This window comes from Taurulus bubalis (assembly GCF_910589615.1).
Source record: "Taurulus bubalis genome assembly, chromosome: 5".
NCBI lineage: Eukaryota > Metazoa > Chordata > Actinopteri > Perciformes > Cottidae > Taurulus > Taurulus bubalis.
This window is the reverse complement of record NC_136593.1, coordinates 19654000-19787271: the sequence shown is the minus strand read 5'-3', so window position 1 is coordinate 19787271 and position 133272 is coordinate 19654000. Positions and strand designations below refer to the sequence as shown.

General features: G+C 43.3%; 2 protein-coding genes across 2 annotated transcripts; one reads left to right on the top strand and one right to left on the bottom strand.

The window, feature by feature from the left end:
* Nucleotides 1-58884: 58884 nt before the first annotated feature.
* LOC306736337 (semaphorin-3F-like) lies at nucleotides 58885-113964 on the top strand (the record flags this gene model as incomplete). Its single annotated transcript, XM_079217961.1, has 18 exons — nucleotides 58885-59002; nucleotides 92369-92529; nucleotides 92882-92944; nucleotides 93331-93450; nucleotides 94793-94882; nucleotides 96600-96693; nucleotides 99069-99188; nucleotides 99421-99560; nucleotides 100707-100821; nucleotides 105691-105760; nucleotides 105892-106036; nucleotides 106236-106458; nucleotides 107542-107630; nucleotides 107856-107897; nucleotides 108811-108968; nucleotides 109331-109398; nucleotides 109677-109810; nucleotides 111169-113964. The coding sequence occupies 18 exons, from the start codon at nucleotides 58885-58887 to the stop codon at nucleotides 111631-111633; spliced, it is 2415 nt and encodes an 804-aa protein (XP_079074087.1). The 3' UTR covers nucleotides 111634-113964.
* Nucleotides 113965-123278: 9314 nt separating this feature from the next.
* LOC306736364 (caM kinase-like vesicle-associated protein) lies at nucleotides 123279-131063 on the bottom strand (the record flags this gene model as incomplete). The annotated part of the gene is made up of 10 exons (XM_079217995.1): nucleotides 130966-131063; nucleotides 130714-130845; nucleotides 128918-128992; nucleotides 128206-128344; nucleotides 126710-126830; nucleotides 126529-126604; nucleotides 126212-126348; nucleotides 125962-126040; nucleotides 124651-124738; nucleotides 123279-123671 (listed from the first exon to the last, which is right to left on the bottom strand). Exons 1-10 carry the CDS (start codon nucleotides 131058-131060, stop codon nucleotides 123279-123281), a joined length of 1335 nt encoding a protein of 444 aa, XP_079074121.1. The 5' UTR covers nucleotides 131061-131063.
* Between the last annotated feature and the right edge of the window lie 2209 nt (nucleotides 131064-133272).

Here is a 133272-nt window from a genome sequence, read left to right as displayed (position 1 = left end):
AAGATTGTCACTCCTGACTTCTTTATCAGGATCTGACTTATTGAGCTGTCATCCTCTTAGAGCAAGGTTCCCAGGCACCTCGTCCAGCCACCCCCCCCTCTCCTGTCTGTCATGCTGCCACCCAGGGACCTTGGCCTGCATCCCTGCCTGCTTGACTGGCCAGACGCCTGCCTCCCACCCAGAGACAGATACATTAACAAACTTGTCTTGATTCATCAGCTCCACCCTGTGGTGTTTAAGTCCACAAAGCTTCTCTTTTGCCAAGTGGTTTTGCCTCCAGATGAGGCGTGGATGTTCTTATTTTAGATATAGATTGACCTTTAGTGGATAATAAATGAAGCTCCTTGTGCGATTTCACAAGATATCCACTCGCGTCGTATCTTCTTCGTCTTGTACACTCAAAAGACATGGTTTTCAAACGCTTTTCAATAGCACCGCTGATATGTTTCTTTATCTGGTGTTCACACTTCAAACCCCGAATGAAAAAGACGTCAATTTTTCAAACGTCGTCTCAAAGGCTGAGCCCTTGTTCGAGCTTGCCATGAAACCGCAGCGGAGTTCCTTCCTTCATTCTCACTTTGATGAGCCATTGGAGAGCTTGGGGGGAAGCCAAGTGAAGTCTGGGGCCTCTTGCACATTCTGATGTTTTGTTTCTAACAGAGCAGCTTTTGTTCAACTGTCAGAAAAGGAGCGCTTCAGAGTGTGTCGGAGTGTGTTTAGTAACCACAAACACACGGCATGTGTTCATTTGTTTTATGTAATTTTTTACAGAGGTTAGATGGACACAGTTGGGCGTATGTTTTATGCGGCTCCCACGGGTGTCATCGATCAAGAAATGATGGGATTATGAGTGTGTACGTGCCAGTCTGTATCTAATAAGTATCATTAAGTTGAAAGGGTTAACATCCTTTTAGGACATGCCAGAGGTAGAAAGATCATATAAAGATTATCGTCTCCAGATCTCTGTCTCCTCTCTCAGGTAACAAAACCCCCCCAGGGGGTTTCTCTTTAAAGATGGAACCATGAATAACTATGCAACTAATGAATCTATTCTCGGTGTTGTTTGCCTCCTAGAGCTAGACCTGGCTTAGTCATGTAATTAGATTAACTGTAGCTAAATTGCATGTGTGTTTTTTGCTCACATTAGCAGTGTGGCTCAAGGGGCTGCAATTCCTGCTGATCCACAGCACTTTGGTCCAGACTGAAGTTTTTTTAACAGCAATTGGAATAGATTGTTAGATTGATTGTCATTGTCTCTGCAGGATAAACCATAAAGTCGTGGGTGATCTCTTGACTCTTGCTATGGCGCAAAATGACAATGATTAAGTGTTTGAAATCTTAGTTTATTAAATGTATCATTTACTGTTCTGGGTCGACTTATATAAGGAGTTGTGAATGAGTGAATGAGAGAATAAGTTTGGCATGAGACAGCATTAGTCTTGCATTTTTATCTTGACTTGCTGCGACACAGTAAACGGTTAACCATTCACCTCTGTCTTTCATAGTGTTCTCCTGGGGACAGCAACTCCGCTATCGTCAGTGCTCTGCATTAATGCTGATTGTGACCATGAAAAGTGAAACCACAGGGACTCTTTAAGGCCACTCAGCATTTATCATTTCATGGGAGTGCATTCAGAATAATTTCCCCAAGAGGCCTCCATGTTGAGAGTGCAAATGACTTCAAGTTGTATGAGAGTGATCGTGTCTGGTGAAGTGAAATCACGAAGACAAAGCCATTTTTCTGCTACAGATTGTGCCAAGTGCGTACTCTCCACGAGTGGTGAGAGGTCGCGTCCCCCACACTTAATATTCAGGGTTAACATCTAACGGTTTTGAATTGTGTTTATTCCAGATATCCATCCATCCATCCATCCATTCCTGAAGTGTGCTAATCTGACAATGTGTTGCTGCTTTATCAACCGACATAATGGTGTGTCATATATCAAAATGTATGTTTGGACATCTGAGAGAACAAATACAAAAATTGTTTCACATGTCCAGTTCTGTTCTGACTGTGGGTCACTGGGCCATTACAGTATCATGCATGTATAGATACACGACCCTTCCCATAGATTTGATATACAGCACGAGATTGGATTTTGACCATCAGCAATCAAATGTACTGGCAGGAGTCCAGTAATAAACCCAGAATGGGGCCAGTGCGTCAGCCGGAGTCATTCCAGGCAAGCTGGAGTCTTTCCTGTAGCCCCCTCCAAAGCCCTGCTTTCCCTCCAACCTGGATCATATGCCTTTAATAGTGTGTAATCTCTTAAGGGGTGAGATTTATGTCCCTTCCCCTCTAGAGTCGGGGCCAAGGATATGTAGGAAGAGTGAGCAAAGGCTCCTGCTGGAAGAAATGATCAACCTTCTGTACATTTGCATGAGAAAGACTCCCAAACAAGGCCCTTATTGTGTACTCCTGCATGACCACTAGACAAAAACACTGTATTTAGTCAACCACTTTCTCATTGTGTGTACTGCCTTAGACCTTCAGATTATAAATATCACTGTGCAGGTGGAAAGAAAAAAGTGAACCGATGCAGACAGCTTGACCATAAGCCTGCAGCTTATATAACCACTCTCAATAGTATTGTACCAATTTGTTCCCTGTAATTGTTGCTGTGACGGTTCTGTGAAACTCTGTATTGTGTTGGAGGATGGAATTTGTTTGGAGACAATACACGTGTGTTGAACCTACGAAGGAGAAATACACCCGGTTGATGCAAAATATCTCCCGTCGGTGGGTCGATATTGCTCATCATTTTGACGGACTGGCTGGTTTCTCAATAAGCTGCTGTGTCACTGCCGCCCCGGGGCACGCAGCACATATTAGCTCTGGGAAATCAAGACCAAATGTAAGCCATGTGAAGAGTAGGAACATCCTTCAATATATTATTCATTGATAGGAGATATATGGAATTAATTAACCTCCAAAAGTGACTAAGAAGACAAGGAGTCAACAGGCTTGTGGACGGTTTTGTGATGCTGTTTTAAGGTACAGCTGTCTTTTTCTTTGATCAAGCTCGGCTCAGTTTTCTCAGTAGAACAAATGAAGCACTTTACATACTAATCCAAGCCATGCGGCCTGTTGAGCCAGGAGAATGTTACTTGTAATGTCGGCCGGCAGCTCCCATGCATCACTGCAGGCACATTTCTGGACCTGCAACATTAACTAAGATGTTCTGAGCCTCAAGTTGTTCTTAATAGTGTGTCCCTGTGAAATCCTAGCCGCTCTTCAATAGAGCTGATCCGTAAATCAAAGATGGCTTTATCTTGTGAGAGCAACACAGTCTCGATGAGCTAAAAGGTTATTGGATGAATAATATAGGCAACCGTATTTATGAGGATGCAATGCCTTTGATGTCTCACCTATAATGCAAGCCTCGTGATGAAGGACATGCATCTATCACCCAGAGGTGATGAGTTTATTTGGCTGAAATATAGCAGCCACACGATGAAAGTAGCCAAATGGAAATTAATTTACCGTCCCGCGTTCTGTGAAGCTCATGCTTTTAAGTTGCTGCAGATGTTGGAAGATAAAGGTAAGAAGCTACGTGATCATTTTGACTAATTTATATGATTCCAACTGGAGAGGAACTCCTGTACTGGTATGGTGCTGGTCACTGGTACTCACTTTTACCGGCTACACACAGAAATATGGCAAGTAACTACTGTTATCCAAATCTGACTGGGTATTACTGGTGGGTGTCTGCACCCCTAATAAAGTACACAGTGATGTGTCTTTCAGTGAATTCCTCAGACATACTTATTTGTATTTAGGTCTTTGTTATCTTGTCACATGTATATGTCAGAAGCTTTCTGCTGGACAGTTGTAACGTTTATATTGGCCAGAAACGCACTGGGTATCTTGTTGGAATATTTTCTATAGCAGGCTGTGAAGGGATCAAAGTGTTCCTCTCTTTGCCCGGGGCTAGTGATGGTTATGGTATGGCTTGTGGCTCTCTGCTTTCATTCAGCCTATACAGAGAACCCATATTGATCTTAGTGAGAGTCAATGAGCCCATATATAGTTTGCATCCAGTTATCTTTTAAGTGTAAAAAAAAAGAAGGAAAATCAAAAATGTGGACACACTATGAAAAACGATGAATGAAATGTACAATTAAATATTTAAATACGGTTTGACTTGAGATGTTGTGTGAGTTCCTTTAAGGGAAAAATGGTTGACTCTGTATCTATAGTGACTTTAATGTTTCTTTTAATGTGTCTTATATACCGCACATTGAATAATAATAATTGAATGGTGGAATCGAATATTCCACTTATTTGATTGATTTACATTTTCCGATCACAACGAGGGCTTCACAACTCATTGCCCTCAGGTGCAGTGATTTTGCCAAGCCCCTCCCACCTCAGCTGCAGCCCCGATCTGACCTATTACAACTCTTAAAAGGGCAGACACATGTAAACTCCAACTCCAGACTGAAAAGTAGGATTTCACAAAGCCGTGGTCAATTTCAGAGATTCTGTGTCCATTCATTTCCAGGGTCTTCTTGTTCTTTTATATCTTCGAAATTATACCAAACTCCATTTCATGTTCTCTTTATAGTATTGGTCAATTAAATAAGGTGCCAACCTCCCAAATATTTTATTGTGAGAAAATTATTAATATCCTCATTTTGACGCGAATAAATCTGTATCATGAAAATGCAGCCCTTCGCATCTTGATGCTGAACCATCTGTGTCTGTGCGTAGATTAGACCCGGATGCCCTGGCGGAGCGCCCAGACAGACAGTGCCACCTTCTGCCAAGGTGACCTGTCACCACAGGCTTTTACGCAGGCCGGCCAGGGGCCTTACATTGCCCAGGGGGGCAGTAAAAGTGTTAACACCATGCTCACTCTGCACACTGGTATTAGGGGAGGGCCTGGTTACAGGAATAGCCACCTGTTCCCTTCTGGTCTGGGATGATTGCCCCGACTGTCCCCAAGGACCCCCCTCTCCTGCCACAACCACCCCAGTTACACACTGAGAGGAATGGCAAAGCACAACAAAACACACCACAGTGGTCCACAGTCCACCGCAGTTTGTAGATTGACACTCGGAACGAGTATTTCAATGCAGTCAGAGCTTTTTCTAAATCTATATTGGTAAAAGCGTTATTTAGATTCAAACCTAAAGCATTTAAAGTTTACTGTAATTAACTGCCACAATTCACCTTTCACTCAACCCATCCCCGACTTGTCAAAAGTGGATAACAAAACGATTAAAGCATTTTGAAAACCCGTCTGGAATAGTTGTGTTATCTGTGGCTGAAAAATACCTGAATGGCTGGTGTCACCATCTTCCTCCTCCTCCTCCTGCTCCTCCCTCCTTCTCCTCCTCCTCCTCCACACTTGCATAAATACACAAACGTGCTCATCATGTTTCATGTGGACAGCTGCGACAACATACAGATGTTGGTTTGCTGAACCTTAGGCCGCTGAAGCTCCAAGCTAATTGTTTCCATTTACTTTTCAAAATAAAGACGGTGAACTGTGTTTATTTTATGCATGATGGCTGATTGTAACGTGGCTGGTGAGTAATGTATATTTAGGTGACTGATTCGAGACTAAAGCAGGATTTCCTGAGCATTCTTGTTATTTATTATCTCGCTCGCTTAAGTGTGTCATTACGCTGTTTGTCAAGTTCAATTATGGGTATATTATTGGCTAATTGCTCTGGGTGTTTTTCTTCCAGTTCAAAGTCATTTATAAGTCTAATAACTAATGAATTTGTATTTAATTTTCAGTCATCCCTGCGGTTTTCCATGTCAGGGTCTGGAAAGTGTTATTAAGGAGGAAATGAAAACAAATGTTCTGAGCCACCACACCTTCTTTCCTTCTTTTTTAAATTGACAGCTTTTGACATTGCACCTATTTCATTTGTGAGCGGGTACTAACCCCACTAGACCAAATCTAAACACCCAAAAGACTGATGACAAATAATATATATTCATCCTGCGTGTAGAAACCCTTCAAAGACAGTCCAACCTCTTAAAAACCCAAAACTGACAAGATTCAGGCTTGAGAGTGGCACCTTTTTCATTCTGTTTTGTTGTTTCTGTGTAAATAAGATTGATTTCAGAGACGAGGTGTGAGGAAAGGCTGCAGTCCATTTTAGATGCTAGGGTCCGGGGCCAATGTCATCCTCACTGCAGCTGTTGGTGGAGGCCTTCCTTTATAGCCTATTACCTCACCATAACCGGGTTATGAAAATACCATCAGTCTGTATGCATGTGCGTAAGGACAGAGGGTGGCGCTTGAGTCGGTGCTAAATTGAGAGTAATGATGGATCCTCGCGGTCACCACCAGCTCACTGTGCCACTTCTTAGGGTTAGAAAGCTTACAATGAAACAGGAATGTGCAGCAGGGATTATGTGTGTCTTTTGTGCACTCTTTATTTGAATTACTTTCTTTCATTTCAGGTTAAAAAGTTAAGGCCATTAAATGCCAGTTAATGCCATTTCACAGGACATCCAGTTTCCGTCTTCCACTTTGACATCACTCATCAAAAAGTTGGTGTCAAGCTCATTTTTTCTTCCTCTGTGTTGCAACTCATTGCCAAAATCCTCCACACGGCCCCTTCTGAAACCTCTAGTTTACTCGTGCAGACTGTACATAAAGTGAGTCTCAAAGGGGGTCAGAGTTGCTCTTTGTATAGAGGTAATTATGTCAGAACAGGGGATTTTTTTTCTCCAAAATTATCTTCCAAGTTTTCCAGCAGCTGTCGTAGGCAATTATGGCTCTTGAAAAGACAGAATGAGACAGAAACGGAGAGAAAGCAAAGGGCCCGGGAGTTAGATTTAAAACAGAGATGCGCATGACAGTTACGATGTGTGCCTCATGACGAGAGAGTATCCATTAGTTATAGTGCAGTGCGAGAGTGACTCGCTACTTTTCTATAAACCTGTTCTCCACACTTCTTCCTGGAACGCACTTTGGAAGACTTTTAAAATGCTGCAGATCCTCGCCTCCCTTTCTAATAAATGTCAGCAACATCGCCTCAATTTGTGTCATCCTGAACCTCAGAAACGTATAGACGAACCCTTCACTTCCTGTCCTGGAACACGGTCAAAACTGTTTATTTTATTTTTTCTTCTTCTTCAGAGTTCAGTTAAAACTGCGACTTTAGTGTCAAACCTCTAATGCCCTGTCGGCAGCTTCCACATAAACAACACGAACAGGCACGTGGCCTCGCAGCACAGTCGGGCATAAATTAGACAGAGGTTGTGATCTGGCGCCCGGACGGCTGTCAGCCGTGAGAGTGAGTGTGTGCTGGTGAAGAGCTGAGTAATAGATTGTCCAGAGGTGGAGAGAGAATTGGTCAGGATGCTGTGGATGCATGAACTCAGGACTTGTGTGAGTTTGTGTGGTTACCGGTCAGTCACATGACACTTTAAATTCACTTCTGCAGCAGTTGTGCCCACAGTTTTCCAGTTTGAAAAAATGTCACAGGATGGATGTATACCACGATCAGATCACAATATTGGAAAAAAAAAATAAAGTGAAAGTAAGTCCACAACAAGGAATCAAGTGCGTCTTTGTGCGTTTTAGGGACACATTCAACATTGATCACAATGTTACACAACAGAGAAATAGTAGAAACAGTTGATGTAACTTGCAAAACATGACATTTAAACTGTATATAATACAGATTTAATCTCAATAATCTAGTTACTGTTTCACTGAAATGCGAATTTGACCTGAATTTACAGAAAATGGGCAAAAGAAAATGCTAATGAAAGTTTCATTGTCTTATCACCACTTATGGCAGTTGATGGTTTATGGATCTCAATCACCAGAGAATCACCAGCAACGCTTATGATTCTGCAAACACAGAGTTCATCGTAATACTGCAAATGCAATGGCTTTCTTTCATCATTGGACTATGTGCTCGATCACCGCTGTGTTACCTAATTCGACGATAGATTGCCAAAACATTTTTTTGATTATTACCTTTATGTACTTTTCCATCAACTGGTGTTGTGAAAATATGAAGTCTGCTGCAGGCGAGATAACTTAATTAAGAGAATGTCATACAAACCTCAAGCAAAAAACAACATGAGAAGGCAAGTTATAGTTCATTGGGTTTTTGTGCACAAATTGAAAATGCAAAGAAAGTGCACTTATTGATTTAATTTTTTTCTTTTTTCTTGAGACAACGATGTAAACCCTGTTTTATCTGGATATTGAATATATTTACTATTGAAAGATTTTTGCAACTTGTATCTACTGTACATTGTTCACATCTGAGGACACGATAACATCGTTTCAACAGCTGACTCACTTTATTTGGAGGTATAGTGTAACATGCATTTTATGTATATCCTGCATGTCCCACAGCCTAATATCTTTACCTGCATACTTCTATGAAATACGAGCCAGTAATTATAAGTAGTTCCAGCTATTTCATTTGTTGCTGTTTAGTGAAAGAAAGTGGGTGATCTGCCCTCGGGGCACTAGATCTACTCTGTTACCGACATGCGACTGTTTACTGTACGCCCATCACCTGCCTTGTGATCTCTGTTCAGAGTTGCATTACATGCTGGATGTGCCTTGTTCTTTGTGGCTGGCTTCATGTGGGGCATTTCTGTACCACTGGTTCTTCTTAACTACTATGTGCAAGCAGCAACGGCAGCATTCCTGCTATGCTGTACCTGTGGCCTGAAGCAGACACTGTTCAACATGGCATTGTGATGACATGTTCCAAAAGACCACCCACTCAAAAGACTATATAGCTTTGGAACTCTTACGCAGTATAGTCTGTGTCTCTGTAATCAGATTGTGGTTCCAGCTATGATTTCTATGTCCCTCCACAATGTGACATAGTGAGTACATTATGTCACTGACCACATGGAAGCCAACCACGACAACGCACTGTAATGTGAACACGGTGGCGTCTTCTCACTGCATTATGTGAACACAAGTATCAGAACTTCAAACTCCTAAATGACGTCTTCAGCGCCGTATGCGATGTATCCGGGCGATTTTGAGCGTTTCGTTGTGCCATTGTGAGGAACTGAGTCATTGAGTAAATTGGATCCAGCATCCCCTCGAGCCGTCCGTCCAAGTTGAGCATTTGTCTGATGCATTCGCTCAAAATGTTTGTTTTTCATCCCGATAGGACAAAACAGAAGATGCGTATCATTTTCTCATGATCTCATCACACGCCAAACTGATTGAGCCTCTCTGCTTTCTTCAATTTCCCCCTGGAGACAGAAAGGTTGCATATTTTGAATCTCAGTGTGCATCTTGATTGCAAAGAGAATCCAGCCTTTCATCTTTTTCGAATGATACGAGGCAGACGCTGGTGTCTGTAAAATCAGCGGCGTCTCTGTCGTGGTAGACCGCTCCACGCGGTCTGATTGAGTGTGTTTGTGTTTGTCTGTTTATCTAAACCTTTATCTTTCTGTCTCCCGGTATCATTTCAGTCGAGTGTGTTGCATGACAATGTCTAGTCCTCTGAGACTTTTACGACAGCTGGTTTGAATGTGTCACCACTTCAGAGTAGATACAGATAAAAGTCACAATTGGTAAATAGGAAGGATTATGAAGTAGACAATGTCTCAAAGTCCCCGACGCACAATAAAACAGAGGCTCATTTGAGAAGATTCGGTACAGGTAGCCAACCATAGTTAAAACAAGTGAGTGTGAGTAATAGCGATCTCAATAATTCTAACAAAACATACTTTTTTTGTTATTTAATTTTGAACTTTTTACAAGTAAACCAAGATGATGTAACGTCAACAACAGCAGCACATTATACAGACTGTCAGGTAACAGACTTGTTGATTGGACAGTTTTGTCGATTCTCATCATCTGGACCCACAAAGGAAAATTATCCACCACCTAAAGTAATTCAGATTATTTTGGAATCCAATGGATTACATTACTAATTCAAATATTTCCATGCAATTTGTGTTCAGTAATTGACAACATTTCAAAGTAATCTGACCCAACCATATAGTAGTTTATCTTAGATATCATGCTAAAACCACATATCTGCTATCATAAAATCATGTGGTTGTTCTATATATTTTTTCAAACCATAAACAAACTCCACGAGACCGAAACCCACATTTTCAAGCGGTGTCAGTTTGGTTGTTTGGTCCGCACCATTGTTCGATTGACAGCTTTCACGCCAGCCCAAATGATCGCTTGCTAACTGAAAAAAAAATGACCTGAGTTTGGTTTAACCGACCTGAACAGGTGTGAAAGCACGCTTTTCACACTGCGCTGTGCCACAGGCTAAGTGAGCTGTTAGCCTGCGGCTCAGGGAGCTGTCAAGAAAGCTTTCACACTGGCGCAATCCTGGCAGATCCCTAAACGGGCGAACCCCAATTTAAGCCGAGGGCTTGCTAGCAACACAAAGCTAAATGTTGCCCATGTGAAAATGGGCTGAAGAAAACAATGGAATTTGTGTGTGTGTGTGTGTGTGTGTGTGTGTGTGTGTGTGTGTGTGTGTGTGTGTGTGTGTGTGTGTGTGTGTGTGTGTGTGTGTGTGTGAGAGAGAGAGAACAGGGGCTAAAATATCCTAGGGTCAACTCTTAGCCCAGGACTAAGGATAGCCAGGAGAGAATATGCACTGTACAAAGCCTATTAGTTTAGCATGAAAGCATGTAAACATTTGCCCATTAGCGCTAAACACAAACTAAAAGCGCAGGCAAATGGGATAGTCATTCGTTTTACAGGTATTTGGTCATAAATGCATTTGTTCTGTTCACGTGTTGCTTCTAAAAACGCCTGCTGTTAATGAGCAACCGAAACCCGAAAGCTTGGAAATCAAAATGAACGCTGCGATGATGATGATGATGATGATGATGATGATGATGGCGATGATGATGATGATGAAAGTGTGATCTAAGCCTCTCTGACTAAGATAAACAAAGTCAAAAGATAAAATTGATTTACAGCAACGCAAATCCCTCACAGTGGCTTTACTGCTCAATGTGTGTGCATTATGTTTGCTGACCTTTCAACCGGATGTCGTGATGTCATTGGAAAGGGTGAAGCAAATAAAATAGTCCTTGGGACGGATCGTAAAAAATGATTAACTTCTTCAAATATTAAGTGTGGACTGATATTTACAAAAGAAAGAAAAGATATCTGTTCAAAAGTTCCAAACTTTTTTTTTTTCTCCTTGGGGCACAGCCGGAAAAATAGCCTCATGGGAACGCTTCAAGAGTCAAGTAGATTACGTCAAACTATAACATGACTTTAAGTTTTACGGACTCAATGTGCAATGAAGGCTATAAACTTGTGTCGGAAGTCATATATTTCTCTCCACACACCATGAAGTGAGCCTGAGTGAAAAGTGCCACACACAGCAAGAAAATAAATCTCAGAGTTGGACCTAGTGGTGTATGAAATGTAATTTTGTTTGTTCCCCGTAACCTGTGATTACATACTCCTGAGTGAGGCACAAAGAAAAAGTTGTATGTTTTCATAAAGACTTTTCCTAGAGGGCCACTGCTTTCCTTTATTGAGCCTTAAAGTTAGAGATGACGAAGTAGTGTATATCCCTCGTATTGGGGGACCAGTGCCAGGCATGACTAACTCTGGTTGATTTAAAAAGTTTGCTCGAAGCGTACACACAAGCACTTACGCGCGCACAAACGTTCACACAGTGCATTAAAGCAGAGTTGCATGCATGAACACAATATTTTTTTCTTTCACACACTTTGCAAAGCAATTTTGTTTCCTTTGAAAACCTAATTAGGGTTGTCAAAAAACTGCCGTCACTCTAAGTATTTTTTTCTTTTTTTTTTACATGATACAAAAAAATAAAAGTTATGTTGACCTTTTCAAACTGACAAGCTGTTCCAGCCACACCCGTTACTTGAAAGGATGCCAGCGTTTTCCTGCACCTTTTTGGAACAAATCTGACATGCTCCAATTTATATGGCATTATCGCTGATAGAATAGGACAAAAAGAGCCCTTTCCATTGAGAAAGGAAGGATTTAAGATTTAACCCCTGGGATTTGATCTTTTAATAGATTTTTTCCCCCCATCTCAAAGCTCCTTAAAGAATGCTTGGGAGGAACGGAATTTCAATTTCCAGAAATGCAAACCAACACAAGAAATGATACGCTCCCCACTCCTCCCAGACCCCTGCTGCTCGCTAATACGCTAGGAGTGATTGACAGCGTAGACTCACGCCTCCCAGATTCCCCATTGTTAGTCTTCTTTGGCTACCGAACTTTAATCAATAAATATTAGTCAATAAAAGATGCGTTCTGCAGCTTTAACGATAAATCTAGATTTTACTGTGAAAAGATCGAATCGACAAATACCTCAAAGTGTTAAGCTCCCCGCCGTCTTCCAAGCCTTTTATCACTGTCTGATTCTTCATCTTTCCTGTTTAGCACTTCAGCTATATGTCACTTTTATTCTTTTTTCCATCTCACATGTCCTTCTGTTACATTGCCTCGTGTTGTCCCGCCTGCAGATGTCAGACCCAGGAGGTTTATGGGCGCCGCACTGCTGTTACCTGCTGACACTAATCCACACTGAAAGTCTCCAGCCGCTACAAGACCCACAGCGAGCTGCAAAAAGCTTTTCCGGTCCCCCTGTACGTCCATTTCTTTCCACCTGAGTGGGCATACACAGGACTGTTATACTCTGCTGCTTACATGTCGGTGAACTCTTGGAAATTCTCACTGCGTGCATGAGTGCATTGGCAGCTGCGGATGGTTTTCCTCCGTTTTTCTTTAAGAGCACAAATACATCATTAAAAAACATCCTGTCAGCAAAGTACATGTGAATTCAAACTGGAATTTACATGAACACATTTACCAATGAAGCAATACGATTTTAGATTATTCGTATTATACTTTATGCAATATACAGCCAATAAATGCCTTACATTGGATGTTGGTTCATATAATCTGATTATTCAATAGCAGCGTCCCACATGACACAAAACTCCTTTAAACTTGGTTGCATAACTGCCGAGCAAAATCCAACCAGGGTCAAAGAGCAAAAGCATGATTTGTGTTCCCACTTGGGACAGCTGACAGAGACTCCTCCTGGTCCCGAAAATTCTGTTACTCCTGAACTTCCAAAAACACTTAAAAAACCTCAACAACTTCCACAACAGTTATAAATGTGTCAGCGCACACAAGTGGTGCTCACAAGCATTGGGGGAAGAAAAGTCAGCGTTGATCAAAGGGCAGAGAACGTGGTTGTGAAAGAGGAGACCTTGTGCAGCATCGAACTTGAAAACTGGAATGATGTTGAATCTCAGTTTACAAACACTGCGGTGCACAACTGGCGTCGCCGACTCCGCATTCCAGGAAAGTTGGATCGGAAAAGTCATTTTTGTCATCACTGAGATCGCCGTCGAGTCAACATTTAGCAAAAATTATGCCAATCCAGCCTTTCTGAATTAGTCGGTGTTGAGTCGCAGAATGTCCAAAAGTTCACTTTATTTGTTGAGGCTGGAGTTGGCCAGGAGTCACAACTCACCATTTATTGCCTTTCTGTTGGTTTTATTTTTCATTCAACAAACTACAGTAGTAATGGATGAAGACACATTGCATCTATTTTTGGGTTGATAGCTCTAAAATAGCGTAATTTCCTTAAGTTGCTTATTCAAAGTCTCTTGAGTTTGCTGGAGTTTTCAGAAAGGTAAATATTTGCCTTTGGGTTCTGCCTTAAACTTGGTTTTATGGGCCTGATCTGGTTTGTCTTGAATAGGTGAATGTGTTTCCTTCTTGATCGTTAATTGTATAAAGTGTTTTCTTTTGGCAAATGTGCTCTGCTGAAAGCCTCATGCTGAAATGCACTGGCCAATTTGTCTGCTTGTGCCTCTTAAAAACATGAAATTACACTTTTTATTACTCCTGAGGGCAAAACCAACACTGCATTTTTGTAAGCAGAACATTATTAAACATAACCGTTTGTAATTGTTTACATTTGGCGCTTACATGTGGTTAAAAGTGGAGTGAGGTGGAGGGGGGAGGTTTAGCTTCTACCAGGAAACAAATGCACCATAAGTCAGACAAACATAAAACATGATACATTCACTGTCAGGTTTTATAGCCAGAGCCATTTCTAGCTTCTGCCAGTTGATTTGTATAGTGCACCGAAATAAAAAAGGGAAACCAATGGCTGATTGAAGAAGAGCCGTGGAAAAAGACTGGTGGGAATGTAAGGAATTTGTGATTCATGGCAAAAACATACAAGAAAACATGATACATTATCGAAATAGAAATTGTACTAGCTTAAGAGAAGCACAGTTTGAATTCCCCATACAGTTTGTATGGGAAAATCTCTTAATTTACAGAATTTAGTCAAAACATAAAAAGGTCTCAACAAAGCAGTGCATGTGTTGAGTTTTTTTGTTTAAATTGCTGGAAGACTTTAATTAAAGCCTAATTTGTCAAAGTAAAGCTCAATCAAGTCGGGTCAGAGGTAATGTACTGTATGCTACTGACGGAACGCTCCACCTCTCTGTTCACACAAATGTGGTGAAGGAGCTTGCATCAATAAGCAGTCCTGGTAAATATAAATGATTGACAAGCAGTCGAGTTGATCCTGCAATCCCAGCCTTGCATAAAATGTCCCCCTGAGCTGTTTTTGGGTCCTGGCTCCAGTCCACCCGGGTCTCAAGCACATGTGGCCTCCAGATGTGGCTCCTGGGACGGATGCAGTCGGGCACGCGGATGACTCTGTGAAGAGAAGCACTCTGCACAGAGTAGATTGAGTGGTTAAAACACTGACGCACTCACATCCCTCATGTGTGTCCCTTAAGGGACCGTCCGGCTGTCAAGACCCTGTGGTTTTCTGAAAGATGGCCGTGTGGACAGTAGAGAAATGACTGTTGTCCTACATCCATCCCAGACTGAAGACATTTACCTTACAAATCCACTGATAACATGTCATGTAATCATACAAATGAGATACTCAACCCTGGCTGGAACATCTTGAATGTAATTATGAGTGATTAGTGCCATATGTGCTGAAACTATAATATGCCCAACAACGTTAAATTAACTCATTAATGCTATAATGACTTGGCTCAATGGCTTCAAGCAAGTCTGTGGCCATAGCTCTTCTCTAAAAATGACTTGAACAATCTGTACAAAAACACTGAGCCACGAGGATCCAGTGTAAAGAAAGGATCAATCTTTCTGCTGTGACAGCAGTATTATGGTATGCGTCTGACCTTTGACACATAGCTTTAACCTACTGCTGATGTTATATCCAGGGATGGGGTGTGAGGTGTGGGGGGTTACATTTATTCTTGTTACTGTAACTTGTCTTTCATGAGCTATTTTACTTAACGTACGTAGTCGAGTGGCGACGCTCCGCATGCAGGTGACGCTCCGGTAGAGATGCAAGTTCATTGATAGGCCTACTCTTTGGTCAGTGGGCCAAAGAGTAGGCTTCACACACTGGCTAGCAAGCTAAATACTTAAAAGCCTGCGGTGGGTTTTCGGAGATTCCGTAGATTCCGTCTGCGTCTTCTACATCCAGGTGTGAGCGATGCAGAGCGATGTTTGAGAATGTCAAAGAGCGCCCCGTGTGGAGGAGAGACTGGGACTGGTTATACTGGGACAGCGTGGTCGCTTTGAGAACGGACGAGCAGAGAGGTTGAAGAGGACGTTGCGGTGTTCGGCTAAAGACTATAAAGAGGGACATCATTTAATATTCTTAACTGATATGGTAATGATAATGATAAGTGCTGTCTATAGAAATGTATACATTGTTGGTCTGGACACCGACCGTTGCTGATGTTCCACTAACGTCACCGTATGCGTTGACATTTAAGGCAATTTATTTCGAAGCCTTGACATTCAACGTTCTTTAACAGCGGCATCATATATTTTCATAACACCCCCATCCCCTTTTAAAAACATGACGCAGTAACGTGCACTCAGAGTAGGCTGCATTCTAACTGACCCACTTTTTGCTTTTATTAAAGTACCATTTTGACTTGAAGAAGCTGCACCAACATCCATAGTTGACCATGCAATTGCCTGTTTTGTATCGAAATTAGCATTACAAATTAAATAGACTTAGCATTGCAGAGCTAATGCCCTTCTGGGTTCACGTAAAAACAATTTCAAATGACGCCCGCACATGACATCCCACTCCGTGAAAACATTATAGCCTAAAATGAATTGTGATACATTATATCTATATGTTAATTTAGTCTCTACAGTTTGTCGTTCTCAGATCCTTTATAGAGGGAAACAAACGCCTCGTTTGTCTCTTCAGTACCAAGACCTCATTTAAATAGAAGCCAGACCATAATTTATGTGTGTAAGTATATGTGTTGGTACAGAATCCTGTGGTCAAGGTTTATTTGGGAGGTCAGTGGGGCCCGAGCAGTGCCAGCATCCGAGCTCTTCACAGTTTTATAGGGAAACGACCACGACGAGTCGAATATACCTGGAGCCAAAACCTCTAAATTGGAACGGTAAGGGCTTCCCTCAAGATATTCACCTGTGGTCTGCCGCAAGGAACGCTTCACTATGAGGGTTTGTGTTGAGGGAGACAGGACATACTTATGGTTAAATCTTACCAGAGTTGTTAAAACAAGGAAGAAGAAAAAAACAGGAATGCAGAGAAAACACAAAAGGGACAATAATTAAAGAAGAGAAAAGACAATTTACTTTTTTGAGAGGCTACTCGAGTGTGATGTGTTTAACACACTTTAACGCATTATTTATTACGTTAGCAAGATGAAGGATGCAGCAAGCAGAGAAACACACAGCTGCCATTCAAGCCTGGGTTGAGAGCATAACAAGTGTAGTCGTCTTTTCTCTCATTCAGACTTTGGAGCTCTGTTTGATCGTTTCGTACAGTTTTTGCCAACCCTGGAAAGACATCCTCGCCACGTGGGTGCGTCCGCGTCTGAGAGAAAAGAGTGCGCGCATCTCTGATCTCGACGGCACTCCCCCGAGAACAGGTTTTCATCTCTCATTCCCGATAAATCTCTGAACAAAAACAAGAGATTCGGATAGTCTTCAAAGGAGGCTGAGAAAAATCCATAACGCGTCCGGGTGGAGCCTTTCATCAATATCGCATGAGGATCTCGCAGTGTTCTCATGTGAAGCCGGCAACAGGGTTTTGTTTTTCTACTGCAGCTCTGTCCGCACAAGGCTGGGCGCGGAGCTGTGGGAATGTGGCAGTGGAAGACATAGTGTGGACGCTGGAAACAAAGTAGGTCTTGACAGGTTGAAGGTCCGACACAATGGAGGGATTGTCAGGGTTTGCCCACAGTTGCAGTTGTTTTAATTGGCTGAAGCTGCACAGCAGCAGTTGTAGCAGTGACTTCTCCTTTAAAGGAACAGATGAAAGGTTTTCACATCACCTGCATTGTTGTGGTCTAAATATTAGACGGCTGGATGGACCAAACCAAGTGATGAGTCTTCCTCTGGATCAGGCCATGCTGTGCTCTACTGGCAACAAATAAGACTAAACTAATAATATTAAGAACATGTTTTGTGATTGCATTGGACACTTTGGTCTGCATTAAACAATTATATGCGTAACCATTCAAAAGTTTGAATTCAGGTAAACTTCCAAACTTTTGATACAAAATAACATCTATTTGTAAAGAGGAATTTCTACGACCTAAAAGCAGGAAAGAGCCAATCCACCTTTTGTGGCAGGCAATTCCAAAAGCAAAACAGGGAATTGTGGGCCCTAAAATGATGCTGAAGCCCTGCAGAGTCCGTTGATAATTAAATGTGGATGCGTCACTGCAAGCCCCTTACAAATACACATAGTCCTGTGATCAGTAAATAGGTAGTTAATATAGATCTTTAAGGAAATTAGCTGCTTGTACTTTACGATGAAGACGTTGTATTTTAAACGTAAAGTTTAATCGACAAAGCAATTTCTTTACAAGTACAACTAACACACACAATGTCTTTTATATCTATTTGATCAAAACAAAACCTTGTTTCCTATTTCACAAGTCGGCCTCTGCGCTCCTCCCCCTACCTGTCCAGAGGTCAAGCATTATCTCTCTGTTCAGACTCGGCAGCACGGCTCACCGAGTGCAGCCACACCTGTGTGTCTGTCAGTGTCGTGGCCTCCCTTGAAGCCCCTCAGGTAGACACAAAGACGTGCACTGTATGACCGAGCGCGCACAGAACAAACGCCTTAATTCATCACCACTCGCTCTCCACCTTTTTTGTTCTCCTCCTGCTCCGTCACCCAACCTCAGAGGAGACGGACACCGAAAGAAGGTCATTATCTGGTGGAGGGCTAAATGAGCCATTGCTGACAATGATGAAAATCACAACAAATCTCTCATTACAGGAAGAAACTGTCCAACGGACAAAGCACGGGTCCCGCCGGCAGGCCATTCTGGTTGGTTGATCTGGAACTGATACCGTTCAGGGGGCGGAGAGGATGGAAGTCCTTGAGCCTTACGGGAACAAAGTGAGGGAGAGAAGCGTAAAGGCCTCTTGTGTCAGATTTGTGCTGTGACGGGGAACATTTATGTTCCTTAAGTCTCCCTGCTTCAGAACACTTCCTGGTGTAATCTTCATGCTCCGGTACGCACATTGTCATCTTGCAGATTAAGCATGGAAAGAATAACAGCACCTGACCACACATTACATACTGTATCGCTCTCTTGGCGCGGTCTATTGCTTCCTCAATGCTGTGTCCCGTGAGGGCAGAGAGGAGACGGAGTGCATCGGCCCTGTTATGGACGAACAAAGCTTGGTATGTGCAGAATTTGCACAGAGGTTTCTGTGTCTGAGCCGTGGCTTGACCTCGCTCTGGGTCTCATCAGGCGTCTCTTGGCGTGAGACGAGGAGGCAGGAGGGGACCGGCGATTCACCCCGGAGGAAATGAAAGAGGGCGAAGGTACCAAGTCCCTGCTGACCTCCATCCCTTTACATTGTCACTCAGGATGACCTCAGAGAACCTGCCCACAACTTGCATGTCTGTCCAAGGGGCCCCCTCTGCGTGTTTTAAATACTTAACAGTTGCTCATTTAATGAAAGCACACGGCACACTGTGGGGCTTTCAGAAGACGAGTCTGCCGTCTATCAAAATGAGCATTTCCGCTCTCAGTTTGACACATGACAAAGTAACACCTGTGTGATACAAAACAGACCCCACGGCCTTTTCAAACCATCAGCGATTGGAGCTGTTTGCTTATACAAACACTCCTTCTCTGGCACATGTGCACGAACCCCCCATGAACGTAGCTGCGAAGCTGCCATAGACTGTACACAAGAAGTGGATGTAGTCGTTGTGACATCACCTATTGGTTTGTGGACTAAGGTTTTGAGGCCTCGAGTTCAGCATTTTGGCCGTTGCCACCCTGGATTTTTTAACCAACGAACCAAAGCAACCATATTTGTACTGCGCAGGAGTGACGTAGAGACGGCATATACGGCTCTGGTAAAGGTACCGACCTGTTAATCACAAGTTAGCCAAGTCTTAAAGCATCCTCCGCTTCATGGTCTATTTTAATCTAAATGGGACTATAATTTAAACTAGCGATTGAGATCATAAACTTATGTTTATAATATTTACAATGTATAATCGATGGAACAACGAAAGTGAGAACAGACTTCTTTTTCAACCAGAATAGTCGATATTCTATATATATAGAGAGAGAGAATGCAAGTTTCAGGTACTTCCACAGTGTCTTCACTTTTCAGAACCGGAGGTTGCCGCAGAGAAGCTGCGGAGCAATTTTTGACGTAGAGGCCAAACGGGGCTTTGCAACTTCCACGTGCATCATGTGGCGAACGCTGGCCCTAAAAGTATTATTCCTCCAGTGGTGTATAGGAACTAAGTAGAAATACTTTGTTCCTGTACTTAAGTAGTTTTTTGAGATATCTGTACTCTACTTTACTGTTTATATTTCTGTTTACTTTTACTTTTACTTCACTACATTTTGCAAAGAAAACTGATACTTTTACTCCGATACGTTTCCCCTGAAACCTTCGTTACTCACTACAAAATCAAATCTATCTTTAGAAGAAAAAAAAACACATTCGGGACTGTGGTGGAACACAGACTCCACCAAGCAGGTTTTGCGAATCACAATATTCTGCATTTTCTCTCTACATCCTCTCATCCAGCGGTCCCAAACCTTTATGCGTCACAGACCGGTTACGTGAAGACGTGAAGACGAGAGACGGGGGACAACGACACCTGACGTGTGTTCGTTATGTCCAGTCTACTGACTCTACTCCTAACTAACCTTCAGTCCAGTCTACTGCTTAACTTATAACAAGACAGGATGTTGAAATGGAAGCAAGTTTTCGTGCTGTTTTGTTTCATTTTTAGAGTAACGTAACATCTTGACATGTGTCAAGAGGTTCCGTCTGAGGTTACCACAGACGGATGTATCCGGACATTTTTCACAATAAAACATCTTTTTTTTAAATAATTTAATTTGAATTTGTCATTCATACTTTCTGTGCGGGTGGAATGAGCATACTTATATCCACACTGTTACAACTCCTTCATAGTGTCCTATTGCTTTTTGGAGAATTATGATGATAAGTTCATAGTAGATGCAAAAGTATACTTAGGTACAATATATTATGATGAACATAATATATATGGATGGATCACAGCCAACCCAAGTGAAAGAATTCTGTATGATCAGCATTGTAAGTCATGTTAATGAAATACACCGCCAATGGTTCCTGTTGGGTTTCATGGGGTTAGAGTGGAGAGGGCATGACTTGAGCCAATGGTTTTGCTGTGTGTGTCCCTGAGTAAACATGGCCATTAGCCACTTCCTCCGATGTCTCCTCTGCACAACCATGGCCACTTGACCCTCATAAAAGTGATGAACAGTGCGCCTGGATATGTTTCATTGTGTTAGCACTCGTTAGGTTAGAGTTAGACTTTCACCTTGTGGAGCACCTTTTGCTGTTGGCTCACCTCAGATTGAAAAAGATGTAATAAGTTCTCAGACACACGTGACCTGTCTCTCAGTGCCGCCTCGAATCAGTATTTAAAAGGCCTCCCGCTGCCTTAAACTCATGAATGGGTTTAAAGACGTCTCGGGGCAGAACGGCCCATCGCTCAGTAAACACATGACATTGGTTAATGCACAGCCAGGATGGATTCATGGGGTTCAGTGTAACGCTACACCACAAGTTGGATGACATTAACTCTGCCTGTGTGACTTTAATAGAAACAAGGGAGAGAGGAGCCTCCACCTTGGAGCCCTCAGTTCTCAAGTGTGTTGGCTAACAAGTCTGTTCAAACATTGTCCTTCCTTCCTCACAAAAGACATACATTTCCCCCCGGTGTCTGTTAACAATGACTTTTATAGATTATAGTTGTCAGGCCGTTCATTGGCTTAGATATTGTGTAGCCTCAGTTGTGTTGCTTTAAAGTCTAATGTGGTATGGAGAGATGTGGTTATTGTATACCACAGAAGCATGGATGGAGATATGAAACGGCAGTTTCTGGGTGAAAGTCCCGTGCTTGTTTGACCCAATCCATCCACCCAACCTCTTCCTGACACTGAACTGATCACTATACCACCTCATCTGACTTCCTTAGAGGCAGCTGCAAGTCCTGCCACGTATGCAAATTACACTTTTCGTATAGGTATAAGTACAAACGGTGGACGTCAACAGCCTGCCCTGTTAGTTACTGTCGCTCAACCCTTCCATTCTCACACAGCACACATGCAGTTTACAATGATAATGATGGAGGATTAAAACTAGATATTCATGGTTATTTCTGAAACAATTAGTCCTTATTGACATGTTCTTGCTGATAGATATCTAAAATATAAAAGTGATAAATATGCACTTTCTCCTTACATACTCTACATGATTATGTGAGAAGAATGACGCTAAAACTACATCTCCCTACAAATCAGTGCAGGGTAGTTAGCCCTAATGCTATGCCTAAAATACTATTATAATTCTTATACATTTTGTATTAGAGTTTTAATTAAAGGATCATTTGTATTGGTTTGAGAACAAGGAGCATCTCAGTTTGGCCTCTTCACCGATCTATTGATCTTTTCAGCATCACTGGAGAATTGGTAATCTACTTTCACACCAAAATGCACAAGTGCAACATTGAGCAATGCCATTATTATGCTGCGGCACTCACCCGGGGGCCGCTGCACCAGCCATAACCGGACACAATGACCATATTTTATGCCAGGAAAGTTCAACTAAATTGAACTTTGAACTCCACCCCACCACGTCTGTCCAAAGACATTCCAGCAGTGATGGAAATTTAATGTTGAGATGGTGTATTTAATACAGTCTATCTAGACAGGCTTGCCAATTTGGTTGTCTTAAGAAAGAACCCTTTACTCTTGTAGTGCGGCCTTGTACATTGGAATAAGTTCCATTCCCTCATTTTAATGTAACTTGCAGTGGGCCAGCACAGTGGCAGACATCCTGCACCATCCACACCTTAATTGCCATCAGTCACTTTAACGATGGAGTAACTTAACACTAAACAGCATACCCACCCTTACCTGATCCGGTGGGCGAGCGAGTGGTAGGGGGGCTCATTATGGCCCACATGGGGCACGGTGTCATACCAGGGCTCGTAAAAAAACATGGTCACAGTGGCTGTGGGGGCGACGCCGCTAACTTCCACAGGCATTATTTATGCTGGGGGTGTGTATGGGGCGGGGCAGTGAGAGCAGTTTGGTGCCCTGTCCGTCACGCTGCTTGAGGGGTTCAACCTGGGCTCCGTTTTATAAGCCTCCGGTGCCAGGGGCCCCAGCTCACACCGGCGTGGGAAAAGGAGGCTAACCATCAGATTATGTGGAGCTTTTTTTTATGGCGCATTGTCCAGAATCAGAGTGGAGGTGGGGGCCCCCGGTGACATTTTTGACCTCCATATACACACATAAAAATAGCCACGTCCTCCTAATTACTAATAACCAAAAGCTCAAACCTTCCTACTCCTTACCTTTGTTGCATAAGCAAAGGCGGTAATTGATGTGCTTGTTGGACCTCTTGATCGTAATCTTTTGTTGCTCATCTCCCTCCCGGATCAGATGTGTTCTGCCAGGATGTAAGTGTGTGTTTGTGGTATGAGCAACGCTCCAGTGGGCTTGACGAATCCACATCTAAGAGCCTCAGTGGATTTGCTCCTGTCCACTGCTGAATCATCCCTCTCTTAGTGAATGATTCAGCAGTGACCAAAACTGGGGTTGTCCAAGTTTTTACTACGACTGCTGAAGAGTCATTTAGTATCAAAAGCAGCAGTTCAGGTTCATTTTTGCTTTTTCCATACACCGAGTGGGATAAAAATGAATTGTATTTTTGACCCGGTGCAATCATGATTAGAAACTTGCATTAGTTGTTTACTGTTTGGCAGCTATGTGCAATTAGGGTTTACCTACAGTTCAACCTTCTTTTTCGTCATTCTTTCTTTCCAAACCCAGTGCACACTGCCACAGTGTCCCAAATGCATTGTTTGTATTTAATAATGCGTACTATACGTATTGGTGATGCATGCTGTGTATGTGTTTTAATCGTATAAGAAAGAAAAAGTCCATTACTTCTCAATAACATGCTGTAGGGGTCTATGTCATTGGTTATTGATTATAGGGAAATATAATAATGAATTCACAAACTCATTTGTTTTATTTGAATTGAGTTTATAAGCAGTTCCAAATTTCCAAATGAAATTCCTTACAAACCCTTAATACAAAGTTTTACAAGGATTTGTAACACAACTTAATTCATGACATCTGGGATGTTTATAAGCTGTATTCAAACCCAGAAAACGGCGACGGTCTGCTATCTTGCAGACGAATCACTTCTTCCAAGTGAGTGTCATAGTTCATGAAATGAATGAGGTTCACTGAGTGAAATATTTCCAATTTGTTTCTGACAAAAGGTTAAAACAAATCTTTTTGCTTAGTATTTTGCCTGAGATCATTTATATCATCAGTGTGAAAAATCAGAAAGCACAACCCCACTTTAACCCTTGAATGTACGTGGCACTTAAGCGTGTTCACTCTTTTCAAGGAGCGATTCATAAAGAAGGACACAGAGTAGCTTGACTCCTAGCAGGTGCCTCTTCCCTCACGGAAGTCCCATATGTTCACTCCATCAAAGCTCAACATTTGACGGGGCTTCCCTGTGTTCATGGAAGTGCACAGATACAGTTGGGTTCCCAGGGTAGAGCATGAAAAAGCCTTTAGCAGGGTGTGTTCATGCACCTGTCGGGGGCACACTGGAGCACTTGTGTGCTGAATGTACAGGTTCCAGACAGGTTGAAGACGGATGTTGGGGCGCGATCGTTTCAGGTTTTGGATGTTTTTGCACCTGCTTTAGGCATCACTGCTACTACAACTGTCTTGTGTTTATAGCATAAAGCAGAACATCCTGCATGGACACATAGATCAAATAAATAAACACAAGGATTAGAGATTTGCAACGTTTTACATTTCAAGATTTGTAGTTTGCATCCATGCAAGCCTCATGCCTGATTATAATGATTATTGTCAGTTGTGGTTGTTGTAAGTCAAATTTGTCATATTTAAGGTGTGGCATATTCTATTCACTGAGCCAAACAGTGTTTTATGTTTGAAAAAGTAGTTAATTTGGAATTCCCCATTTATTTTTATTATATTATTTTAATACGATTCTTTTATGCTCAAAGTTACCACACATGCTTGATTTGTGAGAGTGTAGGAAAATGCTCGTATCCCCAGATGTTTCACATGAATCCCGTCGGCCGATCTCGCCAACTGCCACTTATCTGTTCCTTACCCTAAACAATCAAACATATCCCCTGAGCTTTTAATTCATCTGCATTGCATCATGGCATACGCATCTGGGACCAGTTGTTTGTGTCATTTGAAGCCTCGCGATGAGCGGATGGAACCCGAGACCCCGTTCGTTCCCATGAGTTCATGATGGGCTTCAGCTCCCCAGCTCCACCACGCCGCTGAGCGCAAACCGCAGCAGATGTTATTGAGTGCACATTTGTAAATATTTACCCTGGTGAATAGCCTACGAAACTGAGGGAGGCGCACAGTCGATGGCGACGCTGACAGAGCGGCAGATATTGGCCTCTGGAACAGCCCCATGTTTTCAATCTCCGAGGTCGCGTTGAAAAGGCGCTGCAGCAATACAGCACATTCCAATTACACAGAAAGGGCTTGGAGGAAGTTTATACTCCCGAAATATAGGAGACGGCCATTAGGTTTGGTTGTAGAGCTGGCAGTAATATGCTCTGAGCTGAAGCCCGTAGCCTGAGGGGCTGAAGTGGAGCAATAAGCTTCATACAAGTACTTTCATATTGCCTCTGCTATGATTTCAGGTGACAGTTCCCTGCTAAGCAGTGGTTGATATATACTGATAGACACTTTGTCATATTAACCTTACAACTGATTAGGCTGATTTGAACAGCTAATGTTGGTTTACGACCGCTCTTTTAAAGGAAGGGAAGGAAACCCTCAGATAACTTATATTTAAGCTCCCCCCAGAGAGCACGCAAGAAGCATGCGCTTTAAGAACAAGGAAAGGAAGGAGGGGAAAAAAAGGAATTACTTTTAGTCTGATATGAAGCCTGACCTGCTGCCACGCTATGTATCCCAGGAGAGAGGGGTCAAAATGGGCCTTGCCGCTCACGGCCCCCTTTTCTCTAATGAAGACAAAACAGGCCCGCTGTGCACAGCATTTTGCCTGGATGCAAGCCATTACCACAGCTAATTGGTAATTACTAGATTAATCAGCAAAGGGGGTACCTCTCAAGGAGTCACTCCAAGGCAGGTTTTTCAATTTGTGGGAGTTTGGTATTAAATACTTGCTGTGTCTGGACTCTTGATTGTGCGTTGGTTGCTACCACCTTCTCACCATAAACAGATCTGCACTTTATCAAAATAAAGTTGGCGGCAAAGCAAACGGAACATTCTATTTTATCACGTGCAAGGTAATTTCATGCGCAAACACAGCTTGACATGCATGTTGTTTCTGAGAAGATCATTTTCGACATGCCTCAGGAACGTTCAGCGCATTTCTGAAGTGCCTACATGGTGTCGGGCGTGATCTTGCATGTTATGTCCATGTAGCTGGCAGGATTCCTTTGCTTGCCAACATGAGGCTCCAGAAGGGAATAAAAGCATCAATTATGCATTATTGGAATGATTTTACAAGCATATGAGATTAGGAAGCGCAGTGATCTTCCATGTTGCAATAACAGCCTGTCTGTGTTGGTACAGCACGCCTCATTAGCGCCATTCCCGTAGCTGGATGTGGGCTAACAAGATAGCCGACATTCACTCTCTAATTAGCTCCTCTGGTACCCCCCGTTTCCCCTCTCGGATCTCTGCAACGGGCTCCGCTATCAGGCCCTTGCTTCGCTTTCACCGTGCAGGGGGTGAGAGATATTGATTGTGCTTCTTCTAATGATAAATTCCCTTTGTGCTACAAAAGCCAGTTAGAGAGGTCTGTGGTATACTGGGTAGACCTTTTCTCTGTGAAATGGTTTTGACAAAAAGAAAAATATCGGGGTATATCCTTGGAGTTCTGAATCAGGAGAATCTGAGGCGCCTCTCTCTGTGCGTCGTCTGGAATTGGCTCTGGGTCTTGAAGCAAAGCAGCACTAAAGGGAGGAGGGTCAATAGTTTACTAATGCATAGCAGGCAGCATATTTGCAGTACATTCTCTGAAAAGCGTTGGATTTTAATGTCTGATGTCTGAGACTGAGATACAAGCGCGTAGACAGTCCCTTTCTGTTTCTAAACTACATCCTTGTTAGTGACCGGTCACCAGTTAGTAAGCCAATTTTTGGCAGGTCAGACATGACAGGGGCAAGCAATAGCCGGAGAGAGATGATAGGTCGCAAAGAGAAGCGGGAACGGAGGGGTTAAGAGGGCGCATGGAGGGTCAGAAAGTGTGTGCTGTGAACAACTCGAGGTGAGCAACCCCTTTCAGCCAGGGTGTCCTGTGTCTCCACACAACATGCCAGCGTTTATTTAGCACCAGGCAACAAGTTGTTGGGAAACCCAATCTCCTTGCCGGCAGCCGGCCGCTCCTCCTTCAGAAAGGGCCGCCCTGATCTTCATGGCGTCTCAGCGCTCTCTTGTCTGTCTTACCCTGCTTGAAGTCCCCCAGTTAGGTGACGTGGGACGCCTCTTATAGCTCCGCCACTCCAGCTTTTCTACCGTGGTCGAGTCGCCACCTCTCGTGTTACGCGGAATGGTGGGTACTCTGTCAATGATGGCCCAAGGGCAGATGCAAAGCGCTGCGGGAAGTTGTAAGTGGGGGTCATCGGTTACTTTCCAAGTATGGCAGTTTGAAAATACTCCAAAGAAAGGGGAGCCACTGGTGAACCCTCCTGTTCTATGTGCTGTCTGGACCTGTTTCAGCATATGCAACCAAATCCTGTACATGTGACCACAGAATCAAAGTGTAGCTGACCAAACGCACTGATCATAGAAATGTGGTTTAGTTTCCAAATGATCTGTTTCCTATTTTAGAGGTAGTTGACCTTTCAACTGTATTCAATATCAAAACTGTTCACATAGCCAACATTGATGTAGGATTACATAATTGGTAAAAACAAAAAACGTTTAAATACTGTTTGCCATCACACAACACGGATTAACATTTGAAACAGAGGCTGCATGTTAGCCAACCGTCACACAGATCTTGGACAGGAATGACCTTATGGCTCACTCATATCTCATTAGCATGCTAACATTGATTAGAAGTTATCGGTGTAGTATTCAAAGGCTCAAGTGTAGCATGGTGTTGTTTGGGGCGGCATGTCAGATGCTCGCAGAGTCGTTCCTAGCCTGGTTGATTAATGATGGGAAAGGTCGGCCAAACAAGCTCCCCCAGGCTTTCCATTTCCAGACAACAACCAGAGGTGTAGGGTTCACTGTTTTCAATCAACGGTGGATTTATCAGGACTGCATTATCACTGCTGCATGTTGCAAGTCTCAGGAACAATGATGTGGCTGTAATGGGTCGCCTTAATATGGACTTTAAAAATCTTATGACCCAAATGAAACTTAAGTGACCTGACAAGTTATGTAAGAGTATTGAGTATAGATAATTCATAATGTATTAAACAGTGCTTTGAATGAGATCTAAAGAAAAAAAAAAATCTACCTTTGAAAGTGTCAATGAAAGATGCAGCCGTTAAAGAAAATACAATTTGAAGTTGGCAATGTTGGTTGGTTCACCTCTTGGGTCCAGACTGAACCATTTAATGGATTAACATTGAATTATGTGGAGTTTGTGTTCTTCATGAGCACCACCGATTAGGTTGACATTTTAGCTATTCGTAACTGTTTTAGATTTCTATTTTGTATAGACATTCATGGTCTCCAGAAGATTCATCTTAATGACGTTGATGCTCCCTGGACTTTTCTTTTAGCACCACTATGAGGTTAAGGCGACTGTTGGAGGGTTTGCCATGAAAAGTGGGTGCAAATACTAATCAACCAATTCATTAACCAATTCATTAACTTTCCATCTAGCGCCAACACATTATTTGATCTTGAATGGGGGCTAAAAAATGTAGCATTCAACAATTTCCTAATCTTTCCACAACTGACAATACGAGGTGAGAAAAAAGATTTGAGCTCTTTTTTTTTTACAACTGGGTGTAACACAATAAGTGTTTTCCTGCACAGAGAGTCAGAAAGTGAGAATCCCCATATTTAAATGACTATATACACATTTACCCTTATTTACAATTCAATTCAAAAATACACTCAAGGCTATACACGTGGTAGTCAGTGCAACATTGTGAATTTCGTATCACATTTCCCCCTCTCTTTAAATGTCCCAAGCATAGCATTAAGCCTAAGAAGCACTCATGTATATATTAATAGCAAATAGGAAACAGACATCTAACATCCTCCCAACTTCCACTACGACATTTCAGGAGTCCCATTTAAATGTGTTTTTTCTTGCTCAGAAGCGACACCTCATCAGCAGCGTCTCATGAACCACACATTTTCCATCACTGCCCCCATATGAATTTTATTTTCACCTGGTAATCTGCTAAGCGACAAGCCGTTTGCAGATTTTAAATGGAGACCTGATACTACGAGGGTCTGTGAAAAATCACGGGCAAGTAGTTGTCTGATGAAAAGCAGATGTACAGAAACAAAACAAAAAGTAAGCTGTAAAGATGATGTACTATGTGGCAAACCCCCTGTGGTCATATGACCCATGAGGCTGACATACAGTCATGGCTCGTGAGGCAGATACCTGAGAGGCTGTGAGGTTATGGGAGGCCTGATGCCTGTGCGTGAGCGGTTTGGTCAGACTGGCTGCATGTGCGAGTGATAAAAGTGTAAAACCATCCAGACAAAAGGCCTATGAGATGAAATCTCTATCTGTGACATTCCCACAATAATGATAAGGCCTGGTCCCATGTGTGCTTGCATCAGTGTCTGGCAGACTGGGGTCAACGTCGCTACACAAGGGCAGTCAGCCACAGCAGAATACACAAGTGAACCACAAGCAGTCACAGTCACCATTCATAAATTACAGGATCATTTGAGGGAGTTATACGACGTATCTTTGCTGAATTTAATGCATAAAAAAGATTCATTTCAATGCAACCATTCTGGGGGAAAATATTACTACCCTGGAATATCATTTTATTTCTGGAGATGAGAAATTATTAATGCTTGCGCTGAAAGCAATGCTGGTTCGTGCATTCCCCTACAAGAAAACATATTTCGAGAGCTGCAGCAAATGGTGTGTAGCCACAGCCTACAAGCAATCATGGAGATCTAAGTCAAATACCCCTATTCCCCATCGTGGCACAACAAAGGTTTTCCCAGCAGCCACTTGGTATTCCGTGCGGAGAAGTTGCGTGAAGATGCCTCGACCCACAGCGGGGTGAGGCCTCCCCTCTTCATACCGTGCATTGTTTTACACATGTCTGTCTCTTGTTTTGAAGTCCAGAGATTACAACTCACCAGGAACAAGGCAGGTAATCCTCAAAGCAATACAAGCAATTAAGTTGATTAAAAGATAAGATAAACTTATGGAATATGGTCGTTGTATGCCATTTATCGCTGGGGATATAACCGAAGGCTCCGGAGACATGCGGGCAATTAACAGGGCATGATGGGTGTAAACACCATGCGGTCACATGGGAGACACGCTCAGATGGAGCCGTGTTTTGTACTCATTTACTTACACAAGCCGAGACCACAGTGTTTTGACACAGTGCAGACCCAAGACGTACAGTAGATTGCTTATTTGCTTTAGCCAGATGCTGTGCAAACATTAGCATTTGGTGACAGTGGGCATGCTCGGCTTCCAGGAGAGATTGCTGTGGGTGAAGCCTGCCTTTCGGTCTGCTGTGGAGACTCTGAGATGAAGTAGTGGCAGTAAAGGTGCCATAACTTAGAGTCTCTGCTGGTGTAGCCATGAAAACCCTGGCATGCTTTGTCTGGTGGTGTGTGCAGAAAGGAACATAGTACAGCTAGTGTGCCACATGCAAACCCAGTACCCACGAGGAATGACTGAACTTGCACCGCGGCTGGGTTCTTGCAATATCACAAGATCACACAAAGATCCATCAGAGCAATCAGCGGCCTGTAGCTTAGGGTTTAGGTGTGTGAGACGGCACGGAGAGGCGACTGTTTGCTCAAAACCACAATGGCTGCTCCCCAAGAGGTTAGCGTAGATGCTGCCGAAGCGTCGGTGAGCTCAGCACTGGACAGTATTTCCTCATGGAAAAAAGAGCAAAGAACGCCACTGAAGGCTTTTCTCGATGAAAAATATGTTTCCCCCGGCGGGCGATCTCTGGTAGAAGTTAGCCTGTCATAAACAATGAAAGACATATCATTCATCCAATCACAAGTATTTTCTAAACAGTCTCTAATGCGGCTTCTTAGATGGCCCTGTGAAACAAATCATATGGCTCGCCAGGTTTTGAAATGATGGCCATATTTACATCGAACGAGAGCATATATGTACAACCAATACAGGGGGTACTGTGCCCTTTGTGTAGCAAGTTGAAGGGTAAGGGTGTCCAGGTTCTAGTCAAGACTAGTCATTACACCAATGACTAGTCCTGATCGCATGGACTTTGTCCAGCAACCCCAAGCAGTGCTACCCAAGACAGTCTTCTTGTTAATCCTCACCCCAAAATGTGTTGTGATGTTAAGAAAAGTGAAAACATACTGTTGGAAAATGAAGCAGCCAAAGAGGTTGATGTTGGAAAATGTAGATATCTGATCCAATACTAGGACTAGCTCTGCAGTACACAATGCGTCTTTATTTCCATGTCCTCTACCAGTATCATGTTCTGATGCGATGCCTGTGACATGTAGCTTCAGCCTCTGTCTTTTCGCACAATACCATGTATATAGCCATGCAATGCATATTTCATACCCCTTGACAGGATTTAGTTTTGAAATGAGTTGGCTGGAAATATTAATTAATTAATTAATTAATATTGTAATTTCAGCCGGCAAAATCAAAGATCTGCAACTAGAAATGAGAAACCGTCTTTTATCCGAAATTGAGGACCCATTATTTAAAAAACTACTCAGAAACTATGAGTGGTAAATCTGCATCCGTTATTGTTTTAAAGTGACCATGTAGTATACCTTGTCCCCATTTAATTTGCCAGGACCCCAAATCTTAACCATATTGCAGTTGTAAATATGAGATAGTATTGTACATTTAGAATTAATGGAAATAAATCTAGGGTTCTTCAGAATTGTCCAATGTTGACGCTCTTGTCTGGCGACAGTGTCCCACATACATGCTAATGATCCTATCATGGTGGACCTCACCCCTGAGCTGTTACCTGAGGCATATAGTTAGCATTCACCTCATCAAAATTTGAACTACATTTTACACCCTGATGCTGTTGTGTTCCCAGTACCTCCAGTAATGAAACCCATCGGCTTTGCTGGCCTGTTTTAAAACGGTATCAGGAGCAGATATCAATATTCTAGGTACTGGGCTTTTTAGGAATCCCTGCATCACAAGAGCACCAACTGGTTTTAATAAAGTTCAGGATGAGTTCAAGAACCCCTAATTCTGGCTTCCCTCACTCTGTATGATTAACGTTTCTTCGATGAAGTGCAGGGAAACAATCCAAGCGAGTTTATTCACTGTACACAGTCTCTAGTGTTTTCTGATGAAAATATGCAGATTCCAAAAGGAGACGATACAACACAGCTGGATCTGTGTATTGCTTTTGTTTAATAGATGTATTGTGTTGCAATGCAGAGGGTGAAGGTATTTGATTTTCTCCTGTTTTCACAACGATAGGGAACACTTGAAATAAACACTAATATGACAGTGAAGTAAAACACTGACAGTGTTTGTTGATGCTGCCAGTCAGCCTTCCACACTTTCTCTGTTTCATTTAGGGAAGTGTGTGAGATTACTTTTTCTTCACCTAGTGGCCACTCACACACTCATAAAGAAATCACAAGCAATAAAGGTCTATGTTAAACAAGGCCAAGATAGCCTTGAACCCATGATGGAGAACAGCAGGCCGTGCACGCCAAAGCTGAATTATTTGCTCTTCTGGTAATCTTTTCTTTTTCTTTTTAACAGCTTTGTCTTATTTTGTCAGAGGGAACTGATATTTCTGTAACAAAAATTATACATTCTTGAAAAAAATGATCCGAACCAGTGGAGGGAAGTGAACTTTGCATGCAGAGCATCATAAATATACTAGCGTGCCTTGGCTTCAGTCTTGAGTTGTTTTGCCTTCAGAGCACGCCTGACTGATAAGAAGGGAGAGATGATAGGTGTGATAGCGAGTCCTGTACTCCCAATTTAGAGTTGAACGACTGTGAACTGGGAGCATGTACTGAGGGAGGGGGGAAAACACAGGCTGAGAATGAGGTTCAGGCTTATTTATGTTGTGAGATACGAAAGGAACATTTCAACTTGAGTCTCGGGAGGCCCTGGTGAGGGAACTTTCCCACCAGTTGATCAACCTGTGACGCCGCTGTTACCAATCACAACGGACATTGTAAAAATAAAGTTGAGAATTGTAACGTCTGTAGTTTTACAAAAAATTACGCAAAGAATGGGAAAACAAAACGAAAGGGAGGCGGTGGGTAGGTAATATAATTGTTATATGCCTGAGCACCGTGAACAACCCGACAAGCCACTACTGTACTTAAGTACATATTTTATTGTCATGCCACTTTCTACTTTTTGCCACTTTTTACTCCACTTATTATTTATTTGATGACTTGAATTGCTAGTTACTTCACAAGTTGATTTTGTTTGTACACCAAACATTATGAACATACGGTATATGTACTGTACATATGACCGGTTAGGAAATATATTATTTATCTTATTTTCAGGTACCAGCTGTGGATTTGTTGCTTTACTTGTAAGTTTTAAAATAATTTTGATGAACAGAATTGATTATAAATGTTCTGCATTGAGTATTTTTCCTTTTAATACTTCAAGTACATTTTCATGAGTGTACTTCCATACTTTTACTTATGTAAACACTAGTACTTTTACCACTGCCCACTGGGCATCAGATGTTCTAAACTAATTTAGAAAACTCAGACACCTCTGTTCCTGTTTGTCATCAGGTTACCCATGATTGAAATATGCATTATTTAGCAGAACACCTTATATGTAAGCCTTTGCAAATGTTCCAAAAGGTGGCATAGGAGGCGATTTGTTTAGCTTGACGAAGATGGTGAATGATTTAATTTCCTCTGAGAGAAAGTGAAAAGGTCTTTCTGTGTGTGTGCGTGTGTGTGTGCTTGTGTGGATGAGAGTGCATTAACCAGACCCTGGGGCTTGACAAGTCTCCTTTGGAGGCTGTCTGCAGAAACAGAGGGGCGGGAGAACAGGGACCAAGGCCTGTCACAGCGCATTCAACTGCCGCCAGTTTACACAAAAATCCGCCAAGGTCTGCTCCGCATCGACTGAGTTTAACACTGCGGACTGCAACCAAAGGTCAACGTCAAAAAAGGCAGATATCCGCTTCACTGTAATATGATGAACCTGAAAGAATGCGGCGACCTTTTCTATATATGTAAAACACAGAGAGCGGCTCCGGCTCGTCTTTCCAGTCACCTCTGTGTGGGCTTCATGCTTGTTTCCTGATGAAAGTAGGATGTCGAGGCTAACTCATCTAAATGCTCGGTCAGGCCTTCACCACCGGGGCTGTTTTTCTCATCGTGACCTGGCACTTTCTCAGACTTCACTTCTTTGAAAAAGCTCCATTGAGCCTCTGCTGGCGTGAAGCGATTGGACCTCATTCTCCAGATCACACAATGTGGCCTGTACATTCAAAAAAGTATCCTTTTATAGGTGTTGGGGGCGCGTATGTTGTCAGCCGTCTTCTTTTCCTAATCATGCCGTGTTGTTTTGCCAGTGCTAGTGTTTCCCGACATCTGTTTCTGATTCCTCAGGAGGAAGCAAGGAAATAAATGCATCTCTATCAGTAAAGATTTAGAGGGAACGGGTAATTGAAATATGGGGATTTAGGGATCGGATTACTCTTGTAAAAGCCATTATTTCAAGAAAGATGAATGGCTTGCTTCAACTAATTTTCTCCTAATTTTGATTTATGTATGGTGTTTGTGTTTTTGCCACTCTAGGATGACAGTTATACCCTATTGTTCCTTTCTCTTGCTTTAAAATACATTATGCTGATGTTTTGGGCTTTTGTCCCACTGCTCAATGTACAGTCAATCCAATATAATGAGTATGTATCAATATATATGACTCTCATTACAGATAATCATAGTTATGTAATCTGTAAATTGCAGAAAAAGTTTAGCAATATTTAATATTAAAATTTTCGTCACATCCCTTAACATTTATTTTTTAGTACTTTCCAACTTCCCTTCTCTGTCTGAGGCTCTCAGCACACTAGTGCTGACTGAATATGTACATTTTATAGAATGGGTCACATTTTTTTGGAAGGCTAAATCATTTCCAGCCACACATTTAGCAAACAGTACCCAAACAGTACTACACGGTGCATTTGTTGTGGACTATTTGTGCTACAGTGAGGGATGCGGTATGAGGAACTGAAGTAAAAAAAAACTATTATAACTAATGTAACTAATGTGCTCATTGTAATGAAGGAACATGTCACCCAGTGCAACGGTATGGCTCATTTGTGATGTTTTAGTATTTTTTTGGACAACAATGGCACAGAGGAATGAGATGCAAAAGCCTTTGGGCAACACAGACAGTACTAGTTTGTATGCAACATAAACAATGCCACTCCCGGATGGCGACCTTTGCCTCCAGCGCGTGAGCGAGTAAGAGCTAGATGCTCTTATCTTGTCCTTTTTAACTTCTCTTTTTAAATGACTCACTTACTTGAGTGAGCGGGAACGATGGAGGTCAAGGGTGCTGCGACAATCAGCACGAGGGAAACCGGGAATAGAATGAGGTCTTTCTGCTGCGGACCCTGTTGTGCGTCAGCCAAAGTGATGGCGAAATGTTGTCACACAAAATACCAAAAACACGGCACCGCCGTTCACCACTGTGGTTTGATCTGACTCAACTCCTCTTCAGTCACTGACCTTTAACTTGACACTTGGCAGTGAACAGCCATGACCTTATTCCTATTTATTTATTTATGCTCGAGTTGAGGCGAGTGAATTCTTTGGTCAGAGTGCACACCGGTGAGTTATAAACTTGGATGGCATCCACCGCACCACCTCGTAACCTTCACACGTCCGTTTGTGGGAATTCTCTGCAACACAACATCAGGCCTTGCTGCTGCATCACACCGCTATCATCGTTGCTCATAATTTTACTAAACAGTAGTTGCCCCACGCCACCGCATGGCACATCTGTATTTGATGATGCTTTCAAGCTGAGTTCAAGGAAAGGTCACTGCAAATTACAAGAAAGGTCACCACATTTCATTACATATTTTTTCCAGTGAAAGACAGTGAATTACTGCCATGCCTCCCATAGAGGAGAGTGGCGTTCCTGTACTGAGATATTATCATTTATTAGCCATTAGATATTTCACTCCACGTTCTTTCAACAGAAGAAGCCTTGCAGCTCATTGGGACTCTTGCCCGTCACCACAGCCTCCTGTGTGACTTCCCTTGTGGAACAAGTGTTGCTTCTAATTGCACCCAGGAATATGGGCGAATGACGGGATTCAATAGAGCAGTGTTAGTTGGTGCCGTCCGCCAAACAAGTTTAGATGACATCAGTGCGTTCAATTTAATTACCCTCTAATCCTCTCTGCTTTGAGCAAGGCGCACGCTAAGCCTGGCGGTAATGGGATGTCATAAGCGAGAGTAGACAAGGTTTAGGCTTGTGAAGAATGGAAAATCTGGGAGAAAGAAGCGGGCTGTTTCTTTTCTTTTCAACTCTCACGAGGCATGCACATTTAGTGGTTCTGAATTTGTTTGCTCAGTCTGTGAGGGTAACGAAGGCATTGCATCTGTAGTGTTTTAACAACTGCAGAGCAAGGAAGATCCCTCTGCTACTTTCATTAGCAGAAGGACCAAAGTAGAAACACATTGATGTGGATGAGGAACAAGTGAATGATGTCTCTATAATGGTACTTTTTCTTTCATTTGATTGAAGGAAAATACTGCTTTTTTTTTTGGTTCTAGCACAAATTCACTTACAATTGAATTATAATTCTTAAAATTTCGGATCTGGTGGGATTTGGTGAAACCTGTGTTTACTTGTAAAGCGTTGGAAGTCTTATTAATACCGGTCCTGGAGTTCTATTTGCAATTGATCGTTTATCGATCACTGGCTTCTTTAAATTTAATCCAGCGGACCAGTGGACTCCGTCAGTGAGAAATACAAAGTATATATAGCGATAACTAATGTGTGCAAATACATGTAATGGCTATAGAAAAAACAGCCAGAACTAGAAAGGTGGATTCAGGTGTATCTGCAACGACTACTAATGTTTGATTGAATGAATACAACCAGAACCTGGAAGTCTATGGCAGGACCCCGTATAGACTGCACGGGTATCAGATGTGTTTTTCACAGGCTCGTCTCACACAACAGATACGCTGCCATCGGAATTTATGCAGATGTCTGCACTGGCTCTGTGCAGGCGTAACCGCACCTTGAAGCGTTTATTTAGACTTCAAGGAAAACGGTTTTTCCTCCACTGAGTCACAATCCTCTGCATTGCTGTCGCCTGTTGCACAGCCTCGCTCGGTTCTGTTAGGGACACTCCCATTGCCAATGAAGTCATGAATATAAAATGCATTTAAAGAATTGCACTCGTGCTGTTTTTAGACGGCTTTGCCCATTGTTGCTTTGGTACAAAGCCATGTAGCTGTGCGTACAGAAATTGAAAATGGAAATCGCAGGAGGCCGGCCAAGCCGATGCCTGCTGCTACACACTGCTTAGAGTGTGGTACCTTTGATAGATAATGGAAGCTTTGACTTTAATACATCGCTTTGTAAACGGATGCCACGCTGCTCCTGTGACTAGAAGAGGAGTAGAGGAGTTATAGTTTACTCTGCCAAGGCACGGCGTGCTCTGTACAGTGGCTACATTGATTTAAAATATAGCTTTCATGAATGGGCTGTTGTTTAAAAAGCCTGAATAAAATATACATTTTAATTTCCGTTTTAGTTTAGTTTCTAGTAGAATGAAGTTCTGTTTGGTACATCTCTATTTGTGGCACCAGGCTGAGTGTTCATTACGTGTTCTAGCCGACCCTCTCATCACACTGTCTCTTTAACCTCTTGAAGGGAGGAAAAATGACAAAACACTTTGTGCTGGCTGAAGAGCCCGATGCCAGCAAAAAGTAGGAATTTGACCTGCGGGAGGTGTTCACCTCCGATGATATCGTAACAGCTGTATCCATCCTGAGCATGAATGTGCGAGGGATGCTCTCTTTTGAAGTGCGCTGGGGAGAGCCAATCAGTCTCCGCAGGTCAAAGTAATTACAGAGCGGCTTGAAGAGAGAGGCCAGAGAGGTCAGAGAGAAGTGCCTGTTCTGGCCTCAGATTACTAGCTGCTGCCGCCTGGCCGCGCTCCAGAGGGGACTGTTAATACTGTAAACATCTTTATGTGCTCGTAAAGACCTGACTTTACCGCGATATGCCTCACTTTGACATCATGTAGAAGGAATATTTTTGATTTACGCATAAAGGACTGTTTCAAGTCAACATTTTAACCTGCAGAAGAAGCAGCCCTCACACATGTAATCTAAGATCTAGATTCTAGAAGATGATGTTTAATTTATGTGGCTGATTAAAATTAGAGTTGTTCCACGCCAGAGAAAATTGTCCCAGAGTGCATCTGTAGAATTGACTTGGACAGAGCCCTAATGATATTTTGTGTGTGTTTTTTATTGTCACTTGAGGTCTCCTAGCAGAATCAAGGATCATAAATATGAGACACATTCTGTTGTAAATAAGCCCATAATGTTCCTATGTTTTTTTCTCAGCTGATGCCAATCTACAACACTACATCTGCTACAATCCTGATAAAGTAATTTCATAAAAATAATAAATAAAAGCTAACCAATGTTGGTTTGAATTTTGCTGTTATATTCGTAATTTATACCATTCTTTTCCTCTTTTAGATAATAATAGTAATAGCCCCTTGGCACCGTTGTTAGATTATTCAATAATGATTTTATTTATGAATTCATTACATTATTTAATTAATTATAGCTGATAGCTGCCATTGTATAGTCAAATTATTATTATTTAAAGTCTCTGAATATCTATATGTGTTTGTTAGACAGTTAAAAAAAAATGCATATGTAGATAAAAAAAAACAAGATTCACAAAGATTTTAATCCAAGTGCAGAGTCAGTAATAGTAGTGACATTGTTTCTGCAGATTGATTTTTTTTATATACATATATATATATATATATATATATATATATATATATATATATATATATATATATATATATATATATATATATATATATATATATATATATATAAAGGACCATAATTGGGGACACACACACCATTTTACATATAAAAAAAGCTAGAAAATAAACAATCAACTTGGGCACTTAGTTTTCAAACCATGAGTGTTTTTAAAGGCAGCCTTGTGTTAACTTTATGGAGAGTGTCGTGTCAGCCGTCCATGTTACTGTCCTGCTGTGTGGCAGAGCGGCTGCTGGACCACAGCTGTCTCCGGGCTTAAAGACGCTATGATAAAACACTGTAACATGTGTGCCAACCATGAGGTCAATGTGTGGGAAAGCATGTCAGTCTGTGTGTGTGAATGTGTGTAATAGGTCATAACCTTGGACTGGCCCAGATACCGCGAATGGTCCTATATGACAAGCGGCATTTTAGCACATTCATAAATCATTGTTAGATCAATACAACACAGTTTGTCCTGGTTCCAACATCGTTAAGCGTTTTCTGAAGCGTGTATGTCGTACAACAGAGTCAACCTGCCTCAGCCAAAGTGCAAATATATAAACACTGTGTCCATACCTCATGTGCTTAATCAAACAGTGAATGTATACAAAAAAAAACTTGTCTTAATGGATATCTCACCGTTCTGCAGAAAGATGTGTCACCATTGCGGCTGAGATAATATAGTCCTCATCTATTTTTCTGCGGCTCTCGTTATGTGAGGCTGAGACCCATAAAAGGAAAAGCCGGTCTGGGCCTGAGATGAAAGGGGATGTCAGTCAGCATCCGCAACAAGGCTGCCCACCTGCTTCAAATACCACACAACCAGATAGATAATGAGATACCTGGCTGGATTAACAGAGAGATGCTGGAATACAGTATTTCATTAAAGGGGCATGATGGCCGGTTAGCTGATTTCAGTCCAGCTCTGTTATTGAGCTGTGGCAGGACATGGATGCAGGACGATGAGGTGATTATCTGTCACTCGATAACGCTGCCAAATACCAGCGGTGCCATGTTGATTGAGCTGCTATCAAATGCCAAGATCTGTGGCTCTGGGGAACAGGTGGTAAATGCTTATCAGATCCTCAAAAGACCCCTCCTTGGTCCCCCTGCAGTCTGCTGATGCTTATCACATATAACATGTAACGACACTTTTCTAATCCTTTGTGGACTTTTCCTTCATCGGTAACCTTGCTATCAGCCATAATGTATTTTGGTAATGCAGGTCTTAGCTGACCTAAGATAATTATTTTAAAAGTTATTTTTAATGGGGGTTGATTTGAAATTCAGTGATTGCCTCCACACGGCTCTCACCATGGTACCTTTTATCTTTTTACACTCAGTGCTGGCACATCATCTTGGCTTTATTCCGCAAGAGATGAACTGCTAAGTCTGCGGACATGAAGAGTTGCTCCAGCCTGCAACCAGATCAGACTTGTTGTGGAGTCAATTTTCTTGGAAAAGTATATTTGAACTTTAAAACCACAACATTAAGCTGTAAGCAAAACAGACAACGTTTTATTATCTTGGCTACACTGACAAGCTCAATGAACCGATGCTACCCTGGAGAAGAGTATATCTGCATATATTTGTAATTCTCCACTGCTGCCGGCCTGATTGTAGACGTGTTGTAACTTGTGTGCTGTCACTTCAAACTCCATAATGCAACCTCTATTGCTGTCACTATATCCTTTGTGTCTTTATGTTTCTCTATCCAAAGCTTGGCCATCTGAATATATATATATCATAATTAAGTAGCTTTCATTGTGGCCACACATCTCTCACGCACATCTGATCATGCACTTCAGTGGCGCATGTCTGGCACATGTCTGCTCATGGTCCGGCTGAATGTTTGGCAGGTTGCTGAGATGACAGGGTGATGAATAAGAGAAGTTTATGAGAGGGAAAAATCAGCTCTACGATACACAAGCTGTAAATTAGTATTAGGAGACCTTTAATGTGTCAAGACGGACTGTGGATTTGTGTTGAACTGATGCCACGTAAATCACATGTACAGAACCAAAGGTACAGTGTGATTTATAGAGCTGGAGATTTAGCCCCTAAACCCTCTCTTAATTTCCCCTTTTAAATGTGTATTTTGCTAACTACCTTTGCTGGTTTACGCATTATTTTTTAACCTGTGTTCAGCTTCAACATCAGACATGAAAGCTTGAAATCCTCCATTAATAATTCATGTCTAATTTAGTGCGATCCTGTAGCGGCACTTGCAGCAGCTAACGTGAGTTATCTGTATAATCTTTTCCATTTACTGGAGGCTGACATGTACAACAGCAGCAATGCTTGAATCAGTGGTGAGTGAAGTAGATGCTCAAAAATCAATGACATAATTATCAAAAACACACCACAAGTATTCCAAAATCAGAAAATAGGTTTCTTGCAAGATAAACAGTATTTTCAGTTCAATGCAATGCCACTAAATATGTTTAAATGATTTCTAAATATACAATCACAATATAAAAGGCAGCAGGTTTAATTACCTGCTGATTTTGACATTGGTCTTATAAAAAATAAATAAAAAAAGCCTACAATGTTATTCACAATCAGCGGTTGCTATGGGCACGCTGCAATTAAAGCAAGTGCTGCTAACGCTGCTGAAAGTAACATTAGCATGGCTCTGATCTAGCACATGAAAGCGAGACGCGCCAGACTCGCTTCACCCAACTGGAGACGCTCGTGTGGTCTAGACACACAATGCTGGCAGGGGCGGTCACCATGGATACCACATACTCATCACCAATTTCTATTACTCTCCACATGGCACTGTGCGAAGGCCACCCTACCTCAGAAATCCAACTCAAAGCATCAGAAATGAAAGCTTTGACTTCTCGTGCCTGGTGAACTATCACAGGATGGAGGTCGTGATCAAACTGACTTGTTATTAACTTCATCTCGTTATTCATGAGCCCCGAGCGTGGCTTTGAATATGGTGAAGAATTTGAGGTATGACTGGTCGGGATGCGGTGATAATGATATCGGATATCGGGCCATTACTGACATGGGCACCGGTGCTATTTAGGCCAATCTATTTACTTAAATTCTATGTTTTTTATGCCATAATACAGTTTTGTTGCTGCATTGGCAAAGTTTACACTTGAATTGTAATTCCTGTTCATTTTAAAGATGTTTAACCAAGTTGCTGGTGCACTATTTATTATTTTAATAATATATTACAATTCAGGAAATTTATATTAATATATTTATTTGTTACATTTTGGTTTACAAAGTAAAGAAATTAATGTTTTAGTCAAGCCTGATATTGCTTTACACATGAAAAATCATCCCAGTCACCTACAAACCTTTTTGATGCTTTTAAAGGTTTTATGTGAAGCACTTTGAATCGCCTTGTTGTTCAAATATGCTATACAAATAAACTTGCCTTGCCTTACACACAGTGAGGCATACAGCTTATTAAATCAACAATGGTTTCGGATCAGTGCTCTGTATCGGCCAATGCTCGAGCCCAGGTATCAGTACAGAGGACTGAAAAAGTTGGATCGGTGCAACCCCAATAACTGGATTATGAGGGATTCAAATTTGACAGTTAACTCCACTTCACACCTCAGAGTCCATGTATTACTACAATCCTGCATATGTGCTTTCATTTATGAGGTCTCCCACATGAAACTGCTGCATAAACACAATCCTATGCCCATGCAACCTCAAAATGCCTCAATAATTCACAGCCCAAAGTTTCTTTGCCTGGTTCTCCTCTCTGTTTTTATCAGATATTCCTTTTGCTTGGTTGCTCTCTCGGGAGCAACAGTGCACGGCTGGAGAATTTCAATCTGGTTTATTCATTTCTCCCCCTTCCATCTCCATGTCAGTCTGTATCGAAGAGTGCCATTTCGTCAGCTCCAACTCACCTAACCTACCATGGCCAAAGTTCTTATTTTATTTTGGTAGTGTTAGGGTGGTTTCACGCCTGTAGTTTGGTTCAGACCAAAGGAACACATGGAGTTAACATAAAGTAAACACACTGAAAGGTAAGTTGCTCATTGGACAGTTTTGGCGATTGTCATCCTGCATCAGGACCCTCGTTGTCATGCTTCTGATGTGTACATGTATGTTCCCAGGTGTTACATAGAGCACTAATGATGCTGGGCCTATTACTGTTGGACTGCTCTCACTCCCTTTTTAATAAACCGATACAACAGAGATCATTAGTTTTTTAAATCATGCTAAAATCACAATGAGAATTGACGTTGAGCAGGTGTTAGCGACATGCTTAGTTGAGCATGTTAGAATGCGGACATTTGCTAATTAGCACTAAACTCAAAAGTATATTTAAACAACCCATGGCACACAGTCTTCATCAACCGATGGTCTGCACATCTGAAAGTGCAGGGAGATATGGATATTTGGATTCAGCCTATGTTTCATGGCCGCTCAGCTGTGTCTTCAAGCCAAAGGTCATAGTCGACTGACAATAAGAAGAACATTCTATTCCTGTGCCAACTTTAACTTCATTTCACTTTATTGCCCCCTCAAAAGAGACTCACCTTGCTGCAGCAGTAAAAAAATACAAATAAAATACAACATTGGACATGTCACATAAATGCGTATATGTAGAAGCCAACAAACAAGCGAAACATCAAGAGGCAGGAGACTAGTCGACACCGACAGTGCAAGTAAAATGTGTTGTTCCTGGAAAGACGCTTTAACTGATCTGTGTGCTGCTGTTAATTATACACTGCTTCCTTGTGACGGGCACATTTCCCCATCAATGGACCACCAGTGTCCTGCAGCTGCTTGTGATGTAAATACCCACAGCAGGAAAGAAAGCCTTGGGGGTGAGGTACAGGTAGTGGTCAAACGTGTGTGTGTGTGTGTGTGTGTGTGTGTGTGTGTGTGTGTGTGTGTGTGTGTGTGTGTGTGTGTTTGCATGAATGTGCATTAGAAAGAGGAAGAAAGAAACCAAGAGGGAGAGAAGACATCGGGTTAAAGAGACGGGGCAGAACTTCTGTCAAGCATTAGCTGTGTAAATCACATCAGGCCAGGTCAGAGGTCACTGAGCAGCATGCTCACTACAACCTCTGATGACGTTTGAAAGTGTTTGTTTGCTCAGGCTGATACATGATGGATGGGTTTTGTTTCTGTATACGGAAGGAAATTCTTCCTCAGTGAATAACAGGAGAACATTATTTTGTAAAAGCACTCAAGTAAGTCATTGGGGCATGTTTAAAGTAGTGGGGTGTTCAGTTTGATCAGCAAGTCAGGCTATAATTTATTAATTTTAAATTCCGGTTGGATCCAAAACATTTATGATGATGTGATTTTAGCCACACAGTATTCTATAGGATAATCTCACTCTACGAGTATGAATCTTGCCAGAAAATACACTAATGATCTACGATAAGCAATATAAATTACATATTATATCGGACATAAATAATCTCATTCTGATGAATGATCAAATATGCATCCGTCCCTGCGGTTCTCCTGTCGTTTCAGGATCACAGATCTGCTATCGTGTCTGTAGACTCTTAGTTTTGTAATATGCATTCTTATTACTCGAGATAATACATTATCAAGTCTGGTTTATTTCATTATTTTATAATCATAAAACTATCCCTCCTCTCAGATGTGACCTGTATCAGTGTAACGAATACAAATTGTAGTAATTTTAAAACTAGCATGATTTAGTTTCACCACGCTAAATAGCAGATACCAACCATGCAATTATTTCTCCAGCAGTAAGAAAGAAAACACAAAGTGCTGCAGTTTTGTCGAAATATGTCCATCTCTTCCACCTCTTTTGTTGTGAGACATTGTGTTTAATCTCCACTTCGCCTATCTGCCCTCTCTCATCACTGAGCTGTTTGTCACTATCCAGACCTCCATCAGAGGGGTGCCTGCTAATACCTGAGTGCGCTGCCGGGCTGCATGCTGGGATACAGGGATTATCTGATCACCTGCATTTCCTCGTTCTCTATCTGAGAGAGCTGCAGGTTTTAGTTGCAGGTGGTGTTTTCCTCCCTTCGTTATACAATATATTTCCTCATTACCTTCCCTCGGCTGCTAAGTAGGGACATCCCACCGATTACTCACCATTCGCATCCATCCCTGCAGCTATTTTCTCACGAGAACAACTTCTGATGCTTAAAGGTAAGGAGTCCTTCCCTTTCACAAAAGATCCTTTCATCCTTTCTTATTCGGGAGGGAAATAGCCTGTGTGCCCTGGGGACATTTGCTAACACGTTCCTGTCGTGGGTCATTTCCTACTTTAGTACTTCCAATAAAGACAAGCCAGTGGTATTAACATTGAAGCCAAGCTAGTATAATGGAGCAATAACAATGACACTGTCCTCTATTCCTGAGTCAGATATCTCAACGGGATGTTCTACACACTGCGGTCCAAGCAGGGCTGGATATTTTAAACTCCCACTCCAAGACATGCAAACAACTTCAACTGCACAGCAGATTTGTGTTTTTCTCCCCTTTTTTGTTTGACTTTTTATGAAGCGTCTATGAAGAGCGGTTTCCCTGTCATCCATATCGCCTGCTGAGAGCAAACAGCCACAGATCCACCCATGGAAACAAGTTGTGTTTTTGAGCGTGTTCCATCCGAGGCCTGTTTTAAGGGCCTGGCAGCAGTCCGACAGGGTGACACGCTCGCATTATCCTCAAGCTCCCCTCACGCTGTATATAATTATTAGACATAAACTCCTGAGGCAGTTGCACAAATATGTTTTCCTAATGCAAAACCAAAGAGGCCGCTTTGAAGTAAAGTATTTTCTAACTGTGGGTGAAAGGGTGTTTCTTCTTCTTTCTTTTCCCCCTCCGAGCGTGAGTCACGCTAAAAGTCTTTTGTGCATCGGGCTAATGTTTGATGCCAGCGAGCAGATCCGCGCTGGAAAAACCCTCTTGAGGTGACACTGCCAATAGGTCGTATAAGGAGAACACAAAGAGTTGCAGGGAAGGACAGAAATCCGGCCAAGCCTAGAAACCAAAACAGTTTGCGGTTGAAAAGGTTCACGCAGAGTATTGCTTGACGGAGTCTCTGAGCTTGTGTGTTTTGAAAGGAGTGAAAGCCGGTGTCATTTCAAACAGCGCGTTACTGACGGGGTTGCTGTGGTATTGAAAACTATTAAAGGACATGCCAGATGGCGTTTAGCAGAGGCCTTCGCGTAACTTCCTCATATATCATCGTAGTAGAGGATGATCCACTGTGACACTCAACGCTATCGATAATTAGAGGGGCATAAAGCCTAATGACTTTGTCACCTGGAGCACTTGGTAAAACATCTGTAGCTGACGAGCAGATGACATCTGATCATGATGTCTTCTCCAGCTGGTCTGAACCAATCTTCAGTGACTCGTTTTTGTTTGTTTGTTGACATCCATGGAAAAGAATAGAAATTTACCCAAATTAGGAAGAAAAAGAAAGAAAAATATAACACCAGTGGTGGTATTCATCCTTGCAGATGTTTTTTAATTTGAACAGGTTTTGAGATGTTGCCAATTGTTCGTCTGTGGGGCAGACCTGGGAGAATAACATTTAAAAGATTCAAAACCAGTTTTCATGAAGTCACAAAGTACTTGCGTGTACACACTCGTCGGAATAGCGTTAATTATTTATTTCATAATTACATAGTATACACACTGCTCATATTGCAACACATACTACCACACATTATAATATATCATATTTAACTGTCTTGCCGCGACCCACACACACGGTCTGGTGCCTTCCTCGGCACCTGTCGCAAAACTATGTGCTTTTTTGTGTAGGAAGGATTATTGAGGACATCCAGGGGCACACACTGTTCAGCCCAGCAGCCACTCCCATGACATCATGAACTCCCAGTGGGTTTAGTTCACACCCAAACACAATTAAGGATTAATGCATTAGAAAGGATTGATCGTGTTTGTGTAAAGTCCACAAAAGTGCATTGTAGTGATTAAGGCTAAGTCCAAACTCGAAACTGGTAAAGTATGTGTATCGTTTAGTAATGTTGACAGTGTTACTCAGTTCCCAAAGAAACAAATTCAATCCAGGCTTTGGCCTTTGGTGCTGCTGGCTCTGTGTAGTCTACAAACTGAGAGCGGCCCAGACATGCAGGGCCCACAGCCCCTCCAGCGCTAGAGCAGACAACACCAGTGCCTCGTAGAGAGCGTTCACTCCAGTGTTCCCAAGTCTCCTGTACCCCTCAGAACCCCCATGCAGGCATGTTTCTATGCTGTCCTAAGTAATGTGGAGCTCTTCAGCTGGAGCTGAAGGACATCCAACTGTATAATCACCTTTCAAACAGTCAGAGATGGTTTTAAGATCATCTTTAAGGGTGGATATAGAAATCCTTCCAGCTGCCAGTCTTCATTAGAGTCTTGCTGAGAGATTTATGGGTGATACTGTAGTGCCAGAATGGTGTTTTTTGTTTAGTTATTTCCTCAGGCTCACACCTACTGTATTTCAGTCACAGTAGCACAGCAACGGAGAGATAACATGAGTCAGCATACTTCATTTGGAGAAAAGAGAGAATAATTTGTTTTGTCGTGCGAGCTTATCCTTTTTGTAATAGGATGTAAGTTTCCACCACGATTGGGTGGTGTGCATGCAAGTCACCCGCTAATGTGCGTAAGGCACACCCTTGAATATTAGAGCAGTAACCATGACACTGGTGTCCTGTGAGCTGGTAAAGAGGAAAGAGGCCAACGTCAGCAGGGAAGGGGAAACAAGGAGGGTACCGAAGCATCCTTCCTTTCTGGTTTCGATGAGTGATATGATTCATTAATAGTTAAGAAGACACAGTTCTGGAAGAGTTAAATCCATTGGGCCATAAGGGTAATATTACTCTTTAAGTAGATGCAACCCGTGATTTTGTTTGGTTCTAAATGACGGTGTAGATTTTCAAAGTGCAGAGATTTCAGCACTTCTCTTTGTGAGCTTTGACGGTCTGGTGCATTTGCTGCCACAACGACTGGACCTATGAAAGAGAGACAACCAAGACTAGCTTTCTTTTCCTAATGTGGGATGATCCCAGCACTGAGGGATTTAATTGAGGAGTTGTATTCTGGTCTATTGAGTTTGAGGAAGTGAAGAAGGAGGTACCTGTGTTTTGTTTAATTTGTACAGAAAGTGAGAATAATGTTGGCCGCAGTAGAAAGAGACATGTTCATAACAAATAATATGTATTATTATATGTAAAGATACTTATTTCAAGTTGCATTTGCATGCGTCTGTCCAGTCTAAAGGGTTCCAATCAAGTCTGTTTGATTAGATTGCCGAGGTTCTGGTGGGTGACTTCATGGTGGGATGGGTGAGGGTGTGGGAAGGAAAGGGAGTATCTGCAGAAACAATAGTTGTACAGGCCAGTATTGAGAGCTTGGCGGATTAGTTCCCATAGAAAGTTAAAGATAACCCTTCCGCTCAGGCAGTGGCAACTCCCAACACTTCAACCAGGCTGTACATGGTTGGCATGGAAATAGAAACACAGGAGACAAAGGTGGAACCCCTTTTTGCAGTTTTGCTGGGTGGGTTCATTCCACTGGTTTACCTTTGCTTCACTTCAGTGGACATAAAGATGAACGCAAGCTTTTTCACTCCTATGTCCAATGAATGCTTTTTTGGGCAAATAATGTCAGGAGTTTACTAAACACTGAGTCACAGGACCTCACCTTGTGTATATATTTACACAACAAATATATAAATTGAAACTTTACCTCAATGTATTTCTGGTGTACTCCTCATAGAACAAAAATCCTGAGGTGCAACTGGCCAAGCGGGTTTGAGCAGCCATCACAGTGTTTAGCCCCAATGCACACACGTCGGGAGCTCAGCCAGATTAGTTGGACTTGGATATGGGTTCCCTTGATGGGGTCATGACCTCAGTGTCTTATCAAAAGGCAGGAAGTGAACGGAAACCTAGAGGAAGTATTGCACTCTTACACACTATAGGAGTCCCATGACATCCTCAGGAAGCATCGGTGGAGCAGTGCCAAGCCAACAGCCCACTAGATAACAAGCCAATGGGAGAGAGAGCACAGATTGTTCTTCATTTCCTCTGCATGGTCTCTACCTCTGTGAGGCTGCATTCCCACTCCACTTCCTTTTTCTTTTCTTTCTTTTACACTCACTAGAAAGCCACCGCAACTCTCAACTTTGAGACATAGCTTCATTTCATAAACATTGAATAACCTGACCATGACCTGGATCGGCCAATGAAACCACCTAAACTAGAAAATGAAATATGCACCTAATAGGTGCAAATATATGTATGTTATTATTTATTCCATATTATTTATTTACATCCGTGCATTTAATATGAAGGTTGAACCAGCAGCCTGTTATCTTAGCTTAGCATAAAGACTGAAAAGAGCTAGCGTGGCTGGGTCCAAAAGAAACCAAGCAGCTTACCAGCTCCCCTAAAGCGCACTATAGTAAACATGTTATATATATATATATAGTGACCAGCAGATATTTCAGGAAGTTGGTCCTAGAAATAGTCTGGCCCTTACATCTTTTAAAACAGCAAATTGACATGTTTACATGTTGCTTCTTGTAGGGATTAAGCAAATGTGTCAGAACATGTTAATTAGTGACCTTAAGCGGTCCTGGAGGGGAGGATTTTGTTACCTTGGGAAAGAGCTCGATGCTTCCCCAGCTTCCTTTCTTAATACTTAGCTCAGCTTATATTTCAAGACGTGGACGTAGTCCCTAAGACATTACTCATTGGTCTGCGGACTTAAGTTTTGAAGCCTTGAGTTTGACATTTTCGCTGTCGACATATTGTTTTTTGCAAAAAGAAGTGACACGAAAGGGTGGAGCTCGGGACAACCAAATGCAGAATTACACTGTAAAGGGGTTAAAATCATGACATAAAACACAAACAATTTCCAAACCGGCCTCCCTGTAACATACCCTGCTTTATCTATTTTTACTCTATTTGACTCGAATTGGACATGATGCCGTATTGAAGAACCATAAAGAGACCATACACAGATGTTCACGATGTTTACTGAGGGAATAAACAAAGTAGAGTACATTTATCATAGGCTCCCATACAATTTGACTTATTTTTTTATAGTCGCCCTCTGATGGCCATTAGAAATAATTCCGGTTTAAGCCACTAAAGCATTGGCTTCACTTTTCAGACCCCAAGGTTTCTGGCTGCTCCAGCTACATTGTACAGACATGAGAGTGGTATCAATGTTCTCATCTTGTCAATAAAGTGATTAAAGTGTCAAACTATTTTAAACAAACTATTTTAGTTATTTAGTAGTTAAATAATCAATATATTAAAATATTAATAAACAATCAACTGATCATGATCCACATTCAAAAGGGAGATTCTGGATACAATGGTTTCCTATAAGGAATAGAGAACCTCAGAGGGCCGAAATAGACCTGTGGTGAAATATTTCAGACAAAGTAAGCAGGCATGTAGCATCAGGCAATATATATTGCAGCTAATCTGTTTGAGAGAATAGCCCATGTTAGAGCCCCTCCCATTTTTCTGTGGATTGTATAGGGATATTGTCCTGGGATGGTAGCAGGACCTCCCAGATAACTTCTTTTACAGATTGTGATACATAATCATTGTATGTGTGAAAATGATTTCCCCTACATGCGTATCTAAACACTTCAGTGGCTCTGTGATGTAATCCAGTTTTTACCTCTCCCAAGAGTCCTAGCAGCACAACATAAACTCTGTCCAAGTTCAGAACCTCCCAGAAGGTTGGTGTGAAGAGGAAATATGACGCACACTAAGTATGAATCATACATGACCCACCTACAGGACTTTTTTTATAATAAGACCCAGTCCTCTGCTGAATGAAATCACCATTCAAACTCGGGTAGGTTAGATTATTTGTTCAAATTTGGCCACTTAACTTTACAGTGACGGCCAAAAAAAGACCCCAGACAGCCAGCTTCGGAGAACAGAGGCGTATTGAGAATCCTGAACGGGGTCGGACATTTCTCCCCAGGCCGATGTCTCGGTTTGTGATATTATTCAATTACACAGTATTTACCTTTCACATAATGTCAACACTGATGTAGAGCAGCGGTGGGGCGAAATTAACTCACCTGTTCCTCAACACACACATCACATTGTGTCCGACGCGCACCCAATTTTAACGACACCGTAATGCATATGCGCTCACACACTCACTCACACACATACACTGCGGCAATAGTTTGTTTATCCAGCTCGGTCAAGAGCAGCGTACGGTCTTAGTCCCCTTCCACATTTGATGTGCGAAAAGTGGAAGGAACTCAAAGCCATTTCCTTCATTCTGTGGGTTGCGGTTTCCCGGGACGGGAGGGGCCGCCACACTGGCAGTAAAGTATCATTGAGGCCGCGGAGTCTGGGAAGTGTATGGAGCACCATGTGGTGCCAAAAACAACAGAGGAAACTGTTGCTCAAAGGCATCAACCGCAGGTAGAGGGAAAGGAAGGTGGTTCAAGCACCGAATTGTACTTTTGGCTCCAAGGAGTTGCATACTTTCACTAAGTGTGATCAGAGAGCCTGAAAATCCCCCCCACCCCCCGCTTCCCTCTCTCCCCTAATTTGTTCAATTGCTTGTTTAACTGAGTCACAAACGCACTCACATTCAGTCACTCACCTCAGGAGATGAGAAAAGTTTCTTCTCTAAACACTCCTGAATTGTTGAACAAGTTTTACATTGTTGAGAGTTTCCCTGCATGTGATATCTAGATGCGATGCTTTTCTTTTCTCATTTAAATGGTAATAACTTTGAGGACATCATCATAGAGTGCTGGGAGCAAAGCTTTTCTGCTATCTGGCCGCAGCACAAGGTGAGCACCTGCCTGCTGAATTTGAGGTATTACTAAGTCTTGTTGTTGGCGCAACAAGGCAGTCTTAGAGTTGTCGGAAGGCTTTGTGCGAGCCCTCAAATATGTGCATGTTTGTGCGTGAAAGAGAGTGTGTTAGCTGCAGACATAATATTATCAAGAATCAGAATTATGGTCGGTCATTAATGAGGTCGCCTAAAACCAAGAGCATGTTGGGATGAGGGCAGAGGTCATTGCTGCAAACAACAAGTCAGGTTTTGATCAGAAAAGCATTACTTAGTACGCTAACGCAGCAAAATGTGTTTTTTTCAGGCAAAAAGGGACAAAGCTACCAATGGAAACAAACACAGTCATGTGACGGCACCTCTGTAGTTATTTTGACCCAAATGAAAGTAGAGTTGCACAAACCAAACTAAGTTGTTCCTGTGAAGACGGAAGTAAAACGTTTTATCAGACTACTACACTGTCATACGATCAATTGTGTGAGGATACTTTGCTTGAGTTAGTAGTTCACAAAAAAAGTAACCAAATTGAGAAATGTGCCTGCTGGTAACAAATCTTTTTATTTACATGTTGTGTTATCTTAGCTGCGAGCTAGCCACCAATAGCTTTGCCTTTAGGTTCTCACTGGGGCTAAGCTAATGTCTCTCTAATTGAAGCTCAGTGAAAACTTCCTAACTGTAAGCTGGCTGCTAGTTGAACCACAAGGTGGTGGAGAGTATAAGCTACTTGAGCTACGTTCACACTACGCAACTTTCAAAGTTGACAGAGCGCCGTGTGTTGATGTCGTCAATGGCGAGGGTGTTCACAAAATAAGCTGTTTCCACGCTTCTTTGATAGTTCCCGAGTCAGTGTTATAGATATCTGGAATGCATCTGTGATGCAACAGCGAGCACCTCACCTCGCATCTTGAAGCAATTTTGAGGTACTTTTACCTTATTTGAATTCCATTTTCTCCTTCTTCATAGGCTACTTCGGCTTTACAAAGAGAGACATGTTGTAGTTTTATCTGACAGCTGTAGTTACTTTGCTGATTCTGATTTTACTTAAAAAAAATAGGCTATGAAATACGATGACATCGTTGTTTACAAAACTACCCAAAAGTATAAAAATAAATTGAAATACGATTCTCATTGACCCACTACATTAAAAGACTACTTAAACATTAATTAATGTACTATATTTAACATCGTCAGAGGGCATTGTTCTGCAAAATGACTATTATATTACATACTATTTTAGACTTTCAATACATTTATCTGCTGATGCTTTAGTACTTACATTTAAGAACAGTTTTACATTATTGTATTGCTACTTTTGCTGAAATTAAGGAGATAAATATATCTTTTACACCGTTGTTTTTCTATTTCAGTGTGTGTTAAATGTGATGTGGAGGTTTGGGATTGTTTAGGCACCTTTGGGTGATTAACAAAAGCGAAGTAACACGTAATGGAAGTAATTAGTATTGAGTAATTGACTTACCGACTCGTTGTCAACAGAAGGTTGGGAAAAAGATGAAAAAAAGAGCCACATCTCGTCACCGCATTTATCACCCCACCAGCCCGAGACCGAAGCTGAAACTCTGCACGCTGCAACACAATGCAGAGACGAGAAGCAGCCTCTATACGCAGCATGCACCCGAGTGTCACATCTGTCCACACACATTGAAAGTGGGATTGCGACAGAGATGATCTTTTGCACCGTGTAAGAATCACACAATTCTGACACAACACCTGGCATCTCTTCATGCCCTGCAGGCCGAGCCCCACATGAAGCAGCGTTCACACTTCAGCTGGAATGCAGGCTCTTGTGCAGAGCATTAAAACAACTTCATACACCACTTGGATAGATGTCGACGGTGGCTTGGATTCGTGCACTGGCAAGATTTGATCACGTTTATTACAGTTAAGGCCCATTTAGGTCCTTCTGGGTAATGTAGACAACTCACCTTGGAGTCCTATCAAGCGGAAACAAATCGACTATAAGCAATCAGGGCTGACAGCTGTTTTTTTCTTCTTCTTCTTTCATTAAACTGGATCGAATGAGTGATGTGCGGCTTTGCAGAGCCAAATTTGCCGTGTCCTTCCTGAATAGATAACTTGTCCTGAAAAGGAAGAAGTCTACTTGGACACATCAAACCGACCCTTTTCTATTTGACCTCTGCCAAGTCACTTTAAAAAAAAAGGAGCCGTCGTGCTGGACCACACTGCAGAGGGAGCGCTGCAGTGCCACCGTCGTGACTTCATGTGGAAGAAAAGTTGAGGAGGACAGCTTCTTTTGACCCCATTGAGCCGAACACCTCGCAGACTTTCTCTTCAACTCCCAGACGGGCTTCACGGTGAGCCGAGCGCATGGCAATTTAAAGCTCCAGATTGAATGAGGGGCAGATAATGCAGGTGTGAAAGGACACTGAATGGAATATGATTAAAAACGGGGGAAAATGTTTAATTTTCTCAATGAGCTTTAGAAAATCTTCACAGGCAGTTAGTTACTCGGCGGCTTTGAAGCGCCCAATCAGTGTCTGAATAGGGGAGAAAATTAAGCATTTTAATCGACTTTTCCATGTACCATCAAATGAATGTTCATCCCTTTTTTTCTCTCAAATCAATGGGTACATAACCAAGATAATACTTTTAATTTCCGATAAGGTGGACAAAGCAATCATTACATTGTCTGTGTTCCAAGTGGCCAAAATGGACTCGGGAGGTAAAATATTCACTGGAGTCAAATGAATGTAATGCTGTAATAAACTTGCATGATGAAAACTTTTCAAGTTATTGTATCTTCTTTATAATACACACTTTTGAAAGTATAACTCAGGTAGGTAAAAGTCAACTTGTGAGCATGTAAAAAAGGATTTATTTTAAAGTGTTGATTGTTCAACACATGCAGGCATCCCTCGAAGCCAAATCCCGCTGAACGCTTCCCCTCCGCACCTCTTGTGTGGGCGGCAGATGGTAGCTCGCTGGTTGTCACAGCGATGGAAGATGGAAATACAGACGACTGATTCAAAGCAAGCAAACGCCCCCTTTGTGAAAGACACAACTATCGTCCTATAGCAGCTGTAGAAGGGACAGGAGACTCTTATCACTTTGAATCGACATGGTGTTGGTTTGGCAGCGTATGGATGGGCATTTACTCTGTAGCTTAACACCCTTCAGCCTTTAAATCTGCTGTAATCAAAATGTTTTAATATCACAATGTATCCAATAATAATGTATAATTTGAAAGGTGGCGCTCGCGTTGACAAACCTCAGAGAATTATCACCTCAGGTGCTTCAGCGTCTTTCAGCTCGGCCCACAATTTAATCATTATTTGAAACTAGTTCTCCTAAAAGAAGCCCCATCCCTTTCCCCATTTGAGAAAGGGATTACGTAACATCCTCCTTAGTTTAGGTGAACTCAAACCCAAATGTTTGTGAACCCAGAAATCCCCACCAAGCGTTTTGAATAACATTACGGTCAAGAAGACTGTAAATCTTTGTGTTGAGACGTTTGCAGCTTGTGTCTGAGCCCCCAAAAAATCTGGAAATGCTGGTTTGAATGTTGAGTTTTATGAAACTACTTCTTCCGCTCAGTAAACCTCAACCTGCATCTGATGGGATTTAAACATGTGCTCATTTGGGTAATCATTTGGATTACAAATCATGTTTTTACATAATTCAATAATACCTGTTATGTCAGTTATGAGTCGCGAATAAGGCAAAGCAAGGCACGTGTATTTGTTTAGCACAACAAGGCAATTCAAAGTGGTTCACATAAAACCATTAAAAGCATCAAAGCAAAATGCAAAGAAAACAAGATTTAAAAGCAATTAAGAACATTCATTAAAACATCAAAAACAGTCAAAAAGCTACAAATAGAATACAAATTGCAGTGCAGTTTAAGAAATAAAATGCAGTATGGTGAAATTGATTAATATCATTGCATCTGGTTCAATTAAAGGCAACAGCAAACAGAAAAGTCTTCAATCTGGATTTAAAGGAGCTGAGGGTCTCTGAGGGTCTCAGACCTGTTTAAGAAGCGACATTAATAAGAAGGATACCAGTTTGTGGAAATTCCCTCTAATCGGTTAGAGCAGTACTTATTTCATAAAAAGGACTGCAGGCTGTCATCAACTGAATACATGATGATTCAAATTATTTATCAATTAGCTATTACATTTATAAATGCAGACATATGTGAGAAAAAATGACCACCGGTATACCAATGGGGGGTTCACAACTTGGAAACCTAACATCTGTCCTTGTGAATGTCTTATAACTTGTATAGAAAATGAATGATTAACTATTAAATAATTACACCTTATACACCAATAAAGGGCACCTTACTGACTGGAAAGTGGTTCCTCAATTTTTCAACTTTCTGTACTTCATGAAATAACAAACATCATCTGATGCACTGTAGAATGCGGATGATCCATTCTGTCCCTCTCCTCCTCCTCCTCCTCCTCCTCCACCTCCTCCTCCTCCTCCTCCTCTTCCTCCTCTGACAGCGCACGGAGTGTAGCACGCTGGTACAGCACGTCTCCTCCCGGCCGGCTGATGGGCGGCTCGGCTGTGCGCCGCCCGCCCTGTGGGTGTGTTTAAGGGGAGCGGGCCTCTGCATCCACCTGCTAGCGCCCTGCCTCCCTCCAGTCAGGAGCGACCAACTTTCCAGAGGAGCACACGCTGCGTGCCTGGACCTCTCTACACCGCGGGGACTTTGTTTCCAAGTGCTTTTATTTTTTTATTTTTTATTCCCCCACCCTCCACCCCCCCTCTCACGAGATGTTGCTTGTGCTCGTGCGACGACGATATCTCCTCGCCTCGCGGTCTCGCGCAAGATTGTACTAGAGAAACATTTTCTCTCTCTCTCTCTCTCTCTCTCTCTCTCTCTCTCTCTCTTTTTTTCTTTTTTTTTTTTTTTTTTTTATTCTCTTTTTTTGCTCTGACAAACTCCGGGGCCACGCAGTGTGCACAGGTACAGCCCGCCCTCCTGAGCAGGGACGGTCCAGCAGCAGCAGCAGCAGCAGCAGCAGCAGCAGCAGCGGGATTTTCTATTGTTATTATTGATTTCAACTTGGAGACGAAAGTGACCGAGCTGTTGGAATTGGTTTTGTTCAATGACTTGCATGGTTGGATCTGAAGTTATATTCGGACAGCTGCACCAACAAGGTAAGCCTGATTGTGCTTTTGCTTTTTCCGTATTATTTTCTATTTAGCCTGCTTTATTATTGATGCTTTAATAAAGCATACATGTCTGCAGCTGAGCGCTTGAATTGTTTTTCTTTTTTCTTATTGTATTATTAGCAGCATGCTTCAACGACTGTTTTTTTTTTATTTTATTTTTTTTCCAGAAATAGATAAGCATAAATAAAATATTTGATAGATCAAAGCCTCGATTCTTACAGGAATCATTATTACTATTTATGGAATTGCTATTCAGTTTACCGTGCGCTCTAATACCACACCAGACTGTTTACAGTTCTGTCGTCCATGTGTGGCCAAGGCTGGCAGTCTGTCACACACAGATTACAGTCTATATCATTCAGCAACATTCAACCTTTTTTCTTCTTCTTTTTTTTCTCTCACATCTTTCTTCAATGCTGAAGAACATTGTGATGGAATATATTAACACAGCTTGATGTTGTTTTCCTTGTCTTTTTTTCATTCTGGGGGAGGAGGCTTTTACAAAATGTATTTGCCCTATTGTTGTGAAATATGATAAATGATGAGCATATATATATATATATATATATATATATATATATATATATATATATATATATATATATATATATATATGAGCAAATATGTATTGTCCTCTGAATAAACCAGCAGGATTCAGAGGCAGGGTTAGGTTGCGCCCGATCTGACTTGTGGTTATTAGCGTTCTCTTTCACTGGAAGTTAAATAGATGTGCTCAACATGTGACGATTAATAACTTGTAGACGCAGACAATGAAGAAGCTGAGAGCATCAGTGGAGGGTGGGAAATCTTGTGTCGGTATGAAGCAGTTGGGACAAGTGTGATGGATTTAAATGATTCTCCATAGACAGCCCTTTCTTCTTCTTTTTTTTGCAAAACTGAATTCATAATTTATTTTCCTGACTCAAAAAAACTGGAAGATGTGTATAAAGTGAGTGGACTCTGTGTCTCTCAGTCTCCTCTGTGTCATTTGCGAGCAGTGCCAGTGTTTGATTTCATATGCGTGTGTGAAGGACTTGGCCTCTGTCTCTGAATAAACAGCTGGATGGTTAACAAATTGTCAGTAAACAACTGGGTTTAAACAGCTGGGTTATGCTCATAAATCCACCTCAGCCGGCCGGTCTGAGGACCCTTTGGCTCTGCGGATGTCTTCGAAAGGTGTGTTTGCGATGGAGACCCGCTTCCAAATGTTCAGTGTTTGTTGTCGGAAACATGCAGAGAAGAGCGATTTTCCTCCAAGCGGTGAGGTCAGGTTGCTGTTTGGGGAATAGAGTGTGGTAGAAAGAAAAGAAGTTGAAAATGCAGACAAGCGGCAACATGGTAGAGATGATTAAATGGACCAAGAGTGGATTTGACGGAGGATAGCCGAGGGCCAGAAGTTGGACAAGTCTTTTCTGATGATTTGGTGACAGATGTGAGGATCATTGTGGTTGCTCCCTGGCATCTATCATTCATTAACCGGGGACTTCATTGATGACCACCGCTGCATTGTTTGGAAGACTTGTTAAACTGTTCCAGTGAGCGTTTGAGCCCGTCATCATTTGTAATCCCTTTTAGCACAAAGTTAATATTTTATTTTAGATTGCACCAATCCCAACTTTTTCACCCCCCCCCCCCCCCTCCCCCCCTGTCTCTCTCTCTATAAGCACGAGGTCGTGGTGCAGCCCACTGTTAGGTGAAGCTGTAATTACAGAGCAGCACACACGTATGGTGTCATGACGTAGGAATGTGTTTTGGGTTGCGTGGAGAGGAGCAGAAGAAGAAAAGCTTCTCTCACTAGAGTCGACGTGCCCTTTCCATCAGTTTGTCACACACACACACACCAAAAAAAAACAAGCATAAATCTTCCCAAATGGAAGTGCGCACACATCTCTAAAAGCTTGTCCCGTCTCCATTCATTTTTTTTGTTAAGCTCCCAGAGATCTGGCTGTAATCCCCACATCTCAGCGCTGCATCACCAAAACTCACAGGGATCACAGGGCCCTTGGGAGCCATTTATTTAACACGTCGCATAACTTAATAAACAACTTATTGTGGCATTTTTTTTTCTTTTCTTCTCTTCTCACGTGTTTGTTTTTGTCTCTGCAGAGATTTAACAAAAAGAAAATATAAAACGCTCTTGGTGTGCCGCCGGAGGTTGGTCGACCATGCAGCTGGACGGTCTGTGGACGGTCCACGCCCTCCTGGCACTGACCGGCCTCGCTCTCGGGAACCCATTGATCAGTGACCCACTGGCCGCACCCCGCGTCTTCATCTCCTTCAAAGGTAGGAACCTGAACCTCATCCTCCGCTCTTCTGTTCCCACCTGCCTCTCGGCCCCGGCGTTCTGACTCTTCCAGTTCTGTGCCGGTGTATTAAACTCTGCTGTGTGTTGGCTCGGCGTGTGACTGACGTTTTTGCAAACAGAGCCGTTGTGGCTTCGGTAAGTGCTGAGGCTTTTCTTGTTTATTTTTTTGCAGAGGAAGAACTCGCAGCTTCACCATAGGCCGCAAACAAATCATGCAATTCTTATCCGTTGCCCCTTCCTCATACCTCCAGGCGATGTAATAACCACCAGATGCTTCCACTGGCTTATATTGTACAAACAATTAAAAAACACAAACGGCGGCTGAGCAGATGCCCGTATTGAAGATAGCGTGCGCTTCTTGTTCGCACTCCATTTGAAACAATATACATGATTATTGTTTTTGTCGATCAAAAGCGGCGCCTTTATCTTCAATCAGCTTTATTGTGGAATCCCTAAATTGGAGCCGCGAAGGGAGGCGGGATAATAAGGAGCATGTAATAACTCTGTGGCCATTATGTGATTATTCCCCCTGGTGAAGGCAGACGTGTGCTTTAGTGGGTTGTGTTTGTGCGTTCCAATAGCCGCACAGATTGGGTGAGATGGGTTGCCGGGGTTCCGGGGGTGGTGGTTGGGAGGGGAGCAGAGTGAGAAGACGGTATTATCAAGAGCAAATTGCCAGGATCAGCCAAGCAGAGCGACGTCCCCGAGGCCTGTCCTGCTTGGAGATCAAGCCTTTTGATTAGCATCCAGAGAGAAAGCGAGGGAGGGTGGGTGGGCGAGCGAGCGAGCTGCAGCGCCCCTGTTTGCTTTGCTTTCCATTTCCCAGCGCTCCCCAGTGCAAGTTGACTTAATTAAGTGGACTGGCACAGTTCATTGTCGAAGGCGTTTTCCTGCTTTAATCAAGTGGGATTTACCACATCAGTGAACGCACATCCAGAGCTCAGCAGTTTTTCTTTTTTCTTTTTTCGTTTCTTTTCTTCTTTTTTTTTCATTTTCCAAATATCGTTCTAGTCCGTCCCCTATACACAAACGCCGTGTTGTGTTCTGAGAGCTGTGCTGTTTCTATTTTCTGTAAGCAGGCTCGTCGGCTAGCTTTTGCATAGGTGCATCTTTTGGATGACTGAACTCACCAGAAATATATTTGAAAGCAGCGGACTACAGCCGCTGTTCTTTGGCTGACAAGCAAAGTGGGGAAAAGAAAAAAAGAGCTTGGCTCTCCTGCTTACCTGCGTGTGTGTGTGTGTGTGTGTGTGTGTGTGTGTGTGTGTGTGTGTGTGTGTGTGTGTGTGTGTGTGTGTGTGTGTGTGTGTGTGTGTGTGTTTGCCTCTCCAGTCAATATGAATTTCACAGTCTACTGCTGCTGCCTCTCTCAGAGGAATGCACCCCCTTCTCCATTCAATATTATGACTCTCTCTCCCTTAATTGCTTTTTGAGAGGCCCATGTAGTCCTTACCTTGGCAAGTCGGCTGCACTTCCCCTGATGCACCATGATGTGTTAAGTTTTTTTGCTTGAGCTGTTTGGGATTGCAGATTGCCTCCGAGCAGCAACTTCAGCGGAACACAGTTGTAGCGACAAGCGTGGACAGAAAATGTTTTTTTTTTTTAATGAGGAAAATAATGCGTTAATTATCAGTCCCCTGGTTGTTATTATGGATCGCTTTGGCACAGAGTCACGCTGTGAGGAAAAAGTTAAATTGCAGCCGTAAAGCCGAATGTCTCTCTCAGCGTCGAGCTCAACACATGCTCCAAACTGATTAACTCGGTAGCTGAGGAGCGAGGTTCAGAACCATGACCTCCATCTGGGAGGCCCTGGCTTCCCTATTAAAGCAGGAAGAGTAAATCATGGGGCCTAATTGCTTTGCTTTGGCTTCATGCAGCGTGCACAGCTTTTATGACAGGGAGAACACCACCTTCTGTGGTATTGAGTTCAGAGGATATGAGGGGGAAATACCTGTACAAGTTTCAATAAGATTAGACTTCGTAGAGTCTGAGGGATAAACCGTGGAAGTAGACTTTGTCCGGGCTTATCATGTTTTCTAGTCGGCTGAGTTTGCAGAAAGAGAAAGAAGTCTGCCTCCGATCCGACAGCAAACACATTACATTGGTAATCAATGTATCATCTGACACTGATTCCCAATGTCAGATGAGAACTGAGTGTTTGATGGAATGAGGAGCGGGAGCAGAGTAAATCCACCGTAGAAAATGAGTTGATATTTTAGGGTTAGTTGAGACAAGACTGCTGTCGCCAGCAACCCCCCAAAGAGAGGAGTCGTATCAAATGGCCGATCTGGAACTGCTGGAAATCGGCTAGTTTGAGTCGACCCAAAGTCCATCTCACCCATCACAACTTTTTCTTAAATGTATTTAATGTAGGGCTGACACTAAAGGATTATTATTATGGATTATTCTCTCAGCTAATTAATTCCTGTTTTTTCCTATGAAAAGTCCGAAAATAGTGAAAGATGTCTGTTTAGAAGGTCCCACAGCTCAAGGCGATGTACTCAGTTTATTTTATTTAACCAACAGTCTAAAAACCTGACTACTTTAAGTTTAAGATAATCATCAAATCCTTCCATTTGTTCTGCTTGATAAAATGCTCAGATGTCCGTCTTTGATCTATGGATCACTAGTAGCACTTTTTGTTTAGTTTTTAATCATTTCCGTAAGTTCTCTTGAAGGTGTTTACATTAGTGAGCTTGATTGTTCTTTGTGGACATGAGGGAAGTAGCCCACGTTTGAAAAGCTGTCCATCAGTGAAGTGAAATACAGAATTAACATGTGAAAGGGTTGTGTGAGAGCATCGCCTCTCTCCGTGAGACTGCTAAGTCATGCAAGTGCCTTTGTGACGTAAATCCATTAAGAGGTCGACTGATTTATATGTGCAGTTTTTTTGTTTTGATTCCTGCTTTTGTGTCACGCTGTGAAGTACAGTTTCTGAACGGACAAAGCACCCTCGAGGGATGTTTTGCCGTGCAGAGTTTCGCAAAGAGTGCAACATTGCTGCTGTTGGCCCACATCCCTTCTTTGACATATTCAAGCTCATGCATTAAGAAGATCCCAATCTAAATCCATGCTCACGGCTTTACTATTTTAGGCCATATACTGCACATAAACCTCTGCCTCATCTGGGCTTCAATCTTTTGAAAAACGTAATTTCAAAATTGAATCAAGGCGCTGGCCGGGCTTTATGTGCAATGTTTACATGGAAGAGCCAACTTGCAACTGGAAGCCTCTGGTGACATGCTAGAGATCTTTAAAGGAGCACTTCTCTCAGCCTGCTTAGATAAACAGACAGCAGGTAAACATTGGTTCAGAATAAACAGAGGCACGGGGTCAACAATCTCCACCATTGTAAATGTTCACTCTGGAAAGCCACGCTGTCGTAATCTACGGCCGAAGGCGGAGGCGTTGCCTTGTGCCGCAAAGGCCATGTGAGAATGAATCCAGTGCCCCTCTCGCCTTTTACTCACTCGGCGTCGGTGACATTTGAAGCGTCTGCTTGGACGACTACAGCGAATGGAATTACGTTCCGTCAGTACAAAAGAAGAGTTCTTTAAATGCCGCGACATCATACGGATTACAGCACGCTGCCTCCCCTCCGCCTCGCTACGTACGGGCTGCAAATCCACGTGGACGACACCAGAATGTGGGTCAACTTTGCAATAACACACGAGCGCACCGCTGGCCGGGGCAGGTGGCGGTGAAAGGAAGCAGCTCTGCCCCGTCATTATTCCAGATATTTCTCATCTGCACACCCTCCCGTGAAGCGCTAACAGCAGTCTCCTATTTTTACTCCTCAGCAAAGTCTTTCGTCTATATCGGGCGTGTGCGGGTGGGTGTGGGTGTGTGCGTTTGTGTGAGTGGGTGGCAGCTTAGAGGGTCAGAAACTCTCCTTTGGGGTTACATGCCAGGCATTCTGATATGTGTTAGCCCTTGTTATGTAGTAGTTTTTTTCTTCTTTTTTTTGTTACTTTTAATGCCCAGGAATAACAACAGATGACGATTACATCTGAAAATGTTAGCAGCAGTTCGCTATCAGTTCATCTCTGGGCTTGCCCCGTCCCTGCCGTCATGTCACTTATGCGAGTAAATGTTTAAGCTGCTGTTACCGTCGTTCACACAACACTTTAGCAGTGGACACTTTCTTCTGTGTGCTCCAAAGGCACACACATCAGTGGTCAGAGGTCTCTCACGCTGTTATCAGCGCTGACCTGATTGGCTATGACAGCTTGCATTTTTACAGGCTGGAGTCGAGTGTTTACTCACTATTGACTGTGTGCCTGAGCAACTATAATGTGGTTTCTTCCTTTTGCTCCCAGCCCACTTTTGCTGCTCTACGAAGTAAATGCAACGTGATCATCACCGATGACTTCCTGTTTGCAGCCGCCGTCTAATTTGCAGGGTACCTCAAGCATACTGGCACACCGTCGCCCTAACTTTAATATTGCAGCGTTGGCGAACCACAAGTAGAAGCCGGGAAAACCACTGCTCCAGAAGTCTGGCACCGCCGCGGATGTTCGGCTGTGATCTCAAATTACTGTTTGTGAGGTCTGACTCCTTCTATCCCTACGGCAGCAAAGCAATGACTGACAACGCATTGAAAACCACTGTTACTTTGGCCTGGTCCCAGACCTCAGCTTCCCTCTGCAGCAGCTAAACCAGGTTATATTTAGTGTAAAACTCTCCTCTCCCTCAGCAGGCACATAGCAGTCATTCGCAGCACCGTGGTTAACCATTGAACACAAACGCAGACGCAGCTCGGTCCGGCACAACTTGCACTCCGTTGCGATCCAGCTGTCAGGAGTGTCACTTTATTGGTTGGCACCGGTTGGCTCAAAGCCATCTGTAAATGTGTAAAACATTTTAAATATGACAGTGACGCAAAAAAAAAAGGCGGCTGTGGTGTTAGGTCTAGTCTGAGTCCCAGGAACAGTGCTAATCCTTCACTGTAGTGCACATGACTTAAGAATCGCGAGCCCTTCTATCTAACGTGTGTGTGTGTGTGTGTGTGTGTGTGTATGTGTGTCTGGGAGAACCCAACACACCTTCCCAAACTATATGGAGTGGACTTTGGGTCACATTTAAATGACTGTGGAACCATGTGACATTCATGCGAGGCACACATGCCTTTATTCATGTCAGAATTGATTGTAGCCCTTTACCTTGACGTGCATTTATCTCTTTGACAAAGCCAGCTTCTGAACGCATATCTGTATATCTCAAACTGTCACGGTACTCTTCATTGCATTGTAATCAAAATCATGCCGCTATCGTGCTTGAATTGACACTGCATCGTTGACGGTGCGGCTGTCCTCGTCTAAACCCGGGGCATGGATGATTATCTAGGTAAAAGGTTGAATATCTATATTATTATTAAATGTCGATATGTCCAATGGTTTCCGGTTGACAGGTCAGGAATCAGGTATCGATTAGCTATCTGCCTGTGAGCCACTTTTACATAAACTATGGGGCAGATGACTGATGGGACCATGATTGCATTTTGTTTCCGGACCAATTGGTACATTATTTTGGATTGGAATACAAATAAGGTGACAGCTGGAGAAAAAAAAAGAAGCTTTAGTGCACTGGAATTGAATATATATATATATATATATATATATATATATATATATATATATATATATATATATATATATATATATATATATATATATATATGTATATATATGTATGTATATATATATGTATATATATGTATGTATATATATATATGTATATATATATATATATATATATATGTATATATATGTATGTATATATATATATGTATATATATATATATATATATATGTACGTATATATATATATATATATATACGTACATATATATATATATATATTATGTATTCAATATATACATATTATGTATTCAATATATATATATATTATGTATTCAACATATATATATATATATTATGTATTCAATATATATATATATATATAAGGCTTTGCAATTCCCCCTAAAGTGTCCTAATATGTCATCCGTGTGCATCGGTATTGCAGAAGGCAACACTAGGCCCATTCTCACCCCTCTCTTCCTGTCAGGTGTATGTGTGGGAAGAACGTGTGATATTCCTAAAAAAAGACGAGCCTGTTGGCACCTTTCAGCACATTGCCCCTGGATCCAGCAGTGACCTCGTGTCCGTCTCCGATGCTGTCAGCTTCCCTCTGCAAATAAAATCTCGGTCACAGTGTCATCTCATAGCTCCGTCCGCCAACCATCGGCGCTGTCTGCGCCTCCCACCCAGCGCTGATGGAATATCTGTTTTATTCTCTCCTTCACATGGTTGTTAAACACACACACACACACACACACACACACACACACACACACACACACACACACACACACAACCCTTTCTTTATGACGGCCGATGAATCGAGTCATTGTGCTTGAGTGTTATAGAATAGCGCTACTTGGCACCTCACTCAACCTGATTCCCAGACCATATGGTCCTGAGGTTGTAAAGTGTATCGCAGGCGGTTTGGGTGGTCCTAATGTTTGATAAAAAAACAAAGGAAATAGTAGCAGTGCTTGTCTCCTGATTCTCCAACATCCGGCCAATGGGTGTTGGATGTGTTATAGGTGTCAGCAGGTAGAAAGGCTCTTAGACACCTCCCAGGGGATTATTGTGGGCAAAGGGAAACTGAAGGTGACAGAGTGCCATCTAAATATAGCGACTCATCTTTGGATGCTCGGTTTCCTGCCGCAGTTCTGTCCGTCGTCCCTCTCCTGCTCATTTCTCTTCCCCCTGGCATGGGAACGACAGTAAATGCACGGGGGCCCGGGGTGTTTGGGATTCCTGGCATGGAAGGCCAGCTCTCTTTTAGCGTCTGCAAAAGGAGGGATGTGTTGTGTTGAAAGCGGGGTGGTTCCCCTCTTTGGCCAAGGCTTCACCTGTGGAACAGCCTCCTGCGTCGGGTTACGGGCTCTGTCAGTGTCTGGCCCCTCCAGTGAAACCAAGATCGTCTCTCGAAAAGACTGAGGACCCAGTGTTGTCTGTTCGTCTTGTCTTTCACAGGCATGTTGTTGCATCTGTTGCCCCCCACACCCCTCCTCCCAACCTCTCTTCACTGGACCGGAAAATAGCAGCCAAATTGTCCAGATACAATGAATCACTTTCTCCCCACCGATGCTAAATCTCCTCCAATGTGTGTTTTTTTTCTTCTATTTATGGAACTACAACTGTATGTTGTTGTTTTTTTGACCAACTTTACATGAAATAGCCAAAGCAGAATAAGAACAACGTATACAATCAGAGCAGAGCTAACACAATTATGCCCGTGCATATCGGCAAACGTAAATGAATCCACATGGTCCAACCCAAAGAATAAGACGGTACTTGATTGTTTTCGTGCTATGATAGCTGAAGACCATGTCGGTCACATCATGGGAGGCCTGTCACGTGCGATTAAACTCAAAAAATCTTTTCAGTGACGTGGAGAAGACGGTCGCTCGCCGTCTGTTGTTATGACCACCTCTTTGTTCAGAAAACTGGAAAGGCGTAAAGACGCGGCGTTCTCAGGCTCGACATGTTGCTCAATCTGAGCCTGAGAATTAGTATCTAGCACACCTGCCAAGCGTCAAGGTTGGTTCCTTTTTTCTCAGTGGCATAATTAAGACTTCCTGTGGGATTTAGTGTCTTTTCTCACCTGTGAAAGCAGGGCATTAGTGGGGACTGGATAAACAGGTTGAGGACTCTGACTTTGTCTCTGCAACGCCGCTGGGGCTAAACACTGTATATTCTTAGCGCTAGTGTTTCTCTTGTGGCAGATTAAGGTGTCAGGTAGAATAATGGTCCAGGCGGATTAGACACTTTAGTGGATCCAGCTCAAACCTGCACCCAAGTTTCACAAAAGGTTAAAGCTTTAGAATGTGATCCAAGCGTTATAGTGGTTCTTTATCGTCTCGTATGGACACAGAGGTGATTTGAGCCCCATTGTCCACCATTTAGCTACTCAAAGATAACTTGTGTTGTCTTAGATCATCAGTAAAGGAAATTCCTGTCATACTTGGTGCATGAAAATGTGAATGGTATTCAAGTTTTAGTCATCTTCTGTCTGGGCTTCGGCGGTTCTCTCACAGCCTCCCTCCCTCCCCCTGTCAAAGCACTCCCTGCTGTACAACTCTGTCCAACTGCCTTGTCTTCCACCTCTGCAAATTCTCCCAGTGTCACCTCCCTCCACTGGCTCCACTGGCTGTCCGTATCATGTTCAAAAGCCCATTCAAAGCCCAGAGCTGACATACCAGTCTTTGAAAGGATATGCCCCCCCTGTACTTGTACACAACACACCGCCCCCGCCCTGCTCCACATAAGGTACACGTAAGACTCCTGGTTCGCTCTTTGCTACGAAAAGCCAAGTCATCACTTGTTCACTCTCGTTGAAAATCCTTCCGGCTCCCGGCTGGTTACAGCGCTCTGATCTGAGCAGCAGGGTCACTCCCTTTCAGCGGCTGCAGGTTCTCTGAATCACACCGACTGTTACATCACATTAGTTGGTCTCGAAAGACTTTTCTTACTGTGTCCTCAGAGCCGATTATCATGCATCTCACTTTTTTATTTCATGGACATTCTGTTGTCAAATTGCACTGATGTATGTTCCTCTGGATAGGCAAGTGGGCCTTCAATGTACATGCAGATCATTTAAAGATAGCTGTTGATCCACTTTGGCTTGGATTGCATGTGGAAGTTACTGGCTATGCTATTATCACATAGACCTATTTTATATGGAAGGTGTTCTTCCTGGCCAATAACTAGGAGTGCTCAAAGCGGGTCTCCATGCATGTGTAGATCCGTAAAGACGTTAAGTATATGGGAGATTTTCCAGAAAGGTCAAGTGGGGGGCCACGAGCCTGACTGAAGAGGTCAAGGCCGCTGCCCTCCCCTCTGATCTACAACCTCAACATAATTTCTCACCCTCTGTCAGTGGGAGCTTGAGTTTCAGATGCGTCTCGCTGCCTCAGAGACTCTGGCCCTCTAATGTGACCTCTCTTCTTTGAGGTCTACAGTAAATACACCGTGACTGAGACGGTGCACTGTACCGTAACCTCAGAGCGAGGCGGAATATAAATGGTCAAATCACGCACAAATGAAAGGCATTGCATTTTGCGAAGTACAGCTGAATGTTTGTTCTGCAGACATTTTGCACATATGCATGGTGTGTGTGCATTCACCCTGCAAAAACATAGACGCAATGTGGTTGTTTCCAGTTTCCAACATGTGTCCAACATTTTCTTCACTTTTCTTGGAATGTGAAGATTTAGTGTTCATAACTTGTAACATGTACCAAATGGTACAGTGTGAATTCCATCATATCATAATGAATTGTAGGGCTAAACGATATTCATTGAATACAAATTTTTTAAATGATTTACAGTTTACTCTAAATCTTTGTTTTAAGAAAGAAATACTGGCTACAGAAGTTAAGGTAAAATGATATCATGCCAATAACTCAAGTCAAGTCAATTTTGTTTGTATAGCCCAAAATCACTCTCCTCACGGGGCTTTTTAATCTGTAAATCAATAAAACACCCTCTGCCCTTTTTGACCCTCGCTTTATATAGCAAAAAAAATCCAAAACAAAACCCTTAAAATGTGGGCCACACACACACACACAAAAAAGAAAGTGAAACAGAGACTTATTTGAGCCAGACCTGGCGTAGTTTGGCTTCATGTTACGAGTTCAGAAAGCTTGAACCTTCATGATAAAAACACAGACCCAGTACAGCATTTTGACCTTTTCTACTCAGTATTTTTCACCAACATGTATTCAATATCAAGCCATATGTTTTGTTAGAAAGTCTGAAGAGAAGTAGTTTTCCGTTTGCGTTTAGATCGCAGCAACTAGAACAGACCATTGTTTCAGAGTTCACTGAACCGTGTTAAGAGTAAATTGCAGTCAGCATTTCACCCAACCCTCCGATTCCAATCCTTTCAGCACGTTTGTCCTCGCTTCCCACCTCCTCATCTGGTCAGTGATGAGGTCATATACTATTCCACTTTAGTGGGGGGACGAGGCCATTTGGAAGACACACCGAAGAGTTTCGCCCAGAGGAGCACTCGGGGATATCACAATGCGTGAGCTTTGATGCCTTTGTACTGCAAGGTTTTGAAATGGTGATTTGAAGAATTCCCTAAAGCTGCATGTTAGTGGAGTAGGTGTTAATTGCAATGTGTGGGGATGGACTTTCATTTACATCCATTGAGGCCGAGCCAGGGCCAGCGGTGACCCCCCGACAGGCGTTTTTTTGTCAGCGATCCATCCTTTCAAGCCCCCTCCTGCGGCGGCGGCGGCGCCGCCTCTTGATTGGTGGAGGAGTGAAAAAGAGGAACCCTGGCATGCAACTCCCCTTGTTTTTGTTGTTGTTTGGCGTCGCCCACACACTCTTTCCCCCTGTTAAGGTCCTATAGCCGCAGGGGTATTTGTGTAGGTTTGCCTCTTATTCACAGAAGTTCATACGCATTCTGTGAGACCTGAGGGTGGGCGTCAAACTGGCATCAGGCCCTTTTTTTGTCAATGAATGTGGCGCCCAGCGCCCCGCAGGCCTTTCTCTGTGCTGCCTATAGATTTCTTGCTCCAGGTCCGAGGAGCACCACTGTGGAGCTGCAAAAGGGAGGACAGCGGCCCAGAATGAAGGTGAAAAATGAGGTCTTCGCATTGGAGGGAAAATGAAAGTCAAGAGGAGAATGTTTACATCCTCCGCTCCAGGCTGGCATGCTGCCAAACCAGTAGTGGGCCATGTGTTGCAATGTGAAAGCACAAGGATTACGAGCATTAGGGGTACTGTTCGTGAAACAGTTTGTTAATACTCAAATGTTGCTTACTTTGTTCAATCACACACCCCCGCCGTCTTTGATTCTCTGATCTCCCTGCTTGTCTGAGCGAGACGTACACGCTCTTGAGCTCCCCTCATTGTTTTGTAAATCTTCAGATGAGATGAGTGCGCTAAGTCTGTGTTTGACTTATTAACTCAGTTGCTTGTTTTCCTGCTCAGCCCTTCAATGGGGGGGTTAATGAATACTTTATTGCCACTTTACTTTGTGGATCTTAGTGGAGGTATTTAATTTCGCCCCCCGGGGACGTCCTGTGGCGTTTCCCAGAGTTTCGGAGTAGCCTACTTTGCATTTCCTTTCTCCGAGAAGACAAACGGGTCCGGAGTCCAAGATGAACCGCTCTGACAGAGGGAGGGTGAGACGGAGAAAAGGGGGTCAGAGAGAGGAAGAGATGGAGGCTTGGATTTCACTCCTACGACTTTCCCTCCAAGCTCTGAATCCGTCCAAAGTCTCTTTCATGGGCTGCAGTGTGGATCGGGTTCTACCCCCACTTGTCTCCCACCTTCCCAGTTTTAACGTGCTCATGTTCTATCTTCCAGGGTGGAAATAGAAGGCCGCTATGGTACTCGCTGAGGAACGGAGTTGCAGAAAGCATAGAATAAGTTTGTTCCCATGGCAGAAAGTCCCGTCAGTAACTGTACACTGCCGGACGCGCCCATATTCTGTCACTTATCTGGAGTTCAGCTCCACTGGTGTGTAATCAGGCTGCCATCCATACATGTGTCACCGTCGTGGTTGTCTTTCTGCCGCCTTCGCTGCAAGAACAAACTTCCCAACTCCATCTCAGGTAATGACTGATGTCATCATCCACCTTTGCAGTGTTTCCCCTCTTCTGCTCATATCTGTCAGACTGAGCTCAGCAATGCAGCTCAACTGTCGCGAGTGTTTACTGTTTTAAAGGCCTGTAATTAAGTCAGTTAACCTATTTTCCCGTCATAGTGAGCGACCTGAGAAGGGTTCAATGGGTCCCAGCGGCCACCTCTGTCACATGTTGGACCTCGTAGTGAGGGATGGCTTTTTAATGGAGGCCTCCCTGCTGGCCCGAGCTAGTGAAACCAACCCGAGGGCTGGCAAGACTGGCAAAAGAGCAGTAATGAATAAGCAGCTCTTCCTGTTTTCCTAAATGTGGTTGCAGCATTGAGCAAAGGTAATTGATCGTGACTAATTAGCGAGCAGAGATAAATTGTGATTGTAGGTGAGATGCTGCTCTTTTAATGACACACTGTGGGGATGGAATGCACTGTGGAATTAACTCTTCAGTGAGTCTGTTGGGGCCGCCAGCCCACGGTAAAGCTCAGTCATGTGTTTGTGTTTGCGGGTTAATCTCCAAGGCACCTCAGGACTCGTTGGCTTCGCCGGAGCATGTGGATATAAATCGAGTGTATTTTCCGCCATTTGAGACGATTTTTCCCCGAAATAAAGTGTTGCACCAGAAATAATAATTCTGTCGGGCTTCGCAGGGTGCTCTTCGTTAAAAACTGGACACTTGTCGCACACTTGTTTTGTTTCAAGGGGACGAACTCTGCTTTAAAAAAGAAAAACTACTCTGACTTAGACGTATATTTACGCTGACTCCATGTTTTTTCAGATGTTGCGTGGTTGTAAAAAAACCTGGAGTGTCTTCTGGCTGCAGCAGCCGCAGCGGCAGCACAAGAAAGCCCACTGAAATTAAACCAACAAGGAAGCATAAGCCATGTTCTTTTTTAAATGATGTGCTGTTTGAGTTGTGTAATATCAGCTTGCTATTTTCACCCTGTCAAAACATGGCAGGAAGAAAATCCTCCTCCAAGATCCAAGTTGTGTCGAGTTCTAAAATAACTGGCAGACACCAGAATCGCTGATAGATGCAGCGATGACTCTTCTCACAGTTGGGGCTGTTCATCTCTATTCATTTAACACGTCCCCCAGCTCTCTCTCTCTCTCTCTCTCTCTCTCTCTCTCTCTCTCTCTCTCTCTCTCTCTCTCTCTCTCGCTTAGCAACGTGCTTCCGCTGCTTGGCAATGTTTGTCTCATGAGATGTGGTGAACATTCACTTTCATGCGTTAGAGGGAATGCTCTGAAAGGAGCTGTCATGACCCGGGACAATCGCTGACACACCTGATCGTTTACCTGTCAGAGAGTTTCCTCTCCTTTTTTAATTTCCCTTGATAATTTGTTGCGATGAATGCTTTTGGTGTGATACCAAACGTGTGTTGATAAGCCTGTGGACATAATCATTCTTTTGTCAGTGGTTTGTGTGTCTCACGTAAGATCGACTGTGAAATATGGCCTCACAAAGACATCCCACTTGATTAAATGCCGTTCCCACAGGAGATGAAAGATACGAGAGCCGAGTCACTAAGCGTACCATTAGGTCTTTCTTTTCTCTAATTTGCCACGTTAAATCAGACGTTCGGATTGGCAGGAGAGATAAATGCTATGAGGGGAAGTGCTGCTGTTTAATGCTACATCTCAGTGGAACCCCGAAGCCGCAGCCTCGTCCTCCACATGCTTGTGAGGAAATAAAAAAGGCCTTGATGTTGATTGTGATGAATATTATAAAAGAAACGAGTCCTTCCCGGCAATACATCAGCATTAACCTCTCTGGGCTGTGGAGTGAGCAGATATTTATGACGTATTTATCCTTTATGTCAGGATAACTACTTGGACAACTGTGGCTGTGAACGCTCTGCATTATCTTATGATGCAGAGTAAAGTGAGGTTTGTACAAACAATGACAATATATTGCATGTCTTTTAAGAACCATTTCAATATTGCACGTCTCACTCACTTAGCTACATATTGCATGCACATTAATGCTGATAATAAACCAAGATGTGATGGGTTTTTTAAAATTATTTTATCCACCAAAACCAGTGTGGGGCAAACATGAACTTGTTGTATATCACGCAAGCTATGAATCAGTCAAATGTATTATACTATCATAGTTGATATAGTTGGGAGTTATGCATAAAGTCTGTGTTTGCATATAGTACAAGTTGGAGGTTTGAGTATTATCTTTCCTGTAATTGTTTAAGCAGGTTCCCAGCTTGTGTAATTCTATTTTAAAGCAAAAATGAATGAAAACCTGCTTGGAAGTAGACAAAATCTAATGACCTGTGTTTTAGTGAAGACAAAAATGTTGGGTTAAAATAATCCAAAGGACCCTCCAAATGGGGATGAACACCAATTAATCTCCCACTGTTCCCAGTGGTGATGTACTGTAGTTAATCACACATTATTCCCAAATATTTTCTTTGCAGTGAACTCTCTCTGGCTGAGATACAAGCCATACGTCTCGGACCAATAGTCAACGTTCTCACGATAAACTTGTCTGGGGAAGCAGATTACTCTCTCTCCTCACACAGAGGTTCCACAAGAGCTCTGTTTTGACTTGTTTCGCTTAATTGCCGTGTCAATTAAAATGTTTTTTTTCTTCTTCAGAGACATCGTGTTGGCAGGGCAGGGGCTGTGAGAATCACAAGAGGCTTTGTGTTGTTCACAGCTGGGGCTGGCCCGCAGTGTCGACGCAGTGGGTGAGAGGAAGGGAGGTTGGGTTGTCGGGGTGAGCCGCCAAAGACGGGCTTCAGGTGCGTTTTCCTGTCCAAATCAGGTTAACATATATCCTTCTGGCATCGTGGAAACAGAGAGGCATGGTTTCCATGATGTAAATGCAGAGTGAAATACAACTCAGCTGGAAGGTTGTTGATTTAGGGAGTGTAGATTTATTGGCAAGAAAGGTGGATTTTTGGGGGGAAAATGTCCAAAATGGAGCAATTTTTTGCAAATTGATAAAATGAATGGATGAAGCCACTTACCGACTAACAGTCACCTTAATAACAATCTAACTTTCAACCTGCTTATTTAGCGTTATGGGAAATTATGTGAACGTTATCGCTATGGCATTCTCACTGTGCATCGATGGGGGCCAATGATAACATGCCATATTAACTGCTAACAAATTGGAGCAGAGTTTTGTTCTTTTTGGCAAAGCGTAACGAATCTATCAACGTTGCCTTGTCGGACAAGACTGACTCGAACCGTAATGGGTCTCATTCCAAATTGATGGTTAATTGCGGAGGGCTGCGGGGCCGTGAAACAGTGCGAGAACGAGGCCGTTCCCTCCATAGTGGAGTTTGTTGAGTCTTTGGTAGAACGATAGTGCCCTCGTTTTCTTAAAAAATAAGAAAATCCCTGATTGACAACAATGGGAGAAGTTCTATTTAGTTGTTTTGGTGCGCCCTTTGAATTTAATGCAAATGCTGAGTAACCACCATTTATTGAATATTGTCCTGGGCAAAATGCTAGGGATGTAAATTGGGGGGCCAATAGGCCGGACCCACTTCCATCCCCCTACTTCTGTTGTACTTCTGACAACACCCATCTCCAAACTCTGCCTTCATTTTGATCTCAATTACACACCTTTAAAAATATCGTGACTGCCTCTCGCATGGTTGCAACGTTATTACAGTAGCAACATCTGTCCACAGACATATTACACATTGAGGCGTTTAAGGGTTGATAAAGCCTGAAGCTGGATTCAGATTGGTTTGTGAGGGGTTACGACGCAGCTACGATCCATGCCTGCCTGCCGCGTCTCCCTAGCTAAGCCTACAATTTCCTCAGAAATGTAACTCCAAGTTGGGGGGTTCCGAACCAACAATTGTATTTGAAAAAAAAAAAGCTTGATTATCTGCTCTTTCTGCTCTCTCTGTGCAGCAACACACATCTAGCAAAGCCATCTTCTCTGTAAGCCTTCTGCGATAACCCTCCTCTATCACAATAAATGAAACGGCATGAGACGACTGCGCTGCATATTCTCACATTCAGTAACAAGGCAGACCCTCCCACCGCCGCTTGTATCACAAAGTGAATGATGGAATGTAAGCACAGTTTGAGCAAAAGGACGCAGGGGTTGCTTTTGCCACACCATGATGCACCATCCTCCAGCTACACGCTGTGTTGGCATTTTAATTAAGTACAAGCCTGCATTCCTGGAATATTCTCCCATTAACCTCATGGGAGGTAAGAAGCAGGATAATATTAATGCCACCGACCTTGGTGGATGACTTTCTCGTGGTATGAGATTCCTATCGTAGTAAAATCTCTTGTGTGTTAATCTTCTCCATACCTGTAGCAACACGCCCCCACCGACACTTTTTTGGTTGTTTATGTTTACACCATGCTAGTTTTGGCCTGAACACCCACTAAGATCTCAGCTCCAAAGAGGAGCCCTCAAGGTCCATCAAGGCAGAGCATTACCTCAAACTGGGATTAAGTGGAGATAAGGGCAATTATCTCAGTCACACTTTTTCTCTCGCTGGAAAAAAACAAAAAACTTAAGGACCTGGGACGCCTCCTCCCCGCTGGTTTCTTGTCTTTACCATCTCGGAATTCACTCTGTACAAAAGCTGCATTTGAGCCACTTTGCAATCTATACTTCCGACCTCTCCCGCAGCTCATTACCCGATGCCAGAACTGCTCAAGAGGAGGGCTGCAGGGTCACAGAGTGGGATATCCTGCCTGTCAGTCAAATGTCAGGGCTGGCAGGTATACCCCGCTGTTGCAGATTTAAACCCAAGTGGGGGAAGATGGACTAGTCATTAAAATCAGAAAAGGCGAGGAGAGGCCGAGGTTTTGATTTTTGCCAAAAGCTCAGTGTATTTCCACAGCTGTCAAACTGTCTTTATGTCTGCTGCCATGTGTGGATGTCACCTGAGGCACGACGGGTTTCCTCTGGGTTAATGAGGAAGAGGGATGGAGATGGGGGGACAGAGGGGAGGACTTGTGAGGAAGGGGGGGGGGGGCGTGCTCGGCTCTTCTTTTCTAAAAGTGTTTTCTTTATGTAGACCTAGTGCTGACCCCGGGTCTTATGGGATTAATATTGTGACCAGTGGATGGCCACAAAGGAGTGTGGTTAAATTGAGAGTTTCTGCACACACACAGGATTTAGACTGTTTTTTTTAAGGAAATCTATGCAACGACGACACCACTGATACTCCCACTCCAGTGACCCTAAAGGAATATAGAATTGATCTAAGTATTAAGAATTAAGTAAATGGACAGTGATTTGGGTGCCATTTAAAGCTACTACGAGGAACTTTCCTTTTTTTGTTGATTTTGGCGGCCCCTGTAGTAGTAGCGTTTCTGAGCACCAGAGTCGCTTTTAAATTAGTTTGTACTCGCCTTAGTGACGTTGGCGTGAGGTGAACATACCTCACCACAGCGCGCGCATCGCTAACGAAGCCTCCACAAGTTGTTGCGCCACCTCTGCTGCGCAAGACATCACAGGTTTTCAGACACGTGTTGTCAGATCAACACGTCAGATTTTACAAAGAAGGTAAACTTGTTTTTAATTACTTTAGATACCGGAGGTCTTAAAAATCTACATTTTTATGTATATTTTGCCAGCTAAATCAAATTGTTCACAGAACCTTTTGTTTTGAGAAAACTTCTGTGTTGGCTCCCAGTTTCATAACAAGTTAAAATAAGTTGAAAGCACACCCACCATATACATTAGCCTACTGTGTTCGTAGCTATGGTTGTTGGTCAAAATGTTCTCTACCTGTAATCTCAATGGCACTGGCCAATAGTGAAAGCAGGCACGACCGTCAATTGTAGTACAGTGAACTTCTTTTGCTCCATTTAGACTTTTCATCTACTCCCACTTGCTGCGTTCCGCTGTCATGCCAGCCCCAGAAGTTATAAATTACTGTGGATTTGTGAGCCTTTCATGGGTTTGTGTCGGAGTCCCTTTTGTAAGCTTCAAATGTTTAGGGTCAAAGCAAGGCTATCATACACCCAGAAGAATTATGGACGTGTGAAGTGCGAGTTGGTTGTTGAAATGATAAAAGGAAGTCCCAGTGGGACGGTATATCATACCACTCCAAAAAACAACAGAAGGGTTGTCAGAGGGAGTGTGGATCTGTCAAATAAGGAGGGAGAGTGTTCAGAAAGATACATAAAGGATTTTTCTCTTTTCTTCATTTTTTGCCCCCACCTGGTTTCAGTGCAACACTACTGGGAAGCTCCAGCGCTGACCTCTAAGTGCACTCAGTCTCCCGGAGAGATTGCAGCCTGTGACAGACCATGATGTGGCCCCATTAGCTGAGATAAGGCAGGCAGGGATTGAGGAGCTCAGATCAATGAGTCATTATGGGGAGTGCAGAGCTCCGGCCGCAAACGCTGCCAGAGCGGGATGCTTACAGTCGTGGCTTAGCGGCAACGCAGCCCCGGCAATCCCTCAGCCGCTTCCCACCAACCTGCGGCTGAGGCCATCCTGGAAGAAAAACCCAGCAGGATTTCCTTCGGCTTAAAGGTTGATTCCATGTCAAATATGCTATCCAGGACTGATGAGACGTGGGCATGAATCTTTTCACCTGACACATTTCAGATTGCCAGAGCGCCTATTTGGTTTCTCACCTTCACTTGGTTTATTTAAGTCTGCCTTTCTGTGGAATGCAGGTGTTCTTTCTATGAAGCCATGATTTATATTCCATTGAAAAGCAACGTGGCAGTATTTTCACTGTTAGAAGGTCAAACTAAAGGTGAGCCAGAACATTGGTAATACTCATTGCACACTGAGTGTGCTTAGGACAAAGTTGAACCATGAAGTTGGTCTGTAAACAATAATGGATAGTTACAGCAGAGGGTTTTGGTTTGCTTTCAATTTTTCAGACCTGATCGACTGACTGTGTTTGTTGCAGTCATTAATTAGTAGTAAATACATTATATATGTGTATGACCTGTACACAGCTTCTTTACCCACCTCTACCTCTGGCACAATGTGTGGTCATAACACTCTTATAATATTTCTAACAATGGGTTTAGTGCTCATAATAAATTTAGGATGCTCTCTCAATAGCGTCTTCACCAGAAGAGTGGACAGTGGCCACTCTTTGTGGCCGCGCTTTTTCGCAACCATTCGCGCCTGTGCATTGACTTTACATGTAATCTACTTGTGCGAATATTTCGCAATTCTTTTGTTGTGACAGCGGCATTAGTGTGTGTGTTTATTTTAGAAATTCATGTGCCGGTGCAAAAGGATGGGTTGGGGCATGGGTCGTCCCAACCTACTGCATATAAGCTTCCCAGCTATCAACAATCTTCCCTGGGGCTCAGTGCTCCCCTAATAGCCGATCCTCTGCGCTACTCTCTGACTACATTTTGGCTGATATTGATCAAACTTGAAAGGGGAGCCCTTAAGTGAATGTGTAAAAAGTCCTGACAATCAATGATTGACAGTTGATGTTTCGCTCGTCAAGGTCACTTTGCCAATTTCAGCGTGCAGAAGAGCTGCGGGGCAATCAAGAGACGGGTTTTCTTCTTGGTCTCTCTTCAGATTCTGCTGTACCAGAGAAGAAGGTCAAACTGAGAGGACGACTTTCAATCACAGTAGTACTTCAGCTCCAAGAAGAGCAGGACAGAGCACGGCTGAAAGGAGAAACGGGGAGGATCGATCTTTGTGCCACGAGCATATATGAACTAGAACCGTTTCCGTCCGCCATCACAGCTCAAGCTAATGGAACTGTGACACAGCCACAGTGCTGTTGTTTTTTTTGTATTTTTTTGGCATTTCAGAATGAGTAAATCTCATTTTGGAAAGTGTTATTATAGCCATTTGATTCCTGTAATATACACACGTTGTTGAAAAGAAGATGTATAGACTCGTAGTCGGAGCCCAGCCAAGACAACCTGTGGAGTGACACTTCACCCCGAAAAGTTACTGCACATTACTGGTTAACCTGGTTGCACCTGAAGTCTCTAAATACATTTTGACAAGCACATTTCCTCTTGAAGTGTTTCAATAAAAGCTAGTGACTAAATGAGACCCCGCTGGGCTTTCACAGAAAAGTCAGACCCATCAAGTTCCCCACTTACCTTATTTAAGATTACACATCTGCATTGCTCCTGGCGCAGACAGGCAGCACAGTTTTGTTCGCAAAGGTCCCACCTCTTTGAATTAATTCCGCTTGGCCGGGAATGCGAGAAACCCGGAGACGCCTCCCCTTGATTTAGAAAGCATATTGCCCGAGTTGGGAAAGAAATGAAGTGTTCATGGTGAGGTTTTAAAGAGGCCGTACTGAAGGGGTTGGAAGGAAGAGAGCGAAGATGCTTTGGCCGCACGTCTCTCTTTTCCTATCCGAGGGCTGAGGTTTTTGTTCATCATTGCCAAAGCAAACACCTCGGTGTTCCACCTCAGAGGAACCAATATGAACCTTTCACACACTTCTTGCTTTCCGTGCAGTCCATCTGGATTTCCCTCGTTTCGTCTGAGTTTCGCTTGCTGGTTTTGCAATTGCAGAGCAACTGGACACTTTGGATTTATGTCCATGCAGCATTGTTGCATGTCACGATTGCATTGTGTTTTAATTCCTCCAGCTGCCGCATGTCTATACCATCACGGTTCACACTTGTTGTGTGCAAGAGGCTTAACTTGTGTGTGTGTGCGTGTGTGTGTGTGTGCACGTGTGCATGCTATGCATATTATCCGTGCGTGTGTGAGAGACAGAGGGATGAAGTCTACACACACATTTCTCACTCACCCACTCTGTCTGCCTCTCATTCCATCCATCCCCTGCAGTTATCGGGCTGATTGTATCACCCTGTTAGCTGCAGGGAGATTACCAGTGACAAACTGGGAAAGCTAAATCGGCTTGGTAAACTCGCTGAACCTGCAACCCCCGTCGTTCCACTATCTCCTTAACACCACCCTACATGGGCATAGAGCGTGGTTGGTCTACAGATAACTCTCTGAGGAACTATCGAGGTGAAGTTGGAATTTAAAATCAGACTGATGTAATGTACTCATAGCGTGAAAATTGCTTGAATGAATTAAAATGGATTTCGGTGACAACAATAGGCATTTGGACCAAACCCTGAACCGTAATAAAAAAAAGACACAAAAAAAGGCCAGAAACAACCAATTAGTAAATTGGGAACAACCTCACCGAGCAGATTGATTCCTCACGTCTTAAGGGAACCTATTATCTCATTCTGCCTCCAGAAGAGGATAAGGTCGCAGAGCCTTAGAAGGCCCTTTAAAACGACCGCAGGTTTACCACCAGCAGGCTTATAGCGATGGAATCAGTGACTTTTGCTCTTCACTGTCCTTGGTAACCTTTGGACGTGTCTCCTTTAGCGGCTGCAGAACTGTACCGGTTCAGAAGGGGTTGGCGAAGGATTGTGTTTGAACGGGGCCAGTTCGTACGCCGTGTCTGAAAACGACATGTGTTTATAGCTGTTCCAAACGGCCACACTGGCGGGAGACAATCTCTCCTGTTGTGTTAGCGATGAAGAATATTTCTGGCTTCCTCTGGGTGACGGAGCCAGCGGGGCAGCGACAGCCGAAAACACAAAGCTGTTCATAAAAGGGCTAATCACCTTAATTTCAGATGAGCGCCCTTTGAATAGACCGCGTAATTGAGGCAAAATGCGATGACTGTGCTGACATACGCGTGGAAAAATGGGATTTGTGTTCTAATCCCACTTCCTGTCCCGAGGCCTGGGAATCACAAGCGCATCGGAACTCGCCTGGTCGCCCGCCTCTCTTCAAAGACGAGGGATGAACGAGAGGGAAGCCCCATTAGCCTCCTGCTTCCGTCAACGTCATCTGCCGCTTGTCAAGTATGACTGGTGATAGGCTGGAGAAAGTTTACATGGCATATAAAATGGGCTTCCATGGCCCCAACACACACTCGTTGCTTTGCAGAAAAGTAGCATGTCAACATTTATTCCTGGCCACCGGGCTGGAGGAACAGGAAGATAAGCGCTGAGGTGGCACCACATGCATTTACTCTGGACTGAAGGAGCAGCGGGAGCCTAGTGGGAGGAAGAGACCTGGAGCAGAGCCACAATGGCTGCTGTCACAATCTGTCCTGCCTTCCTGTCATTCTAAGGAAAAGGGGCTAGAACAACTGGCCTCCCACACTGTGACCCCACACAGCTCCAACAAATAAGGCTTTCATAGCCACAGGGCACGATAGTAGGCCACTGTTGTCACATACATTACGTTGCTATATCCTGTGTCTGCTCAATTGAAAATCTCCCACTGGCCTGTCAGGATGCACCTGAGAGATGCATGAATGTATTGTTGCATCGGGACGGCTTTCACCACTGCACGACAAAGGTTTCTCACTGGTGGATTTGAGCGGCCAAGAAAGATGTTTTCAAGAAGAATATGTTGCTCCTTTGTTACAAATAAAACCTTATTTGGATGGAAACTACCTAGTGGAGGATGCAGACGTTCTTTACCAGAGCACAGGGTGGAAGACAGTCTGTTAATAAGGAAAAAAGAGAACTGAAAGCCTCAGCTTGAAGTCAGCCTGCGGCTGCTTCCAAAAGAATGCGTTTTTGATGCAATTTGTTAGGTCTGGCAGTTGACATTAACCGAATATATTCTGTGTCAACCCAGAAATATCCAAATGTAATGAGACTTACGAGTGTCATTCATGATGCAAAGTAAATGTTTTTCCATGGAAACCCCTAAGCAGGTTCTTACAAACATGACAGATCATGTAGGTTCTATGATTTAAAAACAACAACTTGAAATAGCTTTCGTAAATTTGGATACGACTTCATTTAGAGGCTGAATTTGTGTTACAAAGAGCTGCGAGACCGCAGATCCATTCTGCTTTAATGGGATACTGTCCTGAACCAATTGCTGATTCTGTCTCCTTTCTGTAGTCTGGTTCTTTGTTTGGTACAGCAAAGCAGGGTCTCAGTATTTTTTCTTCTTCTTCTAACTCTCCCATAGTGCCGCTCCATAAGACCGCTCCATTTCTACTGGCCTTAACATTCTACAGAGAGAGGGAGACTGAGAGAGATCCATCTTCATTACAACCAGTTTGTTCTGGTCTTGTGGCTGACCTTTTTCTCCCAGCTGACCACACGTCCTCTGGAACCAGACGGCAGAACCAGAGACGCTAGTGTGTGTCCCTGGCCCTGGGTCTGTCCACTATGTGGGGATTATAGCCCGACAGGACGTTGATGCATGCCAGGTAAAGATAAGGGAGGCTAAAGTTAACAGCGCTCTCTCAGTCGGGGCATTTTGTTTAGTCTTTGTGGCTGCTCCCTTAAAGTTCTGCTAATTCTGCAACGCTGCTGCGTTTGTTCCTCTGAAGCAGGCACTTGAGTGCATGCTTGCCGGCTGCGCCTCTTCTGGCTTCTGTACTAAATCAGCCTTAAAATGGATTTAGCATGCACAATGTACTCAGGAAACAAGGAGGTATGTACATACTGTAACTGTGGCTGGACAGATACCATTTATCAGTGATTCATTGGGTGCAGTAATTCACATGTGGATCTCCACTGAGCTGGAACTCGGGGCTGAGAAGTGTCAGAGAGGTTGCAACCCTGAGCCCAGTGAGTCATGCTTAACATACTCTCTCTCTCTCTCTCTCTCTCTCTCTCTCTCTCTCTCTCTCTCTCTCTCTCTCTCTCTCTCTCTCTCCTCTATTCTTTCCTTTAACCCTGTTGAACACACGCTCATTGCGATTCTGGACAGGCCAACCAGTAATGCCACTTTACCCCAGGCAATCCCTGTTTCCTGATTCCACACAGGCTGTGGAGAGATAACCCTGACCCTGAGCTAATCCCAGATTAAACCAGAACACAAAGCGTTGCCACTGGTGCCCAGCGGCCTCTGGCCCCCTCGCGTCTCCTGGCCCGGGCTACAGAAGCCCTGCTGACCAGCATTGGCAGAAAGCAAGCTTTATCCAAGCGCAGGTTAGGGCGTTTGTATACCGTTTTAAATACAGATTGCTTCAGATAGATGCAGTAACCAGTAACATTTTGGTCCAGTCTCCTGGGACTGAAAAATGTAATCGGTACGAAAGAAGTTGCAGAGGGATCGAAGGGATTGACATGCAGGGATGGGAACCAGGCAAGATGTGTCACCGCTGAGCTGGAGACTGTTTTATGAAAACACATGTCAGTTAAAACAGAGACATGTTTGTGCAGATGTGAGCGATTAGATCGAGACTCTCGCGGGAGGATCTCCTTCCCTTCTAGTTCTCCACATTTCACATCCTCCTCAGCTGGGGACGATTTTTTGCAAGATTGAGGGAGAAAGGTGTACGTTTGTACGGAGAGGGGTCCGGCGGTGCAGGTTATTGGCTGCATAAGATTTAAATAGAAGAAAACTGGTGAACCCTTTGGGTATAGATCCCCTTGTCTCCTCTTGCTCAACCAATTCTGTGGCAGAGCAGAGTCTGTCTGATGTTACAAGAGTTTACATGAAAAACGGAGACAAATGTGTCTATCTTCCCCACAAACCCGCCCCCCGTCAGCCCCTCCGCCTGTCCATCAGCACTCCGGGCTTGGCAGGCAGAGGGAGAGGGGCTTAGGTGATGGGAGCCAGAGGCGATGTGATAAGGCCATTTCTCCGCATGAGAGCTCATCAGAGCTGACAGTGAATACAAATTGGTGCCATTAGAGAGCGGGGTGGGGGTTGGACAGTGGAGGGGCGGGGCACTACAGTGGCTCCTAATTATAGAGCGGGTGAGCCCCCCAGGTCGGCAGGGGAGCGGCGGGGCGCGGCGGTAACGAGGTGGTGACAGTGATGAGCAGTAAGATGTCACGTCCCGCTGAGCATCACGGTGCAACTCGTGGATAAAGTGAGGTTGGGAGGAGTCGTGGTTAATGATGTGTGATACGGCGGCGCTCTTAGTGCGCATCCATTGTGACGGATCACATTCGACATGTGTTGAGACAAGAGAGGGTCACACCTTTTCCCCAGCGAGGGTGCTCACAGCAACAGGATACAAACAACTTGCCACGAATAGCCAAGAAGCTTCACTCTATTGTGGTTTAACAGCCGGCGGAGCCCGGCAAGGAGTCAAGTCCCCAACCTTCATTCTGTTTTCGCGGTTCAATTTGTGCCGTCCAATTATGTGGGCTGTTGGAAACCCCCTCCACCCTGACACTTTACCGACATGGGATTTTTGGCAGCCTCCACCAAAACCTTCTGAAACTGAAAAACATTTCGTAATGGGAGTGTCACAGCCCGGCTCAAGGCTGGACAAAAGCCATGTCCCGCCTTTTCAGTAACTATTCACGCTTTTCAGAAGAAGTCGGGTAACATGTCGTATGAATTGTGTAATAGAAATAACTGCCAAATGTTCTCTTTCCCGACTCGTATTGGGTTTAGGCAACACAACTACTTATTTAAGTTTCATAAAACACCATGGTTTGGGTTTAGATTACGTAACTTCGGTAAATCACGCAATTTAAAAACGTTACGTGAAAGTCTTGTGTTTGTTTGACCCATCCATCCACCCTCACCTCCATGCCTCTCAGCCTTGTAATGGCAGGTTTACATTGGAGGGACTTGGCAGCCGGGTGCGTCTCAGATGCTAAAGGGGGGTTCCTGTGACTTGGTATCAGACGCTGAGGGCCTTGACGAAACGTCAGTATTTTGTCTTCTTAATTTCGTCCCGTTTCAAGTAAGAAGACTGTGAGCAGAGGTGCTTGCGTTGCTTTTGTATGTAATGGAAGGCTGTTATGTCTGTTTTTTCTCCTCGCAGCAAGCTGCAGAGCCTGTCTCGCCACCAAGATGCAGACACACACAGAGGATTCAGCGAAGCTTGACCACGTCCTAAATCACAAAACATTGCCGTTCCTTTGTATTCCAGTCTCTCCGGCGTTTACCAGGGGGTTAGATCATATCTCCGGATCCCGTGCATATCTGCTGAGTGACGCGCCCTATCTGATGTGACACGCTGGCCAAGCCTCCTGATCGCTTTTATTATCCCCTGTCCCAGAGAGTGACTAAGCCGAGGCGAGCAGCTGCTACGCTCTCATGCTGTTATCGTTCCTTTTCATTTAGCGGCGCGGCTAACCGCATACCCACTCTCCAGTAATCACACAGGCATTCTTTAACAACCTTGTCACTTCTCCACTGGCTTTGAAGCGTGCAGCGTACACAAACCCAAATAACTTGTGTAAATGTTTGACACGAAGACGCGTTGAAAAGGAGCTGTTGAAGGGGAGTGGAGGGGACCCACTGTGGGCCCGGAGAGCCCTGGTTAGGAACGACTCTGCTAACAAGATAGCAGTGCAGGTGCCAGTTCAGAGGACACACACTTGTTCGTGTGCAGAAGAGGGCCCTTTAATCTCCATCTTCATGTTTGTGAGCTCAGTGATTGCCCCTATATTAGGCACTTCCTTATCCTGCAGATACAGGAAATCACTCTGAGAAAGTTTTGCTAGATTAAGATAAGCGAGAGAACCACAGCAGCTCTCAGATACAGGCGTCTGGAAAGAAGCCAACTCCACTCTTACCGTGCAAATTCAGTAAAACTCAACAAACATAACTCCTGAAAACACATTGTTGCAGTTTGTGAAATGCACACACAAAACTTTTTGACGATTCTATCATGACACTTTGTAATTTAGACCCATCCGTAAAATACCACACAAAGTCAATAGTTCAACATTTAAGTTACAACTCAAAGCTGCTACGAGAAAAACTCTCATGTTACTGCAGTGGGACAGTCTGCCCCGTGCAATCCTGGTTCTGATTTTTCACGTGCCGCCTTTCCCTCCAGCGAGCCCAGCAATACAGCCTGGGCCTCCAGCAGTGTGGTGTCGGTTGTGAACGTAGGAGCAGCGAGACGAAGCTCACAGATGACAATAACTATATAGAAATAGACATTCTTCTCACTTCTCTCGTTGACTCACGTAGGTCATGTAGAAGCATCGGCATTGAATTGAGACTGATTCAGAAACGGTTTCCCATTGTAACCTTTTAATTTGCTTGAACTCCGCAGTCATTCCCCAGCTTATTCAAATCAGACCAAAGCACCAATATTTTCCAACTCGGAAGAATCGTCATGTTTGCAATAGATGTTTGGATGGAAATCTGAAGCGACATTAGAAGGCCTTGCTACAGTTGTATGGAGACAGACTGACTCAATGCTCCCTCCCTCTGTGCTCAAGAGAACAAATGCACCTTTATACAGGTACATGGGCAGCAGACACTTCCTAAATATTTCATGGACTAAGACTCATACAAATTAATGAGGAAGCCTGAGCCAAAATTGCTCGCCATGTCCAGCAAGACACAGTCACCTGTGGCGTCTCGACTCATTACTGCTCCTTGTTAAAAGTGGACCCAACTGCCAACTCGGCAACATTGCAATTTTACTAAAAAACAAATCAACGTGCCTTCCGTCGCTTCGCTCCATCATTGCTGTTGAAACGAAGCGTGCTTCCCAAAGGGTAATAAGACTGTCTTAACTGGAGTTTTCCTCCTCCGCGTTGACGGCATTCAAAATATTTGGCCAGGATTCCTGACAAGTGCTTCCTTTGATGTGTGAGAGCACGCCACATCTCCCGCCCTCCTCTTAAACACCCTAATTATCACTCCTGTCACTCCGGTGCCGTGCGTGTGAACGAACACACACCTTTCTGGCGGCTTGGAAACTGCCTCGGGACGCTGCTCAGGTTAGTGCGGCTTGTTTGTGATGCGCCAGGGGCTAGCGGGGGTATTTCTGGCACTTTGTTGCACAACCTAAGAGGACGGGATCAAAACCCATTCAGCACGAGAGTTTTTCAGTTCAACTTTGTTTCAGGAGAATGGATCATGGCTTAAGTGTTCCGGCTTTCGTGCATCACTGTGACCTCACCGTGATCTTCGGACAGAAGGACTCCTGGTGCAACAGCTGCAGTTTCTAATTATCAACCACACGTTCCACAAGGGGACCCGTGAATTACAGTTCGCTCCACACTGCTCGTCGCTCCCATTCCTGTTCAGTGTCATAAGCAACGGGCCGCAAACTTTCGTCTCTTTCCCGTGACCATCCCCCATCCTCTTTTATCTTCGGTAGCTCTCAGAGGGAGAAAAGTGCAGGCTTCAAGCAGCAACATGCTCTGCACCGTCATTGGCAGCGGCCTGCACTTTTAATTTACCCAATTTGAAAGCAGAGAAATATGCATTGGGGTGGAACACCCGTATCAGTGTCATGCAGCGAGTGTGCTGCGCTGTCAAGCGCCAGGATGTGTATTCGCTCCCCTCTCTCTCTCTTTCTCTTTTGTATGTTTTGTTTAAACACGCAGTCCAGAGTTTTTCCATGATCCAATCACTTAGCCGATGCTTCTTGCGAACATGCCAGGAAAGTTACGAGTGGGGTGGGCTGTGTACTGTTAAGTCACGCTGCATGCAGTAATCGTTCCTTAATGAGAGGAAGTTCTGATGTTACCGGCAGAGTAGGATGCATTAACAGCTGCATATGATATATCAAATCCAGTCTCCTCTTTCCCCTTGTGTGATAGCGTGGTGGGAAATCTTGTCATATAAGACGGCAATCACCAGTGTGCTTCTCTTTATTTCTGGAGACGTGATCTTGAGAGTGCACGACATGCCAGGGAACTTTTCCTGTCCAAACGTATTTCCAAAGTAAACTCGACCCGTTGGCTATTAATTTGAGATGGAGAGATATGCTATAACATGTAGGCCTGCAGCCCCGGAGATCACCGTCAGCAGCCAAGTATTCTCTCAGGAGAAGGTGGGCTGGCTCAGTCCGACAGTGAAGCATGCCTCTCTCTGTGTTTCTGTAGCTCATTTAACCAGGCAAGCTGACAAAAATACTAGTCTTATTTATAATGGTCTGAGGTAGGGGCTGTGATCATCCAGTGCTTCCCAGTACAGCCACTATAATGTGCTAGAAGCTTCTGCTAATCAGCTCCACGTCTTCAGCTCGGGGTTTCGGGGAAACACGCCTTCCTGCAAACATGCATTCAGGCAGACAGTGTTGCAATTCACCAAACCACAATTACAGTGAATGAAGCACTCGGGCACTCACATCAAGCGTTTTTTAATCTCATGAAATAAAGTCTAATGAATGCAATGAAAAATATATTGGCCAATAATTAAAATAAACCATCTGTGCACTTTTCGTTATTTGGCTCCTTGTTTTACAGTTGGCCCCCGCTTCATCGCTGCTGGAAGGACTTCCCTGCTCAACAAATCAACATTTGTTTTTTATTCGGCCACAATATTGTCGCGGTTGAGGTGGCGCAAGTAGTGGTGGCGCACGTGAGATGTTTTAAGCACGGCGTGTGGAAGGATACGCTGCATTTTTAAAAGGATTGAAGTGCATTGAATGAGTATCCCCTGAAAGCATCTTCATGTTTATGAATGCCAAGGGCGAATTAAATGATAGGACAGGCTTATGTCCTGCTACAGCCACAGTACCAGACTATATTTTCTTTTGGTAGAGCAATTGATTGCGGTCGGGATTTGCTGAGAATTTCAACAAATAATACGAAAAAAAAGAATATTACAATAATTTTGGCTAAATTCCGTTTTGCTAAGTTCTCTAGAACTATACAGTATAAGTAATACTCAGTCAGAAAACAATGAAAATACTCAAGTAAAGTATCTCACAATGGTGCTTTGCTGCACTAGAAAGAACAGTACTTGAGTAAAAGTTACTTGGCAGACGAGAAGAACGATGCACCTGCCTTACCAGAAGCTCCGTCGTAGCGCCTCCATCCGCCTCCCTCAACGTGCATGACCTGTAGCTCTTTACATCAGTCGGCTCAGATTAACAGAGTGGACGTTAAGCTAGAGTTCGTTCAGGACTCATCTTACTCAGCTCCATGTTCCCTTCCCGGCTGCAAGATTAGTATGGTGAGATGTGGGGCCCGGCAGTGCGCACCGTGTCGGCCTGCAGCACCTCGAGATGCTGTGAGAGAGGAGAGGATTGTCTGTGTCCAGCAGACTGAGGAGAGAGGACCGGCTCGCCTCTCACATGTGCAACGAGAGAGCTCTCTCTCCTGTGTAATTGCTCAACTGTTCCGTGTACTGCCACACATGCACTACTTGTGTACATGAAATACACAGACTATATCTTTGCAAGTGCATGGCGTACTAGCGTGGAGAAGGAAGTGAATGAGGACAGGGAGAGACGCTGAGTGCTGGGATCGGGTTCCCTCACCGGCTTACTTTCACCTCTAATAGAGCCATTGCCATTCCACAGGGGGGAAGCGGTGCGTTCCCCGCAAACAAAGCCCTCGCTGTGCGCGCACAGACCCCCCAGAGTGAAGCCCAACCGTACGCGCAGTAATGGGCTACTTTGAGAGTTTATCTGGCTCTAATAGACACAGGCTCCCAGCTAAATCTCCAGGATAAGTCTGTGTGTACGGAAAATGCTGTCATGCCCTAATGTGGCTGACAAAGAGCACAGCGGTACAGCCACTCTGAGCCGTTCCTGTTCAAAATTGCGATCTGCTACTGAGAGTGTGTAGTTGTGTGTTGCGGGAGGGGAAACGCGCGAGTCGATCCTATCTGTGATCCTATTTTTGCTCATTTTCTTTTGGTCATTTGAAACTTAGCTTGGCTAATGTGTTATTAATGTTGCAAAAGTATGCCTTGGCTGCCTTCTGGGAATAACCACACACTCCGCGTCACTCTTGATCTGGCACGCAGCAGCACAGTCTCTCCCTGCACGTCTTTCCAAAGCTGGTTGTGACCGGGTGTTTGCCCGGCACCAGCCTCAGTCCAGGGACCCGCTGGTCTTGTTTTCACAGCCGGCTTGACCCCCAGGGCGGTGTAGCAGCTGAGCTCAGTCCGCTGCCATTATACGCCCTCTATCAACATTTCATTGGAGCACAATGCCATGCGCCTCGGCCTGAGGCGAAGGGTTGACTTTGGGACTGAGCTGAGAAAGGCTGAAAGCAAAAGGGAATGGTGCTCAATAGCTAGACTTCCCACCAGACTCCAGACTCCTTCCTGTTTTCTTTCTTTCGAACATGTTTCTCGTCTCATATCTTTGGTTCGCTTTAAACAACATTTGCACGATTAGTAGTTCATTTGGTGTGAAAGCTGTCAATTGAACCCCGGTGTGGACCAAACAACAGCCTCCAAGACTCTGGTGGGGTTCATTTGTGGTGTGCAAGCAAACAGAGCGACCACAGGTTTTTACGATAGCATTTATGTGATTTCTTACATGATTTCCATGTATTATATAACTGCTTTTATTTAAATGATGCACATGATCACAGGTATTTGAGCCAAAGTACGTAAATTGATCCCATCAGAGGGTTAGGGTGCTGCATTAAACTTGTGTCGGTCACCAGAATTGGATTCCCCCACATCGACATTCGCCAAAACTGTCCAATCAACGAGTTACCTATCAGCCTGCATAGCGTCATGTTAACTCCTCTTGGTTTGTTTTCAATTTGTTCAATTTTGTTTTCTGATTTTTCTTGTATAATTATGGTTGAACTGCATAATATACATACTAGCCCTTAACTGCACTAGGTATCTGACTGTACTATTTTTATTTTTATTTTTATTCTGTTTGTATTATTTTTAACTGTTTGTTTCACGTTATCTTTTGCACGTTTTTGTATGTATTTTGTCCTTTCTGTGGACTCCAGGAAGATTAGCCGCCGCTAAGGCGCCAGCTAATGGGGATCCAGTAAATAAACTAAGCTAAACTCTTGGTTTGTTTTCAAAAATTGTATTTAGGCTTCAGTCTGAGCTCCATATGTAAAACCTCAGCTCTGACTCATTCTTTCATAGCAACAGACCGAGGTTTTCTGCAGGGTTTGATTTCTTTTAGGCATAGCTCTCTGTGATGTCGTCTACATTGTAATTAGGTTCGGAGGATAAGGTGTGAGGAAAGATATATCATTGCAGTGTTTACTTTTTTGCTGGGATGTAGCGTTTCGACATGCTGCGGAGTACGCTCGGACCAGAATATGCAAGTTATTGCAAGATTATGAGATTAGATTACATATGCATTTGTTTCCTCTCCATGGGCCGTGTAGTTGCTCGGCAATGTTCGTGTTCCCTTGTCAGCTGACAGATGGTCCCGTCCCGCTACTCTCTGACAACAAACACACACACACTGAGGAGTTGCTGACAACCTGCTTCAGGAAGGGCTTCGACTGGCCCTTGGAATGCATGTGTGTGTGTGTGTGTGTGTGTGTGTGTGTGTGTGTGTGTGTGCGTGCGTGCGTACAATGCAAACTTATCCGGTGTGTTTCACTCTATCGGCACACACATAAACACAGCTAGCGTGTATAGGGACTCATCATTCAACTTGAGTCTCCAACACAAATAATCACAGGGTCCGACCACATGTTGCATGTCCTCTTCCGTGGGCTCCGACAGCTGTCAATCACCCGGCCGATCCGTAAACATTCCTTTGGTGGGCACAGTTATTAAATCAAACTGTACAAATATAGCAAATCTAACGCAATTAATCTTTGCTTATTGACGTAACCCCCGTGTTAAATTTAGATCTGGCAGGAAAGACTGGTAATATCAGATTCAGTAGGGAGTCTGTTTGAAAAGGTCTCGAGATGGTGTTTATTTTAAGGCCCAATGGTGCACATGTTGATGGCCCTGCATGCCTTGGTGTCCAGACCTCTTCCCGCAGAACCACCTAACAACCTCACAGGAATGTTTCTCAACAACTTCATTCAACGTACTGGACATGACTGCACACACAGAGCTTGCAAAGCTGCCCGAAACATTTTTGAATCTTGAATCTTATTTTTACAAGTCTTGGGTGTTGCTTTTAAGGTCTGACGCCCCACGTTGACTACATTTCCCACTGCCCTCCTTTTATTATACACCGGCACTGATATATCATTTGTAAATAGTGAAACAAAGCTCACTGTACTGACAGTTTATCATCTGGTTTCCCCTTCACCACAGTTTTAGCTGCTAAATCAACAGAAAAGAACTCGGGTCAACCTCGAAGTGTGGTTCCCTGTTTCAGCTTTCTGTGGTTTGTTAGTTGTAGAATAAAGCCAAACAGTGAAACGGGACTTTCCTGCTGTTTGAGTGAAACCTCTGTGTTTGTCCAACAATATGTGAGGGCCACCCTCTAATGCCTTTACCCTATAGATTGCGGAGGAGTGTGTGTTTGTCTACGGTGTGGCATGGGGCTTTTGCTGTCTTTGCAGTGGCCTCTCTGCCCTGTCTGTACACGGTTGCTGAACCAAGGAGAATATATCAAACAAACACTCCAACACAGAGCTATAGGAAGATTGGGTTACTCTCGACATGCAAGGACTAGTCGACTGCTTTGTGTTACTAAAGGCTGACCTCCAGGGTGAGGGGTCCAAAAAGGGACAAAGCAGCTCAAACCTAAACTCAATACGTGTAGATCCACCTTACCTTGCTCTATATATGGGGTACTCTGTAATAGACATATTTATCAGTCAATCTACCGTGTCTGTCTTTTCTGACTTCCGACTGGTCGTAACAGACCGCTATTGATGACTTTCTGGATCCTCTGATCCACTCGGGCGGTATTAAGCCATCAACACAGTGTGACAGACACTCAGTAGCACTTGTCTCTAATGTGGGGTGTTAAGTTACAGCGGTGTTGGTGGAAAACCATCAGATAACTCCACGCGGGATATGCAGGAGCAGAACGAGGAATGTGCCAGTTGTGCATGCATGTGTGTGTGTGTGTGTGTGTGTGTGTGAAAATGTGCATGTGCACCACAGCTGTCATTAATGCGTACATTTGTGTCTCCACACAGAGCTGAGATCCACCGGTACTGCTCATCACTTCGCCTACCTCCTCAACACGTCCGACTACCGGATCCTGCGCATGGACGAGGACCATGACCGCATGTACGTTGGCAGCAAGGACCACATCCTGTCCCTGGACCTCCATGACATCAACAAGGAGCCGCATATTGTAAGACCAATTTTCATGCACCCGCTTTCCCTTTAACTCTGGTTGTTACACTGCGATGCAACCTTTACCTCAGCGCTACAACAGCTGTGACAGGGGCAAAGGTGGGCTGTTCTCGGGCCCCAGCAGCAGCCATGTTGGTTAGCTCACATCTAGTTTTTGTTGGAGTGCACTTTTTCTGGTGTCGGGTCATTAAAACACTGTAATTGGGTTACGACAATCCCAACAGGATTCATATTAGCCTGGGTGGATATGCCTTTTGCCATTTTAGCCCAAACATCTCATAAAGACCCCTGATGTACTGTATAACCAGTTGGGTTGTAACCGTAAAATGTCCTCTGTTCCCCCGTCGCAGATCCACTGGCCGGTGTCCGAACGGAGACGGATGGAGTGCCTCGTGAGTGGGAAGGACGCCAATGTAAGTACGGCCGTTGACAGCGCTCGTAAGCTCAGCTGGGTCGTTCAGCTGATGGGCTTAAAAAGAAAAGAAAAGTATGTCGCTTTTCAGATGCATAGTCTGAAACGTGTACAGCTCCCTTCATTGTGCACAGAGGAATCTGTAAAAATCACCTGCGAGGTTCAAAATTGGCCCAGTAAAAGCGCTGGTTCCCTTCTGTCTCGCCAAGGAGACAGGAATGAATTGTAGCTGAGTGAGAAGCCCAGTCAATTTCACCATTTTTTGAGCCACTTAGACTTCAGCTTTCGGTAAATCTGCAGGATGTGCACCAGTAAAATATGGCTCCAAAGGTCTTTTCATTTAGATGTTTATTACAGGCTAATTGACTCTGGTCTTTGTGTCTCCAGGAGGAGTGTGCAAACTTTATCCGCCTGGTGGAGCCATGGAACCGGACTCAGCTGTACATCTGTGGGACTGGAGCCTACAATCCAGTCTGTACCTTTGTGAACCGCGGACGCAAACCTCAGGTTAGGCTCAATGACTTGAGTAACGCACAAGCCAAGAAGGTTATATCTCGATACATCAACTCAGCAAAAGTAAAACCGCTTTCTCCATCTGCATCATGAATGGCATAGCGTGGCCTCTATTATTTTTTTTCTCTTACCCAAGTTCTCACTCTCCATCCACCTTACGCTAGGTTCCCTTTACGATTTTCCTCCATCATTAAGCCTGCTCGAGGTACCATGTCTCCACGTCTGGCAAAGCAGCCAGCACAGCTTCACCAGCGCACAGCTGTCATCCCCAGTGAGCTGTTAAAGTTACTCTGTTTAGTCTCAGCCGTTTTAATGGGACCTCTTGAATTTCCGAAACCAAGCCAGGCATCGCCACCTCGCGTTACTCCCCTTTAACACCTCACTCTTCCTTAAATATCACACTTGTTCCCTAATGATGACCAGGGGAGTTTTTAAAAAGGGAAAAAATACAAAGTAAATTTCCCATTGGACTCTCCCTCGAGATATACAGTATTGCATGTGGTTCCCACATGACCCTTCACTAACGAAGGGCGTCCATCCATTCCCTCACCTATCCATCCACCCCTTCATGCATCCAGGCCACCCGTCAGCCTCTGCCATGTGAGACGTTGGGTAATTGGAAGTGGGAGCTCCCATTATGGGGTGCCAGTGGAATGTTCCAGTTCTAGTCCATTAATGAGGGGGCTGTTTCTCTCTCCATCGCATCGAACGGACCGGTCCGTCTCCCCCCGTGGCCACCTTCCTCTGCTGGGCTGGGGAGTCGACCACGCTTGCAAAATCATAATAAAACACACTCCACACCAACATTTACACACACAAATCCTGACACACGTAAGGAAATGTTTTTTGTCATTTTTAATTCAACATTCAGACAGATTGTTGTCATTTGATTACTCCACTGCGGGGCATATTGTTAAGTTCCCCAGTGCTTAAAGAAGGAGCTTTGTAGCTTTTGTAAACGGTAAAAGACAAATGTTTTGCTTTGGCAGCAGCTTTAAGGGGAATGTATGTTGCATACTGTGAGAGCTTTTATTGACTCAACCGCAGGATAGGGAACCATCTGGTCAAATAAAGCTACACATGTTCCCTGCACAATCTTGCACGCACACGCACACACACACACACACACACGCACACACACAAACACACACACACACACACGTCTACATGTTCTTCATGCACTTCCATCCTATTAATTTCAGCAACATTGGTTTGGGGAGTTTCTCACTCTGCCCTGAAGTTGAGACGGATTCAAGAGGGTTACAGGTTGAGGTCAGGGAGGCCTGCCTCTCCAGCGGCGTAACATCCAGACTGTGCTACTGTCTTCTGTTTTTAGACGTCCATGTATCTGCAGATGGCCCAGGCCAGAGGAAGGGCTAGCCGCGCAGCTGAACCCAGCGCGGTGCACGAGACACTCGGACTCAAGGTGCGATGTGGGCCATGTCTGCACCGCAGCCCTGCACACTGCCCGGGCTCGCGGTCACCGGCAGCATGCTCCCTCTCTTTGTGTCCGTGCACATTTTGTCACCACCATCATCCTTAACTTGGCCACCACTCGTTTATCTCCGTAACATTTGGCATGCATCTTCTCCAGTCCGTGCACAACCTTAAAGTCTTGTGTAATCCGGCATTGCATTTAATGTCATCTCATTTTGCTTCACTCATTTTTTTTCTTTGTGTCAGCGCCATCGTCTGAGCATCCTTACCCATCATTGTCCATTTGTGCTTTGCATTTGTGTTAAATGCCATATTTTGCATGTGAGCAGGGTTTTCAAATAGAAATGGCTTCTCGGGCTGCTAAAACATTCTGTTGACTTTTGCTCGGCTCAAATTCAATTAAAAACGCTTTCACTGCTGTTCAATGCATGGCATATTCACTTTAAATTAAGCATATATTTAGCAGCTCCTACGAACGACAGATAAGCGAGTCATTCATCCCGCTTATCTGAGACAATGCAGGATGTCCCACCCATCAGCCTCCACCACAGTGAACCCTCCACCTCCTCTAGGAATGTGGTGCAGTCTCTCCCACAGAGGCGGCAGGACTAGTCAGCATCTGATTTGACCCATTCCCACAGCGGGCTTTGTTAGCCCAGAGCAAACACCAGCCATCTGTAGCCAACTAGCTGTGCAGCAAAGGAAATAAAAGAACCACATACTTGAACATGTCTGCACTGTTTGAGCTCTCCAAGCACTTTGAAACACGGAGAGGGACTCTTGTAGGGCATAAAGGCTTTCGGTGGAGTGTGGCAATTTGAAATGTTTAGTTTTTTTCAGTAAATTTTTATCTAAAAATATGTTGCAACTTTTGCGGAAGGTCGTTTTTTTACAGCAGTGTTGTAAAAACATGCTCCGGCCACTTGATTCCCTCTGGTACACATACATGTTTGTGACCTTTTTACGCGTCAACATCTGGCATGGTTGGGAGTGAACTGTCAGCACCTCCTTTTTTGCACAAGTGGTGATTTTAATCAAAGATGAGTAGGGAATTGCACAAGGTATGATCCAATGAAGTGAGTTTGGCGCAGTGCCATATCCTCTCCCCGGCTTTCGTGCTGATGGACAGTGACAGAGATGTCTCCATCTCTGTACCCATTGGGAGTTAAAAATGGGGATTGGTCCGTGAGGCGTGGCTACAGGACATGTCATCGCATGCCACTGATTCATTCCCCCCCCCTCTTGCTCTCATACGCATATTCCTGCCAATCACGTCTCCAGTGCGTGTGTGCAGGGATGCCACTAGCAGTGAGCATCAGTCATCCAGTCACCATCCCAGCTTTGTTTTTTCTGTGCTGGATTACAGGTGTCAGCAGTAGGGCTGCACAGCCATAGGCACCACGAAGCTGAGAGATATTTGGCATGCAGCTTTTTATGCCGAGAGAAGCAGCCCACGACACATTGTTTTTTGCAGTAGAGTGTCGTATAGATGGATTTGAAACTCCTTGCTTTCCCCACCGCATGTATTTTTCTGTATGAACGCACGCTCATTATTCTAATACTTCATCTCCCATCAGGCCGCATAGGTCCCGCAGGAGTCAGAGGGAGCACATTCACTGCCTCATTTTGCCTGCACAAGGGAATCACAGTGACAAGATGAAGAGTGCTGAATTTATTGCCGTCTCCATGTGATTTTTCCATTTCAGGAAGAGATCTTTCATTTGGAGCCGGGCAAAGTGGAATCTGGGAAAGGAAAGTGCTCCTACGACCCGAATCTGAACAGCGTGTCAGCTTTGATCAGTGAGTATCATCTGGGTTTGGTCACATGAGGGCGCGGGTATAGAAAAGGCCCAGCGGCCTTCATAGCAATGGCAGTGTCATCCCATATGGATTGTTCATCTTGTATTCCTTGTTTCTTCATATGGCCTTCTCTCTGCTTCTGATTTATATTTTTGCCAAATTTTTGTTAACAGAAGATTTTTATTGTCTGCCATTGAAGAAGTCAAGAAGTTCAGGCCGAGTGTCCTTTCCATCCTGTGCCTATTTCCCACAGTGAGCTGCTAAAATGAGTCAGCATAATCATTATATCCGCAGGAATATGTTCTTGCTTGGCCAGAGATGGGCACATTAATATGTGAATCCCTCACTGGGGAATTAGTAGCTTCCAAACAAAACACTTAGGACATGTTGGGAAAGCTTTTCAATGCTTTTATCGCCATTTGACGAGTGACATGATCTTTATTCCCATATGTAAACAGTTTTATTTCCCACAAAGCCTCAAGTATTTGCACACGTTTTAATAGTCAAACAGCCATGTACTTACATAGTTTGCCATTATATTTACTGACGGGTGACAAATGAAAGGGAAAAAACGTATAAACGAGTAATGAATGCAGACTCTGCCCTTGAGGTTCATTGAATGGTCTGATGGGTATGAAAATAATGTGGAAAAGAAAAACATTCAATGAGGGAATATTTTTTTGGAAGAACGATGTTCATCCCTCAAGGTGGAAAATCAATGCCAAGAAGCATTGAAGCGTTTCTGGAGGCTTATGGTGGCACTACACCTTACAAAGACACTTGTGTTAGTGTCATGATGTGGGTGTAATATTGGAGGAAAGTCATTGGACCAAAATATTAAGGCTCAGCTAAGCTCATCGTGTGTTGTGGCATTCATGAAGGCAGTGTCCTCTGTCCCTCTCCAAGGTCACTTAGTCAGCTCCAGACCACACAGTTGCCACCAGTGAAAGGCGATCTTCTCTCTGTGGGGTGAGACAGCGGGTGTAAATCACTGGCAATGCTTTCCCACATTAGCGCCGTGCCAGCTGACCAGTATGGAACCAGTACTGTCATCCAAGATGGATTTATCTCCCACTTCCACCAGTTAGCCTCATACAAGGGACACTGTAGTTAGTGTTGATAAGGATTAAGAACCCTCCACCACAACAATAGATTCGGCGTTGGCCAGGCCGCTCAGCTCTCCACCACATTAGACATCCCGTCATCCGCGGACGTTTTAATGGTGCATCATCAATCTTCATGTAGCGCTGATGAGGACCATGACATTGAGTAGAATGGTGGTAGGACAGTGTTTTTTGTTTCCTGCTTACTCCTTCTCAGGGGCCTCTGACAGTCACACCTGCTGTCCGGTGGGGCCCTCACAGCAGCTGGAGGAAAAACACCTTTCCTTCCTGTGGCTTTACAAGGCTGTGCTATACATTTGTCAGTTTGCACACATGGATGTGCTCATATTTTATGTCTTTATGGAGTGCATGTGAGGGCTGTTTCAGGAAGTTTGAGCGCTGTTTTTGGGAAAGCTTTGTTTTTACCTGTCCCTTCAATTCTGAGTTTCCTGGAAAGAATAATATAATTTATATCCAAAGGCATGTGGTCAGCTAACATAATTTATTTTGGTGGGCCACAGGTTATGTATTACATTAACAAATTATGAATATGTTTTAGGATATATATTAGGATATTTAGCAAAGTATATCAGAGTTTCTTTAGAGCGCCTTTGTCCAAACCAAAGTTGGTTGTTCCTCATCCTCAAATCCATTCTCTTGTAAAAGTGAAGTGCTGTTTGGAACTGTTTGAATACAATTTTAATCATGAATCTGTGTAACTAGCTCTACCATGCAATATACAAACAATGCTCCAGATAATAATAGTCATCATTTATGCTGACAAAACCCATGTTAGTCAGAGAAGAAGCCTGCTTTTGTTGACCTCTGTGTGAACTGGAAGAGAAGTTGAGAGTAAATGTAAATGTAACCTCATTTTCATTGCACTTTCATTGAACTTTGAATCTTGGGCAATTGAACGCTTCCATTTTTCCTGTAATTAATAACAAATGACATCGTCCTTTCCAGAAACCTTCCTGAAAAATTCCAGATGCATTATCAGTTCCTTTCTCGGAAATTTTAAGGAAACTATTTTGGGGGAACCACTTGCATCTCGAGTGACTGTATCAAACGTACCACTTTGTGTGTAAATTAAATAAATAAGTAGATGAAGACTTCGTTACTCTGAACTTTTGTATTGTGAAAAAAACGAGTCCTGAGAAGTTGGGTTCTAAATATACATCTTGGAATAAAAGCCTTGGTGTTTTCTGCCAAGGGTTGTGCTGGAATGTCAAAGTCGAGGAATTTCACTGAACTGTTTTCTCTCTTACTCAGATGGTGAACTGTACGCTGGGGTCTATGTTGACTTTATGGGGACGGACTCTGCTATTTTCCGTACTTTGGGGACAAAGACTGCCATGCGAACAGATCAGTACAACTCCAGATGGTTAAACGGTGAGTGTCCGCAGATACTTAGGGCTGCCGTCCAGCTTGTGAAGCCTTCCTGCGTGATTGTTCGATATCCAAATGAATCGCTGCAATGAAACGATTCTGGTGTTTGCATGTGTTTAGAATCCCTCACCAAGTGATAAACAGGAAATGCTGAGAGTTTATAAAAGATCTCAGCCAGATGTTTCCCCCGAATTCATCCTCCGCCTGATCATCTCACCACCTCTTCTCCCCACAGACCCCACTTTCATTCACGTTCAGCTCATCCCCGACAGCGCAGAGAGAAATGACGACAAGCTGTATTTCTTCTTCCGGGAGAAGTCCGCTGAGTTGGGCCAGAGTCCCGTGACCCAGTCCCGTATAGGACGCATCTGCCTGGTGTGTACACAGTGAGGAGCGTGTTTGTTTTGGGGTGTAAACATAATGAAAAGAAAACCTGCAACAATATGAAGAACAGGCCGGAGGCTCCCGAGGCAAACTAGTGTTTGGCCAACGCTGACATGCTGGAATCCACATGTGTCTTTAACCTTCCTGTCTACAATGCATCCCTGTCTGGAGGTTGCCCTCTGACCTCTGACCCCGTGATCTTCTGACCTCTTCTCCCTGGTAGTCTGAAAACACTTGAAGCTTTAAGTGTACATGGTGGCAAATAACTCACTGCCCTTAAAATACTCTCTTTTAGAGTCCTTCTCAGTTAAACTAGGCTTTCTCCACAAAAGCATGTGTGCCCCTCAAATACAAAGTGAGCTGAGTTACAAAAAAAACCTCTGGAAAGCTCATGGAGCAACTAATGGTGTTTATGCCGTGTGAGTGTATGCATTCCCTTATGGATTTGCGTGCATATGTGAGCATTGCAGCGGGTGTATGAGCACGGGCACAAGTGAGAAAATGTGGCGAACGTGTGCTCGTCGCCTCAGCTGTTCCTCCGTTGTAATTATTTGAGGGGGTCAGGTGCTGACCCGGCACACAAACACTCATCCCCCTCTCAGTGGGCTCCGCCGGGCCTCCAGAGACCTGGGCATGTCATTCTTACTTTACCACACATCTGGATACCCTTACTGCCACTCACTGCACCCTGGACACCGCCAGAAATACACCGTATACTGTAAATTACCCTGGAAGACATTTCAGCTCCCAACAATTGGGAATCGTCAGAAGTGTGTGAAGAATGTGAAGCCTACATTCACCCTTTAAAGTAGAATAATAAAATATACATGCGTTCTCTATTCATCTGATTATGAAAGAGGAATCCAAAGCACATACTGGTCTCAAATCTTTCTTACTGGGATAGATTCTGGCCTCGCTCCACCACAGATGGAGGAGTCTGAATAGGAGGAGACGGTGTTTACCATCTCGCCACCCTTCCTCTTAGCTTCCCAGCTTTGCGAACCAACATGTACAGTATAGTGTGTGTGTGGGTGGCTCCACCTGGGTTTGTTTTCAGTTGGGAGACAGAGGAGGATGTGACTTCGAGTGAGTGACGGAGAAACTGTTCTGTGTCGCCCGCCACGCTCTCCAATACAGAATGATGACGGAGGCCACTGCTGCCTGGTCAACAAGTGGAGCACCTTCCTGAAGGCCCGGCTCATCTGCTCAGTGCCAGGGGCCGACGGCATGGAGACGCACTTCGATGAGCTGCGTGAGTACAAAGGCAAACTGAGACTGTGCTGTGATTCCTTTTCCTGTTTTCAGTAGAAGTGCTGATCTATGGGTTACTTGGTGTGGGTTGGGGTTATTGTATAGACATTGTTGTCAATCAAGCATGCTGTCAGCCCTGTGATGTCTTTTCCCCTGCGTCACTACTCGTTTGCCAGATTCACATCTAGCCCTGCTACTATTTATTGTTTTTTGCTTTTATTCTGCATAATATTTTCTCGACTTGATTGAGCGATCATTTGGTCTGCAAAATGTTAAATCGCTTGCTTCATCTGACCAAAAGATAAATATATTCACCAAGGTATTATAAATGCTTTTATCGTTTTTTAAATATTAGTCAAGAACCTATGTTACACCCTGAGTTTTTCTTGAGAGAAACTAAATATTCTTTGTGCAGTTAATCATTTTGACAGTATGTATCGAATGGCAAAGAAAAAAGAAAAAAGTGAAATGACTGGATTTATTTCAGACATATTCATTTTCAGGCTCCTGTCATGTATGATCACATCTGAAATATTAGGTCGAGAATATTCTACTCAGACTGCAAGGTCTGTTTCAACAGCAGCACCTGCCAAGACTGTGCTTGTGCACACACACACACACACACACACACACACACGCACACACACACACACACCATAGCTCAGTCCTCGGCCCATATGGCAGCCCACTCCCATCCCATGGCCCATACAGCGTATTGTAATGAGAATGACACACATACTCCCACCACTGTATTTGGCTCTTTCTTTCGAGACGTCTTAAACAAAAGTGTCTGTTTTTTTGTGTGCGTAGAAGAGGGTGGCCCGGTGGCGTGCAGATCAGATCGCGTAGCAGGAATGTCTCTGAGTGTGAGACTATTAGCCTCTCCAGGGGAAGCTCTTTCCCTTTCTGTCTCACTGGTTTAAAATAGAGCCAAATAGTGATAGGGGACTGATGCGTGAGACAACTGTTGCTCTTGAACTAATCTCAAGAATGAAAAGTGCCATGCCTGTTGAATCTGATGATAGTTTTGTGTGTGTGTGTGTGTGTGTGTGTGTGTGTGTGTGTGTGTGTGTGTGTGTGTGTGTGTGTGTGTCTCTTGATGTCTTGACACATTCCTTGCTTTTATCTCAAACTGCCTACTGTTATTTCATCCTGCTTTGAACAACTGAAAAAGGGACACGCTAAAAAAAAGGCTCACTTTGCCTTCAGAAATGAGGGGTGCTGTCTTTACTGGCCAGGTCAGTGTTGACATGGGCAAGCTGTGAAGAGTGTTTTTTGTGACAGAGTTGGAGAGGCGTCAGTGTTTGGCACTGTTGGGGATTTTGCGGGTAGTTCTTGGGTAAGGCTGTATACAGTATGTGTACTTAGGCGGGCTGGTGAAGGACCAAGGACATGCATGACAGGGTAGACATGCCCATAGAGAAGACAGCACATGTCAGTTTGCAGAGCAGCCATTCCTTTCAAGGACTCCTAGAGGGGACAGTACATTTGAAATGATTGAGTTTCATGCTAATGGCGTCACATGTCTCGCTGGAGAGTTTGTGTGTACAGAGGGGATTTTAGGATTTATCAAGGTCAAAGTAGTCTTTAACTAGTGCGCGTTGAATGAACATTGAATGTTGGTCATTGAAGGAATAGTTGGACACTTTGAGAAATGTGCTTTCTTGTGAGAGTTAGACAAGAAGATTGACACCACTCTAATGACTGCACATTCAATATGGAGCTACTGCCAGGAGACAGTTAGCTTAGCTCACCTTAGCTTAAAGACTTCAGACAGGGGAAGCAGCTAGCTTGGCCAACTGTGACAAGATTAACTGACCAGCATGTCTAAAGTACACTAATTAACACGTCATATATGGATTATTTGATCTCTGCCAAAAACTTACTGTAAAAAATGCTAATGCCTCACCTATTGCACTCTGTTTTGCACCTCCCGCCAGGACAAATTCCTTGGATGTGTAAACTTACTGATTCTGATTCTGATTCTGATACGGACAGTGCTAGGCTATCGAATTTACCCCATTTCCTGTATCTATGCTAAGCTAACTTGCTGCTGGCTTTGGATTCATATTGACCATACAGATATACGAGTGGTATTAATCTTCTCGTCAAACTCTTGGCAAGAAGGGCATCTTTCCCAAATTGTCAAACTTCTTCTTGAGTCTACAGACATAAGGCAAGTCATAAGGAGGCACTGTAGATGCATTACACTGCACAGCCAGTTCAGAAAGATCAGTTAGCCATGCTCCAGTGAATAGATTCATAAACGTTTCCCCTTTCTTTAAGAGTTTTAATCAAATGACTCAAGTTAATACTGAGAAGTTTGTTGAAATATCCAGATCGGCTGTATTCCTGGTGTTGAAGTCATATGCAGAAAGGCATTATGGTAAAGTACGACTGAGACCTGGGGAGTTTTTACAGTTGGAAAAGCACTGTTGGCTCTACCCGAATGACCCACAGTGATTAAAAACACGTGTTAAAATGTTCTTTTTTTTTACTCAACAACATACAAAAATGAAAGAAGCTCCTACATTTTGGATGCTGAACGCTTTAAAACAAGTCTATAATCGGTAGCGTGAGAGCTTGAAAGGCAGAAAGCAAGAGAAAAAAAAGCCAAATGGAGAACGAATGAAAGCAGAAAATGAAATATTTTTTGAGGAAACGGGATGTATGGCAGCTGAGCTTTTATTGCCATTTAGACAGGAAAAAAGGCTGTGGAATATGGAACCTTTTCTAGCTGTTATTACCACACTAGGTCCCCTGGAGCTAGTCATCACTGCCCTGTCAGGGTAGCTTTTATTGCAAAGCACATAGCTCCTTTTTTCCATGTCTTCATGAAGGCTTGATCTGTTCTTAGCGACTGTATACCGTCCACGATAGCTCTATCTTGGCCTCAGCGGTACCTTGTCAGCATGTACGCACACTTACGTGTTCTTGCGTGCAAATCGCTTATTTCTGCCGAACAACAGCTGTATGTCATGACAAGGATCATCTGTTGTGTGACACCCATAGCAGCCCGTCGTCCTGCTTCCATGCTAACCCATGACCGTTCCACTGCTCCGGCTGTGGCAGCTGTGGAAGATGGCATAGTGGTGTGTGTGTGTGTGTGTGTGTGTGTGTGTGTGTGTGCGTGTGTGTGTGTGTGTGTGTGTGTGTGTGTGTGTGTGTGTGTGTGTGTGTGTGTGTGTGTGTGTGTGTGTGTGTATATGCGTGTGACTTTGGGGAATTTGGTAGCTACTGAGAAATAAGCACAATGTGCCTGCTATCCCTGAGCTTTATCCTTTTCTCTAGGAATGAGCTCAGGGCTGCAGACAGTCCCCAGAGGAAGGCTTCACTAAACAGACTCTCTAATGTGGACAGGACCAGAACCAAGCAGCTCAGATTCAAAGACAATGCTCACCCCCTCCCTGCATCATTCTATCTGCATAGCAGGCTGACAGCTAATATCTCATGCTGGTCTATATGGGATTGCGAGTGCATAAATCTGAATTGGTATACTTTTTTCTTGCGCGGATAAGTTCTCCTTCTGTTTCCACGCTTCACACAAGCTTTAATAGCCATATTTTTAGCTTGATCCCTCCCTCTCTCGCTTGTTGACCCCCTCACCAATCACGTCTTTCCTTCGCGGTCATTTTCTTGCGCAACTAGGTTGGAGCGCATTCTCCGTTTCTCGCCGAAGGCCCTTGTCCTATTGTTGGCGATGAACATGCCTATTGGGACATGTATTTAGGTCAGGTACCGAACAGGGGAGATACTTATCACCCATCACATGTTTAGCTTCTCTCCTTTGTTGCTATGGACCTCCCTTCAGTACCAACATAAAGGATCATCTAAATCAGGAAGTGTCCAATGTCAGAACGTTCGTGATTTGGAGACCTCCAGGAGCTGGCTTCGGAGCATATGATGCAGCTGTCTTTTGGGAGAGAAGAGAGATTTCCTTTCCATCGAAATGTTGAAGACATGAGCTAGCAGGAAGAAGACAATCCCTGCACATCGTGTTTCAATTTTCCGTCTCCTTGGGTGCAGTCTCAGGTGTTTCAGCAATCACGTTGCTCCCGTCTAGACTGTAGAGCCAGTTGGTTCACTGCTCTGCTGTTAAATAGCGTTGCACTGTGATTGGTTGCTTGGTTGAGATGACGCGATGACGCCTTTCAAGATTCTGTTGTGAGGTGTGTCATCTTGCCAATAAAACCTTCATCTTGGTAACTTTCTTGAGGCCGTAGTTCAGTTTCCTTTTGCACAAAGTTGGTTGCTGTGGTTTTACACCTACTGTCTCCGTCTTCAGGATATGAGAATGGCAGCTGGGCTGTCTGGATAGAAGGGACTCACGTTTTTATTTTATGTTGTGCATTTATTATTTACTAGGTGCACAAAATGACCGTGGATGTGATCTATATCGAGTTATAAAGGTGTTTTTCTATTTAATCTCAACTTCAAGTAAAGTCTAATTGAGCCGGTAGCATGGCTGTAGACTGTTGGTCTTGTTATGAACTATTGTGGCCAAGCTGATGGCATTTAGTCACCCACATTCACGCAGATGAACCCCTGACCTTTACTCTTTTGATGTAATTATGGATTTCTGGGACTCTCACAGAAGCATTAAGACATAACAAAAGATCACACTTTGCTCATTATCCAAATCCAGATGTGGGTTCCATGAGTTTTCAACAAAGATGAAGTTTCAGCTTCTTTTGTTGTGCATCAGTCCTTACGGGGAAGTGTAACCTAAAGGTCTCCTCTGGCTAAGAGAGGTTGGATTGACTGAACGCTGTGTAAATATTAGTAAAGAAGAGTGCTTGTGCTGTGGAGCGTGATGTTTCCTTCACCCGGTCTGTTTGCACTGACATGATTTCTCTCTACTCTTTTACAGGAGATGTTTACATCCAGCCAACACAGGACACAAAAAATCCTGTGATATACGGCGTCTTCTCTGTCTCTGGGTTAGTGTGCTATAATGAATACTGTATATGAACAACACCTGTAATAGGCTCTGTTTTAAGATGGATTAAATATTATTCTTTTGCTAGATGCATCTTCCTGACCTTTCTCTGCCCTTACTCTCCGTTCACAGCTCCGTCTTCAAAGGTTCAGCAGTTTGTGTCTACTCCATGGCTGACATCCGCATGGTCTTCAACGGACCATTCGCCCACAAGGAGGGTCCCAATTACCAGTGGGTGGCCTACACCGGAAAGATCCCCTACCCTCGACCCGGCACGGTGAGCTTTCAAATTCACGCTGACCCCACACATGAATCCCACAGCAAGCTGGCATAACATCAGCTTTTTTTCTGACACAGACCTCAAATAGAAGCCATCTGAACATGTTGCAGGCATCAGCATCACCAAATGTGTTTTTTCTTGTGTGATAATGTCCATTATTTTTCATGGGTTTTGAACGCTTCTGTTTCTCTTTCAGTGCCCTGGAGGTACGTTCACACCGAACATGAAGTCCACGAAGGACTATCCAGATGAAGTGATTAACTTCATGAGGAATCACCCTGCCATGTACAACTCTGTCTACCCGATACACAAGCGCCCCCTGGTGGTTCGGACCAATGTGGACTATGAGTTCACCACCATCACTGTGGACCAAGTGACAGCTGCAGACGGCAACTATGAAGTGCTCTTCTTAGGAACTGGTGAGTGTTTTGAAATACAATCGATTTTTGTTTGATAGAAATGAGGGAAGGGACCAAATATTATATTACATTACAGCTTTGTTAGGGTTTTGTTTTTTCCACATGAAGTCAGTCTGAAGCCATTACCCTTTGATCAGAGTCAGAAGGATGAATGACAGTGTCAGTGAGAAGCTGAATAATGAAGAAAGAAATCCCCCCTTCCATGGAAGTAAATCCCATCTAAGTGGAGGGCTTGTCTCCCCTGCAATCATTTATCATTACAAGAAAAGCATTCTTCCCTTTTGTGCTCAAGTGGAAATTTAACCAATCAAAGGGTTTGTACCTCACTCTCTTCACATGACGTAAACAACAGGAGATTTGTACCTGGAGGGCAGGGGTGGATCAGCAGCAGGGGGGGAGAGAGAAGGAGGGGTGGGGGAGTACAGTTAGGACATCCATCACCTTAATCTCGCTCGCTGGTGTAAGAGAGATTATGTGTCTGTCTGTCTGCAGGCCTTGAACCTTTAATAAGGCCCCAGTGTGACAGCAGCAGCCACCACACAGGATGCATATGACGCCTCTGCACTGGCTCCTTTGTTCATCTGTGCATTATGGGGAGGAGACCAATGGGGTTGTGTGCGATGGAGGGCCACTGTGGAGGAATGTCTGTCCTTTCAGCTGCTGTCAGAGGTGGCCATTCAGCCCTGCACTGGGGCTCAATGCAGAAGTCATAATAAATCTCAGGTGTCCCACTCAGAGGAATGCTGAACTCTTTGCCGAAATCAAACATGCCGGGGAGGGCCAGGGGATGTCTTATGGCATCCAGATGGCAAGAGGGGAGCGGAGGATGACAGAAGGGGTTTGTCATGGTGGCGGCAGTGAATAACGCTAAGTGGAGCGGAGCCTCGTCGTCATTGAGGATAGGTTAAATCGAAGAGAACCACGTAACAGAGGTGAAGAGTACAGTGGAGCCTGTTGATAGGAGGATTATGCCTTGTTGGAGGCTGCTGAGAGAATCAAATGGGGAATCCAAGGGCCTGTTGACAGGCGGAGGGGTGTGAGGTTGCAGGTATGTAGCTGACGGGTGTGTGTTGTGGTCCACAGACAAGGGAACAGTACAGAAAGTCATCGTTCTGCCCAGAGATGACCTGCAGACTGAGGAGCTGGTGCTTGAGGAGGTGGAGGTTTTCAAGGTGAGCTTCTATTGAACTCTTTTCCATACTTCTGTCTCTTCTTTGACAATGCAGCACATGGCCTTCTTTGCACATCTCATCTTTGTTTTCAAACCCACACCATCCCCCTTTGTCCTTTCTGATCATCTGTTTTAGTTTTTTTTGTGCTTATTCCTCTGTCCATACATATCTATCTGCTTTTAAGGGAACACAACATACTCACAATGTACTCTTTTCTCCATCAAGGTCCCTACTCCAATTACAACGATGAAGATCTCATCCAAAAGAGTAAGCATGTCTGTGCAACTGATTTTCTTAACCTTTGCTCACATGAAGAGAAAATAAGCCGTCTTTCAAAGAAAGGTCAAAGCCACATATGTGCAGCTGTGCTTCACTGTCGCTTCCCTTCATAATTCATAGTAAAGCTGTCTGAGGGAGACAATGAAGAGAGACATATGGGAAAGGTTTAGGTGTATTGTTATCTTTCAGTGTGATTAAAATACGTGGCCTCTACTAAATGCTATGACATCGTTCCACAGACAGAGAGGTTTCACACGGCCAGACAGCCAGATTCCAAACCGCTGATGATAGAATTACGATGGCAACCTGATAGATATGAGCTCACTATTCTCCCAGGTGATCCAGAGAGAGTAGGATAAGATTGTTCACTTATTTCATGACATCCATCTGGGTTTGTGAAAGTCTTTGTATGGAAGCAAAATAATGGCCAACAATATTTGAATCTCATAAACCAGTGAAAACAATATTTTTAGGTTTCACAAATATAGATATATAGAGTACCAAAGCTTGATTGCTCATCTCTGGCATCCCAGATGTTCGGGTCTGAATCTCTCTGTCTTGAATTTTAGTGTCTGTAACGGATTTCTTTGACTTGACTTATATCTTGAGAACCAAATGGATATTCTTGAATTATAGCCATTAAATATAGTTTTTGAATACAGGGGCGCTTGAATTTGTTGACCCTAAAATACATATGTAGAGTGGAAATAAAGATTCTGAAATTGCTTGAATTGAATTGAATTGCTTGCTTGAAACTTGAAACTGACCTCTAGAAAGTTTCACTAATGACTATTATTTGCCGTTATTCGTCTCTGCTCCCGGGCAGCTGTCCTTCCAATGTTCCTTATCAAAGCGTCCGCTTGTGTGTAACACCACTTTCCGTCCTCTTCTCTCTCAACAGCAACAGCTGTACGTGTCATCTGCGACCGGGCTGACCCAGTTGGCTCTTCACCGGTGTGATGTGTACGGCGAGGCCTGTGCTGACTGCTGTCTGGCCAGAGACCCTTACTGCGCCTGGGACGGCAAGTCCTGCTCCCGTTACTCCGCCTCGCAGAAGAGGTGAGCGCCAACAGCAGCGGCAGCACGAGCGACACTAACTTCACAACTAACCGACTCAGTTGGCTTCTTGAATGACGGCAACATAGCGTGTTTAAAATTGTACATTCATCATAGTCTTTGGGTACAGTGTGGTTTTACGCTCCACTAATAAATCATACACTCGTGCTATTTTAAGCGTAACCAGCGAGTGATGTAGATGCATATGCTTGTAATAACATAATTGGGCGGTGGTTTGCGGTTCGATCCATTAAAACAGGACACTTTAATGGCCGGTTGTATTGTTGAATGGCTTTGAATGGCTTGCGGTTGCTTTATTATTTTTTTTCTCTCCTTATTCGGCAATACTGGTCTGACCCCTTTAGACGTAGCCGGCGGCAGGACGTCAAGTACGGGAACCCCATCCGCCAATGCCGAGGCTTCAACTCCAACAGTAAGACGCACAGTTTTCTTCCCATTGCATCTATTTGTTTATTAATAACCTAAGAAGGTCGGAAATAACGACACGTCCTATTACTGCTGCTTCGAACAGTTCACGGTTTTCATTGTTACGAGCTGTAATGACCGTATTCTGGCAGCTTTATGGAAATCAGTGACAGCCGTATTGCTAAAAGGTCTTCGATTTGCCACAACTGAGGTTCTGGTTGTAAGGAGCTCATGGTAATGAGTGTTTTGGTTGCCATGGTGACCCCCCTCTCTCTCGCCCTGCAGCCAATAAGAACACTCTGGAGATGGTGCAGTACGGGGTGGAGGGGAGCAGTACCTTCCTGGAGTGTCAGGCCCGCTCTCCACATGCTCTTCTCAAATGGCATCTGCAGAGAGATAACAGCGACCGCAGGAAAGAGGTGACACATTGTGTTTTTCTCAAAGAGTCTGCTTATAGAAGCGTGTGGTGTTTTTGTTGGTTGTTTAATCAAATTCATATTCATGCAATAAAAAGCACAATATAAACTTCTCAAACTCTACTGAGCAATTGCACGGATGAACATGGAAAATGTGGGGTTGTTTTTCCCGGACATTTCCATATTGGGTGGCACCCAGTATTTAATTTCAGTTGAGATGATGAGGTGCAGATTTAAATGCAGTATGACACATTTGAGAAATGACCCCAGTGTCATTCTTTTTCTGATTCCCTGTTAACAAGATATAGCGATTCGGGCTCTGATTGAATGATGCCGGATTTCTCACACGGACCTCCGACTGTCCTCGGGCCCAAGGGAAGGACACATAAAGGGCAGCTGTGAAAAAAGCCCTCTGCTATGATATATATCCCTGAGGCACTAGTTAAAGTTTTATTGTGAAGCTGTGTAGTGTTGCCGCTCTTTTATTGACTATTCTGTTGGATGGTCTCTATTCCCACAGGCAGAGCCGACTTAGCTGCTCCCTTGCTCTTCTGATTCTGAGCTGAAAAGCTGTTTCCTTGTTGTGGATGTACCTCGAGTTACTGTTTGATCCCATTGGAATTTAGTGTTTTTGTAAGGATAGGGATGTAAACAAATACATTATTTTATATAAACAGATACAAGTCTTTGTGGGAATATTCGTTGCCCCACTCCTCCCCTTCACTGGCTTTTCACTTGATAGACACAATTCTCGACAAAAAACGAGTCCTAACTCAAATTTGAACCCAGAGACATACATACACAGCTATCAATGTCTTAGATGTCCCACTAGGATGGACATCCGAATATGTGTATAACTTCTGATCTTGATACAGGTTTGCGAAAATATAGTCAAATAGACTATGAGAGGTGTAGATGGTTTTAAGTTATACTCATTCAGCCATTTTCATTCACAAACACTTTTTTTTAATCAGTTTTCACTAGCTGCTTATTTATTATTTATTTATCTCATGATCAGTATTGAAGCCGGGCAGCATGACAATGGATAAGCTGAAGTTAGGGACAGTGGCCACTACTCTTTTCTGAGTTTAGTCAATAGTTTAATACAAATGATGCTTTATTATTTGATTCATTTACGTGCATTGTTGTAATATTCAGTTGTAAACTTTAGTCTGTGTGTTTTTTAAGTGTACGCATTATTGGTAGAATAAACCATTCAACACAGAAAATGAAACAATATAGATGTTTTTTGAGCCTCACCCACTTCCAGCATAAATCCACACAAATACAGATTGGTGTGTGACTTTGATGCACAGGATGTCACATCACAGGTGTTTTCATGAGCCGTTTTTTCTCCTCAGATGCGTTCTGATGGCCGCATTTTGAAGACAGAGCAAGGTCTACTCCTGCGGTCCCTGCAGCCCTCTGACTCTGGCATGTACCAATGTACGGGCACGGAGAAGAACTTCAAACACACGCTGGTCAAGCTGCAGTTGGTGGTGCTGTCGAGCCGGGCCGTCAACAACGTGCTGGTGGAGGGCGGAGGAGGGCTGGTGCCGTCCTCTGCGCACTCCGGCAGCACCCAGTGGACCCCCAGCGCGGGCCAGTACAAGGACCTGCTGACCATCCTGAGCCAGCCAGAGATGACCCTGATCAATCAGTACTGCCAGGACTACTGGCAGTTCGGAGAGCCGCTGCTGGGCGCCCTCAAGGCCAAAGACCTGAAGGAGCTCAAGGAGCAGAAGAAGCCCCGCAACCGCCGGCATCACAGGGATGGGGAAGAGGAGGGGGAGGAGAAAGAGGAGCAGGAGGACGTAGAGACATGAGGAGCCCAGCTTTGTGTGTGAAACACCCTCAACCCACCACCACCCTGTGAAAACTGGGAGAGACTCATTCAGAGTAGCAAACATGAAAAAAATCCACAAAACCCATTAAAAAAGCAAACTGAGAAAAAAAAAGAGGCTTTCAAACAAAAACCCCACATACATCAAACAGTAAGATATATGATACACAGTATTTATTGTAGGTTGTATATAGTATCATTCTGTGGATTTCTTTGTACTTATAGAAAAAAAACATGCTCTTTGTGTATAGGTACCTTTGGGGCAAATATTATTGTTATTATTGATGTTGTTAATTTTATTGTTGCTGTTACTGTCATTACAGAACTCATCTGTCAGCATCATATGACCTTGGCGACTGTTTGGAATGTGTTATCAGGCATGTAAGCTGTTCGGAGCGAGCTATGAGAAGCTCTAACGGGGAAATGAGTTGTTGATAAGGGGTGACGGGATCTCTGTTGTTTCTTGCTTGCTTTGACTCGATGCCAAGGCTCTTTTATTTCTGGATGCGCCAGGAACGGCTGTGACGCTACTGCCTCATGGCTGCACGCGGACAGAGACTTAATATTACTCTGTAATTGTTACTGTGGGGAAACGATCCTTCCTCTTTGGGAACCCAGATGTACAGATGAGTAGTCAAATATTCCCAACGGTGCGATTGGGCCTTTTAATAGGAAACTAGTGTTTGCACCCATTCATTCTATTTCCTTCCTCATTGGAGGATTGATTGTAAAAATGATCCAGCATCGTTGCTGCTATTCAGCCCAGATACTAATTGTGATTATTGAAATCTCAATTGTTCTCTGCTTTTATTCACCTGCAGCTTCTTCTGGCCCCAAAAGATGATACATATTTGAAATAAGCAAGCATCAGATTAGGTTTTTATTTTTTATTTTTAATCAAATCTATGAGGAATTATAGTGGTTTGGTTATTTTTAAATGCAAACATCCTTTGAACTGAGATTGAGGTGCAATAAAGGGTCATGGTTTTGCACAAAGGGCATTATTCTTTTACTTTGAGGGGACATTGGCTGGGGCCAAACGCAACAAGCACACTCGAGCAAGTTATAGTTGACTGTAAAAAAAAACACATCCAATTGAAGATGAAAGAGATGCGCAGATCAGACAGCAGCCGTGAGCTCTGAGTTCTCGAGACATCTGTTGTCCTTTCTTCCTTTTACATTCACATGTGAAACAAAAAAAAACTAAAAAAAGAATTGCCCATATACACAACAGAGCATTGTAACAATGTTGTGACACTAACCAAAATATTGGGAAGCTGGCTTTCATTGTGTGCATGAACCTGTATTTGTACTGTAATTCTGATAAGATACTGTGTGGTCTTTTTTTCTGTTTTTCATCTCTCTGGGTGTACAGTGTGGTCTCTGAGGGACATTCTCAGTACATGTAATGGGGAAAACAAACGCTTTAAAGAAGCTCTCATTACAAATATACCCTGTATGAATCATGATGCATCTTTTCATTGACATTAATATAGATTTTTGATTTTGAGTATGAAGTGAAACTCTCTTGCATATGCGTTTGGACAGCACATAATAAGTCTCTTTCAATGGCATATTCATTATGGAAACAAACACAGTTTGAATTTGATGAATGGGCTGTTACTACAAAATGTTTGAAGGTTCTATTGATCAGAATTGTTACGCTCTATTAAAAGCAATACAGCATTTCTCAAGCAAGTAAAATTAATACCATTCTGATATATAAAAGTATATGATGGGGGGGGGGAACAAAAACAAACATCTGGAATAAGGTGCAAATTTATTTTATTTCAAGGCGTTTAAAACCACGCCTGGCTTGTATGCAGGGTGTTTTGAATGCCTTTGGGAAGATGCATCTATAATTCATACAGAGGTATCTCTATCTGCTCCTTATTTTTGGGATGTCTGTCTGCATTCCCAATCAGTCACAGTTCCTGGTTGTCTCCTCCAAATGAGACCAGGGGTTATATAAAGAAAAGGAAAAAAAAAATTCAAAGAAAGGTTGTACAATTTGTTGGTATTTTTTAAAAAAAAAACGTGTCTGTAGTTTTTGAGTGTTTTTTTTGTTTGTTTTTGTATTTTTGCATCATCAGACTTTATGGAAAAAAGAAAAAAACTAAATGCACAACGGTGATGTTCTTGTAATGACTTGTGTAAATTACTCTTTCTTCCCTTTCCATTGTTGTTGCTGACTAATAAATTAAAGCTCTATATTTTATAAGACTGGAATGCTCCCCCCCCTTCATTGTGATTGGCTTGATACTGGATGTTTCCATGTTCTGCCCAGAATCCCCTGGATCCTTGGAATAAAGTTGTACCTGTTAAAGAGATATGTATGCACATTTGTATAAAATATACACATTGCATTTGTATTTGTAATGACGCTATTGGAAAGCAACACGCTCCCCCTGAAAGGAAGTAGGAGGAGATGTGCTCTCTGTTTCTATCAGAGTGTCTTCACCTCTAGGCCTAATAGGTATTGGTTATGCAAGTTCCTAATCCGCAATCAGTTAATATGTTCGGATGAAGCTTGATTGGTACTTAAAGGTTCATTAACTCCGATTATAATGGTTCAGTAGTGCTAGGTAATCAGACTATAGCCGTGAGACATTGATTGGGCTGTAAATCAATACTCATTTCTCAACAAAATGACCAGAGGCAGACATTCAACCTCTGAAAAATCACTACAGCACACCATTTTGCCTTTTTCAACGAAACGGTGTTAAAAACAAATGCCACTGACAAAACAGAGTAACTATGCATTATGATGTATGCTGCCTTTATTAGACATAATAAGCTACTTTTATATACTATTTTCATTATATTTATCTCTGTCCTACAGGATACCATTAACTGAGCCAAATGGGATTTCAGAGGTGAGGTCAGAAAGAAAAGATAATTGTTTATTATGAACAGATGATATGTGATGATAAAGTCTTGACAGAGTCTTTGGCGCTTGGACTCTCCAGGGAGATTTTGTAATCGAGGGCCGATTCCCCCCACCAAGCCCCCCATGGAGTCCGGACACTGGTGGTGGTGGGCGGAGTATCACATATGTCATACATCACATCATGGTTTACATAACTGGGAAGCTTGAATAGAACAAAGCCATCATTTAGTGTTCGGTTTCCAATGGTCTTTACCCGTAAGCTCTCTGGATGGGTAATATTTGGAGCCTCTGAAGGTGCCCAAATGAGAGTGATGTTTCCTCGTGCGTGGACATCCTCAGAGGGATGAGAGTGCCAGACAACTGCGCAAGAGGCATCCCGGGCATCTCTTGCCTTTTCATATGTTTCTGAAAGACGTATCTAAACTTTCTGACTCTTTCAGTGTTAAATGTGCCAGAAGGCAGAAGATGCATTGACCGATCTGGCGCTTTTATGAATGTGTCCAACAAGCGGCCTCTAAACTTATCATCACAAATCAGTGGGCTGTAGGGGGACCATTACGATACTACAGTTGTTTTTGTTCCACTCTTCTGCAGCAGCAGTGCTGTGTGTACGGTGGAACATCCTTTTTCTTCACACAGGGCTGACATGGTGTATGGTGTATGTTTTCTGCTTGTGGGTCTTTGTATCCCAGTGGCGCACAGATTACATCAGCTTTGCCCTAAACCCAATGGAGACAGCTCTTTGAGGGAGGAGCCTGTAGGAAATACAACATTAGTTACATGTTTATGAGTCTCGGTGTGGTCCTCTGAGCTGTGGGATGGGAGCAGAACTATCGGCACACGGCTCTTTTGTATTGCAAAAGCGAACATAAGCAAAGCGCGGACAAACAAACCCTAAAGCGACAGCTCGTAGGAGCTGGAGTTACAATACATAACTACCTCTATTCATAACATCTTTGCTTGTCCTTCAAGATCCTCTTTCACGCAGAGATTCCGTAATACTTCCATGAAGAAGTACCGCCTTTACACCAGCCTAAAACCAGGTTATGACAAGCATAAATATATGTTGTGTGAGGCCTATATCGGAGTCCTTCTTCAGACAAGAAGATCCAACTGCACACCTCACGTCTGGGGAGCCCAGCCACTGGGAGGAGAGCAAGGTCACTTCTGGAGTTTTCCTCAAACATTATTTAAACCTATTTGAAAACGTTCACAGTTTCACAGCACAGGAATTCCAGGAGCAGAAACATCATTATGTTTGTCATGCAGGTTTTATTGGTGTGTGTCTGGTTTTATAGAAATACTATTTAAAAAATCACCTGAATAATTACTACCTGTTTGACAATAGGTTAAGTGCAGGTAATGCTAGCCTGATGGAGAGGCTCACAGTTGGATTGGCCGGCTATCACTCCCAAAGGTATGAAGGTGGTTTGCAATCCGCTTATGTGTGAACTCTTTCCACTCACTTTTCACTTCTGGCTGCAAATCTTTTTTTGTCACCAAAAAATATTTTATATGCATTCACAATATTGTGCAAATATATTTTTTTGCATTTGTTCAAAAGATATCATGCCTCAGCTACAGATCTGCTTTTGGATTCAAAAATCTAATACATTTTTGGAGCCTTTATATATTAACACACTTGAATGCCTTCATACAACATCAGACACACAGTCATCACACCTATATAAAATATAATATATAAAAGCATGTCCATGGGAGGAAATGGAGATGGAGCCACCACAGCTTTAATTAATGTAAAACCTGTCCAACCTGGTCTGCAATTTATATTTGATGTTCATCTATTGACAAATATTTTATGAATCCTCCTAGTTTCTCCCTATCAAGATCCCTTCGTCCATAGGTTCTCAACATGTTTTGGCCCACTTTTGATGGTTAAATTTAAATAAATCAAAGATTGAATCCCAAGGAATGTGTGTTTGGAGTGTGTGCAGGCACGTCTGGCTCACGGCACCCAAAGGGAACAGGCTTTTTCAGGTTCAGATAGTCTGCTTCAGTAGGCCTCAAGAGTGACTCACATTCTCCCACAACAGCCCAGGTCAAGAGCAAAGTAGACATGATTGGATATCAATGTGTAACATGCAAAAGAAATAGTGTTAACTTGTGCTTGTGTCTCTATTATGCCACAATGACACTGAATTGGTTGATACAGGCCAATTTCCCCAGGAAATTATTAGGAAATTGGGATCACTTCTCTTTCTCTTTACATATATTCCGTAATGTCTTGATGCTAAAATGCTCTGAGTGTGAACATTTGGGCCGTATAGAACGCCACAACAAACTGGGATGTGAATCACGAGGAATACATGTTTGCTGGATTCTCAGACCAACTCAGGTGCTTCGTAATTCATGCAAATTGAAACACAATGAGCAAAACATGGAGAAGCAGCGATGCAAAACATGTTGCCTTCTTGATTCCGCTTGAACACATTGTGAGTAAAAGCTGATCAGAGTGCAGCTACCGGGCGTTCCTTGTTTGGATGTAATCTTTGATCGTGTTAGACGTCGACTTCACAAACGGACAACAGGTAGATGCTGGTTTAGGGACCTGAATGCGCTCTTCGCGTAATATGTGCGTCACAAAGGCTATGCCACAAGGAGATTTCCTCTGCTCAATTCAGCCCAATGACATATTGTAATAAAAAAACACATTTGGAGACTCCTTTTCACCCGATTGCATGGGTTTGTTTCAGGACAAGGCAGAAGGAGGTCAGATGGTTTGGGCAAACCATCACAGGGCATTCCATGCATCAGATGACATTTGAGCTTTAGAGAACTCTGTTGTCCCCTTTTTCTTTCCTCCCCGTCATAGACGGAGCTCTGTTCCCTTCGCTTATCTGATCCCTACCAAGGAGCAGCAGAGCTCCCTCCCCTCCTTTTGGCTTTTAAAATCATATCTGCATCATCACCCCGTCACTTCAAATCCCGCCCCCGAATCAGAAAACTGGCTGAAAACCAAGAAGCTGATCAGCCTTTCATGAAATTCCAAACGACCCACAACAAAGGGTTGACCCGACCGAATCTGATCAGACATTTTTTCCGTGCGCCATTCTTCCCAGTGCAGAGACGTGAGACAGAGATGTGTTTCTCTGGGGCATTGTCTCCAGAGTGGGACAAGCGATGGCATCTGACTTTTTCAGATGTGGGATCCAGCTCCGTCTTATCGTGGTGTCCCATCACGGTGCTCGGTAGCAGCCGCTGGCATTCTGTGGTTATCTGCTTCGTGTCTCTCGCAGTGCTGAGCTTGTGGGACACTTACTGCATTGTTGGAGAAGAGAGACTCTGAAGTTGGACAGTGAGAGGCAGAAGTCTGGCTCATGCCATGGAACTGGTTCACAGGCGTCCTTCTGAAAACTTGGCCCTGTTTAAATGCCAGACTCCTTTGAAGATGTGATGAGCTGACATTAATGTAATGCCCCGACCTGGGATCCGTCACTAACAGGGTTATAAGAGTTTAGCTCTTAAAGTGACTGGCTGCTAGATTTGATGCACCCCACCATATTTTGGAACTCCGAGTTCTCATATTGTCGGACTCTCTCGTGCAGTAACTACATACAGATGAGACTCTGGGGAAAGTGATGAAAAGCAGGGGAAAGATGGGAACAACACTGCTCTCTGTTGCCGCAATGCAATCACGACAGGAGTCCTGCTTACAGCTGCAATACGCGTTATCAACCAGCAGATGGCAGGATGCAACAGTGTCCACGGTACTGTTCCTTCTACAAACGTGCACAATAAACAAGGCCATAGTAAATATATATTATTTATAGTAGAAGTACTGTTGTAGCTGGTTGAGGTGGAGCTACTTTAACTTTTTATTCCTACTTTTTAAATAACTTTTTAACAAACTCACAGTTTATAAATGGGGGGCCGGGCCCCCTCCAAAGGGTCACAAGATACATTTGTGTTATGAGATGATTTTGGTCTTGATAATAATAATTAGCGTAACAGTTTTACCTATTTGGGCCTGGAACCCTTATGAAAGAAACCATCGGATAACTTTAGAGAGGATTTGTCTCGATGGTGGAACTGCAGACATCTGAAGTTGTCGGTAACCTTCTAAAACCTCGTTCAGCCTTATCTGTCTTATAATACAAAAGTTGATTACTGTAGGCTGATTTTGCTATTGTTGCTTATGGATTCTTTTTTTTACATGTTTCAATATCGGTGAAGCTTTGTTCTACACAGCCACTGACATTGACATTCATTATAGTTAATTGGAAAATGTGACATTATTACAATATACATTTTTCCCCTGCTGGACCTCCGTGGCATGCTGAGACAGTAAACCGATAAGGGGAGCTGTTGTGATTGATTGTTATTTTAATCCCTACTTGCCAATGAATCAATGCTCCACACCGCACCTATTCATCACTATCACAAATTCTCGGGAATATTGTCATCAGATTGAATCTGATGCCTGATAGATATCTAAGATGGAAACATCAATATTAATGTGTGGAAACACTTATTGCAAACAGCGCTGCTTAAACCCGAATGAGTCGTGTAGGTAGATTCATTCTTGCTTGCTGTTACTCAAGCATTTCGGTCTTGATTTTGCAACATAACTCAATGCGCAGCTAATATTGTAGCTACTATTTTAGTTTACTAAGCATGTACGTTTTTTAGTTTTTTGTCGGGAGGATGTTATATTTTGCAAAAATCTCTTTTCCTTCCGGCGAGGACACACTCCGATCAGTAGCCTTTCATCTCTAGATTGCTGGTTGAGAGAAACAGGAAGCACTGACACTTCTCCCAGCCAACCATTCTTAATGAAGTCATCCAACGACACGGAGGCAGAGATCCCCCTGAGCCCCGATGAGTGCATGGATGGCTGCATATCTTAGTACAATGGGCATGAAAAAGAAAAAAAATCCCATGAGGAAGCCTATTGAAACCCCCAGAGGGCCTAGAAAGTGAGCTCTCTGCATAATTATTCCAACAAGATACAATTCAAGTATCTTGGAAAGTGTCACCAAACGGCACTGCTGGGATTTTTTTTCTCTGCAAACCCGAGTTCACACCCCACCAGGATGGCTGCTAAGCGTGTGCTAATTGAGAGTGTGTAACACAGATGCTCTTCCCCGGGTTCGGGGAATGACGCAGGCTGCTTCCCACATTTTCTCGAGACAATCCTGCAGATCTGATAGAGCCGTCCTCTTTTTAAAGACGCTGTGCACCCAAATGACGAAGATGGCTGATAAATAAACAACTTTTTATTTATTTTTATTTTTACCATCAAAGTAATCAACTCAGTCAAGGAGTACAGTACAGAGCTCACAAATGCAAGACAGGACCTACAGGTGACCACTGGTCCTGGCAAACATCACATCTACAAATACACCCGTAAGTGCATGGCGAAATGAACAAACTTGGGATACTAAATACAGTGAGGAATGTATTGGGAGGGGGAGGAGGGAAAGCATTGCTTTAAACTGTGTAACAGTGTTCAAAAAGTATTTATTTGCCATCTAAACGAAGAAAACAGACTACATGAAATAATCTATTCACATAAAAATCTCTGATATTCTTCAGTTTAAGCCTCTATTTATAATCTAAATATATATATATATATATATATATATATATATATATATATATATATATATATATATATATACATATATATATTAAACAATGTAAGAAATTATACTGTGTTATATTCTGAATGATTGGCCTGTCTACCAATCAACCGAAGCACACAATTAAAAGTAGATACATTTATGAATAAAAGACTCCGTGACAACAAAGTCAAAATTTATATTCTACAGATTATGAATTGTGAACAGTTTTTTCCAGAGCCCCTAATTTTTGTAATGTAAAATGCACATTTTCATATAAATTCACAGGTGTTGACCATTGACAACAGATTGGGTGGAGTCAAACAAAGTGTCCGTGCACGAGCCATTACGTATTATACTTTGATTATGTCATCCAGTAATCATATTGACAATGGGGCCTTATGTGACAGGGAGTGAAAACCCATGATTCAGTGTGTGTTAGCGCAGGAAATCCAACACATTCTCACTCCCAACTCGTCAAATATCGACGCCTGGTGATTGGCCCTCTGAGCTTCAAACTATGACGCTCTAGGTTCCCCTCTAGCGTCAGTTTTGGACACGGTAGGGTCAGCGTGTCAGTTGTTGCTCATTACATGCATAGTTTCTTTTCAAAATAAACATCTGCTATCACAGGAGTAATCCAGTTTCCATTTGTTACATACGTACAGTGTCTTTTCAAAATAAACTTCCGACAAAGGTTCACTTAGTTTCTTGTTTTACTCGGTTACCTTTCGGCAAGAAAAATATTGTGGTTTTGGGTTAAAATAAGTACATTTGTTACGTCACGTAATTTACATATTTAACTATGTGAATTACGTGACAAAAGTAAGGACATCAACGGCAGTGTCCGGGGTGACTGTTGGACACAATTGTCCACCCTGACAAATTGTCTCCCTATTTATACTTCGGCAGTAATAATGATCCGGATGGGTTTACATTGGAGTTGAAAGCCGGTTGGGTCCCTTACAGACACTAAAGGGTGCCTCGTTGCACTGTCATCAGACCCCAAGGGGCACTGACCAAGCGTCGGTATTTGACGAGTTATCACTCTTACATGAGAGCCGCCATGTGTTAGTTTAAAGGACTTCACCCCAAAATCCCAAATACATATTTTTCCTCTTCCTCATAGTGCTAATTAAACTGCTCACAACAAGGTCTGCCGATTATCTTGAGTAACCAGATCACCATTTCTGGAAAGAGACATTGCTGTTGAGTTCAATTGTATTTGTAGAGCTCTGAGCACCACAAGCCAGTGACATATAGTGCCAATATAGTGAAGAGAAGACAGACATCTCTACAGCCGATATCTCCAAAACTAGGCAACTCATACCAAAACAATCTGAATTGATAAATAGCCCTCCAGGTAAGAGGCAAAATATGTATATACATCTTTGGATTTTGGGGTGAACTGTCCCTTTAAATGGCCCTGCTGGGTCGGACAGCTGGCAAGGACTACAGACTTCTACTTACAGGTACATGGACAAGGACACCAGGAATCACAGTTTCTGCAGCCGTTCGTATATTGCTCAATTTCCTCTAATGATTACAGAGAACTCCTTCTGTAGCTCGTTATTAATGCTTGAGAGGACCAAGGGGGGACAAAAAGGAAAGATTCTTATTACTGTTTATCAAGTATAAGGAGAAAGTTGTATCGAATACATACATGACTGAAAGAGTTGAAAAACAACAACAAAAAGAAAAAGAAAAAAGAGGTATGGCAATAAAAAATATAAATAAATAAACAATACGTTCAGAAATGTCAAACAAAGATTCATATATTTCTTGAAGTACAATACAGGTCAGAAAAGCTGAGTTGGTGAAGATGACCATAGTCACCAAAAAGTCAAAATGGTGCACGTCTTTCTTTGAAAGCTGCATGTGGTCAGTTAATGCACATTTTGATTTACAGTTACAACCAAATATTAAGACATATGTGGCATTTTGAGTCAATATCCTAACACAATTAAACCAAAGCAAATACAAGTAAACTGAGATCTATTACAAAAAAAGAACACTTTCTTTGTGACGTGATGAATAAAGACGGCGTGAAGTTTCTAGAAAAGAACAGCTACAAATTAATTTGAATGCATAGAGCTCCTATGTAATGAAGACTGTTTTACATTTCTTTCATATAACTTACATTGACGGCATGGGTGCTAAATGAACAGTCGCAATAGACAGCATAATGTAAAGTGTGCTTTTGAAAAGAACATTGGCCTCGGCATGGCTTGTGGCGAGAGGCGAAGGTTCTGCGATAAGATGAGAGTTTGGCGGTAACGCATCTTTATCCACCGAGTGGTCGTAAATGTAAAATGAACAGCAAAAAGTGAGAATGCATGCTGTTTTGGCTACTTCTACAAAGGTCTCTATGTACAGGATCTTTACACGTACAGCTATGAGGTTCTTTCCTGAGCAGGAAGTTAGCAAAGGAACATAGTGTTTGTGTGTGTGCTTAAGTGTGAAGCTGCCGAGTTCAAAATGCAGTACTGGGCATAATAACTCCCATTCACCAATCACAGTCATTGTTCAACGTACAATGACTGGTTGGCGCAGACAAGAACAATTAAGAAAGATAACAATATCGCCCCTGTGACAGGAATATGTGATCTTCTCCGTGTGTGAGGACCAGCACTTACTGAGTATCACGGTACGAGGTCAAAACATTTCAGAAGCAATACTTTTCTACTGATTCTAAGAACAAATGTAATTGCAAGACTGGCAGAGAGAAGTTCCCCAAGTTGGCTCGTTAAAAATAAATCAAAGCCGTTTTCAGCACAATTATGGCCTCCTATATTCTCTTATCACTAAGAGAAGAATAAGTAAGAAGAATTAAGCTTTGAGGCACAGCTCGACAGGAAATCTGTTTGCCCCTAAAACTAAAGTGTGCAGAGACAGACGAGATTTACATAATCTGACAAAAACACCGGAGGGTCAGTGAAAAAAGACACACTACAGGGTAAAAAGTAAGCCAACGCACTCGGGAAAAGGTAGCACACAGCCTCCATGAGATGATACTAATGCTGCAAGTGAGAGAGAAGCAGAGTCAGTGTCACCATGCTAGCAGCTAATGTACAGTGTGCGGGAGTTGGCGGGAAGAGCAGAGGTCACAAAGGGAGGAGTTTGGGACGGGGAGGTTGTGGGATGAGGGGAGGGGGTCTAACCCTGCTCCTCCCCGGCCTCAGTGGCTGCATTGAGCGTGGCCGAAGCCTCCCCATTGCACCGCGTCGTCGTGGGCTCGGCCTCCTGCTGCGCCGGGCTCGGTTGCTGTGGCTCCGCGGGGGAGGCGGCCACCGCGGCCCCAGCCTCCAGTGCCGGCTGGCTTACCTCCGCTACGGCAGCAGGGAGCTCTGTGACGGGAGCGGGAGCGGGAGCGCCCTCGGCCGCCACAGCAGACAAGGGCGCGGAGGGGTCGGAGGGGTCGGGGGGGTTGGTGGGAGCCGGTGGAGCCGCGGCGTCCGCCGGGGTCCCGGCCGCGGGGACGGCTGGCCTCGAGTCGCTCTGCTCCGGTGCTCTCAGTCTCTTCATGATGGTGGTGACCCGCACAGCTTTCTGTAAGGAGGAGGGATGACAAGCTGAACTCAAACAGATGCTGTGACCCGAGAACACAACTCTACATGCTCTTAAAACTTCTTTAACCCCAGTAAAGCCCCATACATTTTTCAAAAACATTCCGAATGGTACTAAATACAGAATATCTCCTCAACCACAAGGGCTATTTTAATCATTTCAAAAGTTATAATATACAGAAAAGACTTGTGAGACCAGTTAAGAGGTTCATATAGCAGTATATGTGCTACTGGTTTATCGGTTGATTATATTATATAACACAGGAAAGAAAAAAAAGAAAAAAACTTGTGGGAAAAAACTAACTTTCAGGATGTATTTCCTCTTTTTAATGATGCATATCATCGCTTTTTTTTCTAGTATAAAATAGCATTATATGTTAACAGTATCTCTGAAAAGTTTTTTGTAATTAATTTAGTGCAGATTTCATGAACCGTAGGTTTAGGTCCGTTGAAAGCAAAAATGCCCTAACTTTCTTCCCGGACATTGGACGCCTCTGGTTCCACAGCAGAGGGGCTCTGCTCAAGCAGATGCACCAATACGTACCAAGCAAGAATCGTTTCTTCCATAAGTAAGTCATATTTCAGTTTTTGGGAAAAAAAAAAATGCAATGTGGTTGATATCTTGCTGAGGCTTTGTCTCACAGTGGTTTTGGATTCTGTAGGTCGTAATCTTTCCAGAAAGGTGCAGCAATTATGTGTGGCGTCAAGCTAGGGATATACAAAATTATATTTTCATAACTTGGTGAGCTCTCTCTCGAGTCACTTTCAAGTACTTTTAATCATATTTATGGACTTGAAAGAGGACTTAGAGAGTGAGGAAGAGCTCCTGATGAAGAATTCAGACCGCATTTTTTGGGGCTGCTGGGAACAATACAATACAACACTGCACCACTTCTTCTTCACAACCTTCTGTCGACCGGTGTGAAGGAGACTTCTCTTGCAGAGAGAACAGAAGGGCTTACCTTCCATTTAGCTCTGGCGAAGTTCTTCTCTATTTGTGCGCACACGTTTTCCTTGATGTTCTTATCTGAAGCTGCACCGCCGGAGATCCTGTAGTAGAAAATGGGAAAAACACAACTTCACAACGGAGCTTTATGCTTCCCCTATCTTTGGATGCTTTGGGCTGCTGCACACAGTATTACTCAATTTGTTGTTCATTTTATGGACTGGCAAACGTGTGCAGGAACTGTTTAGCCTTTAAGGATTATTTTTGATTATGTGTCAGCTTGAGCATTTTTCTCCTAGTTTTTGTCCCTGTGACAATCAACTTGTGTTCAAAATGTATACTTAACTGGAAGTGCCTCTATCAGATAGATCTAAGTGATTGAACAAAACAAAAGATTAATAGATGTGTTCTTGACACAATAATTGGAAATGCCGGCTAACAGGCGCAATTGAACAACCTCAAAACAAATGCATTGTGCACAATGAGGTGTCCCTAGAAAGAAAAGGGTTTTCCAAAAACTGAGCTAAAAGCGAGTGATTATTAGACTAACATTCATCAGGTGGACAGAAAGGAGTTATAATGATTGATGATGTTGCTACTAGATGTGAAAATTCACCGCATTAACACCAAAAGTGTGTAGCAAGTAGATTACGTGCAAAGTCAATGCACAGATGCTAATGTTTGCGAAAAAGCGGAATTTACGGCGGGCAATGTGAATAACGCGCTGAGCGTTGAGATGCTCCGCCTGGCATCACTTCCGTCATGCCATTGCTGAATTCAACTGGCTGCTGGTCCAAATTTCCTCCGCGAAAACACAGCATTAAGGTTGATGATAGGTCAATGCTGCGTTCACAACTCACAGCTGCCATCAAGTGGACAAAATATATATATATATGTTACTGCAATGACTGAATGTCATGGGAATTTGAATATTTGGTCATAAATCCAAGTATTGAACAAATTGAAATGTTGACAGTCAATGGATAATTTTTTAATATCATTTCGTGATCGTCCAATATTTATTTGTCAGGAATAGTAATCAGAAAATGTCAACCTGCTGGTGGCACTAAAGTAAAAGTCCTTGACTGGTAAACTATGAATCTCTGCTATATTTTGTGCCAATCCATCCAATACAGGGCAAATAAATGCTGAACACTCATTAAGATCAGCGATTAGCCTTTTTAAAGGCCTTTTTCTTCTCAAAGCGATTTCAAAGGCAAACGAGAAAGAAAGCCTGCTCTTTAGCAATCACATCACACGAACACAGTCTGATCACACTGCTCTGGATTAAATGGTCTGCACAATATATCAAAGCTTTGCCGCCTACCACTCATGGTTTATAGCCTCCTGGGCTGTCAGTCTCAGGTCTTGATCCACCTCCATCAGGCGAGAAACCAGACTCTTAGCTGTCAGACAAAAAATCACACAGAATCATCTCAACAAAAAGAGGGTTTGTTCTCTTGATGGACATAAAAAACGTCTTTTGGCCAGTCGGCCACAAAAGGAGAATTTGACATGTTTACCCGGCAACTCCGTCACTGTGTGCCTTCACAGTTTTAACTTTATCCTGAAAGTACCTGAATCTGAGATTTCATCCCAGTACGGAGAGTCAAACTCATAATCGCCTGCCAGGATCTTTCGGAACAGGTTCTTGTCGTGGTTTTCATAATCATCGTCGTCAGATTCATCGTAGAAAGGAGGGTTGCCTGACAGCCTGAGGTTGAAAAAAAAAGAAAAGCTGGAGTCAAAAAACACCTATACGCCATATTTAAAAGACGCATATTCTGTAATGTTGCACGATGTACAATCTTGATCAATATCAACCAAGTCTGGAACCTGCCCAGTGACTTTAAATGAGGTGTAGAGCTGCTTGACGTTTCATGTCACGACTTACAGTATGTACATGATGACACCTGTTGCCCAGCAATCCACAGGTCTGCCATATCGCTGTCTGCCAACCACCTCTGGCGCTGCACAGGAGTACAGAAAACACCATCAAACACTCTGTGAGTTTGAACGCCACATCACATTCTCCACAACGTCTTATTTGCTACTTTGTCAAGTTACATTCTCACCCAGGTACTCTGGTGTCCCACAGGGGTCTTTGATTAGTCCGGTCTCCAGCTTGGCAAGATGGAAGTCGCTGATGACTATTTTAGAGTGCTTCAGGCGATTGTAGTAAACCAAGTTCTCCAACTAAAAAAAAAGATAGCATATTACAATGAAAACATTAAGATGTGATTATGATTGAGGGCTTTCATTTTCTCGGCCTCTTAGTCAATGACTAAGAGGTTGACTTTCAGTTGTGAGATAATTTTTTTTACAGAAATATAATGAGGAGACTGAAAGCATCTAAAAGTTTAATTATCCAGTGCCAATAAAAAAAGAAAAGAAGAGAGGACCATGTCAGGAAAGCTGGGCATCCATCAAAATGATGTACAAAAAGAGAGACATTCAGTTTAATTTGAGGTTTTATTATGATTAGACTAAAGCTAAATGCCTCCACCAAGTTTGACGTAATTCCGCATAAAACATGCATTGATTTTCATTTGAGCTGACAGTCCCATACAGGCAGATTTGAGAGGAAGCGAGGTGGAGGAGATAATCCAGGTTTTGCCGTGAATAGTAATCATATTGCCACCACCTTTTTCCTATATTACTTATTTATAGTCTTGAATCAAGCTCACTTTAGGTATTTACGTTGAACACGTTTGAAATCACATGGATATCCTTTTTCATAATAATAGCGTGCGATTGTATTCATCATCACAATGATCTGCACAAACATCTGCTGCTTAAATTTCCACCGCAGTGCCATATATAGGCTACAATGAAAGTGGAATTTAAAATGTGGCCAGTTCTTTTATGTTGTGTTTCTTTTATTCATGAAATTACTTTTCGCTCAGTAACATTTCACTGTTTTACGTTCGTAAAAAATTGCTGATGATCTGGGAACATGGTTGCCTCTTGAATCTTCATATTGCAACATAAACATGATCCTGGTAATGACCCATGAATACATTTGGATTTTTTAGAAAAAAACACTATTTTGTTTGTTTGTGGTTCTCGAGGAAAAGTCAGGAAATCACAATGTTGGTAGGATTCATCCTCTAGAGATCATGAATGCATGTATGAACTTGAAAGGCAAGCCATCCAATAGCTCTGCTGATCAGCCGTATGAACCATAGGCAGGTTGCTTGGGTCAATGGAAGTGAAATATAGTTCATCGGGCAGAGGCTTGTGGTTTCTACTGTCTGTAGTTCATTTTTTTTTAGGTTGAGGTTTATAGTTGGTGCAGCTGAAAACAGCAAAGAACAGTAAGATGTTTTGTATTGGTTTGCTGGTAAAAAAGATATGTACATGTTTACTGGACAGTCACTGAAAGGCTTTTTAGATCCTAATCTGTACTTTTGATCTCCGCACACAACTGATTCAACGGGATCCCGAGGACATTTTTTCCTTTGGTAATAGCTTTACTGCTGGGGTTAACAGTTAACAGTGAGATGCCCCCACAATGATGGTGTCTTGTATGCTTCGGCCTACAAAGCCCGGCATCACTGCAGCGTGTTACCTTGAGGTTTCTGTGAACAATATGCAGGGAGTGGAGGTAGGCGACGGCCTCCAACACCTGGCGCACCACGTTGCTGGTGTCTCGCTCTGAGTAGTAGCCTTGGTCCAGGATCCAGTCAAATACCTCTCTGCCTGTCGCACTGTGGGAAAAGGAAGGCTCGTAATGCGTTACATGTCTGTTGTTAAAAGTTATACATGTTTCTTTCTCTCAGCGCCAGAATGTTTATCAGTTTGAGTCTGACTGGAAACATCATGTCATCCTCCATTTTCTCTCTCATTGTAATTTGACCATGTATATCTATAGCAAAATGTAAATTACAGTTTTCGACCAGATTACACAACATACTCCACCTAATAAAGGGAAATGGTTTTAATCACTTCCCCATGTATGTTTATTTATTTTTTCTAACCAGAATTCCCACTAATCAAGTGTTCTTGAAGGACGAGGAGTATCGCGTATTTAGTACATCCATGGAAATGCATAACATTCCCCCAAAACACATGCTGATGAGAATGGAGCAGCTTGCGAGCAATCGTATCTGAATACCAAATGAGTGGAGTTCAGAGCTGTTCTCATATCTACAGGGCCTCAGGCTACAACAGCTCATTCCCCATGAGTGTATAATCAACGCATATACAGTTCGGCAGGCTCCGGCTACCGCGAAGACAAGCAGAGAGCCTTTCCCCCCGGCTCGTCAGACATCTGAACTCACAGTTCAAGGAAGAGGAAGTACTCTTTTTTGGTCTCAAAGACGTCCACCAGCTGGAGAATATTGGGATGCTTCACCCTGAGGAGATGTGTCACGAAGAACAAGGCAGAGAGAGAGAGAGAGATGTCAGGACACAGGAGATGACGTCTACATCATAATCTAAAGACCTGCTTTAATAACGCTCGTGAGTAACACGCCGCAGTCGTCACGGAGACAGAGAGAGGGAGAACAGCTGACTGTGCCTTGGGAAACATAATAGTGAATTTGGCCCATAAAAGGTGCACTATTTCTTGTTGTTCCTACATGTGAATCCCCCAAGAAGGCAAAATGCTCCCGTTGCCTTCAAAATAGTTTTTACCATTTTTTTTTTAATTGCACTGATTGTGGAGGAAGCTTCAAAAGCTGTGTCTGAAATCACTTCCTCCGTTATGTATGACACATAACTCAATAGGTTAGTCAGTGAATAAAACATTTCATTTGGACATTTATCATTTCTGCGTCACCACCGACAGGTGCGGTGTTGCATCAGAAGCCAAGTAAAAAGCGTTGCATTGTGTGACTTTTGGGGAAAATGGAGAGCACTTCCTGTCAACAAACTTCAAACACTGTAATATCAATAATATACTGTCAGAAAGGCATGAAGTCCACCGAGTAGCAAATGGAGAGAGATTTTGGACACACAGTACATGTTTCTCTACAACCTGTTTTAGTTACATAAGGATGAGCGGAGCAGTTTGCAAAGTGAAATGTGAGTGCACTGCATGCATTGGCCAACACCCTTTTGTCTTTCCTTGACGATTGGTCTGTTCATGTTTTCTAATTGGCGTTACCAATATAGAAAACGTGCACACTTTTAAAGACCCTCTAGAGACATATTTCAAGACATAAAGAAATCCTCTGCTTGTGTTTCATGTTTTTTTAGTAAAAAAAAACAACTGTTCAAATAGCTCATTACAAATGGTTGAAAAGACATTTAATCCGTCATAAAAAAAATGAATATATGAACATTTATGAATTAAATTTAGATTTAAACAGAGCTCAGAGAAAAGTTTCCCCTTCAGCAGATGAATGTGAAGGTGAGCGTGTCAATGTGCCTTTAACGGTAGTGCAAAAAACAATGTGGGAAGAACAACATTGTCAGTACAGATGACTGACAGTGTTTAGGATTGCTTGCTTCATTGTAACAATGAAACAATATATGAAGATTAATACTTCAGTAAGCACCTCTTTTCTTTTCAAATGCCTATATTCAAAAATATCTTAAATTCAAATCCGCACTTGATGTTTTGCCAGTAAGTATTCCCAGCCTTTGACAATGTCATCATATTATATTATTCACTCAAACCCCTCAATGCTGATTAGACCATACAAATCAGGATTGCTGTTATTGAGGCATCTCAAGGGTAATTTTCAGAGGAATAGGAGTTCATGTTTTGAAGAGGCTTTTCATAAAGAAGTCACACTTTAGTATTCATCTTGCTCCACCGCTTCGCCTGCTGTCGGCGACAAATTGTTTAATAAGGCCCAGGTTATGCTAATGTGTTGTTACCTGAAAGTTAGATTATCACAGAGAAGTTGAGATAAACAAGGTTCTTAGAAACAGTGGCGTTGTGTCATCACTCAGCAAAAAGGAGATGCGCTTTACTGCTCTTATTAAAGCACCAATATTTGTTTTCTCTTTTGTTTTTCTTTTTGGAAAATTGATTCCTGTGAAATTAATATTTAGGAAGACGAAACAGGGAGGGGCGGGGGACTAATTTTAAAAGACAATCTTATCGCAAAACTGATCATGTACTTACATCTTTAAGATGACGATCTCATTTTTCGCAGCCTTGCGGACTTTCCGTCCATCCTTTTTCAGGAACTTTTTACATGTAAACATTTTCATTGTGGTTTTGTCCTTGGCCCTGAATATCTCACAGAACTCCTCCCTGAGAAGAAGCAATTTGTTTTATGGCATTTGAGGTGCATTTACAGGTGTATAAACACATATATATCATGAAGTTTTCTTGATAAGTATATATAATGCATCCAGTTGTTGAGATACTCACGATTTAACGATCTGACCCAGGTCATATTTATCTGTGACATCCGAAGGATTGTTATATTCCTTCTTTTCCCCGATTGTTAAACAGCCAAACGGCATGGCCGCTCCTGACCTGCAGGGGGAGAAACAGAAAAGCGAGAAAATGGATTGAGAGAATAAAATGGATAACTACACTTCCAATCAAATTATCAGATTTACCCCTGACACCCCACCTGGCTGATAATTTCTCCCCAATTTCGCCTCATACGGTGCCATGATATTACACCGGATGATGACTTGACAGAAAAAAAGATATACTCTTTATACTAAAGATATATGCTGAGACAGCCTTTCAAAAGTGAGAGCTAAAGAGCCACCAGAGGCAATGTCAATGCAGTGGATTGTTTCACTGACTGTAACTGAGCCTTTCATGATCCTGAATTAATTAAGGGCAGAGACATAGAGGGATCTGCTGCGCAGGCTGAGCTTTATTCTAATACCCATATTTATATAAGTGATTCAACAGCGAGGGGAGTGGTTTTTGTTTGCAGGGAAGCAGGAGACGAGGGCCGATGGTGCCGGTGCTTTATCTGTGGGGTGAAAAGTTTCAAACCTTTGCGTTCAGGGAGCTGAAGGAGCAGCGGCTAATATGATCAGAGAGCGCAGCGAGGCGACCACGGCAACAAGTGAAGCATTTCCAATCAAGAATGGGAGCCAGCAATTACAGGCGCGGCACCCCAGGACTCCGCGGGGGTTTAAAGCACACATGGAACACCTAATTGCAGTGCAGCCGTCTCTGTGCTTCTCTTAAATAGCATTGCGTGGAATTTGAGACCAGCCTGAGGCAACTTAACTGCAGGTTTGTTTGTTTATTTTTTGTGTTAATGGGAATTAAAGGTTTTGTTGTCAGCATAGCTGGAGTCGTTATTTTGCTGTTTCAAGGGAAGAGGAGGGATTCTTTTTTGTCTTCCTGCCCCAGCCCTGTCGAGTCAGGAAGAGCGGTACCAAAACAAGTGTGACATAAAACATTCATGGTCAAGGCAGTCTGTGTGTGTGAATCTTGTATATGCTATGGCTTAATGGAAAAAAACACACTTCGTGATATATATATATCAGCCGATTCACATAATTTTGAATAGCCGTCACTTCACTGGATCCCTTTATTGTTAATTACCAAGATACGCACTAAGCAGGTAACTTCAATACTGTTAAAAAATACCACAGGTGACTCCAGGAAGTGACCGCTCCCACCCAACAAAACACAAGAGCAGTAGGCTTGCATAACCATCGAGCAAACGGCTGTTTATACTCGTTGGTAATTGTACGTATTTTTAAGAAAAATCAGATGTGAAGGTAATAAGTGAGCTTTAGAGGTGCTGGGAGGCCTATTGTTTACTTCAGACAGAGCCAGGCCAGATGTTTGCCCCTGTTTCCAGTCTCTGGGCTGATATGAGACTGGGACTGATCCTCTCATCAAGTAAGAATACCTTTAGCTTCAAATTCAAACGAACATCCCGAAACACAGATGCTAGAACCACAAAAAAGGTATAACATCAGGTTTTATTATCTTCAACATCTTTGGGATTTCAGAAAGCAATTAATTTCAAGTTGGGTTCTTTTATATTCATTATTTACTTTGATCCATTAAGAGATTTAAGTAAGATCTAAAACACATGACTTTTACTGTAGAACTAATGAAGCTCTAGCGTAAGTTCAGACAGGAAGACAATCCCTTCACGCCAGGCTCGTAGGCCTCTCACCCATACTGTCCCTCACCAGCAGCACACATTCCATACTGGATGTCCCTGTCAGATGTGTCAGAAGTGTCAGACTCTATCAGCCGTTCAGCAGCTAGGCGCGCCCAGACAATAGCGCAGAGTCACGCCTTCTTCGCTAGCCTATCAGCTTGTTGCCATCTCTTTTAAATGTACTCTATCCCCACCTCTAGCGTCCTGCTGCCGTCTCATGCGACCTGCTGACCTCCCCAGCACCATCCACCTTCTCAGATTCAGCACTCCATCTGCATCTCCAGCAACTCCAGCAGAATCTCCAGCCACCACTACATCTAGCGCGATCTCAAATCTCCTCATTGAGTTCAAGCGCCAAATAAATTCTGTGTAACCCCATCATCTGGCATAATAAGCGTTAACCACTAATCACTCACTGTCTCTCCTGATTTAAATCACACATGGCCATCATTAGGGATGGGAGAAACGGAGATATTGTGTTACTCTATATCACAGTAACGATATACCGAGCATTATTCGTACATTTTCTGGAAATGTAATGAGAAACCTTTTATAGATGAACAGCGAATGTGTGTTTTTGGCTA